This window comes from Mus caroli, unplaced genomic scaffold (genome assembly GCF_978045245.1).
Source record: "Mus caroli unplaced genomic scaffold, Mus_caroli_1 scaffold_13, whole genome shotgun sequence".
In the NCBI taxonomy this organism is placed as follows: Eukaryota; Metazoa; Chordata; class Mammalia; order Rodentia; family Muridae; genus Mus; species Mus caroli.
The window spans coordinates 27,386,808-27,527,772 of record NW_028227268.1 but is presented as its reverse complement, the minus strand read 5'-3'; the positions used below and the strand labels follow the sequence as shown (position 1 = coordinate 27,527,772).

The 140,965-nt window shown below is 48.7% G+C and overlaps 4 protein-coding genes and 2 pseudogenes across 6 annotated transcripts; 3 read left to right on the top strand and 3 right to left on the bottom strand.

The window, feature by feature from the left end:
- Positions 1–4,025: 4,025 nt before the first annotated feature.
- Positions 4,026–7,916, bottom strand: LOC110304128 (transmembrane protein 92-like). 2 transcript variants are annotated; one of them, XM_021175365.1, is made up of 5 exons: positions 7,836–7,916; positions 5,198–5,220; positions 4,635–4,718; positions 4,295–4,493; positions 4,026–4,127 (listed from the first exon to the last, which is right to left on the bottom strand). In XM_021175365.1, exons 1-5 carry the CDS (start codon positions 7,914–7,916, stop codon positions 4,026–4,028), a joined length of 489 nt encoding a protein of 162 aa, XP_021031024.1. The 2 variants fall into 2 exon arrangements, with proteins under 2 accessions (XP_021031024.1, XP_029339047.1); XM_029483187.1 differs by having other exon boundaries at positions 4,439–4,493.
- Positions 7,917–71,488: 63,572 nt separating this feature from the next.
- LOC115032637 (U1 spliceosomal RNA) lies at positions 71,489–71,639 on the top strand (annotated as a pseudogene).
- A 10,647-nt stretch (positions 71,640–82,286) lies between these two features.
- On the bottom strand, positions 82,287–83,539 carry LOC147001414 (glyceraldehyde-3-phosphate dehydrogenase pseudogene; annotated as a pseudogene).
- Positions 83,540–88,603: 5,064 nt separating this feature from the next.
- Positions 88,604–105,296, top strand: Col1a1 (collagen type I alpha 1 chain). The gene is made up of 51 exons (XM_021175425.3): positions 88,604–88,792; positions 90,238–90,432; positions 90,555–90,583; positions 90,703–90,738; positions 90,829–90,930; positions 91,706–91,774; positions 92,012–92,056; positions 92,220–92,273; positions 92,434–92,487; positions 92,855–92,908; positions 93,028–93,081; positions 93,412–93,465; positions 93,547–93,591; positions 93,690–93,743; positions 93,857–93,901; positions 94,038–94,091; positions 94,326–94,424; positions 94,514–94,558; positions 94,655–94,753; positions 94,881–94,934; positions 95,116–95,223; positions 95,328–95,381; positions 95,669–95,767; positions 95,911–95,964; positions 96,055–96,153; positions 96,682–96,735; positions 96,904–96,957; positions 97,058–97,111; positions 97,220–97,273; positions 97,674–97,718; positions 97,806–97,904; positions 98,117–98,224; positions 98,575–98,682; positions 98,874–98,927; positions 99,079–99,132; positions 99,377–99,484; positions 99,573–99,626; positions 99,740–99,793; positions 99,924–100,085; positions 100,189–100,296; positions 100,638–100,745; positions 100,849–100,902; positions 101,012–101,119; positions 101,487–101,540; positions 101,662–101,769; positions 102,034–102,087; positions 102,404–102,511; positions 102,598–102,880; positions 103,013–103,203; positions 103,405–103,647; positions 103,778–105,296. Exons 1-51 carry the CDS (start codon positions 88,717–88,719, stop codon positions 103,922–103,924), a joined length of 4,359 nt encoding a protein of 1,452 aa, XP_021031084.1. The 5' UTR covers positions 88,604–88,716; the 3' UTR covers positions 103,925–105,296.
- Positions 105,297–114,853: 9,557 nt separating this feature from the next.
- Positions 114,854–129,438, bottom strand: Sgca (sarcoglycan alpha). Of its 2 annotated transcripts, XM_021177378.3 has the most exons (11): positions 129,258–129,438; positions 126,371–126,446; positions 125,465–125,584; positions 125,222–125,376; positions 124,978–125,050; positions 124,245–124,443; positions 123,674–123,836; positions 122,281–122,489; positions 121,982–122,008; positions 115,251–115,448; positions 114,854–115,135 (listed from the first exon to the last, which is right to left on the bottom strand). In XM_021177378.3, the coding sequence occupies exons 2-10, from the start codon at positions 126,405–126,407 to the stop codon at positions 115,268–115,270; spliced, it is 1,164 nt and encodes a 387-aa protein (XP_021033037.1). In that variant the 5' UTR covers positions 126,408–126,446; positions 129,258–129,438; the 3' UTR covers positions 114,854–115,135; positions 115,251–115,267. The 2 variants fall into 2 exon arrangements, with proteins under 2 accessions (XP_021033037.1, XP_085685765.1); XM_085829639.1 differs by having other exon boundaries at positions 114,854–115,448.
- On the top strand, positions 120,830–121,390 carry LOC110305415 (histone H1.9). Its single transcript, XM_021177379.2, has one exon. It carries the CDS (start codon positions 120,837–120,839, stop codon positions 121,329–121,331), a length of 495 nt encoding a protein of 164 aa, XP_021033038.2. The 5' UTR covers positions 120,830–120,836; the 3' UTR covers positions 121,332–121,390.
- Positions 129,439–140,965: the final 11,527 nt, after the last annotated feature.

Sequence of the window (140,965 nt, the reverse complement as noted above, 5' to 3'; positions counted from 1 at the left end):
AAGTGTCTTTAATTTTCCCTCTGAAATTTCACAAACCAGGCATCCATCTTCTGCACTGTTCTCAACATTATCTTCCAAGCTCCTACACAACATCTGACAGAGCTCTTAACAGCAAATGGATCTTCAAGCCGAAAGTTCCAAAGTCCTTCCACAGTCCTCCCCAAAACATGGTCAGGTTGTCACAGGAATACCCCACTCTGCTGGTACCAATTTGTCTTAGTCAGGGTTTCTATTCCTGCACAAACATCATGACCAAGAAGCAAGTTGGGGAGGAAAGGGTTTATTCGGCTTACACTTCCATACTGCTGTTCATCACCAAAGGAAGTCAGGACTGGAACTCAAGCAGGTCAGAAGCAGGAGCTGGTGCAGAGGCCATGGAGGGATGTTCCTTACTGGCTTGCTTCCCCTGGCTTGCTCAGCCTACTCTCTTATAGAACCCAAGACTACCAGCCCAGAGATGGTCCCACCCACAAGGGGCCTTTCCCCCTTGATCACTAATTGAGAAAATGCCTTACAGCTGGATCTCATGGAGGCATTTCCTCAACTGAAGCTCCTTTCTCTGTGATAACTCCAGCTGTGTCAAGTTGACACAAAAATAGCCAGAACACATACCTAGTCTTGACTCTGGACTTCCTTGTGACAGTGGCCGGTCCCTCCTTGAGGGAACTTGGGTGCAGAGTGGACACAGTGAAAAAACACACATGACAACACAAACCAAGGCAATTTCAGGACTGGATGGGGCTCCTCTCTCTGCAGCATCATAGAGGTCTCTCAGACAGGGGGAAACTGGAGCCTGGATGATGGAGAAAAGCCCTCTGGGTAGGCCCAGTGGTGATGGGGAGTGAGTTCAAGTGTCATAAAAAGATCAAAAACCCGAGGCAGGCTCTGACCAGAGACACTTAAGTTGAGAAAGAAGCAAGACTGAGGCTGAAAGGGAGAGACCTCATCTGAAGTCCTGCCCCAAGCCTTCCCAATACAGGAAGGGAGTGAGCACCGTATCTATGCTAAGGAATGATTGCCCTGTGGCTAGAAATCAGCTCAGTTGTGCTTGCCTAACACACTTGAGGTCAGAGGCTCAGTCACCAGCACTGTGTGTATACATGTCACAAGTGCCACCTGTCACACATACTTGTCTGTCTTCATAGCAAGGCTTAAAAATATACCAACTGTCAGAGATGAAATTTCACTTAGTATGTTTTTTTCCAGTGCTAATGTTTGAAGCCAAAGCCTTAAACATGTTAGACACTGTACCACTGAGTTTTATGCCCAGCCCTTCATAAACTATAGCTGCCTATAAACAAATTCTGTAAACGACCTACCAAATCCACAAAAGCAAGATTTGTTCACTGGAAAAAGAAAAAACCCTCAAGCAAGGCTAAAGCATACACTATATAAAGTTTGGGCCAGAGAGATGGCTTAGCATTTGGAACACTGGCCACTCTGGCATAGCACCCAGGATCAATACCCAACACCCACAGTGTGGCTCTTAACTGTCTGGTGCCCAAGTTCCAGGGGATCTGCTGCCCACTCCAGCCTCCTAGGGTCCTGCACGCACATTGGTACACAGATGCACATGCAGGCAAAACAGTAATGTAGATTACAAATAAAATCTTAAACTGGGTGGTGGTGATGCACACCTTTAATCTCAGTAATTGGGGGTGGGGGCAGAGGCAGGTGGATCACTGAGTTGGAATCCAGCCTGGTCTGCAGATGGATTCAAGGACAGCCAGGGCCACACAGAGAAGCCCTAACTTGAGTAGAGTTTTTTAAAAAGTCCTCCCAGGCTAGCCACCTGCTTACTGCTCACAGTAGCTCTCATACAGTACTAGAATTGTTGGAGCAGCAACTGGAGAATAAATCCGGGCTTGACATGCTGGGCAAATTCTCTACCACTGAGCTATGTTCCCAGCTACTCTCCCCACCATGACTATAACTCATCGTAACTCAGGCTACAATGAAATCTATAATCCTCCTGTCTCTGATTCCTGACTAACTTGGGACTACACCACAGCACCTGGCTCTTTTAGATTTTAAGAGACATGCAGAGAAACATACATACACACATTTACTAAAATGTAACAATTAAGTTTATTTTACAAAGCTGCTATGAGCTTGTCTCTTCTCCCAATAAGACAGACGAAATGTAGGTTGGCATGACAGATCCTTCATCCTTAGAGGATGGGTGATAATTGTATGTACAAGTCTGACAGAACAAGCTCCTAGGTCAATGGATGTGGACCATCATTTTACACCCCTCCCAGTCCAGGGCACCAGAAGATGAGCATCTGCATCTCTGTGAGCTTTGGTGTGTGGGCCTCTCTGCAGGCTTCTCCTTAGAGGTGACTCTGCGCCTGGTGTCATTCTGGATCCCAAGGACAGAAGTATTACAGTAGTGGCTTTATAAATATTGGAGGAATGGAGAGTACAAGGTCACCTCTGAAAATGTGGCATCTCTTCACTCTCACCCAGAGGAGTGATTATACTGAGTGTATATATACTAATCCAGGGGACTGGAGAGATGGCTCAGTGGTTAAGAACACTGGCTGCCCTTCAGGACCTGGGTTCGATTCCCAGCACCCACATGGCAGCTTATAATCATCTGGAACATCAGTTCTAGGGGACCTGACACCCTCACAGAACCCAGATGCACATTTTAAATATAATAAATTTTTTCAGCCCCTAAATTTCAGGAAAGCCACTCTCTTCAGGCCATACCACTGAATTAAAATCCCTCCACCATCATCAATGTCAGGTAGGTGACAAGCAGACAGAGATGACCTCCTCAGATAGGGCAAAGCCCAGTTCTCAGAGCCTGAATCTAGCTGGGATCCATGCCCTGTCCTCTTCTGTTGTGTTCCAGGGATGAGTATTCTTGGGGATTCTGAATGTCAAGCCAGCCTGGTCTACAGAGGGAGTCCAGGACAGTCATACCTGGCCTGCCTGCACACCTAAGCAGTGAGTGTTGATAGTGTTGTCTGTCTGAAGGGAAACATTGGCCTTCAGCCCTCTGCAGTACACACAGTAAACACAGGGATAAAGTGCCAAGGCATGGGCACCAGGAACTGTCTTCAGTCCATCAAGTCCATCATAACAGTCCAGGTACCAAGCTGTCCTCAGTCCCTAAGGCACAGGACAAAACTTCTTCCCTTCAGAAGTCAAGTTTAGGATGGGTTTAGATGCAGAACTTGGAACCCAGGCTCAGGAGGATGAGGAGTAAGGTGGGGTCTGCCTCTGCTACCACCCCAGGGGATTCCTAGAGAGGAATGTGGAAGGAAGTGTTCCCTGGCCTAACTCCAAGGAAGTCTAACCAAGTCTCATTCTACAGGCTTTCTCCCCACCCTGCCTTCCCCCAGAAGCTGTTTTCTGGCATGTATCTCTCTAAGAGTCCCATTCTTAATCAAGTTCTTGTCTCCCCAGAAAGCAGGTCCCAGGCATAGAACAGGATCCAGAGAGTGTTTCAGTTCATTTATTCAGTGCCCCCCAGACCCCAGGAAGGTGAAGGTCTATGCATTCATTCACATCTTGGATGTTCTGTCCTCCCAGCAGGTGCTCAGTGCAGTCAGTCACCACTTGAAGAAGCTGGAAGGGTTTCCTCAGCCTCTGACCTTGTCTCCATCCCCACTTAGCAGCCAGCTGTGGAAACTTAGTCCCCGTGTTTTCTTCATTGCTGTGAGGAACAGTGAGGTCCTGTCTGTCCAGTATGACTGGAAGATGGCTCAGAGTTGTGCAGTTCACTCCAATCTCTTCCAGGCACAGAAGTGCTGCTGTAGGATGGCAGAGCGAGCTGTCCAGACAAGATTGGCAGTCCACTAGCAATGATCTCTCTACATCCATGACAGCCACCCCCAGTTCTTAAAAATGTCAACAGTCTTTAGTGTGGACAGAGATTATGGCTCCATCTTAGCTCTCATGACAAAAGGGGAGGGGTAGCAGAATAAATTAAATCAAAGGACAAGAGACATGATGGGATAGGCAGTTATTCCAGGGTCCTGGGCTTGATCCAGGAGCTTTGTGTGTGAGGAAGCTCAAAGGGTTGAGTAGGCATGCCCTCTCATCTGGCCAGCAGGGCCCTCAGGCCTGAGGCTGTAAGGAGGAGGTGGTTCTGTGGGAGTTGGCGGCAGAACAACCTGCAGGAGAAAAGGGATACTGGTTTTATTTAGGGTCTGGGTAAATAATGAAAATTATTATTGGCAAAGTAATCACCAATCCCTTATCCCCTCTCCCCAACCCATTATTTCAACACGTTGGACAGCCAGCTATGAAACACACTAGGTATTGGGACAGAAAGACCCACCTGACTGTAGGGTGGTGGTGGATCCAAAGAGGTGTCCCTAATGCTCTCTAGGGGAGCAATGGAGGGCGGTTCTGGAGGAGTCTGATGATCCACTGTCCTGAATTCATGCTGCAGCTCTCTGCACTTGGGACAGAAGTGCTTCACTAGAGCACAGACACACAAAAGGGGTAGCATGATGCATACATTGATGAACACGATCCTAAGGAGGTGGGGAATGGTGTTGTCAGAAGTGCCCAGGCCATGCTCCTGTGCTATACCTCCTCTATCACCCACTCCCAACCTGTTTCATGTGGACCCAACCCTCAGTGAAGATGCCCAGAAGTGGTAACCATGGCCTTACATGAAGGGGTTATTTGCAGGGAACGAGAACTTTCTTTCTGGGCAGCAGTCATTCTCACAGCATGTGAATCCTTGGATGCAGTTTCTAGTCAGAACAAAAAGGCATGAGGAGATACTGATGGCATCAGAGTGTCAAACCAAAGGGTCCCTCTTCCCTAGACACTTAGACCCTCAGGTTGCCAGGCACCCTTAGTGAGTGTGAACTACAGATCCATCCTGGGTACACTGAGAGGAACTGGGGTCTGGACTTGGGACCTGAGTTCAGAGTTCATCAGGGCAGTATGCCATTGTGCCTCAGGCAGAATGGTCCTGATGCTGAACTTACATGGGACGCAGGAGTGGGACATTGCTCATTTGACTCCTGCTCCCCACTCCAGCTATGAAAGGTTGGGGATTAGCAGCAGTTACAGACCTGAACCCCATGGTTGGGTAAGGTGTGAGGGGCTATGGTTCCAGCAAAAGTGATATGAATTAGGTGTCCGTCCCCTTATCCAGGTCAGAATCTGAGCACACACCCATCCCCCCTGCCTTTACTGACAAGTATTGACAAAGTCCCATACTTACAGGATGTCACATGTGTTTACAGTCTGTGGAAGAAAAAAGCAGAGGTCAGAGCTCAAATCCTGGGACTTGGGTCTCAGGTGTTAGAGTGCTTGTCCAGCATGCAGATAAATCAGGGAGGTGTGTGGAAACCAGGGGTGCTGCCCATCAGAACTATTCAAGGCTACAGAGCAAGTCTGACGCCAGATTGGGAAGAAGAAACGCTGTCTCAGAAAGAACTGGAGGCTACTGTCTGTCTGCTCACACGTTGTTCCAGACACTGGGTTCCACATTCTCCCTCCTATCAACTACCACGCCCAGGGTAAACAACTGGAGCCTTCCTCTGCCTCCCCAAGTGCTGGGATTAAAGGTTCAAATTGCCAAGCAAGCTCCTTCACCCTTTTTCATTAAGACAGGCAAGGGTCTCACTGTGCTGCCCTGGCTAGTCTGCAATTCGGATATCTGCCTGTCTCTGGCTCCAGATGGCCGGCTGGATTAAAGATGTGGACCAGTACACCCAATTCTCTCTCTCTCTCTCTCTCTCTCTCTCTCTCTCTCTCTCTCTCTCTCACACACACACACACACACACACACACACACACACACACACCTGCAGATTGGCCTAGGAAGCCTCCTTTATTGGGTCCTTAGCTTCAGAACCCCCCAAAAGCAACCTAAATCCCCCACTGCCTCTACCCCCATGATCTGGTGTCATAGGTAGAGACAACTCTGGGAGTTCACTAAACATATTCAGGTCCTATTCATTCTCAGATCCCTGCTGGGAACCCCCTGCCCTGCATCCTTCAGTATTTTGAGGCACCCAAGGTCTCCATACAGAATCCCATCCTGTTGATAGCAGTACTGTCTAAGCTCTTAGTTAGGACTCTCTTCCCCCAGGTATCAAGGCATTGCCCTCTCTGGCTACTTCACTTAAAACCATTGCCAGGTGTGGAGGTGCAATAATCTCAAGAATCCATAGCTTCTATAGCTTCTAATCCATAGCCAGAACTAGGCCCTCTCTCAACAAATAAAGAAGAGGAAGCCAGCTTTTGATTTTGCCAAAGATTTTTACAATAGCATTTCTTTTGCTTAAAAAATAAAATAAAATAAAAATAAAAGAGAGAGAGAGATAAAAAACGACAGGTGACAGTCACAGCTAGGATTGTTCCCTCTCCATGGTCACAGTAGCTCTGTTCTATGGTTGAGGATGGGTGCTGTGAGCTAAAGACACAAGGGGCCCAGAAACTCACTTTCTCTATCTCTGTCTTTCTCTGTGTGTCTCTCTGTGTCTCTCTCTCCCCTCCCTGCCAGTCTTCCAACTATCAGACTCTTGTCTCGGACCACATTTATTTTTCAAGACGAGGTTTCTCTGTGGATCCCTGGCTATCCTGGAACTGGGTCTGTAAACCAGGCTGGCCTAGAACTCAGATCCACCTGCCTCTGCCTTCCTTCTGAGTTCTGGGATCAAAGGTGTAAGCTGCTAACATCACTGGGCTCCTATATTAACTACATTTAAGCATTGGTTAGGCCAGACATGGAGGACATCACCTTTAATTCCAATGCTGAGGTATAAAAGCAGGCCTCTGTTGAATTCAAGGTCAGTATAATCTATATTTTGAGACTCTGAGTTAAAAAAAAAAAACTGACAGGTTTGATAAACTGGACCAGGATTATTCTGTGTTGCATCTTAACCAAGTAGTCTGATCAGGATGGTTGGGGGCCTGAGGTTCAGTAAACATGGATTGATTAGATCTGATTGGGAGGACTGACAGTGCCTATACTTGGGGCTGCAGAGAGGCATCAACCAACAATGCAGAGGTCCCTGGTGTCTTGATACTGGGTTCACTCATGCATAGCCTTGGATGGAGAATGACAGGTTCCCAACAGCCAGTGGACCCTGTTCTGGGGAGCAGACTTGGGACTTTACTTACCCCCACACCCATAAGAGATTCTCAACCAAGATTGTAAATTTAATCTGAATTGAGGCCAGCCTGGACTACAGACTTCTAGGATAGCCAGGACTACAGAAACCCTGTCTCAAAATACAAAACAAACCAACAAATAGAATGTACTAAACAAAGGCTTGTTCTGACCACCTCTGAGAAAAACCCGCCAACCCCAGACACTTAGAGTTTGAACATGAACAAGAGCTCAAATCCTGCCTCCCTGTGATCACTGTATGAGGCCACCCAGCCAGGCAGCCAGGTCTACTCTGAGATCGAATTCAAACTAATCCAAGAAGTGGGAACCTCCACTTCCCTGGTACACAAACAGATAAGCCTCAGGGAGGGACAATAAACTACGTCCCAATGAGGAACAGGGTAGGAGAGACCCCTAACCCAGACAAGCAAGACCTCAGGTTCCTCAGCCTGACTCAGGGCTTAATAAGACATGCCAAGACTAAAACGGGGGTCACTGATCCTATTCAGGGCTGTGGTTGGGGCCAGCTCCCAGGTAGCAACACAGCCCTGCCAAGACAGGGGCTCAGGTTTCCCCAGTCTCCCTGAGTTGTCCCTACCCACAACTTTCCTCAAACACAACAGACAGGAAGTTTCCAATTGCCTGTGGTTAAGGTAAGTCCTGACAAGTTAAGTTGGGGACTGGGTTCCTAGGCAGGCTTCTGCCCCTTTGGGTCCTCAAAAGTCACAGAGGTCTCGCTTACCTCATTGAAGCTTACTCCTTGGAGACTGGAAAGCAGGCCAAAGGTCAAGGTGAGTGTGCCGCAGACCCAGGCGTTCAGCATCCTGCCAAGGGGGCCACTGAGCTTCAGAGTGTAAGGACAGAGTGACAGGGCAGGACCTTTCCACTTCTCTCCAGCTATGGGCCCAGCCTCGGGATAGGCACAGAGTTAACACACTGGAGTTAACTGGACCAGGGCTGCAAGCTGAACAGGAGCTCAGGGAAGAGAAGTGGAGAGGAGCTGGCCTTGCTTGAGTTGAGGACTAGGAGGTGGGAGGTTAGAAGAGGTTGATTTGCAGCCTTGTGTGTTGGATGGAGGAGAGCACTGTGGAAGTCCCTCAGCTGAGCTGTGCTTAAATGGTGGATAGAGCAGGGCGTGGTGACACCGCCTTTAATCCCATCAGGGAGGAGGCAAATCTCTGTGAGTTCAAAGCTAGTGTGATCTAAGTAGTGAGATCCAATCCAGGGAGGAGCCTGGATTAAAAAAAAAAGCCAGGTGGTGGCATCACAAGTCTTTAAATCGAAGCCCTCAGGAGACAGAGACAGGGAGATCACTGAGGCTAGCCTGGTCTACTGACCAAGAGTTCCAGGCTAGCCAAGACTACACAGAGAAACCCTCGGGGGGGTCGGGAGGCTGAAGAGTCTGGGAAGTTGACTCAGAGGTTAACAGCCGTTCCTTGGACCTGGATTCAGTTTCCAGCATCTATATACAAGATGACTCACAAGCATATGAAACTCTTACTTCTAGACGATACGGTCACCCTCTTCTGAACTCTGATGGCATCAGGCATGCATATGGTAGACATACATCTACGTAATAAATACTCATACACATAAATATGAAATAAATAAACCTTAAACAAAAACAAACCAGTAAGGTCAGCCAGGTGATTCTGTGGGTAAATGTGCTGTACACCAAGCCTGAAAACCTGACTAATGTTTTGTTTTCTTTGTTTTGTTTTTGGGACAGAGTCTCTCTACATGGCACTTGCTGCTCTGAAACTCACTACATAGACCAGGCTATATTCCAAATCACAGAGATCCCCCTGCCTCTGCCTTCAGAATACAGTGATTAAAGGCCTGTGCTCTCACATCCAGAAATCGATCTCTGGATCGTGTAGATCCTTCTGGACCCCATGGGTTCTTCCGCAAAGTGGAAGGAGAAAGTCAACTCCATGCACTTGCTCGCAAACACACACACACACACACACACACACACACACACACACACGGGGGGGGGGGGGAGAATGAATAGATGTAATTAGATATCTTTTGTTATCGTTTTAGTTTTTCAAGACAGGGTTTCCAGGGTTTCTCTGTGTAGCTCTGGCTGTTCTAGAACTCACTCTGTAGACCAGGCTGGGCTTTCTGATTTGTTTTTATTTCAAAAACTCAAAATAAATGAATAAACTTTGAGAGATGAGCTCACCACTGGAGGGCGCTGTACTGGCCAAACACAAGAGAGGCAGAGATTGTGGGAAAGGCAGGCCAAGGCCCAAGAAGGATAATGGGTGTGTGTCACATAAACAGAGCCATTCCTTTGTGGTTTGTCCAAGCCGGGGGAGGGGGGGTGAAGACCCTGAATTGGGGAGGAAAAGCTTTGATACAGCATTCCCCACAGTACTGGGATATTAGTGTCCTTGCAATTTTGTGTGGGGGGTGCTGCTACAGTTCCCTTCTGACTAAAGAAAAATCGAGGCCCAGGACTTTGTTCACTGTGGCCATAAAGCAGGTAGCCCTTAGGAGGGGAATGAACAGGCCATGTGGGATTCATGGAAGGACTCAGGCGGTCAAAATACGGCCGCCAGGTGGCAGCATCGGACAGCGCCAATGTGCACCCAGGGACACTGGACTTGACTTGAGAGGCTCTGGGGCCCCTTGCAAGAAAGACCCCTGGACAGGTGGATGCATGCTGAGTGTCAATGATGGAAGAGAGATATGTGACAGCCAAGCTCAAGGAAGTGGTACAATGAGGCAGAGGCTGGATCGCTGTCTAGTCTAGGGACACAGGAAAATCACCCTTGGAGGCTCTGATGTTAGTGGGAGGTGCACCTCACATCTCCTGTTACCTGTCACTCTAACGTGGCTACTGGGAAACAGGCAGCTTCTTGGAGACGTCCCCTGACCACTGGTTCCCTTTTTACCTGACATACTGAGAGACTCTCCAAGCCTGGCCTTTTCTCCCAGTCTCTGTTTTCTAGTTTCAGTGTCTCCCTGTCTCTAAAGGCAACCTTTGGCACCCCACCCCCACCCCCTGTTTTTCCTCACCCACTGTAGGTCACTGGAGCAAGACTGTTTTGGTTTTGGCTTTCCCGCATTTCCCTGACTGCTTTGGTCCCTGCACTCCTGTGCCTCAGGGACACTAGCTCGTTCATTCTCCTCCAAGGATTTGGCCTCTGGTCTCTCTCCCACTTTCTGCCTCCGTTTCTCATTATCCCTTGGCCCCTTCTAGTGCTTAAAAACAGAACCTTTCAGAACCAAGCCAAGTGCAATTGGGATGGGGCCCCTGAGAATCCCCTCTCCACTTGCAATCTCTGGAGACTGAGGCTAGGGAGAGTAAAGGGGAGACAGGAGAGTATGGCTCTCCTTAAAGCCCCTGTAGTTAGTAATGGAGCCTGACTGAAGGCCCCTGCCCACAGCTAAGGTGGAACCTCCATGGGACAGTGCTGAAACTTCCCAACAAAATTCACACTTCTGCCTCTTGAGTGAAATTGTTGCTAACTTGGACTTCTGGTTCTCCTGCCTCTGCCCAGGTCCCACTGTGTCTGTCACCATCCTGAGATATACTTCTATGTCCCTTCATGCCCTGCTGCATGCCACCGTGTCCAGGCTTGGAGCCTCTAATTATGTCTCAGGAAAGAGGAGATGGCCAGGGACACTTGGTAGTTGAGAAGAGAGGTGAGGATGTGTGGGATGGAGAACTGAAGGGAAGTAGCTCGTACCAGTGGCCCTGATGGGCAGAATGGGGCTGGTGGTATTTATTTCCTTTGAGTTTCTAGCATCCATCCAACCCACATGTAGTATTGCCAGAAGAAGGAAAGGCAATTAAAGTTGTATTTAGATTCTAAAGTTTACCTGTGTGGTGGTTTCTGTGTACTTGGCCCTGAGAATGGTGCTATTGGAAGGTTGTGGCCTTGTTGGACTAGTGTGTCACTGTAGGTGTTGGCTTTGAGACCCTCATCCTAACTGCCTGTAAGCCAGTATTTTGCTAGCTGCCTTCAGATGAAAAAGTAAAACTCTCAGCTTCTCCTGCACCATTCTACCATGTTCCTGGCTTTATGAAACAGGACTGAACCCCAATTAAATGTTGTCCATATAAGAGTTGCCTTGGTCATGGTGTCTGTTCACAGCAGTAAAAGCCTAAGACAACTTGTTATGTGAAATTCAAAATTAACTTTTTTTTTTTTTCTGAGACAGGGTTTCTCTGTGTAGCTCTGGCATCCTGGGACTCACTCAGTAGACCAGGCTGGCCTCGAACTCAGAGATCTGCCTGCCTATGTCTCCTGAATACTAGGATTAAAGGCCACTACCGTGCCACTAAACAAAAATCAACATAACAAATAGATGCCAAAATATGTTATGTGAAATTCAAAGTGTCTCAGAATTTACCTGGTGTGTTTGGCTCTGCTCACATTTAAAATGCCACAGGAATAGACGTTGGAGAACAGCAGCTTCACCCTTTCCCTCTAACTTCTGAAAAAAGAAAGTGTGGTACCTACACTTGATTTATCAAGCAGAGTCCAAAGGGTTCCTAGAGTTGCCTCTGACCTCCCACTTTTTTTCCCCAAGATACCAAATTGTCCCTCTGTGTCCCTATCTGCAGATAGGGTGGGGATGAGACTGGAAGCTGAAGATTCCTGCATAGGACAAGAGTCCAAGGCCCTTTCCAGTATTCATTAAGACTGAGGCTTAGCATTCCTGTAGGCAAAGTCAGGTATGGAGCTGAGTGGGAGGGCTATTCTTTCTCTGTGAAGCCCTGGCTGTCCTAGAACTTGAAGCCTGGTTGGCCATGAGATCAGAGATCCACCTGCCTCTGCCTCTGAGTGCTGTGTTCAAAGGTGTGTGTCACCATTGCCGTGTAGAGGACCTGCCGTTGTTCAGAGAGACAGGAGTCCCACTCTAGGACTGCATCCCCATCCCACCCAGTGAGCTAGCTACTGAGAGGATGGCATGTGCATGCATGCATGAATATCCTCTTGCATGCTGGGAAGCAGAGGCAAGAAGACCCAGAGAACTTCTGAAGTCTTTGTGGCCACTCCAGAATCCACACCAAATTCCAGCCTGGGACTCCTAACAGTGACAAAGTCCCCGTGCCTTCTGCACATCCACTCTTCTTTGCTGAAGAAGGAGTTGATTGTCTGTGGTCCCTCATAGGGTCTGGCTTTAAGGGCCTGGAGGTCAGCTGGTCACCCACGCCTTCTCAGAGAAGGCAGCTGGATTCCAGAGTCCAGGAAGGCCAACTCACAGAGGACATTAGGGCTGAGTCACAGTTATGACCATGTAGGTTCTGAGACCCCACACATAGCCCAAGTGACTACATCTCAGCCAGGCAGGCTGCAGCTCTCTTGGAGGAACACCCATCTGGGGTTTGGAGGAAGGAGACCTTGCCTATACCTGCCTAGCAGATCCTGGGGGGGAAGAGCTGAGCTGTGTTCTGTTTCATCCCTCTGCATTTTATCCTACCATCCCTTGTTTCTCCACATTCTACTAATATGACTCTGTATCTATGACACCTAATAGCACTGGGCTGTGATCTAGTCCAAGGAGGGTGAATACTTGGCTTTAGTTCGATTCTGCCTGTAGGGGCAGTATTGAGTCATTTTAGCAAATATGGTACTTCTGGCTGGTCAGCTGTGTGACCATAAGCCATGCAGTCTCTAACTCTCTGCAAATTCATTTGCAAAAGGAGAACTGAGGAGTTGGAGAGAAATGAAGTGACACACACAGACTGTGAAGGATGACATGAATTGCTTCGTATACCGAGCGATCTTATACAAAACCAAAACCAGTTCACTACTTCCTCCTCAGGGTCAGCTGGGCAGGCATAGGCAAGGTCTCTCTCCCCAACTCCAGTTCCCCAGTGTCTGGCATACAGCAATAGCAAATAAACATGAACTGATTTTGTTTGTGGCAGAATGAAGTACCCAGGAGTGAAGGGACTTGCCTCTTTCCAAAGCTGCTATCTCTCTGTCCCTCTTCAAGGAATAAGCACTGTTGTCCCTGAATGGCTCAGCAGCCCCCTCTGCTGTCCAGACTGTGTTCTGCATCCCAGCTAAGGTCAAATTAGAAGAGGTAGGACAGTGACCAGTCTGGGAGGATGACTGGTATTGACCCCTCCCACACATGGTGGGAGGTGACACTGGAACAGGACCCTGAGATCTCCCTCTCCCTCCCCCTCTCCCTCCCCCTCCCTCTCCTGCCTCCCCTCTCCCTCTCCCCCTCTCTCCCTCTCTCCCTCTCCCCCTCCCTTCTCTCCCTCTTCCCCTCTCCCCTGCTCTCCCTCTCTCCCCCTCTCCCTCTCCCTTTTCCCTTCTTTCCTCCCTCCCTTCCCCCCTCTCTCTTTTGACAGGGTCTCTCTACAGAGTCCTTGCTGTCCTGGAACTCACTATGTAGACAAGGTTAGCCTTGAACTCATGGAGAACTGATTAATTCTGCCTCTGGAACTCTGAGTTTAAAGGCATTTGCTATCAATCTCATCTGAGAGATTTCTGCTCTTTTCTAGTTTACTCCTCTCCCATTGTCCTTTACCGGTCTCTGGAGAACTCTCTCAGAGACTGGAGAATGTCCTAGCTGTCACCTCCCCTGTGAGATGCAGCCTTGTTCACTGGGGATGTCACAACCATTTTCCATAAGATCTTTAGCCTGGGTGCCCTGTTGCCCCTGATGAAACACATTTCTCTTTTGCTCTCCAGCCTTCAGAGGCTCCCTCTGCCACTTTCATAAGGTCTCGTCCCCAAAACAGTCCCTCATCCAACATCCTCTCGCTGCCCTGCTGTCATATTCTAGAAACTTCACCCCCTCTCTCCAATTCTCTCCTGGTCTCAGCCTGGATTGCTTCCCACCTGGAATAAATCTTGTCTATCCACCTCTCTCAAACCCAATAAACTCCTCCTCACCACCACCTCCAGAAAGCCCTCTTAGACTTGGGTCTTGTAAAAGTAACCCTCCAGTGCCCTCCCCATTGTCTCTATGGGCCTCTCCCCTCTCTCTTGAAGATGTGTGGACCCAGTCCTCTTTGTTCCCAGCAGGCTGCAGGGAACCAACCAGCTCTGTTTCAGTCTTCATTTCCCATGGTACTTTGTTCCAAGTAAACAGAGGCTGTGTTGTCAGAGAGGAAGCTAGTTGGAGCCTCCAGGGTCAGGAATGAGTTTCTCCTAGGGGAAATTTGTTTCCAAAGTCTTTGTTGAAGGGCCCTTGCTTAGTGATGGGGTTCCAGATTGACCCTACTTGCTATGTGTTTGGGGGTGTCTACTTCTGCTTCTTGTCCCCCAACAGCATGTTGAAGCTTATGAACCCTTCTCTTCGCAAAGTAACACCCCAGAAATTGAGATATTCTAAGGGTGTTTTGGGGAGCAACTGCTGACCCACCTTCTAGGATGGGTAGAGGGGCCAGCCCGGTCCTGCCAGTGAGGCCAGGATCTTAGTCTCCTTCCCAACAACATTCATTTGACTATGGAAGCCCACTAGCCCTTCTTCCTGAATGATAGACACAGGGTGGGGGGTGGACTACTTTTGGAGTTGACCCCAAGTCAGAGCCAGTCTGTGGACCAAGATAGAGAGGGAGGGCTAACCACCTGAAACTGTCGGTGCAGAGAGCTTATTACCCTAATACTGGGTTGGGGGAGGTCTCTACTAATGCTCACCTTCCACAAGGCTTAGCGGGGTTTGGGGACAGAAAAGATATTTTGGGAACTATTATACCTCCAAAGTTTAGGTTTCTGGGACCCAGACCTGAGGGCAGTGTCCAGAAAGTGGATGGTGGTGGTGAGAGGAGACTTTTTTTGTTTGTTTGTTTTTCGAGACAGGGTTTCTCTGTCCTGGAGCTCACTTTGTAGACCAGGCTGGCCTCGAACTCAGAAATCCGCCTCCTCTGCCTCCCGAGTGCTGGGATTAAAGGCATGCGCCACCGCGCCTGGCTGAGAGGAGACTTTTGAGCTAATGGGCTTTGGCTGTCTGGGGTGGCAGATGTAACAGAAGCACCAAGATGTCAGCTTCAGAAGCTGAGCTAAAACTGGGTTGAGGGACTGGAGACCTCCAGTCTCCTCCATCTGGGGCTTCATCCACTCCCACAACCGCGGTTTCTGCTCCCCGCTCCCCTTATTCCTTGAGGTAGGCTCCTGGGGCCATAAAGAAACAAGGAATTTGAGATTCCTAGATTCTTCACTTTTCAGCTCTATTCTTACCCCTTGAAAGAGGCTTCTACTGTACCCTGTCTGTATGGTGTCTTACAACAATCCATGATGTGGCTGGGGCTTGCGGTTACATTTACAAGAATTTCCAAGTCCCAAAGAAGCTGGGAGCTAAAAAAGCAGGCCCTTTGAGGGCTGGGCATATTGAAGAGAGAGTCTCTTAATGGTCTGGGGCTGCGAGTTAAGTTTGGACCAGGGGACAGCCTGGGAACATCCAGGAAAGAAACCAGGAAGTCAAAAATAAATAAATAAATAAAATAAAAATGAGGGCGAGAAGGGGCGGAGGAAGGAGAAAAGAGGTGGGTGGAGAACGCATTCTTCCTGCGATCCTGGCTTCGCAAAGCAGCCACATCATCTGGCTCCCAATTGAGGACAGACTTGGCTTCAGTTGTGTGCACGCACACATGTGACGGCGCGTGCGTCGGAGTACATACGTGTGCACGTGCTGAGTGCACCCAGCCAGCGTCTGTGCTGACGTGGCCGCGCCCCTCACCCTAGCCCAGCCTCCTTATCTCCCAGTTGGCTCCAGGAACCCCCCTCTCCGCAGTGGTCCTGTTAACGCCTCCCTCTCCAGTGTTAGCGCCTCGCCGCTGGGCTCCCTCCCTCTGCCCCTGCGGGCCTCCAGAGACCCTGTGGCTCGCAGCCCAGGTTTTGCCTTCTGATTCTACTTCAGCTTTTATTTTTTTGACGCTTGGTTCTCCTTCCAGCATCTAAGTCCCCTGCCCTCTCAGTCCTTGCCTGGACCATGTAGAAAGGGTTTTTACAGAGCAAGGTCGCCTGGGGAGTGAAATTAGTCCCTTCACAGTTAACGGTCCTTTTCTTCCAAACTGTGGACGAAATATTAGGGTGCAAAGTGACTCCTGTCAACCTTTCCTGCCTGGAGAATAGAGGGGGGCTCAGGGAGGCACATACAGCTTAAAAAGAAAATGTTCTAGGGACCAAAGCTATAGGACTTTGTCCTTGTCATAGTCCCAAAGGCGCGCGCGCGGGGCGGGGGGGGGGTGGCGATGGGGTTGGGGTGTAGATAGAAATGACCCTTCCGGATCACTACTTCCAGTCTGATCCAGCCGGCTGATGTTAAGTGGGACAGGGTGGTCCTGTGCCGGGAGCCAGGTTGTCAGGCGTCCAGGACTTCAGGTTTCCTTTACCGAAGGGCCCCTTTCCTTCAGGCTTTGAAGTGTCTGCTAGGTTAGTGGAGGATGTTTGGCTTGGGGCCTTGGGCCAGAATAAACTCCATCTGCCTGCCCCTGCCTTCTGAGCCAAACCACTGCCTCCTTACCGCCAGGCTCCTGCCTCTCCCAGCCCTGAGTCTGGGCTCCTCCAAAGGCTGCTTGCACGGCCTATCCAAGCCATGGACACTAGAGCAGCAGCTCTTACTGCGACTGGGGAAGAGTCCCTATGGGCAGGATGGCTTATCATTCCTCCAGTCTGGCACTGGGTGCCTGCATGCTTGAAAGAGCAGCCCACTCTTGGCAGGGGTGGGGGTGGGGGTGGGCTGTAAGAAGCAAGACCCCATCGCCAGTAGATGACAGGATGCGATGCAGTGGGGAGCCGGGGTGCCTCAGTGAGCAGCCTGAGTAGGCTGCAGTGCCTCCAGATGGGTCAACTCCAGATGTGGGATGACTCACGCTGGATGGGGTTTGCAGTCGAGGTGGGAGTGTGAGGCCCAAAGTCGCTTTCAGCTGCTGTTCCCTGTCCTCTAGAGCAACCCTCCCCCCCCCCGCCTCAACTCCACTGCCAATCAAGTGGGAGTACCCCCCAATGTGCAGCCTAGCACACCCTACTACATGCTCAGAGATGAAATGAGAAAAAGCCTCTGGACACATCATCGCCAAGGGTCAGAGAAGGCGAAGGGGCGTGGCAATAGGGGAGGTGGGAGGGAGGAGTGAGAAGGAAGGGGTTGGGAGAAGCCCAGGGTAAAAAATGTTGGCCTCCCTTGGGCCTGCTTCAGAACTGTAGCACTGTATGGGGCGGGGACAGGGGGGGTGCGGGGGGCGGGGAGCACGACAAAAGAGTAGATATTGAGGTCTAAGTATGTGGGTATGAAGGGCTTCGTAGTTGCAGGGGAAGGGTCACATTGAATGAGTACCTTATGTCTTCTGGGGTTTGTGAACCTTTGTGCTGCTTAGATTGTGCATGGCAGGGAGGAGGAGCAGAATCTTGGTCCATTTGGTGAAGTTGACCTAGGAAGACAGTGGTCACTGGCTTCAGTGGGCAGAGGGTTGCGACACATATGTTTAAGTCAAGTCACTGTGCTTCCAGGCAATGAAGTTGGATTCCTCCCCTAGGGTGTGAGAGGCAGAGGTAGCCAGGTGCTATAGAGAGGGCTCCAAAGTCCTAGGTTCCCATCAGCCAAGCAGCACCCAGCCTCCTGGAACTATGGCATCTTTCATAGTGCCCAGCAGGCGGAGCGGTCCAGTCAGGTAGCTGGAGACCCCAAGCCTGAGGCTGGCACACTACACGCTGCAATGCTGGTGTCCTGCAGCTGGGTATAGCACCATCTGCCCTCCTGCCTCGGCAGAGTTGCCGTCCTGGTCTCCTCCTTGGCTTTCAGGTGGGTCTGCTGACTGAGTTGCCAGACTACTCCCTGGAGAGGTCCACCTGTGCCAGCCACCCGGGCCAGGGTAAACAGGGCACTAAGTGTCTGGGCGGGTGCCTGGCAGGCTGGGCACACAGCTCTGCTCCAGCCTGGCTGGACTGCATCCTCTCATCAAATGACAGGTCTGATGCCCCAGGCCCATAAATTGTGTTTTCTGGTTAAGTGGAGAGGCATGGGGGCTGTTAAGCAGACGGATAATCAAGTTGAATAAGGAGAAAACATGTCACCTCCGGGGGCGGGGGTTGGGGGGGGGCTCTGGTGACTGTTTCCCTTGATGTAGGGGTTCTGGCTTCTTAGAGTAGACATGGTCGACTCCTCTAGTCTTCCAATAGATGCCCACTTATAACATACTCACTTGTACTCTCACACAGTCACGTGCTCACTACTGCACGCACACATGCAGCCCGAAGCTCCTCTCGTAGTATTGCACACTTCTGCTCCGAGCATACTCAGTGGCTGAGATCCTGCCAGTTGCTATGTCGTGAGCCCTCTTTTTACAGTGAGAGGATAAAGCTAGAGAGGTTGAGCCTTATCTCCTAAATCACCCACGAGGTCTGAACTTAGATGTAGGCATCGTTCCTGTAATGCCACCATGTAAGTCCCATTGGTCCCCAGTCTCTGTTCCTTCTCCTCACAACATGAGCTAGAAGAGGCTCCTTGAGCTTGCCCTGCCTTTGGGGCTTCATATCCCTCTCTACCCTCCATAGTGTGTGCCGTAAGGGAGAACACGGAGAGTTAAGGCTGGCTCTGGAGGAGTCAGGCCTTCGAGGGGCAGAAAGGAGGGGCATGATCAGGGCACAGGCCGCCTACCACAAGGGAACAAAAGATCTAGCCAAGTAGGAAGAATAAAAGGAAGTCTACCACTCCTTAGCCTCCAAGAATGGGAGCAGGAAGATCTGGCTAGTCCCAGACAAGCAAATCGAACATAGGGTGGTCTTCCAGAGATGGGTTCCAGGCTTTGCCCAAGGCTGGAGAGACAGTGAGGGCCTAAGGGGAGAAGCACTCTAAGGCCCTCTACCCCTTCAAGCCTAGAGAGGCTAAGAGCATGAGAGAGTGACCAGCAGTCATGGGTAGGTCTCCAGGCACATAGATGTCATGAGGGTATGGCAGAGTTCTTACCCCATCCTTGCTCCATTCCCAATTTGTCATTATCCTGTTCCAGTGATACATGGAGACATCTCTTGCTCCCATATCTCTTCCCCCCTTCCCCTCACTGGTTAGAGCAGCAGCCCCAGGAGCTAGGACCACTGGAGCTTGTGTTCCCAGGATCGAAGACAGCTTTGTCCAGAGAGGCCTTGGCCGAATTCACGATCTCAAAATAGCTATGCCAGCTTGCCCTGTCCTTTTCTCAGAGCTCCCCAGAGCTCCTCTGTGTCTAGGGTTCTTGGAGTCAGAACGCCAACCTTGCCAGATGGTGTGGGAAGGGGTACAGTCAGGTCTGCTACCTTGGTGACCAGTGGCTGAAGTCAGATCACACCGTGTGTGTGTGTGTGTGTGTGTGTGTGTGTGTGTGTGTGTGTGTTTATTTTAAGTTGCAGCACTCAGGGAACCTGAAGCCTGGAACCCATCTCTGGAAGACCACCCTATGTTCGATTTGCTTGTCTGGGACTAGCCAGATCTATCCCAAGGCCTGATGTTATCATTAACAGTGCCCTAAAGTAGCCTGCTTAGGCTATAAATTATCCTCAGCCCAGCAGACAGGTAGGTCACAACCCCCATTCCCTTGGTCTCTGGGAGGAGCTATGGAGCCTGCTTGGGCCTCACCCAAGCATAATAGGGCCAGACAGCAAAAAGGGAGAGCTGGAGCTATATAAACAAGCCTATGGGGGGAGGCCCTCCAGCCCTGGGTAGAGCTGGGCTGCCTGCTGGCCAGGGAGGAAGAATTGTGGTTGCCCCTGGGCATCATATAATTTAGGGTGTATTTTGGGCACTCTTCTCTAGCTCAGGGTGGAGCTAAGGTTAATTTAAGGGTTTAATAGATTGAGGAAGGAAGAGAGGGAAACCCTCCCATTCGGGCTAGTTGGCAATGGAGGGTCCTTCCCAAGATCTCTGCAACCTTCAGTCTCCTCTCCTCATCCTTGCCCCTCCCTCGGTACCTCTCCTTAGCAGTGGCAGCTATCTGCAGTCCTTCCCAAAGTGTGAGGAGTTGGGTCTCAGGCCTTAGCTCTCCCCCCACTCCCACCCCAACAGAGATGGGAGCATCTGGGGTCTGAAAGAAGCACTGGAGGCCACGGAGTCACTATGGAGATGACCAGAATGTTCTGGAAGTTTCTGAGTTGTCTTAGTTTTTGGTCCTGATGGCCTGCTGTGCCCTTCCTGAGTCACAGGCTACTTCCAGCTTAGTGGAGAGGGCATAGGCTCTGCTACAGTCTGATGATGAAGGTGTAAGGGAAGTCTGAGGGAGGAGGCCCAGCACAGATAATGCTAGTCTCATGTTTTAGCCTGCTGGAGCAGGTGTCACAGGCCCTGCATCAGCCTAATGGAAAGGGCTCAGGTTCTGCACTTAGGAAATTTCGTCTGCAGGCCCAGCCTTCTAAGGGTAACTTCTTCTATCATTTAGATTTTTATTTGCATTTTAACTTTAAGATCTGCCTCCCAACTGTAACTAAAAGCTTGTATTCTAGGACTTTATTCTGCCCTCTATAGGTTTTGGCACTTGCCTAGGCACAGAACAGAGATTTTCTGAATGAACTCAGAGGCAGCACCAGATCCAAAAAAAGTCCTGGGGCAAGACCCTGCAGTGGACAAGGAGAAGGCACACGGCCTCAGGGATGCATGTGGTTCTTTCATCCTTTCATCCTGCAGCTTGCTGCCTCTCTGACCACACTCCGGGGATCAGCAGCCACTCTGAGTTTCAGTATCCACTGTCTCCTTCCCTTTCTCCTCCTTCTGTAAAGTCCTGCTGGTCCTTTCAACACCCCCCCCCTTCCCCTGCTGCCTCCTGAAGACCACCACCAGCTCCTTTGAGGGCCTCCCTTCTCCCTCTATGGGGGGTGGTGAGGGTGGGGGTTGCAGTTTCTAGATCTTCCTCCTTTAGGCAGAAGATCCTGGGAGACCCTGGTTGTCTGGAGCTGTCTCAGAGCCTGGTACCTTGTGGAGGCTCAACTAGGGATGAGGCCCCATTGAGCCAGGGGCTGAACTTGCTCCTGTGAGTCTCAGTGGGAGGTGTAGGTGGCTGCCGGGTAGTGGGGGTGATTTCAGAGGCTGAGTTGATGGGGAGGTATTAGTGCCCATAGAAAGGTTTTGAACCTCCTAATAGAGAAGAAAGAGAAAGGAGACATGCAAGAGGCCTGGGGAAGAGTGAGGGCATTCGAAAGGGAGGCAATGGGGACAGGGTGAGGGTACAGGGACAAGGATAGGAGACAGAGGGAGGCAAGGACATTTGGGTCACTAGACTACACAAGCTTAGACCCCTGTATGGGGGCCTCTGAGGCACTGACTATTCCTTCTCCACCTCCTTTCTTGGCCACACCTACTCCATCTTTCCTAGGGTCTAGACCAGCCTCCTCTTTGTCTTTTCTCCATGATGCCTGGGATATCTAACCTCCTTGGTGGTCTCTCTACTTGGCTACCCAAGCTCTCCTTTTTCACAAATGCTGCCTGGCCTGATATTCAGACTGGAAACCTGGAAGCCAACCTTGGGCCTCATCTTTCCATCATCAGTTTCCAAGCTGATAGGTTTCTGCCTCTTACATCTCAGCAGTGGGTTATCTTTTTCCATCTTGTTACCACAGGCTGGACCTGTCCACCATGGCCTGTCACCTGGAGCTTAGTGGCAGCTTCCTAGGAGTCTGCCACATCCCACAGTGACTACCTTCCAATAATCCTCATACCTTGTACAAGCTGTATGGATTCTGTCTCCTCTTGGGTCTGGTTGTCACATATCCTGGGAGCTCTTCCTAGGCTCTGTAACCAAAATTGGGTCAAAGCCCCCTTCAGGAGCTGCCCTGTCCCCACAACACAGCATATTGGTTGGGTCTTAGCTCTCTGGATCTGGGAGCTCCACCAAGGCCGTAACAGGCCCCAGTAAGTCCTGGGACACAGCAGGTCATATGCCACTTATTAAATGTCTTCCTCCAAGAAGACAACAGATAGTTGCCCTCACAGTCAGGTCTGGGGTCTGGGGGGACTAGATCAAGGGCAGGGACCTTGTGTTAAAATTGAGACTGTCCCATGCTGGCCCTGGAGAAGCTGACCTACAGGGAACTAGCAAAGCTCCCCACCCCCACCAACACACACCCGGACCTCTGGCTGCCGGAAGGATCAGGATTCCTTATCAGCAGTCACTAGGATTTTTAGTAGCAGCCTGGAGTTGGACAATCCAGGAAGGGTATGATAGCATCTTATTCCTGATCTGGACCATGCCAGAGAGGAGGATGTTACCTCCAGAGTTGGACATAGCCCTCAGTAGAGACCTTTGAGGATTCTTTTACTTTTAAAACTCCTAGGGGTCTGGAGAAACGGCTCAATAGTCACGTGAACTCATTCCCCTTGCAAAGAACCAGGGTTCAATTCCCACATGGTAGCTCACAATCACCCCTTAACTCCAGTACCAGATCCTGTGCCCTCTTTTGAAGCCTATGAGAACCAGGCACACAGGTGGGGCACACACTACATGCAGACAAAACAAACAAACACAAGCCAAAACCAAAACCAAAACCAAAACTCAAAAAAAGCTCATAAAAAAACAAAACAAAGCAACCACTCATACACATACTTTGTTTTAAATTTAAATTTATATTTTCTCATTTAAAACCAAAACCTCTTAGGTACTTTACTTTCTAACCCCTATGTCTTTAATTGTTTGACTTTTTAAAAGACTTATTTTATGTGTTTTTGCCTGCATGTGTGGCAGTGTATCATGCTCATGGAGGCAGAAGATGGTGTCAGATCACCTGGAACTAGCTGTATAGGCAATTGTGTGCTACTGTGTAGGTGCTGGGAACTGAACCTAGATCCTCGGGGAGAGTTCTTAAGCACTGAGCCATCTCTCCACTCCTTTGGTTGGTTTTTAGTGTTTTAATTAAATTGTGTGTGTGTGTGTATGTGTGTGTGTGTGTGTGTGTGTGTGTGTGTGTGTGTGGTGTGGTGTGGTGTGTGTGTGTGTGGTGTGGTGTGTGTGTGTGGTGTGTGTGTGTGTGTGTGTGTGTGTGTATGAATCTGTTTTCTCCTTCTAACTTGAAGGAAGTTCTCTAGGATCCATCTCAGGTAGTTAGACTTGGTGGCAAGTGCTTTTTACCCACTGACCCATCTCCCTGGCCCTAATTAATTAGTTTGGTTGGTTGGTTGGTTGTTATTTGAAACAGGATCACACTATGAAGCTCTGGCTGTCATGGAACTCACTGTGTAGACCAGGCCAGCCTCAGACTCACAGAGATCTTCTTGCCTCTCTGCCTCTCAAGCACTGGGATTAAAGGTGTGCATCACCAGACCAGGCTAAATGTATGGCCCAGGCTGGCCCTAAACTCATGATCGTTCAGTCACTGCCTCCTTCGGCAAATCCTGATTGATCACAAAATGATGATTTTTTTTTAAATTAGGTCTCATGTAGCTCAGGCTATCCTCTTGTAGCAGAGGATAACCTTGTGCTTCTGATCCTGTTGATCATGCAACACTGAGGAAGAAGCCCAGGCTTTAAGTATGCTAGGCTATCTACCACTCTACACACTGAGCTACATTCTCCGCCCTCCTGTGCAGATGTGAAGAAATGTCAAGCCTGGGCTATCCCAGCCCCTCTTCCTAGGCTCAGCTCTGCTGCTCATAATCCAATTGAGGCTGAGCCGGCCATGAAGCAGGGTAATAAACCCATCATACCTCCCCTTAGACCTCGGCCTCCATTAAATGGTGTGAAGACGGAATGAGTCATACAAAGGACCAGAGAGACGCCAGGCTGAATGCCTGGGAGTTAGATCCCCTCCCAAGACTCTTCCAGGGGATACAAAGGCAGTGGGGAGCTGGAGGCCAGTCAGCTTCCAGGGACGAGGCTGGAAGCTGGGGGTCCAAGACCTCAGCAGCTGCCCCCTCCCTCCCCTGCTAGAGGAAAGGGTGAGCTCACAAGCGGGCCCAGGCACAGCCAGCGAGTAGGAGACATAATTAAAATGCCAGAGGTTAGGAGGTGAAGTTACAACGGAAAGAATGAAGGGCCAGCATGCTGCGGCGGCGGCGGGGGCCAGCATGCTGCGGCGGCGGCAGCTTCTCCCACCCGCTCCCTCCCTCTGCCAAGCTCACATTCGATTTTTATTTCGGGAGCCGCCAGCACAGCACTTGGGAGGGAGCAGAGAAACCACTCAATGCTCTCACCCTGCCACGTCTGTAGCTGGGGCTAGGCAGGGGGAGAGCTTTGGGAAGGACCAGCAGGTCCCCACCCCAAGTCTTAGCCAACCTCAGGAATGGAGCGCCAGGGGAATGTGGCACCTGGGCAAAAAGTGGGGCTTAGAAAGCAAGGATATCCAGACCTAGGAGAACGAAGGCTGGTCCCTGCCAGTTCTCTTGAACCTTTCCTGGGGGTCACTTCAGCTCTTGGGGGATGAACTCAGAATCCTCCTGCAGGGGAACATCCAGCTCTTTGGGTCCTTGCTTTGACTTGGCCACGGGTATGCATGGAAGGCTCCTAAGCCTGGTCTTGGTTCTTGTGGCTCCCTGTGTGACCCGGGAAAGTTACTATTCCTCTGTGGACCTTAGTCTCCTCTGCCACAGGAAGAGTTAGTAAGATGAACCGTTTCGAACAGAGCTCTGCAAAGGTCTGGTCCTGCCTTCCAGGCCATTTTCTTCTGGGCACATTTTGTGTCTACTTTCTAGGGAGATAGGAAGATGAGGGCTAAGGCTGCGCAGCCCTTGAAGAGCACAGAGCCCTTCCTGCAGACAGGAGCTGGGGGCCAGCTCTGTGTTCTTTGCTCTCAGTTTTCTCCTCAACCCATAATGCAGTCCAGATGCTGCCTCATCAGAAAGCCGAAGCAGCAGATTCCAGGGAAAGCGGTTGGGCTCCTCTCTGCAGCAGGCTGGGGAGGGGGCTGGGGCAGGCCACGGAGAAAATGGATCATGTGGGAGGGGTGCTGCCTCTCCCCCCCCCACCCCACCCCAGGAGGGCATATGGAAGAGACCTCTGAGACACCTCACTACCAAATAAGGGGCTGAGGACAGTACAGACACAGAAAGGAGTGGCCAGGCTAAGAAGAGTGTGTCTGCTGAGCTCCTTGGAGGTGCCCTCCCTGACTGCTCCGCCAGAGCCTTGTTGGTAGGGGGAAGGGTCCCAAGCATCCGTTTTGGGAAACAGTCCTGGTATCTGGGTTCAAACTCTTGCTTCGCCTGAGGGAAACTTGACAGCAGTTGATGGGGCATAGTTGACTTCGCGAACCTCGATCACCCACCCCATCCATAAAATGGGTTGCTTAATGCTACTCTTGGGATGGCTGTGACTGTGACACACAGCAGCCTCACTGTTAGGCAGGATTCCTGCAATAAGGAGAAAACTTTTTCATTGTCTACCCCTGATTTCCCCCTGGTACAGTTTCTCTGAAGACTCCTGGGAGAAGTCAAGTCTCCTTTGAAAGATCATCCTCCCTCTCAATTGAGTATAAAGAGGGAGGGTGCTCTGGCAAAGGCTGACCCTGGTGCCTCCCTCCTCCCTGGCTGGCCCTCCCCCTCAGGACTCCTGGCTAGGCTCAATCCGGGGCCAAAGAGCCACGTTGAAGAAGCAGAGGGTGCAGGGCAGGGGCTTCACCGGGAGGAGGGTAGTCTCTCCCCAGCCAGGCCCCGCCCGCTCCCGTCCTCCCAGCCAGGACAGCCTCCAAGCCACGCTATGCTCTCTTCTGCCTCAGATGCACAGAGGGGAGCGCCTCGATTTTTTTCCACCAGTAGAGCCAAAAGTAAAATGAGAACCAAATCCACCCTGAAGCTGCTGGGCCCCCTACCTAACCCTGTGGTGAATGGAGGGAGGGTGAGGGACTGCAGTCCTGTCCCCACCCCATTCGATGCCAGGACCCCCCCCCCCCCCCCAGGGGCAGATGGCTCAGGCAAGAGGGACCTCGCAAGAGGGACCTCGGCTGCCTCACCCTCACTGTGGTGTGGAAATTGGGGGCGGCTGACGTATGACTCCCCACCCCCCCACCCCCCCACCCCGTCCCCAGGAAGAGAAAGCCCCACCCCACTGCCCCACTCTGTCTCCAGGCTAGGGCTTCACTGTCTGAGTCCCGACTGAAGGGATGAGATCTCTGAGGTCTCTTCCTCTAACTGGCCCCTGTCCATTCCTGTACCTCCTTTTTACAGAGTCCTTTTCCACACAAAGTCCTTTCCCTTGACCAGCCCTGCCTTCCCCGCCTTGCGCGCTTCCTTTCTTGGTTCATCTCATTGTTGGGCCCCCAGGCAGAGAGGCCTTGTTTCTAGCCATTCTCGCAAACAAACGCCTGGGGTGGTGGGGTGGTGAGCAGCAGCCTCCCATCCGGAATTTTGCCACTTGATCCACCTGAACATTTTCCTTCGCCAGTGGCTAGTGAGTGTTCTTGGCACAAGACCCGCTCTAGGCCAGACTCAGGACTCCACCTCCTGCTCCTAACACTTGCCACACCCTGGTCTACATACACCCTAGTCTCCCTAAGCCTCACATCTCAGTTTTGAAGAACCATCATCCTATCACGTACTGAAATCTCTTCCTCCTTCCTACCTCAGAACCCTCAGCATCAACGTTCTTCGCCTCCCTTATACTTGATTCCCAGAACACGGGTATCCCTGTCTCTCATCCTCCCTCCTGATTCTCCAATTCTCTCTCTCTCTCTCTCTCTCTCTCTCTCTCTCTCTCTCTCTCTCTCTCTCTCTCTCCCTCTCTCCCTCTCTCCCTCTCTCCCTCTCTCCCTCTCTCTCAAGATAACCCTGTGACTCTGTGTAGCTCTGGCTGTCCTTGAGTTCAGAGATCCTGCTGCCTCTGTCTCCCAAGTGCTGGGATTCCAGGCATGAACCACCACTGACCAGCTTCTCAGTCACTCCCCTTATTCGGAGCCCTCCACTTCTGCTCAAGGCTCTACCTAATTTAATCTGGTTTACCACTGGGTTTCTGGAGAGAGCCATAGCCCCCCACCCGCCTCCGACCAGAGACCAGAGCAAAACAAGTCAAAGTGCATCGAAGTGACTTTCTTGCTGGTTTCCAGAGGCAATTAAATTCTCTCTGAAAGAAGACTCCAGCAGCCAAAGTCACCAGAAGTTCCTACCTGCTCCCTGCCCCCCAAACACACACACACAATACTCAGTACTCCACAGGAAATGGCCAGACAGCTCTTTAATGTCCTTTCTCCTCTCTTTACCCCCCACCTTCTTCTCTTCCCCCTTTCCTATCTCCTTTCTCCTCCTTCCCCATCCCTTCTCTTTCCTGTCCTTACCTCTCCCCTTCCTTCTTCTTCCTTCCCAAACCAATTCCTTCCAGAAGCCAAGCAAAGTAAAAGTCACCTAGGCATTAGGATAGAAATATACCACAGTCCACATACTGTTGGGGCAAAGGAGTGGGGTGGCAAATGAAGTAAAAAGGACATCTCCAATGGGGTGGAGGTAAGAGAGCACCCAAGCAGGAGGATGGCCTGGTGTGGGTCATGAGAGTCCAAACAAAGTAAGGACACTTGGGCCCAGCAAGGGCAGTCAGCTCACGAGAGGTAAAGAGGCCCTGGCTGGGCAGGTGGATAAGCACACAGTGGAGTCCAGCAGGCAGGGAGGAGCCTCTAAGGTACACCAGGAACTTAGTGTGGGAGGCAAGAGCCTGGTAAGGTGAGGGCACTTCTGGGTGGGGTATGCACTTTGGACAGAATGTTGGTCCCAAGGATTGTGTGTTGGGACTGAGCCATGCAGACTGCAGCCCAAACAGAGAAGGCAAAATCCAAGTGGTGGGCTGGTCCAGTCACAGGGTGGCAACCTGAAATTGGGGGCAGATGTGGGCCAGGGAGAGGGAGAGGCTGTGGTGTTGGGTTGAATGAAGTGGGGCTGTTTCCAAAAGCCAAGGAGAGCCGGCAAGCACAAAGGAGAGTGAGTTGTCACTGCTCCTGAGTGTCACACGCATGGGCCACACAAAGTCCCACAGAGATGGACTGGAAGTGGAGTTGTTGGTAAGAACCTGTGACTTTAGAACAGCTTTAGAAAGAAGGCTGGAGGGGGCTGGAGAGATGATTCTGTGGGAGGGGGCTTGCCCTTCTGCCAGAAGACCTGAGCTCAGATTCTAGCACCTGTCTGGAACTCCAGCCTTAAGGATCTGATACCCTCTTCTGGTCCCCTCAGGTACCTCCACATCCCCACCTGCACATAGTCCCACACACATATGCCCCAATTAAAAATCAAACAGTCAGGCTGGAGAAATGGCTCAGCAGTTAAGATCACTGACTGCTCTCAATTTATTATTTCTTTGTTATGCATCATAGCTCTGGTGCTATGATCCATCATGTCCGTGCCCCACTGAAAGTCCCTGGTACGTTTTAAAGATATGGCAAGGCAGCGCTGACAAGGTGGCTTAGCAAGTCAAAGTACTTACCACGTAAGCCAGACGACCACACATGTGCCTTCACCTCAGCATCCATGTAAAAAAGCCATATGAGAGGGCGTGCACCTGTAATCCCAGCATCCCTACTGGTGAGATGGGGGAGGGGCAAGGACACATGGGAGAATCAGCCTTGAGGGCCAGTTAGCCTGTGGAATGCAACATGGCAGAGGTGAGAAGTAGCTGCTGTACAGATGTGAGGACCGCTCTTTCGATTCCAGCACCAATGGAATAGGCTGGGCAATCACAAGTACACATGCAACCCCAGATCCGAGGGAGCCAGGAACAGCAGACTTACTGGAGTTTGCTGACTGCCTGTCTAGGCAAGAAAAACATGAAGCCTAGCCCTAGATGCAGGGAGAGACCCTGCCTCAAAAGACAGGCGAAGAGTGATGGAGAAGAAGACACCCAGCGCTCTCTTATGCGCTCCCAGTATACACTCATACACAGTATGCACCAGAGCTATGATGCATAACAAAGAAATAATAAATTGAGAGCAGAAAGAATGGAAACAGGTAACCTCGGGAGGTAAGAGGTAGGAGGATGGACCCTCTAGAAAGTACCAGAGACCTAGGAGGTGAGAGATGCTCAGGACTCAAAGGGAGGAACTTTAGATGAAATGATCAACAGTGGGGAGAGGGAACTTGTGGAGTGCATCTCCAGTAGAAAAACAGGGCATCAAGTGGAGGGATGGGGTTGCCATCCCACAGTCAAAAACTCTGACCCAGAATTGTTCCTGTCTAAAAGAACTGCAGGGACAAAAATGGAAAAGAGACTGAGGGAAAGGAGGTTCAGTGACTGGCCCAAAGTGGGATCCAGCTCAAAGGGAGACTCCAAGGCCAGACACTATTACTGATGCTATGGTGTGCTTATAGACAGGAACCTAGCATGGCTGTCCTCTGAGAGGCCCAACAAGCAGCTGAAAGAATCAGATGCAGATACTTACACCCAACCAATGGACAGAAGCTGGGAACCCCTGTAGTTGAATCAGGGAAAAGCTGGAAGAAGCTGAGGAGGAGGCCAACCCCATAGGAAGACCAGCAGTCTCACTAACCTGGAGCCCGGAGATCTTCTAGACACTGAGCCACCAACCAGGCAGCATATACTAGCTGATATGAGGCCTCCCAACACACATATAGCAAAGGACTACCTGGTCTGGCCTCAGTGAGAACAGATGCACCTAACTCTTGAGAGACTTGAGGCCCCAGGAAGTGGGGAGGTCTGGTGGGTTGGAGGTGGAGGTGGGGTGAATCCCCCTTGGAGATGGGTGGGGGGGGAGGAATGGGATGAGGAACAGTCAGAGGGCAGACCAGGAGGGGGATAATGACTGGACTGTAAAAAAAGATATGATAATAATAATAATAATAATAATAATAAATTTTAAATAAAAATAATAAATCAATAATTAAAGAACTATAGAATGCCACCACATTTTTTATTACTGAAGGACTATTTACTCTGAGTTCTTTTACCCAGTGTATCCTGCATGCATGGCATTCAATTTTTTTAAAAATGACAAGGTATACTGAAAACTAAGACACACAAAAGTCAAAGCAAGTAGCAGAACTAAGCCACTGCAGCTGAGTTGTATAATAACAGGATAGCAGTAGACTAATCAGACCAGGATGGAAAAAAAATACCCAACAACAAAAAGAAAAAAAACAAGAAAATCCGATGAATTTAAAAGAATCACCATGTCACAGTTAATCAGCTAGAACCTCTGAAGGATAAAGCGGAAGGCATTCAAGAAGAGAAGGATGGCTGGGATATAGCTCATCGGCAGAGCACTTGCCTAAAATACAAGAGGTCCTGGGTTCTAGCCCCAGTAATGCAAGAAGTAGCCCCACTCCTAAAAAAGGCAAGAAGACTGATGGGGCTGGTTGTGGTGGAACACACCGTGATCCTGCACCTGGCTTGTTTTGTTTTGTTTAAAATTTTAAATTGTGTATGTGAATGAATGCTGATGTACACAAAGAGGTCAGAGAGCTTTTGTGAGCTGCTTCTGTTCTTCTAGCATAGGTTGCAGCCTCAGGTTCTAGACTTGTTTTGCAAGCATTTTTTTTTTTTTTGGCGTTATTTTATTTTTTTAGTTAGGTATTTTCCTCATTTACATTTCCAATGCTACCCAAAAAGTCCCCAATACACTCCCCCGCCCCACTCCCCTACCCACCCACTCCCACTTTTTGGCCCTGGAGTTCCCGTTCCCCTGTATTGGGGCATATAAAGTTTGCAAGTTCAATGGGCCTCTCTTTCCAGTGATGGCCAACTAGGCCATCTTTTGATACATATGCAGCTAGAGTCAAGAGCTCTGGGGTACTTGTTAGTTCATAATGTTGTTCCACCTATAGGGTTGCAGATCCCTTTAGCTCCTTGGGTACTTTCTCTAGCTCCTCCATTGGGGGCCCTGTGATCCATCCAATAGCTGACTGTGAGCATCCACTTCTGTGTTTGCTAGGCCCCGGCATTGTCTCACAAGAGACAGCTATATCTGGGTCCTTTCAGCAAAATCTTGCTAGTGTATGCAATGGTGTCAGCATTTGGAAGCTGATTATGGGATGGATCCCTGGATATGGCAGTCTTTAGATGGTCCATCCTTTCTTCACAGCTCCAAACTTTATCTCAGTAACTCTTTCCATGGGTGTTTTGTTCCCAATTCCAAGAAGGGGCACAGTGTCCACACTTTGGTCTTCATTCTTCTTGAGTTTCATGCATTTAACAAATTGTATCTTATATCTTGGGTATCCTAAGTTTTTGGGCTAATATCCACTTATCAGTGAGTACATATTGTGTGAGTTCCTTTGTGAATATGTTACCTCACTCAGAATGATGCCCTCCAGATCCATCCATTTACCTAGGAATTTCATAAATTCATTCCTTTTAATAGCTGAGTAGTACTCCATTGTGTAAATGTACCACATTTTCTGTATCCATTCCTCTGTTGAGGGGCATCTGGGTTCTTTCCAGCTTCTGGCTATTATAAATAAGGCTGCTATGAACATAGTGGAGCATGTGTCCTTCTTACCGGTTGGAACATCTTCTGGATATATGCCCAGGAGAGGTATTGCTGGATCCTCTGGTAGTATTATGTACAATTTTCTGAGAAACCGCCAAACTGATTTCCAGAGTGGTTGTACCAGCTTGCAATCCCACCAACAATGAAGGAGTGTTCCTCTTTCTCCACATCCTCGCCAGCATCTGCTGTCACCTGAATTTTTGATCTTAGCCATTCTGACTAGTGTGAGGTGGAATCTCAGGGTTGTTTTGATTTGCATTTCCCTGATGATTAAGGATGTTGAACATTTTTTCAGGTGCTTCTCTGCCATTCGGTACTCCTCAGGTGAGAATTCTTTGTTCAGTTCTGAGCCCCATTTTTTAACGGGGTTATTTGATTTTCTGGAGTCCACCTTCTTGAGTTCCTTATATATATTGGATATTAGTCCCCTATCTGATTTAGGATAGGTAAAGATCCTTTCCCAATCTGTTGGTGGTCTTTTTGTCTTCTTGACGGTGTCTTTTGCCTTGCAGAAGCTTTGCAACTTTATGAGGTCCCATTTATCGATTCTCGATCTTACAGCGCAAGCCTTTGCTGTTCTATTCAGGAATTTTTCCCCTGTACCCATATCTTCGAGGCTTTTCCCTACTTTCTCCTCTATAAGTTTCAGTGTCTCTGGTTTTATGTGGAGTTCCTTAATCCACTTAGATTTGACCTTGGTACAAGGAGATAGGAATGGATCAATTTGCATTCTTCTACATGATAACCGCCAGTTGTGCCAGCACCATTTGTTGAAAATGCTGTCTTTTTTCCACTGGATGGTTTTTGCTCCCTTGTCAAAGATCAAGTGACCATAGGCATGTGGGTTGATCTCAGGGTCTTCAATTCTGTTCCATTGGTCTACTTGTCTGTCGTTATACCAGTACCATGCAGTTTTTATCACAATTGCTCTGTAGTACAGCTTTAGGTCAGGCATGGTGATTCCTCCAGAGGTTCTTTTATCCTTGAGAAGAGTTTTTGCTATCCTAGGTTTTTTGTTGTTCCAGATGAATTTGCAGATTTCCCTTTCCAATTCGTTGAAGAATTGAGTTGGAATTTTGATGGGGATTGCATTGAATCTGTAGATTGCTTTTGGCAAGATAGCCATTTTTACAATGTTGATCCTGCCAATCCATGAGCATGGGAGGTTTTTCCATCTTCTGAGATCTTCTTTAATTTCTTTCTTCAGGGACTTGAAGTTCTTGTCATACAGATCTTTCACTTCCTTAGTTAGAGTCACGCCAAGGTATTTTATATTGTTTGTGACTATTGAGAAGGGTGTTGTAGAAGCAGTCATTAATAGTCTCCCAACCAAGAAAAGCCCAGGACCAGATGGGTTTAGTGCAGAGTTCTATCAAACCTTCAAAGAAGAGCTAATCCCAGTTCTTCACAAACTATTCCACAAAATAGAATCAGAAGGTACTCTACCCAACTCATTCTATGAAGCCACAATTACTCTGATACCTAAACCACATAAAGACCCAACAAAAATAGAGAACTTCAGACCAATTTCCCTTATGAATATTGATGCAAAAATCCTCAATAAAGTTCTTGCTAACCTAATTCAAGAACACATCAAAACAATCATCCATCCTGACCAAGTAGGATTCATCCCAGGGATGCAAAGATGGTTCAATATACGAAAATCCATCAATGTAATCCATTATATAAACAAACTCAAAGACAAAAACCACAGGATCATCTCGTTAGATGCTGAAAAAGCAGTTGACAAAATCCAACACCCATTCATGATAAAAGTCTTGGAAAGATCAGGAATTCAAGGCCCATACCTAACCATGATAAAAGCAATCTACAGCAAACCAGTAGCCAACATCAAAGTAAATGGTGAGAAGCTGGAAGCAATCCCACATATAAGCATTCTTATTCAAACCATCACACAGGTTTAATCCCAGCACTTGAGACACAGAGGCAGAAGGATCATGTGTTTGAGACCAGTGTGAGCTATGCTAATATCCTCTCTGTCCCAAAGAAAGAGAGAGAGAGAGAGAGAGAGAGAGAGAGAGAGAGAGAGAGAGAGAGAGAGAGAGAGAGAGGAAGGAAGAAAGGGGGTAAGGAGAGAGAGGAAGGAAAGAAAGAATGAAAGGAAGGAAGGAAAAAAACAGGAATGCAGATAAAGAATAGGTGGACAGCTGGATGGTAGAGGGACACACGCACTTTTAGTTCCAGCAGAGGAGGCAGAAGTAGGCAGGTCTCTGAGTTCAAGGCCAGCCTGGGTCTACAGAGGAATTCCAGGACAGCTACACAGAGAAACTCAGTCTTAAAAACCAGATAGATAGATAGATAGATAGATAGATAGATAGATAGATAGATAGATAGATAGATAGATAGATGGATGATGGATGAACAGTGTAGGCAGAAAGATGGTGGAAAGATGGACTTTCTTTTCTTTTTTTTTTTTTTTTTTTTTTTTTAAAGATTTATTTATTTATTATACGTAAGTACACTGTAGCTGTCTTCAGACACACCAGAAGAGGGAGTCAGATCTTATTACAGATGGTTGTGAGCCACCATGTGGTTGCTGGGATTTGAACTCTGGACCTTCAGAAGAGCAGTCGGGTGCTCTTACCCACTGAGCCATCTCACCAGCCCTGGACTTTCTAACAAACAAAGCAGAGCTAGTGTGTTGGCTTATGACTGTGATTCCAGCACTTGTGAAGTTGAGGCAGAAGGAGTATTGTGAGTTCAAGGACAGTCTGTGTTAATGAATTCTAGACTGGTCTGGGTTACAATGTGATACTCTTTGGGCTTGGGGGAGGGGGACAGGACACTAAGTGAGATGGCTCAGCCGATAAAGGCGCTGCCAACCCTGATGGCAAAACTTTGATACCCAGAACTCACATGGTGGAAGAGGAGAACCAACCCCCACAACTTGTCCTCTGACACACACTGTGGCGTGCACACACACATACACAAGAGCAAACACACAAACACACAAATAGAAATGTAGTAAGTATTTTTTTAAACTATCAACACAACACAAAACAAAGCAGTGCTGGGATAAAACCAACCAACCAACCAACCAACCAACCAACCAACCAACAAACAAGACTTGCCAGGCTCCGGAGGCACATCACAGGCAGGTCTCTGAGTTTGAGGCCAGTCTGGTCTACAAAGAGAGTTCCAGGACAGTGGAGGCTACATAGACAAACCGTCTCAAAGGAAACAAAACAGTGTAACAAAAATGACCAATGCATTTGCTGGGCTCAGAGCAGGCAGGACACTGCTAAGGAGAGAATCTCTCAGTTTGAGGGTATGGGGAAAGAAATTTAGAAACCAGAAAAGCCAAGAGAAGAAAGACAGAAAAACAACAGACTAATCAGATAGCCAAGAGCCAGGGGACGGCGGCAGTGACTTACACGTAATGAGTGCACCAGAAGGAAAAGAAAGGAATGGAGGAATCTGAAGCAATCATGACAGCGAATTTCCCCCAAATTAATGCCAGACGCTGAAATACAGATCCAGGAAGCCCAAGGAACACTAGCTGGAAAAATGGAAAAAGCAGAAACTGAAGTCTATGAGACAACCCAAGTCTACAAGGAGGCAGAGGCTGTTCACACTGCTGAGAATCCAATAGAGAGAAAATGGTGAAAGAAAATTAGATGGGAAGCACCCTATCTATGCAAAAGTAAAGACAGTGGTTAAACCAGACAATCCTATAAAGTATAGAACTAGCCAGGAGTGCGGGCACACACATTTAATCCCAGCCTTCTCCAGGCAGAGCCAGACAGATCTACACACACGCACACACACACACACACAGAGCATTAGACCAAGAAGAGAGCAAAAATGCAGTACTTAAAGCTATAATGTGTTAGCCCTTCTGTGGTGGTGGACGCCCATAATCCCAGCACTCGGGAGGCAGAGCAGGTGGATCTCTAAGTTTGAGGCCAGCCTTGTTTACAGATTGAGTTCCAGAACAGAGAAACCATCTCTGAAAAAAAATCCAAAAGTAAAAAAAAAAAAAATTAAAAGTAAAGTTGAGAGAGAGAGAGAGAGACTTAAAAATCTATACCCTGTGACATTATTATCTTTTAAAGAAATAGAAAAGCAGATGCACCTGATAGTGGTGGCTCATGCCTTTAATCCCAGCACTTGGGAGGCAGAGGCAGGTGGATTTCTGAGTTTGAGGCCAGTCTGGTCTACAGAGTGAGTTTCAGGACAGCCAGAGCTATATAGAGAAACTCTGTCTCAAAAAACCAAAGAAGAAGAAGAAGAAGAAGGAGGAGGAGGAGGAGGAGGAGGAGGAGGAGGAGGAGGAGGAGGAGGAGGAAGAAAGAAAGAAAGAAAGAAAGAAAGAAAGAAAGAAAGAAAGAAAGAAAGAAAGAAAGAAAGAAAGAAAGAAAGAAGGAAAAAGAAAGAAAGAAAGAAAGATGCTCTGAGGAGTAGGTTTCTAACAGATCTGTTTTGTTTTGTTTTAAATGGTAAAGAGAAAATTTTAGGGAGAAGGAAAATGATCTAGGTCAGAAACTGACTTATAGAAAGAAAGGAAAAAAGGAAAAGAGAGAGAAGGAAGGAAGAGCATTAAAGGAGAGAGTGGGTTTTGGCTCAGGGGCCATGCACTGCACGGCAAACTCAAAGACTTGAACTGGGATTCCAGCACCCATGGAGCAATCAGCCACAGTATGCTGGAGTGGAAGAGAGATACTGGCGCTGAGGGGATGGGGGGGGGGGCGGTGCAGCACTGGGGGACACGTAGATCCTGGAAGCTTAGTGGTGAGCCCCGTTAGCCAAATCAATGAGATGCCAGATTGAGTGAGAGACCCTGTTTCAAACAGTAAGTGTAGGCAGCCAATGCCTAAAAGATGGCGCTGGTTTCCGTACACGTAAACAACACCACTGCGCAGGCACTAGCCCAAATCTGGCGCCAATCCCTCCCAAGTGGGTGCATGCAAATTAAGGTGCCGGCAGACTGACCAATCCCAGAAGGACACAAAGCTTTTCCCTGTGCTGGGGTGTATATAAGGAGTCCTCCCTGGGTTCCCAGGGTTCCCGTAGCAGCACCAAGGCGTTCCTGCAATAAAGGCTGTTGCGTTTTCCTTGCCAGCCAAGGTGGGCGCAACATTTTGGTGGCCCGCACGGGGACTTGAGGATCTCGTGGATTCAGAACTCTTCAGCTGAGGAACGGTGGTACCGGTAAATCTCCCAAATTGATCCCCGGTTTTCTCGCCTGTGGACCCAGTGTGGGTAGCTCTTATCCTTGTTGTTTCATTTTTTATAATTTCTGGCCTCTGCTTTTGTTTGATAGAAGCAGTTAAGGCAGGTCAGAAAATTCTTACGGAACAACAAGAAAGTATGTCAGAGGAAGATAGGAAACGCATAAGCAAAAGAAAGAAAAGGGGTGAAAAAGAGAGAGAAAAGGAGAAGGGAGAAAAGGCAAATTCAAAAGGAAAAGGAAATAATGAGAAAGAAAAGAAAATAGCAAAAATATATCCCTCATTAAAAGACTTAACAATAAGTTCAGCAAGTTCTGACTCCAGTGACTCAGAGCTTGATAAAGATGAGGAAGTTGACCTAGGAGAAGAGGCAGCTTGGTATGAGAGGGATAGGTATGATCCTGATTGGCCATATAGAGCCAACCCAGTGAAAAAGGGAGTGTTGGTTAACAAAAGGTCAAAATTGAGAGTACCAACAGCTCCACCTTTCAATCCTGATTACACTGGAAAAAAGGAGTCCGCTAGAGCTGTTATACCAGGTACCTCCTTCTGCCCAGAGGTGTGGAAAGAAACAGGATTAACCTTTCCTGTTTTTGTTGATGGACAAGGGCAACGGTATCACAAGCCAGTGAATTTTAAAACTATTAAGCAACTGGCTGAGTCAGTCTGTACCTACAGGGTGAGTGCAGCCTTTGTATTTGCACAGGTCGAGGTGCTTGCTAGATATTGCCTCACCCTGGGGGACTGGAATAATATTACTCGGGCTTGTTTGTTGTCTGCACAGTATTTAGACTGGAAGTCCTTGTCCTATGAATATGCAAACAGTCAGGCAGCAGCAAATTTAGCTACAGAACAAGATTCTCAGAGACATTGGGATGCAGACATGCTTCTGGGTTTAGGACGTTTTGCTTTAGATCAAACAAATTATCCTGAAGCAGTCTATGCCCAAATTAATGAGGTAGCTACCAAAGCCTGGAAGGCATTGCCGAACAAAGGCACAGTCTCAGGCAATCTTATGAAAATTTTGCAGGGCCCCACAGAACCATTTTCATATTTTGTAGCACACCTCGTTGAAGCAGCCACTAGAATTTTTGGAGACCCTGATACAGCTATGCCTTTGGTGAAGCAGCTAGTATATGAGCAATGTACTAAAGAATGCAGAGCAGCCATTACACTCTATAAACATAAAGTTTAGAAGTATGGATGAAGGTTTGCAGAGAACTAGGGGGCCTGTTAACCAATGCAGGCCTGGCGGCAGCTGTAGTACACCTGAACAGATCTAATAATGATGTTTGTTATAAGTGTGGCCAAAGAGGGCATTTTAGAAGAAACTGCCCTGAAAATGAAAAACGGGCCATATTAGATAAACCTAGACAACCAGGCTTATGCCATAAATGTAGGAAGGGAAATGGGCTAATGAATGCAGATCTACAAAGGATATAGAAGGCCAACCATTACAAGCAGGATATGGTGGCACCAGGCCAAAAAATGGACAACGGAGCCCATGTCCCCAGGGCCCTCAAATATATGGGGCCCTTCAGACAGAACAGAAGAAACCTTGGCCATCTCTTCGACATCCGAGAGACCAAGGAGAGCCACTATGGGCTCTGCAGGATTGGACCTCCACTCCACCACCAGACTCGTATTAACCCCACAGATTGGGGTACAGCCCATAGATACAGATTTTAAAGGCCCCCTTCCCAAAAATACTGTAGGACTATTGCTTGGCCACTCATCTTCTGCTTTAAAAGGATTACAAATTACCCCTGGAGTGATTGATCCAGATTATACGGGGGTTGTGAAAATCTTAGTGGCCTCCCCCAGTGGCATTTCAGCTATCTCCCCAGGAGATAGAATTGCTCAATTATTACTGTTGCCAAGTTTGCATAAATATTTTCCAGCAAATAATAAAATAAGAGGAGAGAGTGGACTAGGTTCTACAGGTTCTCGGTTCACTTTCTCATCAATGGAATTAGGAGATCGCCCCATGTTAACTTTAGAGGTTGAAGGACGACCCTTTCTGGGGTTGTTAGACACAGGTGCAGATCGCAGCATCATCTCCACTCATTGGCCGCCAAAATGGCCTTCACAAACATCATCTCAAAGCCTCTGTGGTCTAGGTTATGAGACTGCTCCCCTTATAAATACTAAGGAATTGACTTGGAAAAATGAGGAAGGTAAGTCAGGGAAATTTTCTCCTTATATTGTGGATATTCCTGTGACCCTATGGGGTAGGGATGTCTTAACCAAAATGGATCTTAGACTAACTAATGAGTATTCCCCATAAGCCCAAGAAATTATGTCTAGTATGGGCTATACCCCAGGAAAAGGGTTAGGAAAGTCATTACAAGGCATGACTATGCCAGTGCCTGCAAAGTTCAAACAAGATAAAAAGGGATTGGGTTTTTCCTAGGGGCCATTGAGGGTGGTATACCCATTACTTGGAAAACAGAGGAGCCTGTATGGGTTTCTCAATGGCCTCTTCCCTCTGAAAAATTGGCAGCAGCCAGGGAATTAGTAAGGGAACAATTGGAATTAGGACATATTAAACCCTCCCAGTCACCATGGAATACCCCTATATTTGTAATCAAGAAAAAATCAGGTAAATGGAGGTTTTTACATGATCTTAGAGCTATTAATAATCAAATGCAAATTATAGGCCCAATACAAAGAGGCCTGCCCCTGCTCTCTAGTCTGCCTGCTGATTGGTCTATAATAATAATTGATATTAAGGATTGTTTTTTTTTCTATTCCCCTTGCATTGTGTGATAGCGAGTGCTTTGCCTTTACTCTTCCTTCTGTGACTAATGAAGAGCCTGAATAACGGTATCAGTGGATAGTTTTACCTCAAGGGATGGCAAACAGTCCTACTATGTGTCAACTTTTTGTAGGAGAAGCCCTACAACCTGTCTGTGATGCATTCCCAAAATTAAGGATAGTACATTATATAGATGATATCCTTCTTGTCTCAAAGAATAAAGAAAGTTTAGATGAAGCCTATATTAAGCTAGTAAAAGAATTAAAAATGAAACAATTATTTATAGCTCCTGATAAAGTTCAAATGGGAAATTTAGGAGAGTTCTTGGGTGCTCAAATTACTCCACACTTTATTACACCTCAAAAGATAGAATTACGTAAAGATCATTTGAAAACATTGAATGATTTCCAGAAGTTGTTGGGAGATATAAATTGGATTCGTCCATATATGAGGCTATCAAATTTTGAATTAATCCCTCTTTTTGATATATTGAAGGGCGATCCACAGCTTTTGTCACCTCATGCTCTCACCCCTGAGGCCCGAGTAGCATTAGAAAAGGTAGAAAGGTGTTTAGAAAAGGCCAAGATGTATAGATGTAAAGAAGGAGAGGATATCCTCCTATGCGTTTTGAGGACATTCCGTCAACCAACAGGAGTGTTGTGGCAGTCAGGTCCTCTATTGTGGATTCATCCTCATGTGTCTCCCAATAAAACCCTTGAATATTATCCCATTGCTGTAGCTCAATTAGCGATTTGGGGCATTAAATTGTGTATTCAACATTTTGGAGCACCCCCCCCTCAGAAAATCATTACACCTTATAATGCTAATCAAATACAGATCCTAAGTTCTTTGATAGATGATGATTGGGCCCTATTGTGCTGTAGTTTTGATGGGGAATTATATAATCATTATCCCAAAGATCCTTTGCTACAATTTTTTAGTGAACATCCAGTGATTTTCCCCAAAGTCACAGCATCTAAACCCATATCGGGTGCATTGGATATTTATACAGATGGTTCTAAAACAGGTGTTGGTGCCTATGTAGTTAAATCCCAAAAACCCGTTCTTTTTCAATACAATCCTGGCACCCCACAACTTACTGAATGTAAAATTGTGTTGTGAAGTATTCAAAGCTTTTAAGGAATCTTTTAATCTAGTCTCCGATTCGGCTTATGTAGTAAATGCAATGCATGCATTAGAAATTGCAGGACCTATTAGACCCACCAGCCCTGTGTGCACCATCTTATTAGAGTTACAAAAATTGATTTGGAAAAAGAATACATAAATTCTTTATTCAACATATTTGAGCTCACTCTACCTTGCCAGGCCCTATGGCTGAAAGAAATGCCTTAGTGGACGCTAGCACTCGCATGGAATTTATTTTTCACGCCACCCCACTGGAGCTTGCAAAAGATTTTCATCAATTGTATCATGTTCCTGCTGCCACACTTCAGCAGAAATTTGATATCTCTTGAGCCTCAGCACGAGATGTGGTGTTACAATGCCCACAGTGTGTACAATTTCACCACCCTCCTCATGTTGGTATTAACCCTCGCCGATTGATCCCATTAAAACTGTGGCAAATGGATGTTACTCATGTCTCAGCATTTGGAAGATTAAAATATGTTCATGTTTCAATTGACACCTGTTCAGGTGTCATTTTTGCCTCCCCCATGTCCGGTGAGAAATCCAGCAACGTGGTTGTCCATTGCCTAGAAGCCTGGGAAGCTTGGGGAAGGCCAGATAGTTTAAAAACTGATAATGGCCCCGCATATACATCAAAATCATTCCAAACCTTTTGCAAAATAATGCAGGTTAGTCACTCTACTGGCCTTCCCTACAATCCACAGGGCCAAGGCATTGTGGAAAGAGCACATCAAACCTTAAAAGAACTCTTACAAAAACAAAAAGGGGGAATCGCCGATGGCCAGCCACCCAAAGAACAATTATCTTTTGCCCTCTTTACTTTAAATTTTTTTAATTTTGGATGAATATGGTTGTTTGGCTCCAGATAGGCATGCCATGACCTTGCCTATCCTTAAACAGGATGTCAAATGGAAAGATGTCTTAACTGGAAAATGGCCCAGATCCCGTTATTTCGAGATCCAGCTGTTTGTGTTTTTCCACAGGGTCAAGAACACCCGATTTGGGTACCAGAGAGGCTGATGCGAAAATTGCTCCCCCCGACAGAGATATAGATTGTAATAGTTCCGGAAGGACATGTTTTTTAGCAGAGTGTTGGCAGGGTATACTGCTGTGGTTGTGAAACTTCCCACCTTTGTGCCTATAGTAGATTTTGAAATATTTGCCACCTATGCCCATTGGTGCTACTCACTGAGTGGTCCAATTTGAACCTCTTTTCCTCAAATCTTTGCTTCTGTTTGAGAATGAGTTCATTCACCAAGAAATTAGGATAGAGATGGTCAGTATTGTCCACAACATAATTGCACTTGGGACATCTATTATTGTCCTACAAACTCTGATGAATACACTTGTAGCAAAAGCTGTGGCCACATTTTGTCATGTATGCCTCCTCAATCATGTCAAAGCAGATGGGACTTATTTCTCCTTGCAACCTTGAGGAATTCCATAGGAATAGACTTAGTTCAAGAACAGGTTGAAGAATTGTATAAAGTTGTCCAAATGTCCTGTGTCTCGTCTACCCCTCTACAAGCTAATTTCTCTCAGTCTCTTGAACAGAGTCACCTCTTATCTGAGTACCTTAAAGGAAATTGGTCGGCTAAAGCGGAGCAGTTGTCCAGAAAGCTGCTCCTCCAGATTGCCAAACTCAACTCGACTGGACCCCATCACCTTGGGGGACTTCACCTCCTGGATCACCAATGCCTTCTCATTCTTTAAGGAATGGGCGGGAATGTTGGCCTGGGGGGCAGTGGTCCTCCTGGGTTGTGTCTTTTGTATCTGGCTATTGTGTCAACTCAAACAAGAGCACGCTCAGTATAAGGCAATGGTGTACCAAGCATTGATGGCGATTAAAGATGGCACATCTCCCAATGTTTAGCTGGCCTCTTTAAAAAATTAAGAATTCGCCCTAGGTCATCTGGCAGTTGTAGTCACACAGATCCATGGTATCCAGTGACGGGCAACTTTCCTTATGCACAGACCAACCTAAGACACCTGGAGGCGATAGGGTAACCCTATGACAGGTAAGGCTGTGACATGAAAGGATCGACCTAAGACAGGAGCCGTGGCCAATGGACAGACTTGCCCAGACCTAGTCCAGCATCATATTATTAAACAAAAAAGGGGGAGATGTAGGCAGCCAAGGCCTAAAAGATGGCGGTAAACAACACCACTGCGCAGGCGCTAGCCCGAATCTGGCGCCAACCCCTCCAGAGTGGGTGCATGCAAATTAAGGTGTCGGCAGACTGACCAATCCCAGAAGGACACAAAGCTTTTCCCTGTGCTGGGGTGTATATAAGGAGTCCTCCCTGGGTTCCCTGGGTGCCCGTAGCAGCATCAAGGCGTTCCTGCAATAAAGACTGTTGAGAAGAATCCGACTGTATTGCGTTTTCCTTGCCGGCCAAGGTGGGCGCAACAAGTAAGGTGGACAGTGATGGAGGAAGGCACCAACAACATCAACCCAGGTTTTCACTGCACATGCATGTGTGCACACACCCACATTCACATCCACATTCACATGCCCATACACATAAAACCAGAAGAAAAGGCAAAGATGAACTAAAACTTGTACATTTCTCTTTCCTAACTGATTGAACAGAGAATGGTTTGTTCCCACGGGGCTGCAGAGATGACTCAGTGGGGAAGAGCACCTGCTACTCTTGCAGAGAGAGGACTTGGGTTGGGTTCCCAGCACCCATTTGGCAGCTTGCAACTTCCTGTAACCCCATGTAAGGCTATCTCATGAGGCCTCTTCCAGCTCCTGTGGGCTCCTACATGTATGTACTACACATAAGCATGAGCAGCCTTTCTCACATATTAAAAAAAAAAAAAAAAAAAAAAAGGTCTTTAAGAAAAAGTAAGCTGAACTTGGTGGGACACACTTTTAGTCCCAGCACTCAGAAGGCAGAGGCGGAAGGATTTCTGTGAGTTCAAGGCCAGTCTGGTCTACAGAGCAAGTTCCAGGACAGCCAAGACTACACAGAGAAACCCTGACATGAAAAACAAAAACAGGGCTGGAGGAATGGCTCAGTGGTTAAGAGCACTGACTGTTCTTCCAAAGGTCCTGAGTTCAATTCCTAGCAACTACATGGCTCACAACCATCTGTGATGGGATCTGATACACTCTTCTGGTGTGTCTGAAGACAGCTACAGTGTACTCATTCATATACATAAAATAAATAAAATCTTTAAAAACAAGCAGAAACGTTAGGGTGAATTAAAAACCATGAAATATATAACTTAAAAATAAAGTAGGTCTTAAAAAAAACCAACAACTCTTCATGGTTTAGAAAAAAACTTGCTTTAAATATAAGGCTACATATACATTAATGATAAATAGAGAAAGATGAACCATAATTAATTTCAGAGAGATCAGATTTCAGAGCAAGGGAGGTTGTCAAGGATAGCAAAACCATCACACAATGACAAGAGAGTCCGTGTCCACTCTCTAAAAAGACATTAAAATCCCTACTATGCACCTAATGCACACCTAATGCGTGGGGCTGGGCCACGAGGTAGCTCAGTTGGTAGTTGCCTGGCAGGCAGGAAACCCTGATTTCAACCCCATTCCCGAGTAAGGCCATATTGATGATTCGTGCCCACCACTCCAGCAATGCAGAGGTGAGGGCAGGAGGATCAGAAGTTTGAGGTTATCCTTGGTTGTTGCAAATTTGAGGCCAACCTCTCCTGCAATGTTTCTTTTTAATTTTGTTTTATTTTGTTTGTTTCGTGTAGTTTTGTTTTGTTAAGAGGAAAGCAAGCTGAGCATAAGCATTCGTTACTCTCGGTCCTGAGTGCCATGCAGTGCAACCAGGCAACTCCTGCCTTGCTGCCCTGACAGACCGTATTCTCTTGAACTGTGAAGCAAAAATCAACGCTTTCTTCTCAAGTTGCTTTGGTCCGGTGTTTCATTCCAGCAATAGGGGAAGTAACTAGTAGGAGAATGAGGAGGCCTGAGGTAGCCTGGGCTAGGTGGTAACTTCAAGACTTGCCTAGGGCTATGTAGCAAAAACACTTTCTCAGAAATCAAACCAACCAATAATATCATAAAGGAAGAAAACTATGTTACTATCTCTCATGAACATATATTTTAAACGTGCTCAATGTCAGATGTGAGAGACTGGGGCTGCAAATACATCGGGCACCTGAAATGAGATCTAGCAGAACACAGGACTCAACCGTGGAGATGCATTGAGCCTCGAGCTGCTGCGTCTGAGTTACTGCTTTACCCAGCAAAGGCAGTTAGGTGTTTGTGTTAGAGTAATAGCCAAAATGAAAAGAATATATCTGTTACTGTGTAACCAATTTCAAAATCTCCTGGGAACATGCTTTTAAAGACATAATCTGTTTTTACAGAGTTAGGCAACAATTCTAAGACCTTCAGGCAAGCTGTGTGCTGCGGGTATCCTGGAACAGACTCCTGTTTATAGAGGGTGTTTAAGTTGTTCCTGGTCCCCCAAGGACTCTGTCTTTAGATAGTACCTTCGCCTGATGTCTTGTCAAGGAAATACTTATTGGACTATGAAGGCAAACATTCTGCAAACACCCTTGAATTTTCAAGGGACGTTTCTCGAGTGCATTGTCCTGGCTTGAGGTCAGTTCAATCTTCTTCCCAAGGGCCAATCAGATCCTACATCGTGTAAAGTAACTGGAACTACGGCCAAGCCTGAGTCACCTCAAGCACTCCAGTCAGTCTCAGCACTTGAAAACCAATTAATCCGATTAATTACATCAACAGACTCAAGGAGAAAGAAATCTCACAATAATCTCAGTGGGTACAGAGGCTGGATGCGGGTGGTGTACACCTTTAATCCCAGCAATCAGGAGAGGCGGGAGGATCTCTGTGAATCTGAGGCCAGCCTGGTCTACATAGTAAGTTCCAGGACAGCCTAGACTACATAGAGAGATCATAGCTCAATAATCAATAAATGAATAAATAAATCCAGAAAGGCATTCACAAGAAATGAGTCATGTTTTTAACTTGATCATGGAACATCATAAAACCTCACAGATAACACCGTTTTTTTTTTCTTTTACTTATTTATTTATTGTTTGTTCATTTTAAACAGGACCCTCTATGTAGCCCTTGTCCTGGAACTCTGTAGGTATCTTAGTCAGGGCTTCTATTCCTGCACAAACATTATGACCAAGAAACAAGTTGGAGAGGAAAGGGTTTGTTTATTCAGCTTACACTGCCACACTGCTATTCATCACCAAAAGAAGTCAGAACCCGAACTCACACAGAGCAGGAACCTGGAGGCAGGAGCTGATGCAGAGGCCATGGAGGGATGTTCCTTACTGGCTTCCTTCCCTGGATTGCTCAGCTTGCTTTCTTAAAGAACCCAAGACTACCAACCCAGAGATGGTACCACCCACAAGGGGGCCTTCCCCCCTTGATCACTAATTGAGAAAATAATGCCTTACAGCTGGATCTCATGGAGGCATTTCCTCAACTGAAGCTCCTTTCTCTGTGATAACTTCAGCTTGTGTCAAGTTGACACAAAACTAGCCAGTGCACTGGGTAAAACCAGGCTGGCCTCAAACTCACAGAGATCTGCCTGCCTCTGCCTCCTGGGTGCTCCGATTAAAGGCGTGCGCCACCGCTAGCCGGCTGACCTTGAACTCTTCATCCTCCTGCCTCTGTCCCCCAAGTGCTAGCGTTACAGATGTTCAACATCATTCTGGACTTATTCAGTGCTGGGAATCGAACCCAGGGCTCCATGCATGCTAGGCAGGCAGTCTACCGTCTAAGCTCCATCCCCAGCCCATGACATCATTTTTTTTACCTATAGATTTAAAGCAGCAACAACTTGAGCACATTATATCACAGATACTGATAAGCTGGCTCTAAAGTGTATGTGGAGAGCTAAAAGGTCCAGAACAGCCAACACCAATATAGTTTTTATCCACATGAAGAAAGATGGCCAGGCACCACAGCCTGCCTGTAGTCCTAGCGTACAGGAAGTAGAAATGGGATTCCCAGGGGCAAACTGGCTGCTAGACTAAAGTCATTGAGCTCTAGACTCATGAAGAGATCTTGCTTCAATAAATAAAGTGGGGAAAGGATCAAGGAAGACACGCAATGTCAACCTCTAGCCTCTAACTACAAATGCACGTGTGTACACTAGCACACATGCACCTTCATAACATTTGAACGTACAAATGGATGCACACTACACATATATCCATAGTCCTCACTCCACCCCACACCCCACCCCCAAGAAAGAAAGAATAGGAAGACAGGCTATGGGGGAAAACACTTTCTGATTAAGGGGTTTTATACAAAATATATAAACAATCCAACTTGAAAATGAGCAAAAGTTCTAGACGCCTCACCAATGAAGGTACACATCTGCCAAATAAGCATATGAAAAGATGTTAGGCGTCCTGTATCCATCGATAATTACAAATTTAAACAGCAATGAGATAGCACTACACACTTAATAGAATGGCTAAAATTCAAAACACTTCCAGCAGCAAATGTTGGCAAGGGTATGGGACGAGGCTTCTCATTCACTGTCGGTGGGAATGCAAGATGCTACAGCTGGCGGTTGCTTGTACAACTAAACAATGTCTTACCATACCATCAGCAACCCGAGATCGCGGGGTGATGTTTACTCAAACGAGTCAAAAAGTCCATTCTACATGAGAATCCCCACATGAATGTTTACAACAGCTCTGTTCCTGCCAAAAGTTGGATGCAACCAAGATGTCCTTCTGTGAATGGGTAAATATGCTTTGGAAGACCAAGGCAACGGAAATGATACTCCGGGCTAAGGAGAAATGGATTAGCAGGCTAAGAAATGTCCTGCAGCAAACCTCAGTGCAGAAGTCTAAGTGAAAGAAGCCAGTCTGAAGAGGCTGTGGACTGCATGTTTCCAATTATATGACATTCTGGAGAAGGCAAAACTATAAAAACCAAAAGCATCAGTTGTTGCCAGGGGCAGGGGGAGGGAGACGTGCACAGCAGAAAAGGCGATTTTTCTTTTTCTTCTTTTCTCTCTCTCTCTCTCTCTCTCTCTCTCTCTCTGTGTGTGTGTGTGTGTGTGTGTGTGTGTGTGTGTGTGTGTGTGTGTGTGTACAGGTGGGCAGAGAACATATCCGGTGTCATTTCTTAGGCAACATGCACCTTTTTTCAAAATAAAAACTATTTTTATTTGGTGTGTATGAGTGTTTGCCTGCATGTACGTATGTGCAGCGTGGATGTGCCTTCTCTGTACGTGTGTGTACCATGATGCTGCTGGAGACACGAAGTGAGTGTCTGATTCCCTAGAACCAGCGTTACAGATGGTTGTGAGCCTCCGGGTGGGTGCTGAGCCCTCTGCTAGAGCACCAAGTGCTCTCAACCACTGAGCCAGCTCTCCAGCCCCTACCCCTGGTTTGAGACAGAGTCTCTTACTGGCCTGGACTCTACAAAGCAGGGCTGGCTGACCAGCAAGCCTTAGGCATACTGCTGTCTCCACTTCCCCAGCGCTAAGATTACAAGCACACCATCATGGCCAGTTTTGGTTTTTTGTTTTGTTTTTTCTTTTCTTACACAGGTTTTGGAGATGCAACTCTAGTTTACAAGCACTTCACCAGCCTGACAGAGAATTAGGGCAAGCCAAAGCGATTCTGTATGGCCGTGCAATGATGGCTAGATGTCATATGTATTTGTGAGAGCCTGGGAAATTCACAGCTCCAAGGGTAAGCCCTAGAAAGAGGCATGCACTATACAAGTGCAGATGCTGAGCTGGTGTAGGCTCACCACACAGAGTGCCTGACATGGGTTTGGAGCATGGAGTAGATTGTGTGCCGCAGAGGCAGGAGGTAGGAAGGGAATCTCTGGGCCTTCCACTAAGATTCACGGTGAACTTAAATCTGCTCTAAAATATAAACTCAGTTCAAACGAAGCTTAGAGAGATGAAGAGACATTAGGATCAAATATGGTGAGCGATTCTTGACAGTATCTTCAGGGGGAAAACACTTCCGGGGCAAATGCGTAAATTAGACAGTAGATCGGGTAGCCAGTGATAATTCGGAATGATCGTTAGTGTTGTTGAGTATGATTATGGAATGGGAGTGAGGTGGGAAGGCATAACTGTGTTGAAGTATTTAGCAAGAGACACCACGGTATCTGTAATGTTGCTCTGAAAATGGCTTCAGAACAGAGAGAGAGAGAGAGAGAGAGAGAGAGAGAGAGAGGTGAAACAAAAATGGCAAAAACCTGGACAGTTTCTGATTCTAAGTGTGAGTGAGTATTCAAGTATTCTTTCCATTTTTTCAGCTTGTGTGTGTGTGTGTGTGTGTGTGTATGTGTGTGTGTGTGTGTATTTGGGAATTTTCAAAATAAAAAAATACTTTTGTAATGTTATGTTACACCTGAAATTTGGAAATTAAGGAAGTGATTCTGGAACCCAGGAGTTGATGTGTGGCCTCTCTCCAGTGCAGTTCTCCTCTGTGTAAGAAGCCATTAGTTTGTGATAGAGGCTCTCTGCAGCCCAGGCGCACCTCATAGTCAGTGTGTAACTGAGGCTTCCCTTGAAATCCCACTCTTCCAGCCTGCACTTTCCAAGTGCAACGATTCTAATCAAGTACCACTACACCTAGATGTAGTAGATATTTTAAAGCTTAAATATACGTATGTTTAACTTTAAAATAAAATTAAAAATCAGGCAGAAATAAAAAAAAAATCAGGCAGATGTGATGGTTTGTATATATTTGGCCCAGGGAGTGGCACTATTAGAAGATGTGGCCTGGGCTGGTGAGATGGCTCAGCAGTTAAAGCCCCGACTGCTCTTCCGAAGGTCCTGAGTTCCAATCCCAGAAACCACATGGTGGCTCACAACCATCCATAATGAGATCTGGCACCCTCTTCTTTCTGAAGACAGCTACAGTGTACTTACAGATAATAAGTAAATAATTTTTTTTAAAGTGGCCTTATTGGAGTAGGTGTATCACTGTGGGCCTCACCCTAGCTGGGCAGTGGTGGCACACGCCTTTAATCCCAGCACTTGGGAGGCAGAGGCAGGCGAATTTCTGAGTTCGAGGCCAGCCTGGTCTACAAAGTGAGTTCCAGGACAGCCAGGGCTATACAGAGAAACCCTGTCTCGAAAAACCAAAAAAAAAAAAAAAAAAGACGCTTACCCTAGCAGCCTGGAAGTCAGTATTCTGCTAGCAGCCTTCAGATGAAGATATAGAACTCTCAACTCCTCCATGTGAGCCCAGATGCTGCCATGTTCCTGCCATGGTGATAATGGACTGAATCTCTGAACCTGTAAGCCAGCCCCGGTTAAATGTTGTCCTGATAAGAGTTGCCTTGGTCATGGTGTCTGTTCACAGCAGTAAAACCCTAACTAAGACATCAGGTAAGAGGACTTGTCATGTAAAAGCACTTGCCTCATATGCCTGATGATCTAAGGTCCCAAGCTTGGTCTTGGTAGCCCGTGGTGCAAAGAGAGAGCCAACTCCCCAAAGATGTCCTTGACCTTCACTTGGGTGCCTAGCTGAGCTCACACACTACTGCATGTGAACACCCCAGAATGTGTACACACAATCATAAGTAAAAATGTAAACATAAATAAAAACAGGCTGGAGAGTTGGCTCAGCTGCTCTTGTAGAGGACTGAGTTCAGATCCCAGCAGCCACATGGTGGCTCACAAAAATCCAGAACTCCAGAGCCAGGGGGATTTAATGCCTTCTTCTGACTTTCTGAAGAACCAGCTTGCATGTAGTGCACATACATCCATGCAGGCAAAACATACACTTAAAATTAAATAAAGCTAACAAATCAACAAAATTTGGGAAACAAGAAATATTTAAAGACCAACCAAAACTGAGACTTTATTCATCACCAGCAGAGGCACATCAACATTATATCCTAGCACGAGTTAGGAGTGGAGGGAGGGGGTCAGGTGGCACACGCCTTTAATTCCAACACTTAGGAGACAGAGGCAGGCAGAGCTCTGTGAGTTTGAGGCCATCCTGGTCTACAGAGTGAGTTCCAGGACAGCCAAGGCTGGGTAGACAGATCTCGTTTGTTTTTTGGCTATTTTGTTTGTTTATTTTGGTTTTGATTTTTCGAGACAGTGTTTCTTTGTATAGTGCTGGCTGTCCTGGAACTTGCTCTCTAGACAAGACTGGCCTCAAATTCAGAAATCTGCCTGCTTCTGCCTCCTGAGTGCTGGAATTAAAAGTGTGTGCCACCACCATCAGGATTTTTTTCTTCTTCTTCTTTCTTTCCTTTTTTTTTTTTTTAATTTTAGTATGTTTTCAAATAAGTGTGGATGAAGTGATCCTGGATGGAACTCTGATGGTGCAAAGGAAGGAAGGTACTGTAGAGGAATTTTAATCTAGCAACATGGCTGCTCTGGCAAGAGATCCCATCTGAAAGGCAGACAGGCCACCACCTTTAATCAGTCTGGTTGGAATATAGACACACCTTAGGACACACCTTTAATCTCAAATGACCTCTTTCCTCTCGAGGTCGACTCCTCTACCCCTGCTTGGAATATAAGTCGTCCCCAGAGCTCTGGCTTTCCCCAAATAAAGCCTCATGTGGTTTGCAACAAGCTCAGTCTATCGTAAGTTCTTGGGTGTCCGCTATTGTCCTGAGGCCTAAGCGAGGGGCTCCTCTCAGAGGCTTTCAGAATTCAGTTGTGCTTAGTTCAGTCCAGTTCAGTTCAGAGCAGTTCGGAGCAGTTCAGTTCATGGAGTTTAGTCTTTCCAAGCAAGCCATTCAATCAAAAGACAAGAGAAGCCGATTTGAATCAGTCAGCTTGGAGAGGAGTTTGAGCCAGAACAGCTGAGTTGAACCAGCCAACCAGAGTTCAGAAAGAGCTAGAAAGGAGGAGCTTATTCAGCAGTGAGTCTCAGAGGCCTAGGTTAGCAGGTAGAAGCTGGAAGCTGTGCCTTCAAGGTATGGGCTTGCAGAAGACTAGATTGTACGGAGGCTAGAAACTTCCGGACCTAAGGATAGTTAGTTAGAAATGCCCTGGGCTCAGCCCAAGCTGTCTTAGGTATGGTATGGCTCTCACCCTTTTCATCTGAGGAGATAAAAGCAACATTTGTACTTACAAAGTACAAGTGTACTTTAGCCTCTGTCTAGGGATTGTAAAGAGACAGCATCATGGCATAGAGGGCATGATGCCATGAAGTTCCTTTCTTTATGGTGCTAAGAAACAGAGAGAACATGAGTGACTGGAAGGGTCTGGGGACAGTGGAAGCACACTTTAGCCAGGCCCCACCAGTATCCTATCAGCCCATTATTCAATATGAAATCACCGATGGATTGACTAAACCACAAAGTTAGCTTCAGGATCTAGTCGCCTCTCAATGGTGCCATCAGACCAAGTCTTCAGAACTGGAGCCTTTGTGGGATGGTCTAGATGTGATGTTTGTGTGCAGTGTATAAAGGTTATCCTTGTATTATTCAAATGCTTATTTCTCCACCCCACAATGCCTTGCAATCAGACACTGCATTGTAATGCTTATTCCAAGTATCTCCTGCTTCAAGTTTGTGTAAACATTGCTCCACATTTATTCTCTGACTTGTCAATCAAAGCTGACCAGCCAAATGGCTGGGCAGAAGAGAAAAGAGGGTGAAATTTCTGCCAGCCAGGGGAGGTGGAGAGAGAGAGAAGAGGAGGAAGAGAGAATCTCGCCCTGAGGAAGGGGTCCAGAGAGGCATCATGGAAAAACACACCTGATGCAAGTATATTTGAGGGATTTTAGCCAGATTAGCTTAGAGGATTAGACTAGCTCAGGACTGTCCAGTTATTGTGTTATAAGCTAATTAAATAAATCTTATAATCTCAGTCTCATTTACTTGGAAGATAGCTGGAGATAGAGAAAAAATATCTACTTTAAAAATACTTTTACAGGGTGGGAACATCTCTGTGCTGTGGCTAGGTTTCTGTCAGTTTGGTACAAATTAGGATCATCCGGGAAGAAGGAATCTTAATTGTAAAATATCTCCATCGGATTGGCCTGTAGGAAAGTCTGTGGGGGCCTTTTCTTGATTAAAAGAAATGGATGCGGGAGGGCCCATTCATTGTGGGCAGTGCCACTACTAAGAGGGTGGTCCTAGGCTGTATTTAAAGCAAAACAAAGCGAGCCATGGGAGCAAGCCAGTGGGCTGTGTTCTCCGGGCCTCTTCTTCAGTTCCTGCCTCAGGTTCCTGTCTTGAGTTTCTGCCCAGACTCCCCTCAGTGATGGACTGTGAACTGCAGGATGAAATAAACCCCTTTCCAAAACCCTAAGTTAATTTTGGTCATGGTCTTTATCACAACAATAGAAAGCACGTAAAAATGCCTCAGAGCCAAGTTATAAAGTTTGAATAAAATAAGGCAGGAATGATCACTTCTAAGCTTCAAATGTTGTAGTCCCCATCCCCTCACCCTGGGAGAAGTCAGACTCTCTCTCTCTCTCTCTCTCTCTCTCTCTCTCTCTCTCTCTCTCTCTCTCTCTCTCTCTCTTCCCCCTTTCCCTCTCCCCCTCCCCTCCCCTGTCCCTCTTCATTCCCCCTCCCTTCCCCTCTCCCCCACCTCTCTCCACCTCCCTCCCCACTTTCTACCCCAGCTATAGCTTGGTCTTCCAGGTGAATGGACATAGAGGTGGACTTTTCTGCAATGTTTAGAGAAATTATGTTATTTGAGGGGAAAAAAAGTTTAAAGTAAACAATCTGAGTTTCTACATTAAAAAGATTAAAAGGCAGGGATAATGCCGAATGCCTTTATTCTCAGCATTTGGGAGGCAGATGCAGGCAGATATCTGAGTTCAAGGTCAGCCTGGTTTACAGAGCAAGCTCCAGTACAATCAGCGCTACACAGAGGAACCTTGTGTCACACACACAAAATCAGAGAGTCTTGTCAGGTGATGGCGCACACCTTTAATCCCATCACACAGGAGACAGAGGCAAGCAGATCTCTGAGTTTGAGGCCAGCCCGGTAAACAGTGAGTTCCGATACAACCAGGACTACACAGAGAAACCCTGTCTCCAACAACCAAAAAGAAAAGCGAATTTGACTACAAGGCACGCAGAAAGGAGGAAATAACACAGGAAGAGTGAAACTCAGTGGGACAGAATGCACTGCGCATGCCTGCAATCCCAGCACTCAGAAGGCTAAGGTCGGGGGGTGGGGGGGTGGAGTGGCATGACTTTGGGGGCCAGTGTGAGATCCTGTATCCAAAAAGAAGGTGAGAGAAAGAATAAAAACTTAAACAAATAATACCGTTAAAAACAAGTAATAAAGTAACAGATTTCAACTTACATGAGTTTGAGACAAAAATTTCCAGAACTTGGTGGGGCAGGGTGCTTTACAGCCATGGTAAATATAAGTACAAAGAAGTATTGAAAATGAAGGCAGGTGTAGCTATGCTATGTAAATCCTAATCAAAAGATGTAAGATCGTGAAAGGTATAAAGATGTATGACCACGGAGAATGGTGTTTGGTTTGGTTTTAATTTGTTCTAGCCGTGTGGCCCGGGCTGATCTTGAGCCTCTAAATCTCATGTTCTGCCTCCCAAATGCCAGGATTACAAGTGGAAACCACTACATCCAACAGATAGTATGGAACATTTTGCCACTTTGCCCATATTCTGTAATAGGCTGTAGGTCAAGAAGTCGGGTTAGTAATAAATTGTGACCTTTCTGATTTAGAGGAGGCAAATGCGATTATACAACCCCCTTTAGTGTTTATATCTGTAAGAATATGACAATGCCTTAAAATACATAAAGTGAAAAGTTGAATTAAAGATCAGAAATTAGAATTAGAAATCCCTGTAGGCTTGCACAAACCCCCATTACAGATTAGAAATTTGAATGTAGCCTCCCAGTAACTGCATCAGTTAAATGCAGTAATGACCTCAGAGGCACCAAAATGGGTTGGTGTCACCTGAAGGAAGAAAAACCCAGCACTTGCCTTTGAGTCACTCGATGAAGGGCGAGCCCACGTTTGAGTTCTCCACTTGTCCAATGTCTTCTGTCTCTGGAGTCTTTGGATTCTAGCTGGTTTGTAGTCTGTACACTATGCACGGTTTATCCCTACTACTTGTTTGTGTGTGTCTCTACGCCTGCTTGCCGCTACCCATCCCTGACAAAGGGCTTTGCCCTGTATTTATTGAACAGCACAGAAAACATCCTGTGGGGAAGGGATGACAGATAACTTTAATAGGGTTTTACAAAGGCTTAAGTTATTTATTCCAGCCGGTCCCAACGGTCCCATGGCACTAAGGACTGCAGACATGCTGTTAGCTAGCAGAATTTGCATGATGTTTCCAATATCTATGGAGGATGTTTGTTGTATAAGATTGCTTTCAACCTGTTCGCTGTTTTTCAACAATTACCATGACGGGCGCGCTGCTCTCAGGTTAGGAGCATGGAAGAGTACATAACTTAAGATTAAGGTGATATGTTAACTTAGGTTGTAAAAGCTGACTCCATGGGAAACACAAGGCAAATACCAGTGATTGGTGCATGGATTGTCCTCTTAAGGGCAGGTTAAACAAACAGGCCGGGCACACATCAGGACAGTAGGTGGTTTTAAGTGATCTTAAATTGTATTATTAACTGAAGCTCTGCAAGAGCTTCAGTTAATAATAAGACTGCGAGGCTCCAGTCTCTTAGAGTGTAAGGGATATTTTGTTGGACTGTATTAGCACAAGTAGCTGGTGGAATGAGCAGGCAAAAAATTAGTGAGCATAGAAGGGCTGCAAGCCAATCTGACATTTTATACCCGTGTGTATGTATGTGCACACACGTATGTGCACACATGTATGTGCATGAAGTTATTTTCTGAACCAGAAAGCAGGCCTCAGGTAGTATCAATGGACAGAAATTATAGAGTTTGGATCCCCAAGGGCCATAAAAGGAGGCCAGGAGTTGTAACACCAAAACGACTTGACTATCTCTATTTCCAACATTAATTAAACAAAACATTTCTTTTCCTTTTTCTTTCTTTCTTTTTTTCTTTCTTTCACTGAAATTGCATATATTAGGAATGAATAAAGACTAAAAGGATTCAATAAATAGTAATGGAAATAAATTTAATAAATAAGAAGGAGGAAATCATTTGGCAAGAAAGAGGACATCAACAACAAACACTAGAAATGCAAAGGGACTCATCACTACAGACATTTGGAATTGCTGTGTAGATCAGGCTGACCTAGAGCTGGAATACCCACTCCTGCCTCCCAAGTGCTGGGATTAAAGGTATGAGTCAGCCCACCCAGGCAATAAGTTAGAAACGTTTGATGAAATGTTAAACTTAAAAAAAAAAAAAAAAAACAGCCCAGCAATGGTGGCACACACCTTTAATTCCAGCACTTGGGAGGCAGAGGCAGGCAGATTTCTGAGTTGGAGGTCAGCCTGGTCTACAGACTGAGTTCCAGGATAGCCAGGGCTACACAGAGAAACCCTGTCTAAAAACAAACAAACAAACAAATAAACAAACATAGCCTACTAAATCTTACAGAAACCAATGTATAGTATTTCATTAGACAAAGCATGCCCTTAATTTGAAAATCTTCTCACAAGAAAAATTTCAAGTCCAGATGGCGTGACTGCTGAGTTCTTCCAAACATTATTAACTAGCATGAGTTTACCCAAATAGAACAGAATAGACGGAACAAGGACATTTCCTAACTTTTTGGATGAGGGCAGCATAACCCCGATATTAGAACTAAAATAGGACATTTTGAGAAAGGACAGTGGCAAAGCAGTTTCTGTCAGGGCCTAGACACAAAATCCCAAACAAATTCACAGCAAAATAAATGCAGGGCTATAACACAAAAATGATTATGTATCAGGACCAATTTGAACCCACTCCAGGAATGCGAGGTTGGCTTCAGCTTTGAAAGCCAATTATGTAACCTGCCACAGGAAAGGCATAAAAGTATAAAGTCCTAATTAGATATCTAGAAAACACTTGATAAAAGTTCAGCATCTCTCTGTGACTGAGGTCGTTAGCAGACATCAGAGGAAGTCCCCTAGGCCAGTAATGAAGAAAAGCCATAGGAAACTTTACACTTAGTGGTATACAGTATTGAAAGGCATCCCCTGAGACTGGAGCACACCGAGGACCACCACCACCATCACCTCTGTTCACCGATATTCGGAAGGCCTCACTGGAATGGGAAGGGATGTTGATGTCATGATTCTATAGGCAGGACTGTATTTTTCTTAAGTACAAATGTATACCTTGGATTCATATATTTAGCAGTGTTACTAGAAACAAGGTCAATGAACAAAACCATGCCATGTTTCTGTAAACTGGCAGCTGTTATCAGAAGGTGGAAGTTTGGGGCTGGAGAAGGGGCTCAGTGGTTAGAGCACCTCTTGCTCTAGCAGAGAACCCAGGCTCAACTCCTAGCACCTACATGGTAGCTTACAACCATCTGTAACTCCAGTTCCAAGGGATCTGATGGTCTCTGCTGAACTCCAAGGGCAATTGGTATACATGTGATATGTGTGCATAAATACTTTCAGGCAAAACTCATACACATTAAAAAAAAAATCTTTAAAAAAATTTTAAACCTGGAAGTGGTAGTCAACACCTTTTATCCCAGCACTTGGAAGACAGAGACAGGTGGATCTCTGTGAGTCAAGGCCAACCTGATCCACTGAGTGAGTTCCAGGACAGCCAGGCTACACAGAGAAACCTGTCTTGAAAGCAAGCAAGCAAACAATCAAACAAACAAATCTGAGAAAAATAGACATTTTTTTCCTTTTTTTTCTTTGTTTTTGTTGTTTGTTTTAAGACAGGGTTCCTCAACAGGCATGGTGGAACAGGCTTTTAATTCCAGCACTCCAGAGGCAGAGGCAAGAGGATCTGTGTGAGGTTCCCTAGCACTGGGACTAAAGGCAGAGGCTACCATCGATCAGTAAATGAAAAGAAAATTTAATGGACTTGTAGTATGTAGTATTTTGTAGCTGAGCCTTTTTGTTGTTGTTGTTTTGTTTTTCTAAGATTGGATTTCTCAATCTGTAGTCCAGGGTACCATCAAGCTCATACAAATGAGCCTGTCTCTGCCTCCCAAGTGCTGGGATGAAGGCAGAAGCCACTACTGCCTGCCTAAAGTGACTTTCTTTATATGAAGTCAAGTGAGACATGGTGACTTACAGTTTTCTTTCTCTGGTTTTGTTTTGTTTTCCTTAAATATTTCCTTCCCCTTGGTTTGTTTGTTTCTCTTTTCTTTTTGAGGCAGTTTCTCTTTGTCGCCAGCCCCTGGCAATCCTTGCACTTTATTTGTAAACCAGGCTGGCCTTGAATTCAGAGATCTGCCTGCCTCTACCTCCTGGAAGTAAAGGCATGCTAGGATTACAGTGCTGGAATTAAGCCACCAAGCCTGACCATTTTGTCTTCCTCCATCCCTACCCCTAACACCAGAACAGGGTTTCTCTTTGTAGCCCAAGCTGTCCTGGAACTCACAGAGACCTGTCTGACTCTGCTTCTGATGTGCTGGGATTAAAGAAAGTTGGCATGAGTCACCACCACCTGGGTTCCTTTTACGTGAATGTTTTGCCTATATGTTTGCCTGCACACCAGTAGTATGTCTGGGGTTCTCAGAAGCCAACATTGAATTCCCTGGAAATGAAGTGACAAATGATTGTGAGCTACCATTTAAGTGCTTGGAATTGAACCTGGATCCTCTGTGTCTTAGTTAGGGTTTTACTGCTGTGAACAGACACCATGACCAAGGCAGTTCTTATAAGACAACATTTAATTGGGGCTGGCTTACAGGTTCAGAGGTTCAGTCCATTAGCATCAAGGAACATGGCAGCATCCAGGCAGGCACGGTACAGGAAGAGCTGAGAGTTCTATACCTTCATCTGAAGGCTGCCAGCAGAATATTGGCTTCCAAGCAGCTAGGATGAGGGTCTTAAAGCCCACACCCACAATGCCATGCCCACTCCAACAAGGCCACACCTACTCAAACAGGGCCACACCTTTTAATAGTGCCACTTGTTGGACCAACCATGTACAAACCATCACCCTCTGTAAGACCAGCATGGCTTTTAACCATTGAGCCATCTCTCCAGTCCCTGTTCATGGCCTTAGTCTAGGCACTCAGAAGGCACTCAAGGGACCCTGCCAGTAAAACAAGAAACAAAATAAAACAAAGAAACAAAAACCAAAACCAAACAAAATTATACACAAATGTGTTCACAGCGTCATTATTCATAAAAGTCAAAATGCAGAAACATCAAATGAACAGAGAAGTGTAGTATATCCAGACAAAGATATCATTCGTCATAAAAATTAAATACTATTAGATTTTATGAAACATGAATACATGCAAAAAAGCTCCACAAACACACTACAGTGTTATGTCCAATCTGAAAGCCATGGGTACATGCAGCCAAGGATAGCTCTAAGTAAGCCAGCAATGCCGGGGCAGGGGACGGGGGGTTGCACACCTTTAATCCCAGCACTTAGGAGACAGAAGCAGGAAGATCTCTTGAGTTGGAGGGCAGCCTGGTCCACAGAGCAAGTTCCAGGACAGCCAGGGCTACACAGAGAAACCCTGTTTGGGGCGGGGCGGGGGGGAGAAGGGAGGGAGGGAGGGAGGGAGGGAGGGAGGGAAGAGAAGAGGAGGGAAGAGAAGAGAAGAGAAGAGAAGAGAAGAGAAGAGAAGAGAAGAGAAGAGAAGAGAAGAGAAGAGAAGAGAAGAGAAGAGAAGAGAGGAGAAGAGAGTTACAATTTCTTATCTATTGTTATCTACTGGGGGCAGGTTGTGTGTGTGCCTGTGTGGAGGTCAGAAGACAATTTGAAGTTTGTTTCTCCTACTACTATCAAGTAGGTCCTGGGGTTTGAACTCAGAGAGCAAGCATAGTGCAAGTTATCTTTACCTGCTGAGCCATCTAGCTGACTGACAATCCCATTTAAATGAAATGTTCAAAATAAGCTTATCTGTGAAGTTTAAATAGAATTAGCGGCTGCCTTGGGTTTTAGGCCAACTGGGGAAGAAAGGGCACAGAAGACTAATGGGCCTGGGGTTTTCTCTGGATCGTGTTAAATCTTCTAAATCTATTGTGGTGACGGTTGCTCAGCTCTGTGAACGTAACAAAACCCATTGAATTACACACTTATTAAAGTGGATGAATTTAATAATCCTTTAGAAACACAAACAAACCTCCAAGATGATTTTTTTTCTTTTGGTGGAAACTGACAAGCTGACCATAACACTTCTAAGGAAACGTAAAAGGCCAAAAAGAAGCCAGGTGTGTGCGCCTGCAGCCCCAGCACTCAGGAGGCGGAAGGAGAATTCCAAGCTCTAAGACAGCCTGAGATACATGGTGAGACCTGTCTTTAAAGAAGAAACAGAAACGGGGCTGGGATGTAAGTCGGCAACTGAACCTTTGACAGTGTGTCCAGCGCCCTGAGTGTGATCCCTAGCAACCGCAAAGAAAGGGTTTGGCTTGGTTTATTTTCAGATAAGATCTCACTATGTAACCTCAACTGGCCGGAGATCCCCCTACCTCTGCCTCCCTAGTGCTGGGCTTAAAGGCTTGTGCCAGCACCCTCAGGTGGCTTACTTAGCTAGAAGACTTACACAACCCAGGAACACCGTCCCATGGGTGGTCTAGTTGGGGAGGTGCTCCTGGGTTGTATAAGAAAGCTGGCTGAAGGGCTGGAGAGATGGCTCAGCGGTTAAGAGCACTGACTGCTCTTCCAGAGGTCCTGAGTTCAATTCCCAGCAACCACATGGTGGCTCACAACCATCTCTAATGGGATCTGATGCGCTTTTCTGGTGTGTCTGAAGACAGCTACAGAGTGCTCATATAAATAAATAACTCTTTGAAAGAAAGAAAGAAAGAAAGAAAGAAAGAAAGAAAGAAAGAAAGAAAGAAAGAAAGAAAGAAAGAAAGAAAGGAAAAAGAAAAGAAAGCTAGCTGAGACAGGTGGTGGTGGCCCAGGCCTTTAATCCCAGCACTACAGAGGCAGAGGCAGGTGGACTTCTGTGAGTTTGGGGCTAGTCTGGTCTACAGAGTGAATTCCAGGATGGACAGGGCTACACAGAGTAACCCTGTCTCAAAAAAAAACAAAAACAAATTGGGAGATGAGGAGGAGAAAGAGAAGAGGAAGAGGAGGAGAAGGAAGAAGAGGAGGAGGAGGAAGAGGGGGAGGAAAAAGCTAGCTAGCTGAGCAAACCACAGGGAACAGCCAATAAGAGCATTGCCCTTTGGTCTCTACTTCAGTTCCTGCCTCCAGGTTCCTGCCCTGATATCCCTGGGAGGGGATATTATGACCTGGGAGTTGTAAACTGAAATAAGCCCTTTCCTCCCTGAGTTGCTTTTGTTCACAGGATTGATCACAACAACAGAGAAGCACACTAGGATCTGAAATAGGACTTCAAAACTTCTGAAGGATGCTGGGCACGGTGGTACACCTTTCATTCCAGCACTTGGAGGCAGAGGCAGGTGGACTACTGTGAGTGTGAGGCTAGCCTGGTTCACATAGTGAGTTCCAGGACACCCAGCACTACATAGATGAGACCACCCTATATAATATATTTATGTGTATGTATGGTAAATATAAATATATATACACAGCCATATGCACATATATACATATGTATATATATTCTGAAGGAATTTTTCTTATTACCTAGAATTCTATGCTCAGTAAAATGATCAATCAAATGGAAGGTCAGGTCAGGTACATTCAAATATTTAATTTTTTTTTCAGAAATTATATCAATTTCAGTTTCTTAGGTCAAGAAAGAGAATGAAGAAAACATAGGCTTCAGGTAACAAGAAACCCACGCCTAGAGGAGCTGACATGGACTCCAGGAGTGGGAGGAGGGAAGATAATGGAAGAAGGGGCAGCCCCAATTCAGAACCAGTAGGTTGCAAGTCTTCAGAAGAGACTGTTTCTGGAGGAGAACCTGACAAGAGTCTCTGGTGTGTCTGATCATCTAGAGACAGTCTTTGAACAACAGGGGCTGACAGAGTGCTGCTTACAGGAAGCTAAGTGAGCAACCGCAAGGCCAGGTACCTATTACTCCAGAAGAAAGAGCAAGGGCAGCCATAAAACACTACACAGCTTAGACAATGGATCAATTACACACTCAGAGCAAGGAATACACTGAACATTGGCCTCACCCAAATTATCCCTTAGCCATCCTGGGCGTGTGTGGGGGCCAGGAAGCTGTTTGAGTATGGGAAAGTATAGAGTGCTTGCTTCACATATGTAAGGCCATGGAACCTGGAAGTCAAAAGATACTGCCTCCAGCATGGTTGCACACACCTTTCGTTCCAGCACTTGAAAAGCAGAGGCAAGAGGATCCTTTTGAGTTCCAGGCCAAACTGTTCTACTTAGCAAGTTCATAGTGAAAGATGGAGGAGTTGGATGGGAAATCCAGCAAGATAGCACAGGGCAAAGGCACACATTGCCAAGCCTGACAACTTGAATTCCTTATCTGGGATCTAGAAGGTGGAAGAACTAGCTCGTGCAAGATGTCATCTGACTTCCACATGTGCTGTTGCATGGATTAACCTCTCGTCCCCAGGTAAATAAAAATTAAAAAACTGAAATAAGAGCCCTGAAATAAGAGTCTTCTCTTTTCTTCCTCTCTCTCTTCCTTTATTTTATATTATTTTAATTTAATTTAATTTACTTTTCCCACCTGTCTCCATACCTAGGCAATTCAGCACAGTGGTAAGAGCAGGGTAGGCACTGTGACTGTGCTGGTGGTGAGCCACAGTGTCCAGAACAAGATGTCCAAAACACTGGAGAGTAGGGGAAGGGTCAGCTGCTGGGAGAGCAAGTGTTGTGGGCAGCAATGACCTAGGCAGTTTATCAGTGGCATGGGAAAGGGTGTCCCTGCAGAGACGGCATGACATGGAAGGCAGGCATGCTTTGGGCAAGCAGTCTACCACTGCGATCCTCATCCCAGCATGGGTGCTCCGACAGCCACGAGACCTTATTCTCATGTCTTAGTTTTCTGGTATCATTTTCCAACAACAACAACAAAAAAGAAGCAGAACTCTGGATAACTGACAGACAGGAGGCAAAGAATGTACCTAATAAACTAGTGCTATTTTGTTCCAGAGAGTAGGGAACTCCTCAAAGAATAATGAGTCTGCCTCAGTCAGCCTGGGCTCCTGTATGAAGCATCACAATCCGGGCAGCTGAAATGGCAGGCATTTTTTCCTACACTGCACTAGAGGCCAGGGTCAAGGTGCTGACAAAGCTGATCTCTCTGCATCCTCGCCCCCATGTCTTCTCCTGGGTCTGCCCATTTTCCATCCTCTGAGTGTGCCCTACCTGGTGGTATCTCTTCCTCTTATAAAGCTGTCAGTCTTATTGAATTAGGGCTCCACCCTTATGACTTCATTTAACCATAACCTCTGTGGTGGTTTGAATAGTAGTGCCCATGGGAAGTGGCACTGTTAGGAGGTGTGGCCTTGTTGAGTGGGTGTGGTCTTGTTGGAGTGGGTGTGGCCTTGTTAAAACAGGTGTGGCCTTGTTAGAATAGGTGTGGCCTTGTTGAGTGGGTGTGGCCTTGTTGAGTGGGTGTGGTCTTGTTGGAAGAGGTGTGGCCTTGTCGGAGTAGGTGTGGCCTTGTTGGAGAAAATGCATCACTGTGAGAGATGGCTTTGAGGTCCTAGGCTCAAGCTCCACCAAGTGAGGAAAGAGTCTCCTCCTGGCTGCCTTGGGGTCAGGACGCAGAACTCTCGCTCTTCCAGTACCATGTCTGCCTAGACACTGCCATGCTTCCCACCATGATGATAGCGGACTGAACGTCTGAAACTGGAAGCCAGCCCCAATTAAATGTTTTCCTTTATAAGAGTTAACTTGGTCATGGTGTCTCCTCACAGCAATAAAACACTAAGCCAACCCTTCTTGTGTTTATTTGAAGAATAGTTTATTGAGTACAGTTAGGGCCTCAGCATGTCCATCTCAGTCAGGGAAACACATGAATATGACACAGAAGCCAACTTGAAAAGATTCTCGGCAGCTGCATCTGGATCTCTTGTCCAAGTGATAAGTGATGAACTTGGTGGGGCTGGAGGGATGGCTCCATGGTTAAAAGCACTTGCTGCCTTTGCAGAAGACCTGGGTTCAAATCCCAGAACCCACATAGCTCAACACTGCCTGTATCTCCATTTCCAGGGAGTCCAACATCCTCTTCTAGCCTATGCAGGCAGCAGGCAGTGCCCAAGGCTATTGTGTGCAGGCTTACACTCGAGCATTCACACACATACAGTAAGAGCAGCAAGTGCTCTCAACCACTGAGCTCTGTTGCATCTTTGAAGGGAAGAATCTCTCCATCCATGGCCTTTTCCTGCTTCGCCAACTGCATCCTGGCCTCCATGAAAGAGCAGCGTTACTACACCCTCCTGTCAGCATGCTTCCCTCTAGCTCTCTTCCCACAGAGGACACAGTGAGAAACTGGAGCTGAACAAGGGAAGAGGCCTTCCTGAGCCTGAGCCTGAGCTTGCAGACGCTGTAACATTGGACTTTTAGTCTCCATATCTGTGAGAAGGGAATTTCTGTTGCTGACACACCCTCCCTAAGTCTTTAATGCACTGTTTTTGTTTGCTTGGTTTTTTGAGATGCGATTTCTCTGTGTAGCCTTGGCTGTCCTCGAACTCGCCCTGAACCTGAACCCCAGGCTGGCCTCAAACTCACAGAGATCTGCTGGGATTAGCATATGCCACCACCGCTGCTGCCATCAGCACCTCCGCCATCACCACCATCACCACCAGGCTTTATGGTGAGTTGTCGAGGCAGCCAGATCATCCTGATAAAGAGCATTTCAGTCGAAGGAGTCAACGAGAGCTAAGCTAATGGGTCCAGGTAATTAAAGAATGAGACACGTGACTCAATGACCCTGCCCACAAAATGCATTTAATTACAACGGGGAAAGGAGAGACCCATCATATACCCTCAGTCAGACTCAGTCAGCAGAGACTGTACCAGGTCAGAAGTCAGAGAGAAGAACACCATGTCACCTCTGGGAGGGTCCTGCTCCACATTCATAACTGGAGTCTATTCATGGGACACGTTAGACAGACTCACACTAAAAGACACTGTGCGGGATCATGGTCTGACATCTTGCAAAATGACACACCTGGAAAGAAGGAACCTCAAAGGGGGAGTTGCCTCCATCACTCTGCGGGACTGCTGAGCCTGACTGTGGGAGCATTTTCTTGATTGCTGGTTGATGTGGGAGGGGCCAGGGCATAGTGGGTGGGACCATTCCTAGCCAGGTGGGCCTGGTCTCCATAAGGAAAGCCTGGAAGCAGCTGTCCTTCATGGTTCCTGACTTTGCTCCTGCATGAGAACGTTCACATATGCCAAGGAACAGCTGAAAACAAGAGCAAAACCACCAACTGGGTCTTTCTGCTACAAAGGACATGTTACCACAAATGGCAAAATGTACATAAATTATAACACTGTAGCTAGATTTTCCCAGCTGCTTCAAGGTGACTTGGGAGAAAGTCGTCGAAACTCTGTACACTATGGTATGCAAGGATACTGAGATACCACGGTAGCCATTCACTTACAAGTGATTGCTGCTGAAGAGAAAAGGTGTTGGCCCTATTAGGGGAACTTTTTTTTTTTTTTAACAAATGTGAAAGTATGTCAAAATAGAATGAAAAATAAGATGGTAACAAGAGCTTGTAAGGGGATGTGTATGGGAAAAGTCCCTGTATATATTCTGGCAGCCAGGGGGTGGGGTGGATTAGACACCTTAGCATTCATTCTTTTTAATTCCACAAAAGATATCCAGATTGTATTTAGGGGAACCAGCCTTCTTGACCCACATGCTGCTAGCGTGGGCCTCTGCCCAGATCAGTCAGTGTTCTTCATCTGCTTGGCTGAGGTCACTGGTCAAGAAAGGGGCACATGACTTAAGTCAGCTCAATGTGGGTCAATCTTTGGGATTTAATTTTTTTTCCTTTCTGAAATGGTTGTGAAAGAGGTTTTGTTTTTCTCCTGGGATTGTTAAACTCTTAGAAAATAGGCTAAGGAGGCTGCCTGAGGACCTCCCTCGTGAAGCCAAACTGGGTGGACAAAAGCCATCGCTATGGAGAAAGGCAAGTCCAAGAAAGGGAAAAAGCACTTCACGATAACCTCCCAGCCCTCTGAGCCTGGTGCTCTGGCCTTTCTGGCAAAATAAGTCAAATAGCTTTAATTTTCTGCTTAAGCCACTTTGAGCTGGGCTGTTGGCACTTGTGGCAGAAGGAATCATGACTAATATTAGGAAATGCCTAATTCCACTGGGCTGGAGTTCAGAGGATGAGAGGGAGGGGAATTATAGCCACAGCCAGACTTGGCAGGGCCCCTGGCCATCAGGAGCCAGTGTGGGTTCCTGCTCCTCCCTCCCTCCCCCAGGGGAGGTTTATGAAGATGCTGTGGGAGACAGGGAGAGAGCAGGTGGCAGGCCACAGCACGCAGAACCCCAGAGTGCCCGCTCAAAGTTTAGTTGTAAGATTAGACCTGGTCAACTCTTCCCTGGAACAGCTCGTTGTCCAGTCCACGGCCCAATGGCTACACCCTTGGCACAGCCTGAGCAGAGACACCTAGGCCTGGTCCACTCTCCCCTCCCATCTCTGTGATGACCAGGCATTAAACTTCTCCTCCTTGTCTAGGATTACAAAGCTTAGGGTCACCAGTCCGTGCAGCTTAACTGAAGAGCAACCCCTGGATGGGATCATCCCCACTGTACAGAAGTGGAAAGTAAGGCTGGGGAGGTCCGTGGTCTCCAGGCTATTTGGTGACACTGCCAAGTGACTAGAAAACAGGGCTCCTCCCTGAAAGCCCAGAATTCATTATAGGGTCTTTTGATTGGGGTATTTCTGAGATGGGGTGTAGATAGTGTAGGCACGTGTGTACATGTGGGAACACGGGTGGATGTGTGTGTGTGTGTGTGTGTGTGTGTGTCTATGCTCGCTCTCACACACCAGCGTGCACAGACATCTCATTGCATAATCTCTATCAGTATATATATATATATATATATATATATATATATATATTTTTTTTTTTTTTTAACAAAATCTCTTACTGAAACTGTATCTCACTGATTGGCCAGACAGGCTGGCCAGCTACTCTGGGCATTCTACCTTTTTCTGCTCTCTTCTCTGCCCAAGGCCTTTAATGCTCATGGAAAAGGCACAGAACTATCTCTCGGTCTCCTTGTTTGCTTGGTTTTGTTTGTTTGGTTGGTTTTGTTGTTGTTTTGGGTTGTTTGTTTGCTTGCTTGTTTGCTTGCTTTTGAGTCTCATGAGACCCAGCCTGGCCATCAAACTAACCATGTAGCCAAAGATGACCTTGAACTCCTGATCCTCCTGCCTCCACCTCCCAAGTCTCTCCTTAGATCTGAGAGCTCTTTGGCCTGAATCAGAAGCACAGGGACCCTTGAGTCCCTGGGAAAGGAAAGGGGAATGAGAAGGATTTGGGCTCAGGATGCTAACTGGGGCCAGGCAGGGGAGAAGGGTCCCAGGAGGAAACAGGAGGCTACACTTCTGCCACTGGACTAGCTACATTTCCATAAAACCAAAGGATCATTCTCTCCATTTTAGAGTTAGAACAAATGAGGGTGGTACAGAGAAGGAAAGAAACTTGCCCAAGATCACGTGGCAGAGAAAAGGGAGGCTGGGATTTGAAATGGAGACCTGAGGGCATAGCCTAAACAGTTCTCCAGTATTCTCTGAGCATTCAAAACCCACTAGGCAAGATGCTAGAAGAGACAGGAACAGATGCAGGAGCTTCTCCAGGGCTCCCAGCACCATCTGCCCCTCCCCCCATGGTTATTATTTTCCATTTATTATATATTTAGTAGTATGTATTTTTATTTTAAATTTAATATTTACATTTTAAAATATTTATAAATAAATATTTAATTATATATTTAATTAAAATGTGTTTGCATCATTTCCCCTTCCTCCTTTACTCCTACTAAAACCTCCCACGCCCTTCTCCCCCGCACCCCCCCACCACCTCATTCCCCATTATCAGCCAGCCAGCAGCGCAGTGAGACCCGCTTGTGGGAGAACCTGGTGTGAGGTGGGCAGAAGTGGGATCTCAGAAGAGTCTCTGAAACATCCTGAGAGTTAAGGGAGGCAGAGCATTGAGGTGGCACTGGAAGCGACAGGAGGAGACAGGGGAAGGGACTGTCTCTGCAATGCTGCTCTGGAGCAGGGTCCGTGCTGGGCAGGACACACCCAGGCCTTGCGCCACCAGGGAGGGCGGGCCAGCTGCATTGGCAGGCCACCAGTGCTCTGCAGGACGTGGCATCCGCGCTGCCTCCAGCAACAGGACCTGAGGGACAGCTGGGGGTTGGGTCCCTTTGGGAGACGGGACCACTATGCAAGGGATCAAAAGCTCACAGAGTAGAGACCAGGCACCTCAGGAAGACCACCAAGCTGTCGAGAATGGGGGTGGGGGAGAAATGGGGGAGTGCGGGGGAGGGGCGGTGCTGGGAGAGGAGTGGAGAGGGAGATAATAACGTCTGGCATTCGCAGAGACCGAGGAGCAGAATAAGGAGGCCATAGCTTGGATGAGTGCCCGTGATGAAGTTTTTTTGATCGTAGAACTAGAAAGCCCCTTTCATGCCCAGCTGTGGTGGGAGTCAAATTCGTTAGGATGGAGTCTGTGTTGCCCCTTAACAGCAGCTGGGCAAAGGGCAGGTGGCTTAACTTCTCTGGACCTCAGTGTCCTCACCTCTAGAGTGCAGCTAAGGACTCCAGTAGCCAGAAGGGTTTGTCTGTGAAGATCGTGAGGATGCTTCCATCGAGCAATTGTTAACTTGTGGAGGCTGTTATGTGAAGGACAGAGGCTGGAGGAGGGAGCCTTGAAACACCTTAGACAGAAGGTGGCCGGCTTTAGGGAGAAACACTGGACTGGGGTCCTCAAGTCAAACAGGCGTGCCCTGTAGCTCCTCTGCATCTTGAGTAAGCCCCTCCCACTAGCTGCCAGAGACTCGCAGAAGCCAGGGCGAGTGTGGGCCCAGCTGCCACAGTGTGGCTGGGTACAGTGAGTCAGGCAGGCTGGAAGAGCCATTAGGAGTCCTCAGGCTTTCCTTATCACTGTGGAATGCAGCCCAGGAAGTCAGCTGGAAAGCCCTTTCTCACACCTTCTTTTAGAAGAGCCTGCTTGTAGCTGGGACAGCCATGAACTCCTGAGGTGGCTGAGGCTGGCCTTGATCTCCTGATCCTTGCACCTCCCGCTTAGGATTACAAGTGTGCCTGCCCTGCCACGTCCAGCTGGCTTTTCAGGTTTTTTTTTTCTCTTCTTCCTTCCTCCCCACCCCCACCCCAGGACCCACGCTCCTCTTTAGCTCAGACTGATCTGGAACTCTCTGAAGACCCAGATGGCCTGAACCTCAAAAGAGATCCGCTTGTCTCTGCCTCTTGAGCGCTTGGGTTTAAAGCGGTGGGCTACCACTCCGTTTCTCACATTCCCTAGCCAGCATTAAACTCACACACCGACCACCAAGTTCTAGACAACTTTAGAAGCATTTATTTCCAAAATAATAATAATAATAATAATAATAATAATAATAAAATTGCAGCGTTGTAAAAGCAACGAGGGATAATTACCCTAAATTAACGAGAGGGACACAGCGGTTACAAGGAAGCAGAAGGGTTTTCAAATCCTGTCTGTCGCTTTCTTTTCTTATTCCTATTTGTACTGAATTAGAAAACCCCAAACCACAATTATAGGTCATTAGAAATGGCAGTAAATATTAGTGGCTCTGTCAGATGGCTTTGGATTTGGACCACATCCATCTCTGAGGACTGTCCACCTTCAGCCCTCAAGCATCCAAGGTCAGAAAATGCCAGGTTCCCTAAAGACTAAGGCCTAAGCTGTCTACTGTAGCTTCCCGAGAACAGCACGCAGAGCAGCAATCTGTTCTTTGCTTGAATTTGACTCTGGAAAGAATTCTTTAAGTTCTGATGTAATGTTTGGATGTGGTTTTTAAATAGTCTTAATAATATGTCATTGATTCCAGTCTCCTGGTCCAAAACAGAACTCTGCAAACGGGGAGGGAGATGTGAGCCCCCCATTATGGAACAGCAACGTTACAGTTTGGGTTTGGGACATTCTGCTGTGCTCAGGGTTGTAGCTCAATTAGAGCTATGCTTAGCAGAGCATGCGTGAGGCCCTGGGTTCAACCCCCGATGCAAACCATAAAGAAAATCGGTCCGCTAACGTAAACGCAACAGTAAATCTGTAATAGATTGGTGATGCCTGGGCAGTTCCGCTGGTGACTATGTTGCTGCTATCTGCTTAGGCGGCTGTGGACGTGGTGATCTTGAGTAGTCCTATGAAAACATTAAGTCATGGGTTTATTTCCTCACTCTTCCAGGGGTGGGACTGGCTCACAGCTACAGTTTCCACTATTTCCTTGAACTCCTACTGGGGAGGATTTAGATTGCACCTTTCATGACTGAAGTCAAAACATAATAGTGTCAGGCCATCAAGATGGCTCAGGTACATGCTGCCAACCCAGACCACCCAGGTTCACTAACAGGAACCCACGGGGTTATTGTCTGCCCTCCACACTCGTGCCCTCACATGAGTAGACAAACACACACGCTCACACACACAAAATATAGAAATGTAAAAAAAAAAAAAGAATTAAAACAGCAATAGTAAAGATGTGGCGGCACATGCATGTAAGCCTTGCACTTGGAAGGAGAAAGCAGGAGGATCACAGATTCCAGGCTAGCCTGAGCTACACAGTGAGTTTCAAGGCAGCCTGAGCTACATTTCAATAAACAATAAAAAGAGAGCAATCAAAAAGACAAGCAGTTTCTCTCTTATCTGATAATCTGGAAGACAGTAGCCCAAGACTGGGAAATACTTTTTCCTTGCCTGATTCGCTCAGAGATCCAGACTCCTTTCATCTTGTGTTTTGGCTACCCGAAGCTTCTGTTTTCATCTGCAGGCTCCACGATGGCTGACCACTAAATGGTGCTAAGCAGTAATGGGAGGGAGCTGGAGAGGAATGCCAGGCCCCCTTCCTATAAGACCCTGAAAGCCACACATTATAGATGACATCCCACTGGCCACCTAGTCACCGTGACCACATCCAGCTGAAAGTGCGGAAGGGAAACGGAGTTTTTATAATTCTAGGTTGTCGTCTGTCCTGCTAAAATCGAGAATACTAATTTTATGAAGAGAAGAAGTGAAGGGGACTGGGGGTCTTGGGAGACCCTAGCCACCATCTTACACTAACAGACACCGAAGAACAATCAGGAAACAGACACACACTGGCTCTTAAGTGTGGTCTCTTTCATTCCTGGAGGAGTGACCCTCCCTAGGCTGTGACATCCAAAGCAACTTATCAACTCATATCATGATTCAAAAATGATCACCGAACAAAGAGTCCTTTTGTACCTGAAGCGTGGTGATGAACCGAACATTTTGAAACACTGTTCTCTTATTTGAACTACACATGTGCCAAATGTGTCTGGACTCTGCCCACCACTGATGTCTAACCAACTTGAGGTTTGGTCCCACAGGAGATGGTTTTAAAAAGATGAGATGCAGGTATTTGTTCATTTAAGCACTATGACACATGCCTGTCCTTCCAGCATTAATGCAAAGGCAGGATTGTGAGTGACAAGCCAATCTGGGTGGGCTACATAATGAGATGTGTGTGTGTGTGCGTGTGTATTTGTGTGTGTGTGTGTGTGTGTGTGTGTGTGTGTGTATGTGTGTGTTTGGTTGGTTGGTTGGTTGGTTTTTATTTGAGACAGGGTCTTTTTTTGTAGCCCTGCACAGCCTGAGGCTCACTGTGTAGACCAGGCTAGACATCTGCCTCCCAAGAAATCAGTTGAGGGTCACAGAGAAAGAGACCACCACTCCAATTAAGTGTCTGGATGAGGCATATTTTACTTTTGATCAAGAGGGCATGCTGGGAAATAAAAAGTGCATTTGACTTTTTTCTTTCTTTTTTCTTTTTTTTTTTTCTTTTGCTGTGTGTGGGGTGGAGGTTTGAGGCAGGGTTTCTCTGTATATCCCTGGCTGTCCTGGAACTCACTCTGTAGACTCACTGTCACCCCCTGATTATTTTTCTTGTTTGGCTTAGTTTTTGAGATAAGTGGTTTTCCCAGGGCGAGGCTTATCCATTGCACTAGGGATGTGCTGACCCCTGCGATTTCCCCAAATGCGGAGAAACTCGACTGCATAATTTGTGGTAGTGGGGGACTGCGCTCTCCCCTGGGGGGAGAGAGAGAGAGAGAGAGAGAGAGAGAGAGAGAGAGAGAGAGAGAGAGAGAGAGAGAGAGAGAGAGAGATTTTACTGTATAGTCATAGCTAGCCTGAACTCTCAGCCTTGAAGTTACAGAAATCTGTCAGGCTCTGTCTCTGTGAGGGGATTAAAGGTGTGCGAATGCTTGGCTCCTATTTCTGGTTGGTTGGTTGGTTGGTTGGTTGGTTGGTTGGTTGGTTTTGTTGTGGTTGTTGTTTGATTGTTTGTTTTGTTTGGTTTTTTAGACCGAGTTAATTAGCCTAGGCTGGCTGGCCAATGAGCTTCAGAGCTTCACCTGTCTGTGCCCTGGCTGGCCAATGAGGTTCAGAGCTTCACCTGTCTGTGCCCTCTCCCCCATCTCCTCCCTGCAGAGCTGGGTTTGCTTGCCCTGGCAGCTCCACTCAGCTTCTACTTGTGGTTCTGGGGATGTGAACTCATCCTGTTTGTACAACAGGCACTTTACTCACTGAGCCATCACCTCTGCCCAAATTTGCAAGTTTTAATAAGCATATGAGACAGCCAGAGTTGCCAAGTGGTAGTGGCGCACACCTTTGACCCCAGTACTGGGAGGCAGAGGCAGGTAGATCTCTGAGTTTTAAAGGCCAGCCTGATCTACACAGCAAGTTCCAGGATAGCCAGGGCTATGCAGAGATTCCTGTCTCGGACAAAAGAAAGAGAGAAAGAAAGAAAGAAAGAAAGAAAGAAAGAAAGAAAGAAAGAAAGAAAGAAAGAAAGAAAGAAAGAAAGAAAGAAAGAAAGAAAGAAAGAAAGAAAGAAAGAGGGAGGGAGGGGGAGGAAGGAAGGAAGGAAGGAAGGAAGGAAGGTAGGAAGGAAGGAAGGAGACAGAAAGAAAGAAATAGAAAACAATAGCGAGAGTTATTCAAATTAACTTACTCCGTTTACATCCAATGCTGCCACCTGACAAAGGATTGCCAAAAGTTGGCTTTCAGCTCTCTCATGAGTGTTTTAATAAACACAGATGCACAGATGCTCTCAAGTTTTGTGAATCAAGTTAAGCAGTATCCATTTGACTGAAAGGATGCGATTTTCATCTCCCGGGCTTGTTTCTCTTCCTGCCTCTGGGAGGTGGGGGTGGTCAAAAAAATCCATTAATTTTGTCCTGGAAAGTTTATTTTGCTTTTGGAGAGAGAGAGAGAGAGAGAGAGAGAGAGAGAGAGAGAGAGAGAGAGAGTCAATGACTCACCAGCAAGATCATTATGTTGTGTTTGAAAACCTTGTGCGAATCTGAGAAACTCAGGGGCTCTCTGCCACTACTTGACAAAGTTTCATAACATACAGCACCCTGGGGACTCAGATGGCATGGCTCACCCTTCCAGCGAGCCCTGATCTCGGCTGTTTAGCATCCCAGTCAGCCTTTCTCTGCTGCTATTGCCTCTGTGAAATCATCCAACTCGTCCCAGTTCTTAGCCATTGGCTTTGTGGGGAACTGGATTTTTTAATTTGCTTTGTTTTTGTTTGTTTGCTTTTTGAGATAGGGTTTCTCTGTGTAGCCTGGCTGTCCTGGAACTCACAGAGATCCTCCTGCCTCTGCTTCCTGGGTGCTAGGATCAAAGGGTACGTGCCACCACCTCCAGCCTGGAAGCTGGATTCTTGATCAGGGTTCACTAGTCTTCTTTCAGTCCCAGGTCTTGAATAACTGTCCCCTGTCCCAAGCCTTCAAGAACCACTTCTGAGTTGCTGGCTCATTTGTTTAGATAGAGGATAATCCGCCGCACAAAAGGCATCACTCAAACCCCATAAGTTACGTGAAACTAGATTGCCTGAGACAAACTGCCAAGATAGAGCAATTGAATCCTTATTAGTGCCTGCGCACTGCCAAAGGATATGACAGTTATTTAAATCGTAATGGGATTGCTGTAAAACCTTCATGAATATTGCCTTTCAGGCTTATGAGTGGTTATGTTATTAATTCATGTCTTCCTTGGAGATATCCAATATCTGTGGGCCACTTGTAGACTTTGAGAACACACCCCCACACACACACCCACACACCCAGCGCCTCCATATTTAGAAAAAAATCTATATGCGTTAAGTTTGCTGTTTGCATCATGAAAGTGGGGTCATCAATGGAGGAGTTGTCCTGTTACCCTGGTTTCTGAAGCTTGTATTGACGGAGTGGCATGCTAACTGGGAGGAACATTAGCAGACATGTATAGGGTCCAAGAGAGATCTAGGACAGTAACAGTGATCAGCTGTGCAGGGTCTGTCAAAACCCAGTTCATGGTAGACAGCTCTGAAACAGGACCGCCACCTGATGCCTCCAGGTTTTTTGACTCTTCCAGGTCCTTGTAGCCAGCAAGAAGCTGTTTCGTACAATCTCTTAATGGAAATGATCTTCCTCCAAAGCAATTGGAGACTACACTGAAACTCTTCCATTGATGTGTTTATTTTTGTTTCCTCACTGTGTAGCCCAGTGTAGCCTTGAACTCAAAATCCTCTTACATCTATCTCTTGAGTCCCAGAATTACAGGTATATTAAACCATGTGGGCTTCAAATGTTTTTTTTAATTAATTATTATTTGTGATGGTTGGTATGTACTCGGCTCAAGGAGTGGCACTATTAGAAGGTGTGACCCTATTCAAGTAGGTGTGGCTTTGTTGGAGTAGGTGTGTCCCTGTGGGTGTGGGCTTTAAGATCAATGAAGATTGTAGCTGCCTGGAAGCCAGTATTCTGCTAGCAGCCTTCAGATGTAGAACTCTCAGCTCCTCCTGCACCATGACAGCCTGGATGCTGCCATGTTTATTTCTTCATGATAATCAACTGAACCTCTGAACCTGTAAGCCAGCCCCAATTAAATGTTGTCCTTGTAAGAGTTGCTTTGGTCATAGTGTCTGTTCACAGCAGTAAAACCCACTAAGACATTAATTAATTAACTAATTAATTAATAAAGATGACACAAATATCACTGCAAGGTCTGCAGTATACAGTCCCAAGTGGCAGGGTCATTCTATTATGCCTGAAAGTGGCTTTCAGTACCCTGTAATGACTGTCTGTGTCCCCAACTGTCCCAGGGAAGTAGGACCCTATCTGGGAAAATGGCAGGCATGACTAAAGAGGGTCTTTGGGAAGATGGGGCTCATGGGAGTGAGGAGAGAGCTCCCCAGGAGAAGGAAAGGGGTCAGTCAGAGGGAGGGGCTGTGGGGGAGGAGAAAAATAGGAACAAAGTATAACATACATGTATTAACCATCAGACAGTAGGGTTTACAGACAGCCACTCTGCTCTTTCCTGGGGCTAACCTAGACCCTCTGTCCCGCCCCACAAGTAATGGGCCCCACTCAGGCATGGATGTACATTCTGACTGTGGGTGGACAAACTTCCAACTTCTGCTGTTCCCACAGGGCACCGAGAAGCTGGTAAATGATAAAGGTACCCAGGAAGGCAAGAGGAAGACAAGATAGATGGACATAACAGAACGACAAATATGAAGAGACCATCTAATATGTTAGACTGGAAATGCCTGAGACAGTTTGAAGGAGGGGAGATTTGTTTGGGATCATGGTGTCCTTCCATGATAACTGCTTCATCACTGCAGGTCTGGGGTGACAGGGACCACTGTGACCGCAGGGGGTGGGTGTGAGGGGATAGAGCAGCCAGGCAGCAGAGAGGGAATGCCTGCCATATTGGGCTTCCTCCTGACCACCTCCTTTTCTTTCATCCATGTTCCCAGCCTACGGAGTGGTGGTGTCTACTTTCAGAAGTCTCCCCATCTCCCTGTTAATTCTCTCTGGAAATACCCTCACAGACATGCCCAGAAATAAGCATCTCCGGGGAATCTCCAGATCCATCAACTGGACAATCAAGACGGACTGCACAGAAGCCGGAGAGACCCTCTGCAGCAGTTAGGAAGAGTTGCTGTTCTTGCAGAAGACTTGAGCTTTGTCTCCAGACCCCCACATCAGTCATCTCACAACTGTCTGCACTTCCAGGCTCCGGAGAATCGGATACTGTCTTCAGGCTTCCACAGACATCATTCCAGGAGGATACCGAATAGATGGCAGGATACGATCATAACAGAGCCAGAAGCAGAGAGATGTCCCCTGCTCTCCCACCTTAGCCCTCGTTTCCAGAAACCCACCATGTTGCATTCCAGGGCCTCCATGCCTCCCACTCAGCCACCACTGCAGTGTGTTCCCTCACTAGGTGTCAAATGTTTGGGACCCAGAGACCCACATGTCCTAGCGCTCTTACAAGGGAGACTTGCTGGGCGAGGGGAGTAAAGAGCAAGCCTAGTGCATCCAACTGTGAGGCCTGCTAGGAAGGAGAAGACAGAGAAAGAGAGGAGTACTCTTTGCCTCCCTCACCTGTGTGTACCTAACACAGGACACAAAAAAGCAGTCAGCAACTGCAGACTCTGCAACATAAATATCCCACCAGTATCAGTGTATGAGATATAATAGCACACTATTATATGTTATAGATTATGCTTATATTATCTAATTATAATATATACTTATATATTAAATTATTTTTTAAAGGATTTATTTATTTATTTTATGTATGTGGGCACGCTGTAGCTGTACAGATGGTTGTGAGCCTTCATGTGGTTGTTGGGAATTAATTTTTTTTTTTTTAGGACCTCTGCTCACTCCGGTCAGCCCCACTCACTCAGTCCCTGCTTGCTCTGGCCCAAAGATTTACTTATTATTACACATAAGTACACTATAGCTAACTTCAGACGCATCAGAAGAGGGCATCAGATCTCATTACAGGTGGTTGTGAGCCACCATGTAGTTGCTGGGAATTGAACTCTGGACCTTTGGGAGAGCAGTCAGTGCTCTTAACCGCTGAGCCATCTCACTAGCCCTATGTACTAAATTATAATAACATATTATATAATAGTGTTATGCTCTGGTCTCAGCTGCACAGCTCCCTAGCTGTGTGACCTTGAACACATTATTCCTCTGAGACTGTCTCTTCTATAAAAATACAAATAGAACCCGCACTATAGGTCCCTTCACTGACCTAACAATAATGCCTGGCACACAGAAAACACTCAAGAACCCTTAGCTTGGGTGCCCAAGTGGGGTAGGCAGCCAGAGTATCTAGGCTGATAGCAAAGAGGGAAGAGCGTCTATCACTACCTGGCTGGGTTGGCTCCAGTAAAGAGCTTCCCATCATGAATAAGGTAGGTCTCAGACCTTCCTGGGGCGTCTTCAATGAGAAGGAAGAAAAGGTTGCTTGCACCCCAGCTGCGAGCTGTCAGTCTCCCCAGATGCAGGAACTGTGTGGATGTGCAAGCAAGGAACACAGGGGGCCACGGCCATGATGACCATGACGGTGTGACTGTGTCCAGCTTCAGTCAGCCCTTGGCTCTAAAAGAAAGGGTTGTGGGTAAAGGGGCCCCTAGGCCTCCCTTAGTCTCTCTGGATCAAACAGAGGTGTTAAGGCTAAATTAAGGTATATGGGGTCTCAAGGATTCGCCAAGATACCATGAGAATGTGTCATTTTTTACAACCATCCTCCATGATGAGAGGGAGGCAGACCAGTGACTTTTCTAGCCACTGCAGCTACGGTCTGACCTTTTTTTTTTTTTTTTTTTTTTTTTTTTGGTTTTTTGAGACAGGGTTTCTCTGTGTAGCCCTGGTTGTCCTGGAACTCACTTTGTAGACCAGGCTGGCCTCGAACTCAGAAATCCGCCTGCCTCTGCCTCCCGAGTGCTGGGATTAAAGGCATGCGCCACCACGTCTGGCTGGTCTGTCCATTTTTAACCGTTCTATGTTGCACTCTTCCTGGGAGAGAGCCTGCCTGCATACATAGCAGCCTCTTCCAACCAGGTACAATGGTGTCCTTCGCTGTCTATCCTGGGTCTGTGGGTAGCAGTGAAGTGGTGAGGGTTCTGGAGCCGCGCTGTCGGAGTTTGGATTCTGACTCTTGGCTTTGTGACATGGGGCAGCTGGCCTAGCCTCTCTGTGCCTTTCTTTTCTCTGAAATTGCAGACAGTCAGCACACCCTCCCTCGGGACTTTGTGTGAGTACAAACGGGAATATAAACGTGCGAAGTGCTTGCAGCGCGGCCTGGTACAGATGTTTGTTTTTAGTTGTGCTGGCCGCCCAATTCCCACGCCTTTCTGAGCCAGCAGATAGCTCATCCCCTGTAACATCCCTTCTGAGAGCTGACTGGCTCCCTGAGGCAGAAGTTCCTAGAAGGGTGCAGCTTCAGGCCGCCAGCCAAGGCAAGCTGCTCCAAAATGGTCACACTTAAGATGAAGCCCCGGGATGCAAAGGGGACAGAGTTTATTGCTAAATGGTATGCAGAGAAGAAAAGTAAGGTCCCCAGTGCCCACCACCATATCTCTGTTGTCCTCATAAACCTCAGAGGAATCTGAAGGCTCTTGAAGTCGGGGAGTGGCCCTGGCCAGAGCTGACACTGGAGTTCGAACTTGAAAGCCCCTGTCTTTCCCTGCCTTGTCAATGATCTAGGAGGAGGTGGATGATAAAGGGGGAGAGGTGATTGGAAAGGAAGAAGATAGGGGAGGGGTGCTGTCAGAGGTAGAAACAGAAAAGTCTGACGAGGACTGTGGATGTGGGGGAGGCAGAGTGGAGGAAGGAGGAGAGAGAGAGAGAGAGAGAGAGAGAGAGAGAGAGAGAGAGAGACTCAATGTATGTCTGATTCTCTTTTGTTTTTTTATCTGTCTGTTTGCTTATTTTGTTTGACATGGAGCCTCACCATGGGGCTGGCTGTCTTAGAACTCACTATGTAGACCAGGCTGGCCTCGATCTCACAGAGATCCATCTGCCTCTGCTTCTCAAGGGCTTGGATTAAAGGCTTGTGCCACTATGCCTGCCTGTTGTCTGATCTAATCACAGTCCAACTTGAGGGGAAGAACTTTTCTGTTCAGCCTCTGTATTCATATTTCTCAGATAAGTAGCACTAGGCTGACCACTAAAGAGTCGACTCATTCGGGGCTGTGATTGGGAAGGAAAGGGGAGTAAAAGGGCAAAGATCCTGAGTATCTTGAAGATCCTGGGATCAGGAACTCCCTAACAGCCAGCCTCCTTTGCTGCTGAACTGCACCAACTAGATGTCTTCCAGTCTGCATGATGAAGGCAGGACTCACTGCTGGAGAGACTGGGCAAGAGGATTGGGAGGTGACCTCACAGGGCTCAGGGATTCTGTTAGAAGGGTCCAGGCTCATGGCTTCCCTACCCCAGCCAGGACAGACACTGTTGTCCTCAGCAGCCTTCCTGCCAGGCTCAGCCTCCTGCAGAGTGCTCTTCGCTTGCTCTTCAGAAAGAAGCTTGGGCAGGCCCCAAGTTAGGTGAAGGACAACCATAAGTGGCCTGAGTCCATCCAAGTTCCTGCCCCTCTTCAGTTCCCACACCTGGGATGCAGGAGTCCTGAAGCCCACCATTGATTGGGCAGGGGCTGTCTCTGGGAGAAGCCAAGCTAATCACTTGTGATTAGCTTTAAGCAAGACTTCAACTCTGCTTCCGGGACTCCTGTCAAACAAAAGGGAAAAGAGGGTCCCTGGCTTAGGGATTGGGAGCTAGCTGCAGGCAGAACAGACATTCCCAGATGACTCACAAGCCTGGAACTCTGTGGGCCAGTGGGGATGGGGATGGCTTCCTGGTCAGTCAGGGTCAACTGGACACACACTCTGGGTCAAGGAGGCAAGGGAGAAACAGAAATCAGAGGTAGAGCGCTCTGCCCAGGGACTCAGGGTAAGGTCTCTAAGGGGCCTAGGGAGAAGACACTAAACGTATCTCACTACATCTCTGCTGCAAATTGGCAAATTGCTACCTAAAACAGAAGGATGGGGCTAGGTTTCACAAAGGATTTCAAGCCTTCTGGGAACTTCCATTCATTTGAATAGTTTGACAAAGGAGGGAACCTTCCTTCTCCCGCCCCTCACGCACCCCCCACCACCACCACCCCCCCCCCCCGTGCCTCTGCCTCTTTTTGAGAGCAATACTCCCCAAACTTAAGAAACTGAGGGATGGCTGGGATGACTTCTAGGGACCTCCCTCCCACCCCCACCTTGACTCTTGTTTGGCAACTCTAACCTGCTTCACACTTCACACTCCTCTCCATTCACTGGGACTCATATTTGGGGAAGGGAAACTGAGGCACCAAGTGGTCACAGCTACCTTCCCTAGCTCTGTCTCTCTGAGCAGGTTTCTAGGCTAAGGGTGCCTGGGTCCTCTTGCAGCCACCCCTACGGAGTCCTGCTGAGGCTCTAGTATACGTGGCAGGCAGTTGAGGGGGGCTGCACGGGCGGGAGCTGGGAATGAGGTCAGCGGGTTGGAAGAGCCTGGCCGGCTGTAGAGGCATCTGGACTCCAGCCTTCGGGAAGGTGGGGGCCTCCAGCAGCCACTCCCAGCCCAGCGCTGTTAATTGCCCGCCCACTGTGGCCTGCTGCCCTGTCTTGCCCCGCCCTCCCCGCAACCCACACACCCGAGGCCCCACCCCAGCCAGCTGGTTCCCATCAAGCCCTTCCAGGTGGCAGTTCCTCCCTGCCCACCACACTCCCTTCCCCCTCTGGTCACAGGGCCCAGCTGAGGGCCTGGAGCTGTTGTCTGGGACTGTCCGGGGCTCCCAGATTCGGGCTGGAATGATATGGTGGTCTTGTCTCTCATGTCATCTCTCCCACATCTGCTGCTTCTGTAGATGGACAGAGTGAACGGCTGGAAGGTCTGAAAAAGACAACAAAGACTGTATCTCACAGAGAGAGCCCTGGGTCCCAACTATGTGGCCACAGAGAGTCACTTGCCTACTCTGGACCTTAGAGGTCTCCTCTGCGCCACTGGTGGGGGCATGGGGGCATGTCTCTTTTATTTTAATACTTCAACCTCCAGTCCCTAAAAATCCTGGAGCTCAGCAGAAGCTGGAAAGTAACTTAGCGGGTAAGGGGGGGGGGGGGGGGCGGGGGTCAGCTCCATTACTCCAGTCTACTCTCCTGACTGTGTCTTCCTGTTAATCCCAGACCCACATTCCCACTCACATCTCTCAGAACTCCCCTCCCCGGTTCAAGGGGCGCCAGCTTTATATTTGGAGTCTTTTTGATGTCACGGAGGTCAAAGTGCTTTGGACAAGTCTCTGTCAAAAGTCACAGCCAGGCCCTGCTCAGAAGTGGTCGCCAACTCTCTGAGATGCTAGGGCGAAGAATCCAGAGTTCCAGGTCTCTAGACATCGGCTCCAGCTGACTCGTCTAGCCTTGTCTTGGTTCCTTGGTCCAACCCCTTGTCTGCTTGTCATCATTCATACCCCACCCCCTCCCTTTCTGAATTGGCTGTTCCTCCCTCTCCAAATTGAGTTCTGCACTCAGCGCCATTGCCTTCACTCCCAGGCTGGCTCTAAAGCCCCTCCTCCATGAAGCCTGCCCCCTCTACCCCCACCCCCAGGGTATTGTCCTTAATCCCTGGGTCTCTCTGGAGACTTACCTTGACTGTGCAACACCAGGCATTATTGCTTACCCCATTTTACAGATCAGGGAGATAGAGTTCCGAGCATGAAGCAATTGCTAATCCATAGCCAGCGGGCCTTGGCCAGAAGTACTTTTGTTTATATCTCAGGGACTTCCCTGCTTCCCTGTAAGGTACAAGCTGTTGATCCCAACACAGAGCAGGGCTGATTCCCAGAGGCCTGCAGCATGTCTGTCCTAGACACCCAACTCAGGCTCTTCTTGCCCAGCTTCAGACTCAGGACCCAGTCATTGCCACCCCTCGTGGCTCAACCCCACATCTGCTTGCTTGCTTGCTTGCTGGCTTGCTTGAAACCTAACACCTGTCTGTTCTCCTCCACAAGCCATCTTCTGATTTGGCCCTGCTCTTACCAACCTGGTACATGCTTCCTCACTTGGGCCACACTGACCCCTCTCAGCCATTCCTCTACTGTGCCTACTTGGAACCCTCTCCATCCAGGGACCATGGTGACCTTTCCCAGATAGACTTAACTGTGACCCCTCCAGCTTCAGGCCCTCTACAGGGGGCTGAAGGCACTTGCCTGTCTGATCTACTTGCCATGCTCAGCACTAGCCCAGCTTCCCCCACTCCCAAAGACAGGCTTTCAATGTATACCCCTGGCTGTCCCAGAACTCACTCTGTAGAGCAAGCAGGCTGGACTCGAACTCAGAGATCCACCTTCCTCTGCCTCCGGAGTGCTGAGATTCAAGGCAGTCAACACCACAGCAGTAGCCTTCTTGAGAGTCCGAGGAGCTGGAACCTGCCTGCATCAGAACCTTTGCATATATTGCCACACCTATGAACTCAGCTCCCCAGTTGAATCTGCTCCTTACCTAAGCCATCTCCACCCAGCCACCTCCCTGCTCAGGATCCCAGGATGAGGGCAGAGCCTCATTCACAACCTGGGTTGCAGTCTTTGGTTATGAGATTTATTTCCGTCTCTTTATCAGATGTAAGGTGCATGAGGGAATCCACAGGGTCTCTGCAGCTCACTGAATCCCAAGAGGATGAACCCTCGATGTTTAAGCACTGTGGGGTGACTACAACAGAAGTGAACCCTAACTTCTCAGTAGAGGAAGCCGGGGCGGGGGAGGGGCAAAGACCCTGTGGGGAAGAACATGGGTCCATCACATCCTCCTTTATACTGGATTCCATTTTTTTTTTTTTTTGGTGCAGCGAACTTTATTGATGGTATTCAAGAGAGTAGGGAGGGCTCCCTAGGCCCCTCCTGTTATTATGGGGGTCTGGGATGGAAATTGTGAGGGAGATACTCAGTGTTGGGGGCCTCAGAGTTGGGATAGGGACTCCTCAGCAACCGAGGGCCTCTCTCTTGCTCTCAGTGTCCTTGCTGGGGTGGGTGGTCCAGGGTTTCTTACTCCTTGGAGGCCATGTAGGCCATGAGGTCCACCACCCTGTTGCTGTAGCCGTATTCATTGTCATACCAGGAAATGAGCTTGACAAAGTTGTCATTGAGAGCAATGCCAGCCCCAGCATCGAAGGTGGAAGAGTGGGAGTTGCTGTTGAAGTCGCAGGAGACAACCTGGTCCTCAGTGTAGCCCAAGATGCCCTTCAGTGGGCCCTCAGATGCCTGCTTCACCACCTTCTTGATGTCATCATACTTGGCAGGTTTCTCCAGGCGGCACGTCAGATCCACGACGGACACATTGGGGGTAGGAACGTGGAAGGCCATGCCAGTGAGCTTCCCGTTCAGCTCTGGGATGACCTTGCCCACAGCCTTGGCAGCACCAGTGGATGCAGGGATGATGTTCTGGGCAGCCCCACGACCATCACGCCACAGCTTTCCAGAGGGGCCATCCACAGGCTTCTGAGTGGCAGTGATGGCATGGACCGTGGTCATGAGCCCTTCCACAATGCCAAAGTTGTCATGGATGACCTTGGCCAGGGGGGCTAAGCAGTTGGTGGTGCAGGATGCATTGCTGACAATCTTGAGTGAGTTGTCATATTTCTCATGGTTCACACCCATCACAAACATGGGGGCATCGGCAGAAGGGGCGGAGATGATGATCCTTTTGGCTCCACCCTTCAAGTGGGCCCCGGCCTTCTCCATGGTGGTGAAGACACCAGTAGACTCCACGACATACTCAGCACCGGCCTCACCCCATTTGATGTTAGCGGGGTCTTGCTCCTGGAAGATGGTGATGGGCTTCCCATTGATGACAAGCTTCCCATTCTCGGCCTTGACTGTGCCGTTGAATTTGCCGTGGGTGGAGTCATACTGGAACATGTAGACCATGTAGTTGAGGTCAATGAAGGGGTCGTTGATGGCAACAATCTCCACTTTGCCTTGTGGAGAGCAGATGGCAGCCCTGGTGACCAGGCGCCCAATACGGCCAAATCCGTTCACACCGACCTTCACCATTTTGTCTACGGGACGAGGCTGGCACTGCACAAGAAGATGCGGCTGTCTCTGAAAACAGGGAGGAGCAGAGAGCCTGGATTCCTTTTTTTAAAAGATTTATTTATTTGTTTTATGTATATGAGTACACTGGAGCTGTACAGATGGCTGTGAGCCTTCATGTGGTTGTTGGGAATTGAATTTTTAGGACCTCTGGTTGCTCTGGTCAACCCTGCTCGCTCAGGCCCAAAGATGTATTTAATATTATACGTAAATACACTATAGCTGACTTCAGACACACCAGAAGAGGGCGTCAGATCTCATTACAGGTGGTTGTGAGCCACCATGTGGTTGCTGGGATTTGAACTCAGGACCTTCGGAAGAACAATCAGTGAGTGCTCTTACCCGCTGAGCCATCTCACCAGCCCTATACTGGATTCTTCCTGCTGCAAGCCACATTCTGTTCAGCCAGACCCCTAAGGAGGGATCAAAGGATGCTGGTACATAAGTGTAAGATTGAAGGCATCTGTGGCTGAGGCTTACCTGGAGAATGGAGACAATATCTGGATAGAGCCCCTGACTCAAACACCATCTCCTCACCCAGCTCTACTTAGACACACTCTAAAACTTGAAAATCAAGCTTCATTGGATTCTCTGCATTTATATCCTTGTAGTTCAAACTGGAATCTGGTGGTGATACAGGACCCTTAGACCTCTTCCCCTCTCGAAGGCAACTAGACATCCTTCTCTTGCTGAGAAAGATGCAGATACTGGAGAACTGGAGACTTGGGAGCTGAGATGCCAAGCAAGGATATTAGAAGAGAAGACAAAGGGGAAAACACTGCATGGGTGGAGGGGTGGGGCAATGGACAGAGGGAAAGAGAGGACACTGTGAAAAATGCATGAAAAGGAGACTTCGAGGGAGAGGAGCAGAAGGGCAGGGGGAAGAGAAGTGCAAAGCAATGGGTGGGGGGAGAAAGGTGAGGCTAGGGAGGAATGAGCAATGAGCGAGTCCCTTAGGGAGTAAATGAAGGTCCAGGCACTTGATGCCTCCAGAATTCAGATAACAGGAAGGAGGGGTCTGAGGTCTCCTCTAAAGAGGAGTAAAGAAGAGCAGGAGTTTTCCTTCAGAACCTCCCCTCCATCCTTTTGACATACCTGTATCCCCACTCACTTTATGGCTGAAGGCTTTCTTTGCCCACCATGTTTTACTGAGCTCTGCAGTTCTCTTTGGAGCACCCACCTCTTCCTATTTCCAATCACTCTCTCCATCCCTCTCTTCCTTCCCTTCTCTCTCAATAGGCCATTCTTGTCCCATCTCCTGTGTGTGGTCCTCTTCTCCCAAATCCTTCACTCTGAGGTGGATCGAGGCTTGGCTCTAGCCCTCAGCTCCCCCGCCCCCATGCTTTCTCTGGGGACAACTATACACACACACACACACACACACACACACACACACACACAGCTTCAGTCTCCATGTTCCCGCTGTCCCCCCCCACACACACACACATACACTGTTTCTTCTCTGAAATCTAGAATGCAGAAGCCAAGGATTTCCTTTTCTCTCTTCTCTTTCTTTTTTTCCTTTTTCTCTTTCCTCCCCTCACCCCCCCACCCCCCCACCCCCGAGATGGAGTTTCTCTGTGTAGCCCTGGCTGTCCCGGAACTCACTCTGTAGACCAGGTTAGCCTCAAACTTAGAGATCTGCCTGCCTCTGGCTCTTGAGTGCTTAGAATTAAAGGTGTAAACCACTGCTACCTGACGGAGGATTTCTTACACATGTCTGACTGGAGCGCTAAGACGCATCAAACACAGCATAAGCAGACCTGAACTTGTTGGCTTTCCCTTTAAACCAGCCAGGAAAGGAGGGATGGGGAGAGGAAGGAAATGCTCAGAAGGAAAGGAATAGTACTGAAGGTGAGCTGGAGGAACCCAGATCGGGCCATACAGAAGAAGAAAAAGAAGAAGAAGCAAGGCACCCACACACCTAGGCTCCACCCACAGATGTTGCTCTGGGTACCTCTGTCTGAAGACTGTAGGGCTTTGTGATGGAGGGTGGGGTATGCTTCATGCCCATGGCCTTTACTCCAGACCTAAATGCCCACCCCCACATACAGCTGCTCTCTTTCCCTGCCCTTCTCCCGAGAGACCAGCTCTCCATCCCTGGTCTGCAGCCAAGGCCGGGGGCAGAAGAACTTTCTGGTGGATCTGAGTGAGAGAAATAAGAGAGCCGAGAATAGGGACTAGAACCACTGGGGCAGCAAGTGCAGGAGACCGGGTGTGTGCCCTACCTGCTACATTTATACCTAGGCTGCCTCTGCTCCTGTTCCACACCACAGAGTCCAGACGGGTCTTCTCCCTCCCTCGTGGGGGGAAACATTTGGGAAAATTTTGGAGAGAGACAGAACTCAGAGCTCAGCACTTTCCTCTTTCTGTTTTTCTTCTTGAGGAATTTTTTTCCCCCAACGGCTGATGACTTTACCATTCTTGGGGGTGGCGGGGTGGAGATTCTGGCTTTTGCTCTCCCTACACTCCAAGTGCCTGACAAAGCCCTACATTCCTCAAAAAGCCAGAGCTTCAGAGTTTCCTAAAGATGAGGTGGCGTGGCGGCGTTCTCCTCCCTTCCCAGCTCCAACTCCCCCTCCCCCAGTCTCCAGCCCTCAGCCCAGCCAGGGAGGCCCCGCCAGGCTGGGAGGAGACCCCAAGCACATTCTTCCTCTCTCTGTCATGCTGCAGAAATTAAAGACACATCTCTGAGCTGGGCACCCGCCAATCGTTTCAAGTAGAGAGTGGCAGAGGAGGTCCTGAGCTGCAGCTCCATGCCACGTGTAAAGGAAGCTTGGAACCCATTGCCTTCAACTCCTGGGGCAAAGGCCTGGAAATCAGACACAGGGTGATGGCTGTCACTTAATGCGCACACACCAATCTCCCCCACACCAATCTCCCCCACACCAATCTCCCCCACACCCGTTCTAGTGGTCTCCAAGTCTCCATCAGAACCTCAGGCCCTTAATGTAGCAATCACCAGTTCACACCTGTTAGGCTCTTGTCTATTCTTCCAGGTGAGCCTTGGGGATGCTAGATCAGGAGCAGGGAAAGGGAGCTTTGGATAAGTGCTTTTCTGATACAAAACCCAACAAAGGGTGAGCAGATCACACCATGTGTGTGTGTGTGTGTGTGTGTATGCGCGAGTGTGCGTGCGTATGCACGCGCGCGCATACACACGCGCACACGTGTCATGCTTCGTGGCATTCTACCCTAAACACAACCACCTCAAACATCTGTTCCCTCTGAGGTACACCATCCTTGTCCACTGTTGGGGAGTGGGGCATCCTTTGGAACTGACCACAGTGGAAGGCAGGACTTTGGTGAGTTCCGGAACTACCATCTCAGCATCTCAGCCCCAGCCTTGCCCTACAGGCACTGGCACTAGGCGGGGGCAGATCCTGGGCCACAAGTTACTGCCACATGGTTGGGATAATTGATGAAGTCCTGTCCTTCCATTGCTGTCTCCAGCTCTGCTTCTCTGGAAACTCTATATTTTCCCTTTAATTATAGCCCCTGCAGTCTCCCTCCGCCACCCCACCCGCACTGCTTGGCCTAGCTGCCCACGGCCAGCGACGTGGCTCCCTCCCCTTCTGTTCCCTTGGTCTTTTTTTTTCCCTTTGCCTTCGTTGCACAAAACTAACTCAGGGAGGGTGTGAAGGGGGGGGGGCGGGAAAGCAATGGAATCTTGGATGGTTTGGAGGAGGCGGGACTCCCTGCTTCCACGTTTACAGCTCTAAAGAAGCCGGTGGGGGAAGTGATACAGGATGTCTATGGGTCCTGCAAGGAGACCCCAATGCCTTCCCTCACCACCCACACAGTTTGACAAGATGAAGTTCCTAAGCAGATTGGGCAGAGCACCTTTGCAGGGTGCAGGGAGCACCGGGGAAGAAAGGACACTGTCTTTTAGAGACAACTTTAAATATAAGCTGCTGTTCTTGGGGGACTACAGATGACCCTTTCCTGACGGCAGAGGTGGGGAGCAACGGCCAAGATTTTCAGCAAAGAAGTGAGGACAATGGAAGAAGCCATCAAATAAAGTCCCTTCAAATAAAGTTCACCTAGGTGTCCCCAGACGACATCCAAGTACAATTAGAAAAGAGGGCTCTCTGTCTATGGCCAAGTACCTTCTACCTGTTCATTCTGGATTGATATTGCTACATAACAAATCTCTGGTTGTAGCCACAGCTGACACAAGACCTTTTTCTAAAACATCCCTGGTCACAGGCCTCCTGCAACAAACTCACATCCCAGTGCTGGAATGGAGGAGGTCAGAGAAGAATTTATACAACATGCCCCAGGCCCCAGCTTTGAGGACCCAGAAAGCCCCCTGCCCACACTGCTGCTCATCACTTAATGCATAAGCATTCTTCTGGAAGGACAAGGATGTTGAAATCCCCAAGCCTCAGCCTCAGAGCTGTTATACCTGGGGCTGGAGAAAGGTGGGTCTGGCATGGCAGAACAGATAGGCACCCCCTTCCTTTCAAACCACCACATATCCGACTCTTAGTATCTGTGAAGAAATGTATAACTTGTTCACAAATATTCCTACCCTCCATTCCTGGGTCTGCACCATGAGGTGATCCCCTCCCCACCTCCAATAGGCACATCTGCTTAGCTGCTAGGTTCTTCGGATTTGGAGAGGTGCCTGGCTAACTTATTCCTTAGTTCTTCTCCAGGATGCCAGAAAGATTATGAGGCATGGCCAGGAGGACCTTTTCCCAATTATTCCTGACACTGAACCCTTTGTAGTGTTTCCCAACTCAGATTCTCAGTTCTACATCCTTCTGATTTGAAGTCCCAGAAAGAAAGTACAAGGGGTATTCCCTACCCACACTCAGTATACTGAGGGCCCAGCCACACTCCAGTGACAGCACCTCTGGCCCATGTAGATCTGGGGGGCAAGGGCGGCAGAGTTGCGGGGGGGGGCTGGGTGGACTCCTTTCCCTTCCTTTCCCTCCTCCCCCCTCTTCGTTCCAAATTGGGGGCCGGGCCAGGCAGTTCTGATTGGCTGGGGGCCGGGCTACTGGCTCCCCCTCTCCGAGAGGCAGGGTTCCTCCCAGCTCTCCATCAAGATGGTATAAAAGGGGCCCAGGCCAGTCGTCGGAGCAGACCGGAGTTTCTCCTCGGGACGGAGCAGGAGGCACGCGGAGTGAGGCCACGCATGAGCCGAAGCTAACCCCCCACCCCAGCCGCAAAGAGTCTACATGTCTAGGGTCTAGACATGTTCAGCTTTGTGGACCTCCGGCTCCTGCTCCTCTTAGGGGCCACTGCCCTCCTGACGCATGGCCAAGAAGACAGTAAGTTCCAAACTCTGGGGAGTTTACGGCTTCTTGGTATCACGTTCTGTATAGAGGGTCCTAGCAGTTAAGACTTAAACGGAGGTGCAGGGCTGCTCCAGAGGCAGGGATGGGACGGTGATGGAGAGGAAACGGGATGAGAGAGGTCACCCTGTTGAGCAGATGAGGGCGAACAGTTCTCAGAAGTGGAGCCTTGCATGAGATGGCCCAGGAAGAAATTTCAAGCACCCATCTGTAGCACAACAGGAAAAGTGGGAATCCGGACACGGGTTGAGGCAGAGTACGTCGAAAATGAAATAAGGCCTCTGGAATAGAGATTCGGAGCTCAAGATGTAAAAGCTATCAAAAAGGCTGCGGGATGATTCATAAGGAAAGATTGTTTGCCCTCTCTGCAGGCTAGACAGTGTTGCTGGGGCCTCCGGGGTGCTGGGCTCTCGGGGGGAGGGGACGCACGGAGAGGGCGGGTTGCTGGATGAGAAAGTTTGGCTAGGACTTGACTGGGCGCGGTCCCTGTGCCTCCTGCTGGCCAGCCGAGAGCACTACGCGTCCTGGTACAGCACTTTACAGCGCGCGGGCTGAGAAGGAAAACCTGGGTTATTGCGGACCCTCATCTCCAGACTAGGAAAATAAAAGCAGGGATGGATGAGGTAGCTCTGGTCTTTGAAAGAAGTGACCCAGGCCGAGTAAAATTCGATCCGCCCGTGCATTGCTTAGTTTTGCCCGCCACCTAGTGGTTGCCTTGATCGGGTCCTGGAGCGGTGGGCGTGGTTAACTCATCATTACTATTTGTAGACTTGAGTTCTTTGGCTAAGGAGATTCCAAAGCACTACTGGCTTTGAAGGACCCCGCTTGTCTAGTTAGCAAGCTTTCAAGATTCCTGGGAGCTGGAAATTGGGATGTATCTAACTTTAGGGATACATTTTACTACTCTGGACAGGGCTCCACTGAAATCAGCCCCTCCAAATTATAGCCCCGCCCACTCCGCCCCACCTGCCCCGGGAAAGGAGGTGGGACCAGAGCTGAAATTCCCCTTCTCTCCTCCCACCCCCGCCTCCTGTCTCCGCGCAAACCACGTCCCACGAGCCCCCACCTACAGCGTAGGAGCCCTCCTACTCTCCTTCAGCAGGCTTTTTTATTTCATTTGGTTCCCGCGCGCGTGGGCTGAAGTTGTTTGGAAGAAACCCCAGTCTAGAGCTTTGTTTAAATTCCTGAGAACTGGGACGTTATAGTCCTGGCCAGGCGCCCTGGTGCTGTCACTGAACGTCGCCGATATGGAGCAGACCTGCATTTAAGGATTTGAGGGAAGAATATAGGGGATGGGGGGAAAGATTCAGGAAGTGGAAAATCTCCGTGCGCCTCTTAGACAGGGCAAAGAGTGTATAAGGCTGGGATCCCTGGTGCTCCGAGGTAAGGTCTCTGACCCGCACATCTTCCCATTTGCTCAGTCCCTGAAGTCAGCTGCATACACAATGGCCTAAGGGTCCCCAATGGTGAGACGTGGAAACCCGACGTATGCGTGATCTGTATCTGCCACAATGGCACGGCTGTGTGCGATGACGTACAATGCAAAGAAGAACTGGACTGTCCCAACCCCCAAAAACGGGAGGGCGAGTGCTGTGCTTTCTGCCCCGAAGAATATGGTACGGTTCTGGTCCTAGGGTTAAGGGAGGTTGGAGTTCCTCCCTTGCCTGTGTCTTGAAAGCCTATAACACCCCCAGGTACCTTAGTAAATTTACTTCTAACTGAACGTTTTTCTCCCCAGTATCACCAAACTCAGATGTAGGAGTCGAGGTAATAATCTGCTCCCTACTTCCCGCCCACCGGTCCACGACCCCCACTGTCCTCCAATAAATTGCAATTTTCTTTGCTTCTCTTACCGGCCTTTTGTTTCTTCATCCTCAACCCCACAGGGACCCAAGGGAGACCCTGGCCCCCAAGGCCCAAGGGTAAGCATCGTATTCTAAATGAGCTGGGAAACTGGAGGGGGCGTGGCTCTGATTTGTGCTCATAGCAGCCCCCTCTGTCTCTTGGTGCAGGGACCCGTTGGCCCCCCTGGACGAGATGGCATCCCTGGACAGCCTGGACTTCCTGGTCCTCCTGGTCCCCCTGGGCCTCCCGGACCCCCTGGCCTTGGAGGAGTAAGTAGATCTTGAAGACCCCAGACGGGTGTGACTCCCGGTTTTATTTGTTTGTTTGTCTGTTTGCTTGTTTTGCTTTGCTTTGGTTTTATCAGACATAGTTTTCTATTTTAAAATAATTATAAACTTACAGAAAAGTTGCAATGGTTCACAGAACTTCTATTCACTCTTCAACACAACTGCTTTGCCACTTTCTGGGCACCCAGTTCTTTATGCCTCTGTACGTCCTGGACCATTTGAGACATAAGTTGCCAAGAACGTGCCCGTGCCTTATGATCCTAAGCGCATTTCCTAAGAGCAAGGGCATTCTATGGAACCATAGCACCAAATTTAATGTTGATCTAGCACTATTGCCTGATATGCAATCTCATTTGCAGATTTCACCAATGCCTCCCAAAATGTTCTTTATAGCATTTCTCCTGCCCCTTCCTGTCTAAGACCACCAATTGCATTCCATTGTCTCATTCCTTTGGTTCCCACAAATGTAGACTGTTTCTGAGACTCTTTGTCATCCTTGACTTGGGAAGGTTTTGAAGAGTCTGGCTGTTAGGCAGAGGGTGTTATTTTATAGGTTCTTCTGTAGTTTGGGATTGTCTGGTTAGATTAGCTGTCAAGGTGTCTAGTACAGGAATATCTTACAGGCTATATTGCTGTCTCCCTGAGTTAATTGCTTCCGGAAGCCTACATCCGTTTGTCCCATTACTGCTAATGCCTCCTGGCTTTCAATTTACCATCCAGAGTCCAATTCCTCACGCATTCTCTCTTGTTTTTCTAGAACTTTGCTTCCCAGATGTCCTATGGCTATGATGAAAAATCAGCTGGAGTTTCCGTGCCTGGCCCCATGGTGAGCCACCAGGGGGAGCAGTGACCACACAGAGGATAGGCATCCAGAAGAGAAAGGCCAATGATGTCCTGCAAGGGGGTGGTACAGATAGCTTGGGAGGTAAAGGCCATCTTTGGGACTTGAGATCTACAGAAGATGCAAGCCAGACAGTGATCTCCACAGGAAGAGGTAGAAACAGATTTCTGCCACACTGCCTTTATTCACAGGTATCACAAGCCCCTCTTTTTCCTTCTGTAGGGTCCTTCTGGTCCTCGTGGTCTCCCTGGCCCCCCTGGTGCACCTGTACGTATCTAAGGGTCTTCATGGATCATTTTGGGCATGTACTGTTGCGGAGGTGGGGGAAGATGGGGATGAGGGCAGAAGGCTGGTAGACATCTCTTGTAAGAGGGAGATAGCCCGGGAGGAACCTGCCTTTCTGAGCCTATCCTTCTCTCGTGTTCTTCAGGGTCCTCAAGGTTTCCAAGGCCCCCCTGGTGAACCTGGCGAGCCTGGTGGTTCAGTAAGTTAGTCCTCCACGCCGACACACCTCCATTTTCACAAATTCTCCTATGGAAAGTCACCTGTACTGAGAGAGGGATAGCTTGTCACCTCCTCGTTCCAGTCTTCCTCCTTGTTGTCTCTCATCTAGGAGTTCTAAATGCTTCTCCTGTCCCCTCTAGGGTCCAATGGGTCCCCGAGGTCCCCCTGGCCCTCCTGGAAAGAACGGAGATGATGTAAGTATCCCTGGGGAAAGACACTATCAAATCCTGTGGCCTTCTCTATGTGGGTCCTGAAATCTTCCCAGCAGGGTCTCAGCACCAATAACCAGGAGAAGAGACGTCAAGATGACCCTTGGCAGTCATCTTTCCACTGAATAGAATGTTTTAGTGAGGCAGCCTCCATCCCCACTTGCATCCTCACCCCCATCCATCTCCATTCCTTGGAGTAATCCAGGTTTAAGAGTTCTGGGTGAGCTGAATACACCACTGTAGATCTAAACTGAGTTTTAGGTTAGAAGTTAGATTTGGTCCCTTAAACTGAATCCACCCTTCAATGGGGGATAGGGGAGCACTGCCATAATAGGCTTGTCTCTCTCTGCAGGGGGAAGCTGGCAAGCCCGGCCGTCCTGGTGAGCGTGGACCTCCTGGGCCTCAGGTGAGCAGGATGTGAGGGTGGGCCCAGGGCTTACTGCACTGGGGATGCATTTAGGAGCAATAGTCACAGAGCCCTTCCTTCTGACACCTTTCCAAGTCCTCATTTGCCTTTCTCCCCAGGGTGCTCGTGGATTGCCTGGAACAGCTGGCCTCCCTGGAATGAAGGGACACCGAGTAAGTCTCTTTGGACTCACTGAAGCTCCCAAAGCCCCAAGTCACCATTCTCTCCCCTTCCCTAAGAGATCCTGTTGTGAATCATGTTAGATGGTAGCTGGAGATATCTCAAAGGTCATAGGTTAGACATCTGAAAGGACTTCCTTTTGTGGGGGAAGAAGTCCCAATAAAGAGACTGGCTGGATGATAGGTGAATTGGGATCTACTTTAGCTCAGAGACAGAGAGATGGCTGGAGATCTTCCAAAAATTATTGTCAAATCCATGTGGGTGTCAAAGTGGTATACTCCCCCAACGGGGGTCTTACTTCATCTCTTTTTCCCCTCATTAAGGGCTTCAGTGGTCTGGATGGTGCCAAAGGAGATGCTGGTCCTGCTGGTCCTAAGGTAAGATACTGTTGGGAGGTCCTGAATGACCGATGCCCAACAGTCCTACTATAAATGCTTCACTCTGTTCTCTGTTCCTAGGGAGAGCCCGGCAGTCCTGGTGAAAACGGAGCTCCTGGCCAGATGGTAAGTAGGCCAGCTTGAGTGACAGGGGGCGCTCCAAGAGGGAGGCTGCAGAAGAGGGTGTCTCCATCTCACTCGACCTCCCTTGGTTTCCTTATTAGGGTCCCCGAGGTCTGCCCGGTGAGAGAGGTCGCCCTGGACCTCCTGGCACTGCTGTAAGTACTCCCGCCTCCTTGGATGCCCCTGGGCTCTGGTTGCAGTTCCCTGGGGACTAAGGGAACTAGCCAGTGCTCAAGGGACATAATTGGGCTTTTCCTCTCTCTTGCAGGGTGCTCGTGGTAATGATGGTGCTGTTGGTGCTGCTGGGCCCCCTGTAAGTATGGCCTTGACTTTGAGTATGGGAGTAGGGTGAGACCCCAGGGTCAGCTCTTGGGGCTGACATCAACTGTTCAAACTTAGAAGCTCTTAGTCTCCTCCACCTTGTAGCTAAACTTCCATTTCATTCACAGGGTCCCACCGGCCCCACTGGCCCTCCTGGCTTCCCTGGTGCAGTTGGTGCTAAGGTGAGGCACATTCTTTCTTTGAACATGATTGTCATAGGCCAAGGGCTAGGCATCACCCAGATCAGAGAAGCCCAGGGTGGCAAGAATGAAGCACATTCCGCAATCCTGGACTCAATCCTGGTGTCCCCTTCCTAGCTCTCAAAGTCCTCATCCTTGCTCCCCCGCCCTCCAACACCTGATATCCAGAAGTAATGCTGGCTGCCCCAATCTGATTTGTCCTTTCCTCCGATCTAGGGTGAAGCTGGTCCCCAGGGAGCCAGAGGCTCTGAAGGTCCCCAGGGTGTGCGTGGTGAGCCCGGACCCCCTGGCCCTGCTGGTGCTGCCGGCCCTGCTGTGAGTGTCCTTCCTGCTGCTGACCCCTGTGCTACTTGCCAACTTCACGGTTCTAGGATGTCACTCACCCTCCTTTCTCTATGTGACAGGGAAACCCTGGTGCTGATGGACAGCCTGGTGCTAAAGGTGCCAATGTAAGTCTCTAGCAGCCCTCTTCCTCCCATGAGCCACCTGCCACCTGCCCCATGCCCTCCACCCTTGGGCTAAAATGTCTGTCCTGACTCCTGCAGGGTGCTCCTGGTATTGCTGGTGCTCCTGGCTTCCCTGGTGCCCGAGGCCCCTCTGGACCCCAGGGCCCCAGCGGCCCTCCAGGTCCCAAGGGTAACAGTGTAAGTATAAGACTCTCCCTTCAGCCTCGCTCGTGCACGAGCTCCAAGGCGCCCCCTTCTGGAGAAACATACACTTGCGAGCCAACAGAGCAACTCCAATTCTTACCCTCTTTCTCTCCCTACACAGGGTGAACCTGGTGCTCCTGGCAACAAAGGAGACACTGGTGCCAAAGGAGAACCCGTAAGTCACACATCACCCCTTTCCCCCCTCCGCCCCCAGGGTCAGGAAGCCTCAACGGGGAGCTCCAGGGAGGAAGGGACCCCCCTCCTCATACCCAGAAGTCCTATTACTAGAAGCCAGCATCAAAGGCTCCTGGGCTTGTACTCCCTCACCAAGGCTACTCCCTCTCTGCCCACTCCAGGGTGCTACTGGAGTTCAAGGTCCCCCAGGCCCTGCTGGAGAAGAAGGAAAACGAGGAGCCCGTGGTGAGCCTGGACCTTCCGGCCTGCCTGGACCTCCTGGCGAGCGTGTAAGTGTCCCCTGTCCCCTGTGTCTCTCCTCATTTGCTCTTAGTGCTTGCCCAGTGCTGTGATGGTAATTGGGCTCACTGGCCTTTTTTTCTTCTCCCTGCAGGGTGGACCTGGTAGCCGTGGTTTCCCTGGTGCTGATGGTGTTGCTGGCCCCAAGGTAATCTCTCTTCCTGGCAGAGAAGCTGACTCCCCCAGCTGCCACTGTACTGTCACTTCCCTGACAGTACTGTTGACATCCACCTACGCTCATGTCCGCAGTCGTGCTCCCTGTCGCCTTGCATCCACAGCTGTGTCTCCCTCCTCCTCTTGTTCGGCCTCTCTTTGGCATCCCCACGAATCCCCCTCAAAGTCCAAGACCTTCTTCCAGCATGAAGAGGATGCTAAACCCATGGTAATAAGGCCAAGGCTGTGGCCCTGATGCGTCTGTGACTTCTCTCCACTTAGGGTCCTTCTGGTGAACGTGGTTCTCCTGGCCCTGCTGGTCCCAAAGGTTCTCCTGGTGAAGCTGGTCGCCCCGGTGAAGCTGGTCTCCCTGGTGCCAAGGTGAGAAGATCCTCTGTCCTGCATGGGACTTGGAGCAGCCTGCAGCTGGAGCTCCAGACTCCCCCCCCCCCGCCCCGCTCCCCCTCCTCCCCTTGTCATCCCCCTCCTCCTGCCCTCGTTCATGGCCTTCTGCTTCACCCTAGGGTCTCACTGGCAGTCCTGGCAGCCCTGGTCCTGATGGCAAAACCGGCCCCCCTGTAAGTATGCCTGTTCTCTCATGCCTCACCCCTACCCTCCTGTGTGCCTACCTTAGCCCTTACCACAACTCTTGTGCCTCCCATCCTCAGGGTCCCGCTGGTCAAGATGGTCGCCCTGGACCCGCAGGTCCTCCTGGAGCCCGTGGCCAGGCTGGTGTGATGGGATTCCCTGGACCTAAGGGTACCGCTGTGAGTATTCAGTGAGGAACACTACAGAACCAGTAACAGGCATACTAACTCGACTGACACGCTGTGTGACCTCAGGCTCTTTACTGACCCTTTCTGGACCCATTAGTGGAATAAGAGACCGTTGGCTCCATGACCATCATTCTGTCCTTGATAAATAAGTATTGCAAGGCAGACTCCCCTGAACACACAGATAAGATGGTCTTTTTATGTGATAGTCACACCCAAGTCTGGTAAGGAGAGCCTTGAGATGACTGCCATTAGCAGTTCAGGTCAGTGAAGGTGTGTGTCAAGGGGAAGGGAAGGGAAAGGGTGACCAGGAAGGAGCCTCGGACATCTGCTTTGGGTGCAGGAAGAGAGGCTGCGCATTAGATGCCTGCAAGACCTTCCCTAGACCCTGAAGCTTGCCAACCTCCTGCAGTCTTCTTGAACAGAAAGCCCCCTGGGAATGCTCACTGTAATGAGAGGTCCTTGGCTGTATGTAACAAGTCTCGACCTGTGACCCTCAATCTTGCTTCCCTTTCTATACAGGGAGAACCTGGAAAGGCTGGAGAGCGAGGCCTTCCCGGACCCCCTGGCGCTGTTGTAAGTATCTCTTTTGAGTCTCTGACCTTTCTGTCCCTGCCTGTGACATACACCATCCTCCCATGAAGGATGTCTGCAGCCACTGTCACAACATCGGAAGTCACAGAGGTCCAGTCCCTACCTGCAGCTGTAATCTCCCATACTGAATTTATTGCCTTCTCCCCACAGGGTCCTGCTGGCAAAGATGGAGAAGCTGGAGCTCAGGGAGCCCCTGGCCCTGCTGTAAGTATTCCTGTTTGCGAGCCTTGGGGAGCAGGAAAGGTGGGGCCTTGCTTCCCTTCCCCTTGGACTATTCATGACTACTGCCTCTTCTCTACCACAGGGTCCTGCTGGTGAGAGAGGTGAACAAGGTCCCGCTGGCTCTCCTGGATTCCAGGTGAGGCTTCATGACTTAGGTTCGCACGGAAGAGTGCAGAACACTCCTTTGTTAACTGTTAAAGATTCTAAATCCTTCCTCTTCTCCCCTCCACCTCCCACCTTACAGGGTCTTCCTGGTCCTGCCGGTCCTCCTGGTGAAGCAGGCAAGCCTGGTGAACAGGTAAGAAGTAGCAGCAGGACAGAAGGTGGGAGCATGCAAGAAATACAAAGAAAACAGCCACCCACTGCTTGCAGCTGATGGGGGTGGGAATCACCAGCTAGAGGGATAGGGATTAAACGCTAAGGGAGGACTTTGGATACACCAAATGTGCGAGGGCACTCACTGCAAATGATCTGGCACTGGCTGGGTAGCTTCTAGGCAAGGTGACTTCTCTATACACACTCCTGGAATAACTCTGGCTTTACCTCAAGCCTTCCCATCGTAATGAGGAATTTCAGTTCTAAGCTGAGAATGTGGTCCTGTGGGCTCCTGAAGTCCAGCTCCTAGGAAGAGGGGGCAGAGGCTCTTTCTCGGGGTGGGGGAAGGTTGGATTCACTGCAATTCCTCTTTCTACTCTCAGGGTGTTCCTGGAGACCTTGGTGCCCCTGGACCCTCTGGCGCAAGAGTAAGTGAGCCTTCTCATGCCACTTCTGTTGGGACGTCCCAAGCTTGGTCCTATCAGAGCATCATGTGCCCTTTCCTTCCTTTCTAGGGCGAGAGAGGTTTCCCTGGTGAACGTGGTGTACAAGGCCCCCCAGGTCCTGCTGGTCCCCGAGGAAACAATGGTGCCCCCGGCAACGATGGTGCCAAGGTGAGGGCATCGTGGAAAGGTCATGATAGTTGTGTCCCAGATCGTAGGACTTGGGGACAAGACCAGAGTGGGGGCCCAGGGGGCCCAAGGTCGGGTCTGTGAGTTTGTCCCTCTGGTTGGAACCTGTGATCTGGGATCCACACATAAGGAATCCTAAGTGAGCTCATGGCTCTGAGATGCCACTGGGCTCACTAATCTTGTTTCCTAAACAGGGTGATACCGGTGCCCCCGGAGCTCCCGGTAGCCAGGGTGCCCCCGGTCTTCAGGGAATGCCTGGTGAACGTGGTGCAGCTGGTCTTCCAGGTCCTAAGGGTGACAGAGTAAGTCAACCTTCCCTTCCCATGAGCCCTTGGTGGTTCTTGTTTATCCTCATGCTTTCCTCATTAATCTAATACCTGTGACTCAGGCCCTTCTGATGTGTTAGTTACCATGGGGATGAAAGTTGGGGCATCTCCCTGATGGAGGTTGCTTTATTTACCACTCTGTAGAATTCAGGGGCCTCTTAACCCAGGTTCCACCTGAATCCCCAAGTAGGCACCTTTAACCCCTGAAAGAACTTTGCATCCTTGACAGAGCTGGGGAGGGCCTCTTAGATACATCTGCAGAATGCTGTAGCTCAACTCTTGGCCCCAATCTGGAATTCTCAGGGGTTTTTTTTCCCTGTTTTTAGGGTGATGCTGGTCCCAAAGGTGCTGATGGTTCTCCTGGTAAAGATGGTGCCCGTGGTCTGACTGGTCCCATTGGTCCTCCTGGCCCTGCTGGTGCCCCTGGTGACAAGGTTAGTGGCTACCTCTTCACCTTCTTTCTTAACACAAAGCCTCCTTTGCAAGCTCAGGTGGGGCTCTGCAGGGAAAGCAGGTCCTGCCATATGAAGCTGGTGACCCAGGAAGTTCAAGGGACCAGGAGGGAGGGAAGGTGTCATTGGTTCATCTCCCAGGAGAGTTGAGAGTTCCTGTCTCTCCTTCATAGGGTGAAACTGGTCCCAGTGGTCCTCCCGGTCCCACCGGAGCCCGTGGTGCTCCCGTAAGTACAGAAGACCCTGATCTCTGTTCATCCCTTCTCTCCTACCTGCTTTCTGCCCCCACTGCAAACCCTATCCCTTTACTCCATCTGTTCCTCTCCTTCCCTAATGTTGAGACATCTCTCCAAAGTCATCATCGTCTTCTTCTTCTAGGGAGACCGTGGTGAGGCTGGTCCCCCTGGTCCTGCTGGCTTTGCCGGCCCCCCTGTGAGTATCAAGACCCTCCTCATTTTCTGTCCCTAGCTGAGACATGAGGCATGGGACCTTGGGTGGCTGAATGAGGACAGAAGTGTTACCCTGAGTCAGAAGAGAAGGGTGGGGAGGTACTGATTGTCTCCAAGTGTCTCTGCATCTCCAAGTCCCTATCTGTGGCCCCTCCTCTAGCCCAGAGGCCCTCTGCTCTCAGGCTGCCTCCTCCACTCCTCCACTCTCCATTCTCTCTCCTGCCTAGGGTGCTGATGGCCAACCTGGTGCAAAAGGTGAACCTGGTGATACTGGTGTTAAAGGTGATGCTGGTCCTCCTGGCCCTGCTGGTCCTGCTGGACCCCCTGGCCCCATTGTAAGTATCTCGTCTTCTGCACCATAAGCTTTGGATAGCCTTGGACTTGGGGCTAGCCTGGATCTCATACCTTGACACTGTCTTACAGGGTAACGTTGGTGCTCCTGGAGCCAAAGGTCCTCGTGGTGCTGCTGGTCCCCCTGTGAGTATCATATGCATCTCTGTCGTGACTCCCCAAAGGCAGAGACTGGAGAAGATGAGGACAGGTGACAGGTGACTGTTCACTTCTGACCACCCAGTGTTCTCTCCTACCAGGGTGCTACTGGCTTCCCTGGTGCTGCTGGCCGTGTCGGTCCCCCTGGTCCCTCTGTGAGTATCTGTGGTTCTGGAATGAGGATGGGGTGAGACATGTATTGTCAGGACAGCAGGCCTGGCTGGGGCTTACCACTATGATGCTTTGGAAGCCTGGACTCTGACAGTCCCTCTTGTGCCCATCTAGGGAAATGCTGGACCCCCTGGCCCTCCCGGTCCCGTTGGCAAAGAAGGGGGCAAAGGTCCCCGTGGTGAGACTGGCCCTGCTGGACGTCCTGGTGAAGTTGGTCCCCCAGGTCCCCCCGGTCCTGCTGGTGAGAAAGGATCTCCTGGTGCTGATGGACCTGCTGTAAGTGCTAACTCATATCTCTGTGATTCTGGAGAGTTCCAGAGTTGTGTGTGTGTTTCCTGTGCTACTGTGAGCCCTTCTCACCCCTGTCTGCCTCCCACAGGGCTCTCCTGGTACCCCTGGACCTCAGGGTATTGCTGGACAACGTGGTGTGGTCGGTCTTCCTGGTCAGAGAGGAGAAAGAGGCTTCCCTGGTCTTCCTGGCCCCTCTGTGAGTGTTCTTTCCTCTTAGGGTGTCCAAGAAGAATCGTCTTAGGACTTGAGTACTAGAAGGGGCAGGGTAGCAATGGTGGAGACAAGGAGAGCAAATGTGATAGAAATGCTCTCATGGTACCCAGGTGGTGGTGGTGAACACCTTTGATCCCAGCACTGGGGAGGCAGAGGCAGGCGGATTTCTGAGTTTGAGGCCAGCCTGGTCTACGGAGCGAGTGCCAGGACAGCCAGGGCTACACAGAGAAACCCTGTCTCGAAAACCAAACTAAACAAACACACAAAAGAGGTCTCATGGCTTGAGCCACCACATCTGACCTCCAGCCTTACTCTGTTCTTTAGGGTGAACCTGGCAAACAAGGTCCCTCTGGATCAAGTGGTGAACGCGGTCCTCCTGGCCCCATGGGCCCCCCTGGATTGGCTGGTCCCCCTGGTGAATCTGGACGTGAGGTCAGCAGCCCCCACCTCCTAGCCAGTTCCTGTACAGGACCACTTGTCCTGCGCCTGACCTCTTCCCTGGAGTGGACACTCATTTCGCCCCCTCCCTTTACAGGGATCCCCTGGTGCTGAAGGCTCCCCTGGAAGAGATGGTGCTCCCGGTGCCAAGGTAAGAGATCATGCCACATATCAGGCTGGACTCTGGTTAGCCCTGGCCCCTCCGCAGATTGCACACTTCATCTGAGGCTGACCCCATGACCTCTATCCTCTGTTCCCAGGGTGACCGTGGTGAGACTGGCCCCGCTGGCCCCCCTGGTGCCCCTGGTGCTCCCGGCGCTCCCGGCCCTGTTGGTCCTGCTGGCAAAAATGGCGATCGTGGTGAGACTGTAAGTTGCTGAGCTCAGATCAGACCTCTTCTTCATCCATACTCAAAGGCCTCAAAATGGATGAATTACCTCACTCAGGCTGGGGAAGAAAAGGGTTTTGGGATATGTCTGGGTCCTTAGCCTCCCTAGAAAAACAGTCATTACTTAGCTTTCATCTAGGCAGGGCTCCATCTTCCCCAAGGCATGGGGCTTGCCCCAGCTTATCCCATGAAGCCTGGCTCTGGGGAGGTTTAATCGGGAATCAGGAGAGGTGGCCACAGCAGAAGAGATGTGGGTCAGGAGGAGTCTAGCCAAGGGGAAGGCTTACCCTGCAGCCCTCAGCCTTGGCTTCTCCAAGTCAGGATCTAACACACTGTTTTCTCTCCAGGGTCCTGCTGGTCCTGCTGGTCCCATTGGCCCTGCTGGTGCCCGTGGCCCTGCTGTAAGTGTCCCGTGCCCACCTTATGCCCTCGGAGCACTGACCCAGATGTGAACATCATCCCACTCAACACTCAATGTGAACTTGCATCTGACAGCCTGTCTTGTCTCCTCCTCTCTTCTAGGGACCCCAAGGCCCCCGTGGTGACAAGGGTGAGACAGGCGAACAAGGTGACAGAGGCATAAAGGGTCATCGTGGCTTCTCTGGTCTCCAGGGTCCTCCTGGTGCTCCTGTGAGTATACTCAACTTCCCAGGCCCTGGCTGCCATCAGGCCTTTTCCACCATACCCTGATGCAGATCACGTGGTGGGAGGGGGACACTTGCCTCAGTGTCTACTCTAGATAGACATTCTGATTCCTTCCTAGTGAGGGTGAGGGGCAGGACACAGACAGACAGACAGACAGACAGAGAGCTCAAAGAAGAATTGTGGGAGTGGTCTAGAATGAGGGGATATGTTACCCCCACTGCCCCTGAACTGCTTTTCTCTGTTCTTCAGGGTTCTCCTGGTGAACAAGGCCCCTCTGGAGCTTCAGGTCCTGCAGGCCCCCGGGTAAGTTGCATCTTCCATTACTTCTTCCTGGGTTCCTCCCTGTCTTGGTTACTTTCCCTCTGTTCTCCAGAGAGGAGTTCAGAGACCAGACAGGGGGTGGGGAGGAAAAGAAGCTTGGTCTTACAGAACCTTTGACCTTTCCATCCCTGCCCCCTTGCAAACCGGGCCATAGGAACTAGTTGAGGGCACCCTCTGAGAGACAGAAGCAGAGACTGGGCGGAGCCAGCAGTGGGGGGAGGGGAAACGCTTCTGAGCCGGAGTTTGGGGGCTGCCTTGAGTTTCTAGCCACTTTTTCTAACCATCTCTCTATCCCCAGGGTCCCCCTGGCTCTGCTGGCTCTCCTGGCAAAGACGGACTCAACGGTCTCCCTGGCCCCATTGGTCCCCCTGGTCCTCGAGGTCGCACTGGTGACAGCGGCCCTGCTGTATGTAGCCCCACATCCTCTGCCTCATGACCCTCCCCCAAGAAGACTTGAATACCTGGAAACCTTGATCTCCTTTCTCTACACAGGGTCCCCCCGGCCCTCCTGGACCCCCTGGCCCTCCTGGACCTCCCAGTGGCGGTTATGACTTCAGCTTCCTGCCTCAGCCACCTCAAGAGAAGTCTCAAGATGGTGGCCGCTACTACCGGGCCGATGATGCTAACGTGGTCCGTGACCGTGACCTTGAGGTGGACACCACCCTCAAGAGCCTGAGTCAGCAGATTGAGAACATCCGCAGCCCAGAAGGCAGCCGCAAGAACCCCGCCCGCACATGCCGCGACCTCAAGATGTGCCACTCTGACTGGAAGAGCGGTAAGGATTAACCCCAGCCACCTCCCCCCCCTTAAGCCCACCATGCTGCTTCCCCCATGTTTTCATACATTCCACTTTCCATATGGTGCTGGCTGCCTACTCCTCCTGACTGCTTTGCCTTGCCCACTTCAGGAGAGTACTGGATCGACCCTAACCAAGGCTGCAACCTGGACGCCATCAAGGTCTACTGCAACATGGAGACAGGTCAGACCTGTGTGTTCCCTACTCAGCCGTCTGTGCCTCAGAAGAACTGGTACATCAGCCCGAACCCCAAGGAAAAGAAGCATGTCTGGTTTGGAGAGAGCATGACCGATGGATTCCCGGTACGTGAGCTGAACCCCAGAGCAACAGTACAGGAGATGGGTTAGCCTCGTACCCAGAAAGCACGGGAAGTCCTGGAGTGGATTTAATCTGCTTAGTGGAAGGGCAGATACAGATCTAGGATACAGGAGTTCTGGGTAGGAAAGCCAGGGACGAGAAGGTCCCCGTGATCGCTCATTCTCTCCTCTCTCTGGCCCGTGCAGTTCGAGTACGGAAGCGAGGGCTCCGACCCCGCCGATGTCGCTATCCAGCTGACCTTCCTGCGCCTGATGTCCACCGAGGCCTCCCAGAACATCACCTATCACTGCAAGAACAGCATAGCCTACATGGACCAGCAGACTGGCAACCTCAAGAAGGCCCTGCTCCTCCAGGGCTCCAACGAGATCGAGCTCAGAGGCGAAGGCAACAGTCGCTTCACCTACAGCACCCTTGTGGACGGCTGCACGGTGAGTCCCCAGGACTGGGTCCAGCCTGTCTCTTTGGGCATCTGTTTTAGCCTTCTGGCAGAACAGAATGAGCCTCACTTCATTCCTAACCTTGATAATGACCCTCTCCCGCTGTCTTCATTCACACCAGAGTCACACTGGAACTTGGGGCAAGACAGTCATCGAATACAAAACCACCAAGACCTCCCGCCTGCCCATCATCGATGTGGCTCCCTTGGACATTGGTGCCCCAGACCAGGAATTCGGACTAGACATTGGCCCTGCCTGCTTCGTGTAAACTCCCTCCACCCCAATCTGGTTCCCTCCCACCCAGCCCACTTTTCCCCAACTCTGGAAACAGATGAACAACCCAAATTCAATTTTCCCCAAAAGCCAAAAATATGGGAGACAATTTCACATGGACTTTGGAAAACATTTTTTTTTCCTTTGCATTCACCTTTCAAACTTAGTTTTTACCTTTGACCAACTGAACGTGACCAAAAACCAAAAGCGCATTCAACCTTACCAAAAAAGAAAAAAAAAAAAAAAAGAATAAATAAATAACTTTTTAAAAAAAGGAAGCTTGGTCCTCTTGCTTGAAGACCTATGTGGGTATAAGTCCCTTCCTGCCCACTTGGCTTATGATACCCCCATTGCTGCCTTTTCTGCTCCTTTCTCCACCCCCTCTTGGGGCCTCTCCTCCATTGCTCCCCAAATTTAAGTCTCCCCCAAGACACAGGAAATAATGCATTGTCTGCCCAGCAAGCAAAGGCAATGCTGAAATGTCCCACCAGCCCTTCAACCCCCAGCCTACTTCCCTACCCAGCACCCTCAAATCCTGCTGGGACATGGGGTTCTTGGACTGTTGAAGGAACCTAACCATCTGGCATCTCCATGGCCTCTGCAACAAACCCCCCACTTTTTTCTCCCCCCCCCCAGGGCCTGTGCTTTGGGGAGCCACCTGCTCCTCACAGGGGGTTGGAGCCAGGCAGGGTCACAGCAGACTGGAAACATCGGACATGCATGTGCAGGCTGGGTGGGAGACCTTTCTGTTTGTCAGTGCAATTGTGTTGCTGAAAGACTACCTCGTTCTTGTCTTTGTGTGTCACCGGGGCAACTGTGTGGGGGCGGGGATGGGGGCAGGGTGGCAGCTCGCCCAGTTTGGTATCAAAGGTGCTACATCTCTGTGAAGGGGTGGGGTGGGAAGGAATTTCTGGTGCTATAGAGGCTGAGATGCTCCCTAGACCAGCAAATGTTCCTTTTGTTCAAAGTATTTTTTTATTCTTTTTTTTTTTTTAATGGATAGGGACTTGTGTGAATTTTTTTTTTTTTCCTGACGGTGCTATTTAACAAGGGAGGAGAGAGTGCGGACTCCAGCCTGCCCACTCTCTACCCTCTCTCCACTCTTCTAGTTCCTGGGCCTATCTGATCTCTCTCTCTCTCTCTTCTGAAACCCTCCCCTCTTGCTGCTGCTCCCCCCCCCCCCCCCCCCCGCCTCTCTCTCGGTCTGTCCTGCATCAGGGTTTCAGAGCACCACTTTCCGAAGCACAAAACAGTTTTTACCCCTGGGCTGGGAGGAAACAAGAGACTCTGTACCTATTTTGTATGTGTATAATAATTTGAGATGTTTTTAATTATTTTGATTGCTGGAATAAAGCATGTGGAAATGACCCAATGCATGTGCAGTGGCCTCTGAATTTCCTTCCTGGGACTTGGGGAGGCGGGGATCCAGGGACAGGGCTCTGGGATGGGGGACTTGCCTTCTACCCCTGCCCTTTCTCTCTCCCTCACTTCTCATCCAGACGCCGCCGCCTTCCTCTCTTGCCTTTCTTATGCCTTAGACCTTTTTTCTTGCCTCTTGTACCTTTTCCTCTTTCCGGTCCTCCTCGCGCATCTCCAGATCCCCAGCTTCACCAGTTCAATCCCATGTGCACAGCATCACGGACACGCTCGCACGCACTTTATTCCCAGATCACACACACACGCGCACACACACACACACACCCCTCAGGCCCTCCATCCCAACAATGCATCACATCTCCATGCTGCAGACCTGAGGCCTGGGAGGTGTTGCCCGTGGATCCTGGGAGGTTCATGGGCCCTCCAAGGGATTCAAGCAGCAGAAACAGGGACTGAGACATGGAGGACCAGGTTGCTCTTTGGTCACACATGGAGGGGTAGCTGGCCTCTCCCCACCTCTTGCCCAAAGAAACCATAATTTGGTATAGAAGGGGCCTTCTGAAGCTGGGGTGTCACAAGGAGGATGAGAATGCTCTTGGGTCACCCTTGCTCTCACCAGAGAGAGGTGCCCAGCCCTCAAGGAACTCTCCCCGGGGGATCTTAGAGAGCTGTGGTGAAGGAACTTCCAGGGTGTCACCAGAAAGGACAGGACCCCACATCACAGAGGTGCCTGGGACAATAGCATGCTGGCTCAGTACAGGGAGCCCGTGGAATCGTTCCACCCTTCTTCCTGCCCCCTTCTTTCCTTTTCCTTTATCCCCAAAACTTTTTGCTGCTTCTTCCTCCTTTTCCCTCTCTCCCTCTGTCCATCTGAGAACCTGAGGCCCTAGAGGGATGGTAACTAGTTGTCCCCCACATCTCAGAGAATGGGGACGGTGACATAGTGGAAGGCCCGAGAATCCAGCAGGCAGAAGTCTGGGGTGAACCAGACACTAGACACAGATGACCCCTCTCACTCAGGCAGACAGGTCTCAAATTTGGAAGGAAGGAACACGCCATTTGTAGCTTCTCTCTCTTGTGCTACCAGTCTACTGTGGCACCCACAGGACACATTCATATTGTCACAGAGTATTCAAGACTATTAATGATGGCCTTTAATAATTCATTATTAGCACTTTGCATGAGGACAACGTGAAAGGAAAATTTATCTAGAGAGGAAAAGGAGTTAGGGAATGTAGAGATCTATTCAGACACAAATTATCCAAACTTGTGTGGTACTGATAGACCCACTGATTGACACATTGACTGGGTGATACCTTTCTTCCCAGGCATCACCAGTCTTGGGACTCTTCCTGGCTAGACCCTATCTCCTCCCATCCTCACAGGGTCCATCCTTCTGAACTCAGCATCCGAGCTGTACCTGGCCACTGCTCGCTTGTCTGAACTTATTGTCTCCTCCACGGGCCCCCATCTGTCTACCAGCCAAAGGGTGTGACTGTAATTTCTACACATATAAACCCCCTTCTCGTTTTATTTCCCTCCATATTCCTGGCACAATGTCCCCTCTCTCTATTGACTAATCCCTCATCCTCCAAAGTTCAACAACTTTCCCTCCCCTCTTCGCTAACCAAGCCCTCTGAGGTCCCAACACACCGTCAGCCCATTACCTGGTATGTTATTACCAGGCCCCTGTGCTTATGGTCCACTATGTTCTTTTCAGACCTGACAATTCTGTGCAGGGCTGGGCACAGTCTCCATAGGTACCAGGGAGAGGCAAGATGGTGAGAGAGGTCCTCCGGAGGATATAAGTACAGAGCTGTGGAAAGGTGAGGGTGAAGGTGAGAGGAAGAACAAACTAGCCAAGAAAGGGAGCAAATGACAGCTTCCTGGCATGACAGGTAGTCAAACACTTGAAATGTGTCTCCCCATGATAAAGGACAGTAGTCCTAACTTGTACTACTGCAATCATTAATTAATTAATTAATAACAACAAATGGGCTGAACGAAGCAGAACTCCAGACAAAGGAGCGAATAACTTAACCTCTCACTGTGCACCTGAAAATCTATACATATACATACGTGTACATACGTGGATATACACAAGGGCTGTGCACCTTGTGGTAGGCCTTGTTTGCAGCACCCCACAGCAGCTGTCACGTGGCGTGGGCTGGTATGTGCTCTAAATGTGTGTATAGAACAGGGAAGTGGACAACAAAGAGATCATTGTATCACACTCTGAACCCAAGCCCTCCTTTCCGCTGACATCATTGCTGCCTTAAATACAGATGCCAGGCCCTGTTTCCAAGACCCTCACTGTCCCCTGTGTGCTAACACAGCTCCTACTCCCAGCTCTGCTCTATGACAGTCGTCTTCATTTTTGGTGGGGAAGACTAGTCTCCTGGAGCTGATACTTCATTGAAATCCACGTGGAAAATCTACAGAGAAAGAAGATTTCATTTTGATTTTTTTTTCTCTTGCTGTCCTTTTGGAATCCAAGTCCCTTTGGGGAGGGACCTGGAGCATGGCCATCTCCTGGATGGATTTGCTGTAACCTGAAGATGGTGGGTTTTTCCCTATATTCAGCTTTTCTATCCTGTTTCCTTTTCTAGCTGTCTCCAAAACTCCCATAGACAGAGAGCTGCATGTGACCGGAGAGGAAAGGCTTCTAGCTGGAGCTTGGGGACCTTAGCGGTGTGAGGGAAGATGAGGGGAGTACCCACCCATGAGGGGAGGCACTCATTAAGCCACAGGAAGGCCTGGGTGATAACGTGAGGGAGTGAATGGGAGCTGTGAGTGGCCCCGTGTGGGTGTCACAGTGGGGACCAGAGTGGTTAAGAATGTGTCTCTTTCTGTGCCCACTTACCTGTAAGCAAAGACATCTATGTCCACAGGCCCCTTCCGGTTTGGTGTGGCATAGGTGGGAGATCACAGCCTCTGGACATACAAGTCTTACAAGTTTATCCATGCAGGCTGATGGGTTAGAGCTGAGCAGAGAGACACTTGGGAAAATCAGGAGGGGCTGGTGTGGAAGAAGACAAGCATCCCAAAGTCCCCCGCACTGGTGGGAATTCTCAGAGCTGGCGAGAGGCTGTTAGTGTGTTCTCCTGAATGTGTGCTGCAAACTGAGCCAGGGCATTTGCATGGAGGAGACAGAACCAGGGAAGAAAGTAGTCTTTCCGGGAGAGTGACTGGTCCTTGTGCCCATGGAGAGCTCAACTCTTTACAGAGAATGTGCAAAGCCAGGCAGCGAGGGAGGGAAGCAAATTGGTACCCAAAGGTGCTGGACCACTGGTGATTCTCCCTGCCCAAAATGATAGGAGGAGCAGGGGCATGATGGTACACCTTGAATCCCAGTACTCCAGAGACAGACAGAGGCAGGAGGATCTCTGTGAGTTCCAGGGCAGCCTGGTTTACATATCAAGTTCCAGAACAGCCAGGAGCTATACACAGAGAAACCCTGTCTCAAAAGAAGAAGAAGGAGAAGAAGGAGAAGAAGGAGAAGAAGAAGGAGGAGGAGGAGAAGGAGAAAGTGTGCTTAATGTGTGTGTGTGTGTGTGTGTGTGTGTGTGTGTGTGTGTGCATTCCTGTGCTCTTGTGTATGAGTGTGTACCTGTGTGTGAGTGTATGTGTGTGTGCCTGGGGGGGGGGAGGGTGCATGCACTTGCGATTTTAAAAAATAGATTGTGGGAAACTCATATGTTTTTCATTTTCTCTCTCTCTCTCTCTCTCTCTCTCTCTCTCTCTCCCCCCCCCTTCCTTTCTTTCTTTCTTCTTTCTTCCTTTCTTTCCTTCATTTTCTGTGCATTGGTGTTTTGCCTGCATGTACGTCTTTGTGAAGGTGCAGGGTCCCCTGGAACCTAAGTTACAGTTGTGAGCTGCCATGTGGGTGCTGAGGATTGAACCCTGAGCCATCTCTCCAGCCCCATATTTTTTATTTTCTAGCATCCATGTTTAAAAAGGGGGTCGGGGGGGACATGAGCTGCAGTGTAGCTCCGCTGGTACAGTGATTCCTAGTATGCACAATGCTTTGCGTTCAATCTCTATATATACCACAGAAGAGGTGGAGACCGGATCAAAGCCTGGGTTACATGAGACCCTATGTCAAAAATAAAATAAAATAAAATAAAAATAAAAAGTCAGGTGAAACTAGTTTCATATCTTATTTAACCTAATACAATCTCAACCGTTAAAACCATACACATTGCCGGGCAGTGGTGGCGCACGCCTTTAGTCCCAGCAGTTGGGAGGCAGAGGCAGGTGAATTTCTGAATTCGAGGCCAGCCTGGTCTACAGAGTGAGTTCCAGGACAGCCAGGGCTACACAGAGAAACCCTGTCTCGAAAAACCAAAAAAATAAAAAGAAAAAAAGAAAAGAAAAGAAACTATACACATCTTAGTTCGAACTAGCTGTATGTAGTTCTGGTGTTCACTCGTGATCAACAGCGTCCTTGCATTTAAGGAGTGCAAACTTTATCATTCCTCTCCATTCAGAAGGAAAAACAAAAATTTCTTGAGGCATTAGGGGAAGCAGAGCCCATCGGTCAGGATCTGACAGGTCAGAAAGACCCATGCCCCTCTCGCCTGAGGAGGCTGTGTGGTACCCGGGATGATGCGGTTTCTAGGAAGTTCTGGCATGCCTACCATCATGGGTTCTCACTTCAGCCCTGAAGTAGGAATGACTCCGTTTGGGAGCAAACTAACTGTTGAGGTCGATACAGTGTGCCAGAACCATATTTAGACCCTGCCTGGAGAGGTGTGGCCTTAGTGTTTGAGGGCCGCTGTAGGTGGCCTCTGTATTCAAGAGTCTGGACAATAGGGAGTGGTGCGGAAATGGCTGCAGGGTCCAGCTGCGCATGTGCATGCGTGGTCTGTATTTAGAGTGAAGGTGGAGGCCGCTCATCAGACCCATAATCAGGGCCATCAACTGGACTAAAAGTAGGGTGGAGTGAGTGCGGGGTGACGCCACAGAAGGTGGGGGCTGGAAACAGCTGCTACTCTGTCAGGGACTGTAGGAAGCCATCCTGCTTACTCTTCCAGGAGAGGCTTCTGCCCAGTGAGTATGTCTGTGTCCTCCCTCTGTGCTGCTGGTCATCTGGGCGTTCACATGTGGATGCCCAGGCAGGGCTCAGTGTCTTCTGTAGTCACGCCATCCTCCGGGCTACTTGTCTGGGCCACTTCCTTTCAGGAAGGCAGCCAAGCCGGCTCCTGTGTGCTCTTTGGAACTGAGTTGGGAGGTAGAGGCTGCCAAGAGCCCAAGGCAAGGCCAGGAAGCAGAGGGAGGGAGGGAGGGGCTGACTTCTTATTCTTCCGCCCTCGACCAGCCCAGGAAGGACATGCAAGGGACCAGACAGAGGTGAGAGGGGAGCCAGCAGCCCCCACCTTAAGGGTGCAGGGACCCAGTTGAAGCTAGCCTATGCCCCAGGACTGTAACACTGAGCTAGAGCTATGCCTGCCCATCAGCTGAAAGACCTGTGGGGGAGGGGGAAGAGTGAGGGGAGGAGGAAGTAGCCAATGAGAAGCCAGAGGCATCTCTTCTGCAAAGAGCCATTTGATCAGAGACCATCCCTCCAGCCATTACCCCACCTCCCGCCCCACCCTGCCAGCCTCTGTCAGCAATTACGAGCCCAGTTCCATAATTAAGCAGCAAATGGGCTTCCAGTACCCAGAATAGGCAGAATGGGGTACAGATGACCGCAGAGGAACTGCAGCCTCCCTCAGAACTCTGAGCAGGTTGATCTGAAGATAGTGAGTTATCTCAACTGATTGTTCAAAGTCAGTTCCAGATTGCATCCCTATTCTACACTCCACGCCCCCCTTTCCTGTTACTGCACTTAATCAGCCGTTAAGATAGCACTTAAAAGGCTGCTCTTCTAGAGGGCCAGGGTTCAATTCCAGGCACCCTCAAGGCAGCTCACAGCTGTCTGTAACTCCAGGCCCAGAGCATCTGGCACTTCTTTTGGCCTCTACAGGACATACATGCAGACCAAATGCCCATACACATAAAAACTAAAAACAAACAAACAAACAAACAAAAAATTGGATCTAGAAAAATGGTTTAGCCGTTAAGAGCACTGGTTCTTCCAGAGGACCCAGGTTCAATTCCCAGCACCCACATGGCAGATCACAACAGCCACACACTGCAGGCAAAGCAGCACTGCACATAAAATAAAAACAAATAAATTAAAACAAGCAAACAAAAAGAACTCTGAGCAGGCATACAGACAGCTATCCCTCAGGTATCCCCTCTAAACAACCTTGCCTGCCATAACCCATGAGCCCAGACAACATCTCCTATCGGAGAGCCAAGAGGACTTGTGAAGGGACTCTGAAAAGCACAGGAGCAGAAGGGACAGGAAAGGTCAAATCTGGGGATATGTTTTAGAGCAGAGATCACACGTGAAGGAAGTTGTGAAAATCTAGGAGAGTTTGAAGCCAGCCCAATCTACATAGTGAGCTCTAGGATAGCTAAGGCTATGTAGGAAGACCCTGTCCAAAAAAAAAGGTGGGGGGAGGAAATGAAAGGGAAAAAAAAGAAAGGGAAAGAAAAGAAAAGGAAAGAAAAGAAAGGAGAAGAAAAGAAAGGAAAAGAAGAGAAGAGAAAAGAAAAGAAAAGTGGGAAGCTGAGGAGCTCTGCAGAAGCTCCTGAGACAGAAGCCCCTTAAAAAGGGGCCATGCTGTGGGGTGACACACGCCTATGCATTCTCTTAGAAAAGATGAGCTGGGCCATGTGCCCTTGCTTCTTTGTTGTTCCTCTCTATTAGGGTCCCTGTACTGACTGGTTTTGTGTGTCAGCTTGACACAAGCTAGAGTCATCACAGAGAAAGGAGCCTCCCTTGAGGAAATGCCTCCATGAGATCCAGCTGTAAGACATTTTCTCAATTAGTGATCAAGGGTGGGAGGTCCCATTGTGGGTGGTGCCATCCCTGGGCTGGTAGTCCTGGGTTCTATAAGAAAGCAAGCTGAGCAAGCCAGGGGAAGCAAGCCAGTAAGGAGCATCTCTCCATGGCCTCTGCATCAGCTCCTGCCTCCAGGTTCCTGCCCTGTGTGAGTTCCAGTCCTGACTTCCTTTGGTGATGAACAGCAATGTGGAGGTAAACACTGAATAAACCCTCTCCTCCCCAACTTGCTTCTTGGCCATGATGTTCTGTGCAGGAATACAAACCCTGACTAGGACAAATTGGTGCTGGGAATGGGGTATTCCTATGTTTTGGGGAGGACAGGACTTTGGAACTTTGAGCTAGAAGAGCCACTGGGTGTTAAGAGCTCTGTGGGATGTTCTGTAGGAGGCAGGAAGATAATGTTGAGAGCAGTGCAAAAGATGGAGGCCTGGCTTGTGAAATTTCAGAGGGAAGATTAAAAAGTCTTATCAGGGCCATTGCTAATTTGATTGTGAGGATTCTGTGGTTTTAATTAGCTGGGGCTGAAGAATCAGCTGTGATTAACAAGGTACCAGAACTACTAAAGCAAAACCTTTGTGTTACTGAGACGATTGATGCTGGTTAGCTGGAGCTAAGAAATTACCAGTGATAAAGAAGAGACCAGCATCACCAAGGTGAAACCATCTGGGAAGTGTTTCCTGAGAGCACAGAGTAGCTTTGTTCCAGAGGCAGCCACAGTCATGCTGGCAGCCAGACTTGGTAATATATGAGTCACCCAGGTGGTACTGGTTTTGAAACATGAAGAAGTAGCTGCTGATGCTTGGCACTGTGAGAGGCCAGGAGAGGCCATTGGTGAAGGTACAGCCTCGGTTGCAGTTGAAGGCCCAGCACTGAAGGGGTCATGCAGAGAAGTTGAGGCTTAGTACCTTGCAAAGAGCCTGTGAGAGGCTATTTGTGAAAGTGCGGTCCAGTTGCAGCAGAACACAGCAGTGTTTTGGAGATGCCAGTGCCATGAGATGACCACCAAGAACAGCAGCAGCAGTGGCGTACAGGCAGCTGGAGCCTAGAAGGCAAGCTGTGTGCTACAAAGGGCAGACCTGGAGAAGTGACCCAAGCCCTTTGGAGGAACCCATAAGATCATGAGTGGATCCTAGATATTGGATGGTTAGAGTTTGATTTTGCTTTTGATTGTAACTGTGCCCTGATATTTTTCCATCTTGAAGTAAGAAAGTATTTTAGTGGAACCCACAGTTAAGAGACTTTAAATTGTTTAAAAAAATTTTTTTAAAAAAATTTTGAATTTCAAAAGAGATTGGATATTTTAAAGGGATTGAAATTTTAATGTGTAAGAATTTGTAAAGATTGTGCGACTTTTAAAGTTATTTAGCTCTTGGGAATGAATAAGAAAGTAAGTAAGGGTTGAGGCTTACTAGTGATGTGTTTGTGTGTCAAGTTGACAAGGGGTCAGTTGTACTGGCTGGTTTTGTGTATCAACTTGACACAAGCTGGAGTTATCACAGAGAAAGGAGCTTCAGGTGAGGAAATGCCTCCATGAGATCCAGCTGTAAGGCATTTTCTCAATTAGTGATCAAGGGTGGGAGGGCCCATTGTGAGTGGTGCCATCCCTGGGCTGGTCCTGGGTTCTATAAGAAAGCAATCTGAGCAAGCCAGGGGAAGCAAGCCAGTAAGCAGCACCCCTCCATGGCCTCTGCATCAGCTCCTGATTCCTGCCCTGTGTGAGTTCCAGTCCTGACTTCCTTTGGTGATGAACAGCAGTGTGGCAGTGTAAGCTGAATAAACCCTTTCCTCCCCAACTTGCTTCTTAGTCATGATGGTTTGGGCAGGAACACAAACCCTGACTAAGACAGTTCCCTTTCCCTGGGCAGCAGTGGCACATGCCTTTAATCCCAACACTCGGGAGGCAGAGGCAGGCGGATTTCTGAGTTCAAGGCCAGCCTGGTCTACAGAGTGAGTTCCAGGACAGCCAGGGCAATAGAGAGAAACCCTATCTCAAAAAACAAAACAAAACAAAACAAAACAAAAGTCAGTTCCCTTTCAGGCGTAGTCTCAACGTGTCCTCCCAAGAAAGTGGTATCTTGTGAGACCCATCACAGAGCAGATAGATGGCAGATGGTGAAGCAGAGCTGGTCTGCTCCAGATATAGAAACCTGGGCAAACGATCCCAGGCCCCTGCATAGCCAGCCAAACATCCCAGGAAAACCACACTCTCAACACTTAGCTCAGAGAACATTCTAGAATGGCAGACCTCTGGCCTCTAGGGTAGCTTCCATCTTCCAACAGCTACCTACTCGGATCAACTTCTCCCAAACACCGCACGCAATGGAGGTTCCCTCAGGGAATTGTGTCAGGTGTCAAGCAGATCTCTAGGTAAGAACCTGGATCCTCTACTTCTCAAAGTCCTCAACTGCACAGAAGACAGTGTATGGGCAGACAGGGCTTGCTCTGTGACATTGGGCAAGTCACTTTCTCTCTCCACAGGCTTTAGTTTCTTGTTCTAGAAAGTGTGGCTATGAACCAGTCAAACATCATGACCAGATGCAGTGAATCTGAGAACAGCAAAATAGGGAGAGTCCAAAGGGCAGCTTGGCATCCTCTGGGGATTCTCAGAAGAAGAGAAACAGAGGTGGAGACAGAAGCAATAAGCAGAAACAGCAGGTATTTTTTATTTTGGGGTACTGACTCCAAATGCCCTCAGCCCTCCCTACACCATCCGTCTGCCTTTTTGGAGCCAGAGGTCCAAGTAGGCTAGGAGCTAGAGTCAGATGTAGACATATTCACAGGTCAGCATCTCTGAGTGGTGCAGCTGGAGCTGGAGCTAAAAGGTCATGTAGAGGACAGAGTGGGAGGTTCCAGACTCCTGTCTCCCTTATCCTGACCCTCCAGCCCTGACTGGTTGACAGTTGTGGGGCACAATTCCAGCACTGTGAGCACCTGTGCATGGGGGCAGGCAGGTAGGTGTGATCTCCCATATCCTACCAATTGCCCCCAGCCTTGAGATAAAGGCTCCTTTATTTCTTGGTTGGGGGGTAGCACTGCCTAGACATACCCATCTTGGCAGGACTCTCAGTGCTGGTCCAGGATAAGAGGCATCTGTGCGCTGTCTACTCGGGGAGGTAACCGCTCTCCTGTACGAACATTAAACATGGGCAAGGTGGAAAGAGGCCGGGGCACCTCTCGGCTGGCTGCCATCTGCCGAAGCTCTTCTGTATTCCCATGGATGGAACAGTGGTGAAACATCTGGATGCTGGAGACACAAGCAGAAGACCATCAGCTCTTGGAATTAGCCTCTAGGAGCTATCCTGGCACTGCCTCAAAGCCACCTTGCTGTCTGCCTACCAGGTCTGGTTGCTGGGACACTCAAACACAGGGACCTGCTTGCACCCAGTGATTGAGACAGGGCTCTGCATATGGACAAGCCTTGATTTAAAGCTGTATGTTCTTGGTGTAACCCCTTTCTGCCTCCATTTTTTTCTAGCTATAAAGTGGGGATAATACCCATATTCCACCATGTACTCCCATTGTTATGAAGAGTAAAGAAAATATAGCTGGGTGTTTGGAATAGTGGCCAGCATAGATAACTCACAAGATGCCAAGGCAGGAGCAGATGCCCGGATGGAGTTTATATTTGCAGAAGCTAGTATTAGCTGGGTTTTATAGTCTAGTGTTCTGGTTTGGTTTGTTTAAAACTTAGAGGGCCCAGGCCTCAAGCTCCATATTGACTGAGGATGACCTTGAACTCCTGGTCCTCCTGCTTCCATCTCCCAACCCCTAGCATCAAAGGCATGTGCCACACACTCAGAGTTTACATGATACTGAGAGTCAAATCCAGAGTCTCACACATCCGAGTACCCTCCCAACTAGCTGCACCCCCAGCCGTGGAACGTTTTTATACTCCATGGTCTCCTCAGTTCCTTCTAGCTCTTTCCAGACCTCCTCAGTACCAGTCCCAAGCATCAAGACTAACCCTCCCCTTTCCTCCCATCCTTCTGTTCGGCTGGCCATCTTACCCATTCCTTTGCCTCTTTTGACCTTTCTGGGGTTGCCTTCCCTGTGGCCCATCAAGCTCTGGATCTCATTACGTGGGCTTCTTTAACCTCATCTCTGTTCCTTGGTACCTGACACAGCTGCCCCCACCCCCTCTTGCTTCCCAGTCTCTGTTTCTGACCACAGTTCCTTGAGCTGTCTTCAGCTCCACCCTCAGCAACTTGGAACGCCCTGCTGCTGCAGGGAGTGGCCACACCCACTGGAAGACCCTTGCTGATCTCCAGCTTCAGGTCCAGCTTCAATCCTAAGTGACAGTCCTAGGTCCTTGCTTTCTGTGGTCCCAGAGCAAGCTGCCACGCGTCTGAGTTTGAGGCCAGCTTGGGCTGTACCATGAAGTCAAGTGAGCACAGGAGCAGTGCATCAGGACTTGCCTTGTTTTTTGTTTGTTTGGTTTTGGTTTTGGTTTTGGTTTTGGTTTTTTTAATCACTGGGCTTCGACTCTTACTGCTCTGTGACATTTGGTAAGCTGTTTGGCCTCTCTGGGCTATTATTATAGGAAGCTATGTTTTACTATAGCAAGCCCAGCAGTGAATTTGACTTCCAGGGGAAGTTGTTTTCAACTTTCTCATTCACATGAACCCGCCTTACTTTGGCTTCGAATGGTAACATTTCCCCAAATTCCTGATCTTCAGATCAGAACAGAGACTTTTATTTGTAAACAGTAAGTTTTCTGTTAGGCATGGTGGCATAGGGCAAGGGAGGCTGAGGCAGGAAAAGCTTGTGTTTGAGGCCAGCTTGGGCTATACAATGAAGCCATCTTAAAAATAGTTTTAAAATATATATATAGAATTGAGTTTTCTTATGGAAACTGAAGCTCAAGGCGGACTGAAGAATACCTTCCCCCCCTCCCCCACTTTGTCATTCTGTTACTAATAAGATAGAAGAAGGATCCCTGCCAGAAGTACACGTCTCAGTCAGTGGACACCAGCTGCAGCTAAGAGCCTGAGAGGTTAGAGCACTGAAAGACAGGCAGGCCTCATGGAGAACCGGCTGCACGGCCCTTGGAAGTGGGACTGAGAGCCCACTGGCCAGATAAAGATATGAGGTCACTGGTTGAGGCCAGAGGAGAGTTAAATAAGCTCCTAAATGTGGAATTCGACAAATTGAATTGTCTAAAATATGGTTTTCCATCCTAGATGAGGGGAGCCTATAGGGATGAAGGCCTGAAGTGTATGGATGCTGAGGAGCCAGTGAGGCAGGTGCATCCCACATCCCAGGGGAGGCCTTCATCAACAAGCCCCTCCCATCCCCAACCCCATATAAGTCTCATCACTCTGGGAATGCACAGGTGGAAAGAAATCTCCCAAGAGCGGGGCAGGACACATCAAACCCTGTGGAGCCTTCCCAGGAGCTTTGTGTAAGTACTGACGCATACGGACAGACAGGTATATGGACGAACAGGCAGCCACTGCTGCATACAAATACACACTCACAGGCATAACCAGCAGACAATCTGCCCCAGCACACAGACCCACAGGGCAATGCCACTAGGGCCTGGAGAACTCTGTGACCAGTCTGATCTGATACAGGTGATAGCCAGGCAACAAAATCACGTCTGTGGCCAATTTGAAAAGTGACAGACACTGACCTACATTAAATTAACCGCATGAGGTAGAACAAAATCAACACAAAACTCAGGCCAGTCAAGGCTGATGGGATACGAGGCCGTTCCAAGCAGAAAAAGGGAAGCAGATCTACCTGACATCAGAACTGCAGACTGAAGCAGGAAAGCTAGACGTGGTAAAATACACTGGTCCCAAGAGGAAAATCGCGGTACCAGAGACACAACTCGTCAAACGTGGCCCAGCCCAAAATATAAATTATGTATGTGTACATATACATATATACACACATATATACCCTTGTATGTGTACATATACACATATTCACACATATATACCCTTGTATGTGTACATATACATATATACATACATATATACCCTTGTATGTGTACATATACACACATATATACCCTTGTATGTGTACATATACATATACACACATATATACACTTGTATGTGTACATATACATAGATACACACATATATACCCTTGTATGTGTACATATACATAGATACATATATACCCTTGTATGTGTACATATACACACACATATATACCCTTGTATGTGTACATATACATAGATACACACATATATACCCTTGTATGTGTACATATACATATATACACACATATATACCCTTGTATGTGTATACATATACACACATATATACCCTTGTGAAATACATGCTAAAATTATTGCTGTACATGGGAAAGATCTATAAAGTAAAAAACAAATAGAAGACAATAAAACCTAGCCAGGCTATGGTAACACAACCCTTTAATCCCAGTACTCAGGAGGCAGAGGCAGGCAGATCTCTGCGGATGCGGGGCCAGCCTGGTCTACAGAGCAAGTTCCAGGACAGCCAGCGCTATATAGAAAAGCCCAATCTCAAAACATAAAAACTAAATAAACCCAAACCCATTTCTGTTTCTCCTTTTGGTTTCCATGAGATAGCCTCTCATGGAAGCCAGCATGATGTCCAATGGAGTATAAGGTGGAGATCCTCCTGCCTTCAGCTCTACAGTGCTGGGATTACAGGCATGGACCCCTAGACCCAGTTTAATACAGCATTTTTAACAGTCTTGTGTGAGAGACTGATCAATTTGCATAAACCAAGGATTTGCATTTTTCTAAGGAAAGTATATTTTCTATTAAAAATTATAATTGTTGTGTTTTAAATGTATTGGAAGAATTCAACAGGTAAGCTGCATGCCTAGCAGGCAGGAAGCCCTGGGTTCAACCCCCAGCACCACAGAAGCTGGGTGTGGAGGCACACCTGTAATCTCTAGCACTCAGGACGGAGGACGGAGTAGAGCAGAAGTTATTTTCAGATGTCTATTAAGGCCAGCACCCTACTCAAAAAATAAGTAAATGTCGCCGGGCATGGTGGCACATGCCTTTAATCCCAGCACTTGGAAGGCAGAGACAGATCTGTGTTTGAGGCCAGCATGTTTATATAGTGAATTTATATAGCTATATAGTTTGACCCTGTGTCTGCCAGGCAGTGGTGGCACATGCCTTTAACCCCAGCACTCAGTAGAGGCAAGCGGATCACGGCCTTTGAAGCCAGCCTGGTCTACAGAGTTAGTTCCAGGATAGCCAAGGCTACACAGAGAAACCCTGTCTCAACTCACTCTTAAAAAAAAAAAAAAAAAAGTTGATCTCATCTCAAAATAATAAACACTAAAAGTTAGCATTTTTCCACTCAGAAACACAAAGATGCAATGGGTAGAGACTGTTGGCAATCAAATAGTGGATTTAAAACTGAGGGCTTGGTGCTGGAGAGATGGCTCAGTGGTTAAGAGCACTGACTGCCACCCAAAAAACCCACAAAAACAAAAAGCCAGGCATGGTGGCGCATGCCTTTAATCCCAGCACTCGGGAAGCAGAGGCAAGCAGATTTCTGAGTTCAAAGCCAGCCTGGTCTACAAAGTGAGTTCCAGGACAGCCAGGGATCCACAGAGAAACCGTCTCAAAAAAACAAAAAACAAAAAAAAAAAAAAAACAAAAAAACAAAAAAACAAAAAAACAAGAGCACTGACTGCCCTTCCAGAGGTCTTGAGTTCAATTCCCAGCAACTACATGGTGGTTCACAACCATCTGTAATGGGATCTGATGCCCTCTTCTGGTGTGTCTGAAGACCGTGTACTCACATACAGGAAATAAATGAATGAATGAATAAATAAATAAATAAATAAATAAATCTAATTTAAAAGAATTAACAAGCCGGGCGTGGTGGCGCATGCCTTTAATCCCAGCACTTGGGAGGCAGAGGCAGGTGGATTTCTGAGTTCGAGGCCAGCCTGGTCTACAAAGTGAGTTCCAGGACAGCCAGGGCTACACAGAGAAACCCTGTCTCAGAAAAAAAAAAAAAAAATTAACAGTTTAAAAAAAAAAAAAACCTGAAGGCTTGGGTTAGGGATATAGTTCAGTGGTGAGACACTTGCCTAGTGTGTGGGAAACCCTGGATTCCATACGCAGCACCATTAACTAAGTAAAACTGAGGATTCCAAATGTCCTAGAATTGGTTCAGAAATGTACATATATTCCATATATGTATGGGCATTCCCTATGTGGGCTCAACCAGCTACAGCCTTCCTCTGAAGGGCATCTGACATATCAGATGCCCCTACCCTCTGTTGCCTCAGACCTTCCTAAGAAGGAACAATGAGGCTACTACGACCCCCTACAGGATTCTGCCTACCTCACAATGGCCCCCTTGAGGTCACTGCAGAGATAACTTCACCAGTCTCTGAGCCCACAGCACAAATCTGCTGAGGCCAATCGTGGGTGATGATCCTCAGTCCTCTCTCTGGCCGAGGTGTGGCCCAGACCCCCCTAGAGAGGCGCCTCTGAGGGAAGCAGAAGCCAGAACACAGCCCACTCACTACCGAGAGGAACCGGGTGGACTTTGCCAGCTGCCATCCTGGAGTTTCTAGCACCTGGAGTTTCTACAGCAGTCTTGGGAAGAGAATCAGAGAGCTGTGCCGCTGGTGTCACCATATGCAGCCTCAAATGGCTCATATGAGAGACCAAGATGCCAGCACACTATGGGTCCCAAGCCAGAGTGAGAGTCAAACTGAGTCCGACATCAGCACCCAAAGCCTGCGGAAGCCCACCATGTCGTATGTGATCCTGAAGACTTTGGCTGACAAGCGGGTACATAATTGTGTGTCCCTTGCTGCCTTGAAGAAAGCTGTGTCTATCACAGGGTACAATATGACCCATAACACCTGGCGCTTCAAGCGTGTGCTCCAGAATCTACTCGATAAAGGCATGATCATGCATGTGAGCTGCTGCAAGGGTGCCTCCGGCTCTCTCTGCCTGTGCAAGGAGCAGGCCCTCAAGTCCAAGCACAGGGCCAAGAGATGCCAGGACAGACAGAAGAGCCAGAAGCCTCCGAAGCCTAGGCAGCGTGAGTCTGAACCATGCCAATTGCTACTAAACTCCAAAAAGAGGAATGACCAGCTTTTCAAAGGAGTTCGTAGGGTGGCCAAAGGCAACCGCCATTGCCATTAATAAGGCAGGTCAGGCGGGGTGCCAGGCTTGCCACCAAGTGGGAATAAAACGCAACTTGTTTCACAATTGCCTTCAATCTTTGGAGTTCTGGAGGTTGGAAAATGAGGCCAGGAGCTGAGGGGCACAGGACTGGGGGCAATGGAGAAGTCAAGGGTAGGAGGAATCTGAAACAGAATAAAATGGGCTAGGAAAAATATGGTAGGATTCAAAGCATCCGTTGCTATCAGCTTGGCCAGCCACATCCTCTCTACATGGAGAACCTAGAAGGAAGCTAGGTGTCTGGCTCTCTCACAGTAGGGAGGGGGGATGAAGGGAGGGAGAAGAGGAAGCAAGAGAAAGAAAAGAGGCAGGAGGAAGGAAAGGAAAGAGAAAGAGGGCAGAAGGGGAGGAGAAAAGGAAAAGAAGTCACACTGGGAGCCCTTAGTTGCCTCTCAGGCCCTTTCCTCTGGACAGAGGCAGGTCCTCTTTCCCTATGCCACCATAGCCTTGCCTATCATCAGAACACAAGAGGACAAGGTCAACACATGGGCTTAGCCCCCAGCTGACGTGGGGCCAAGGCTCAGAAGTCTTTGCTGCTCATAGAGACTAAAAGGTTCTTCAACAATCCAGAGGGCTCCCTTCCCCAGCCCCCCCAACTTTGCTTTACTCACTCAGAGGTGGCCATGTCTCTCTTCAGCCTGTGGGGAAAAATAGAGGTTGGGGAGAGAGGTCAGTACCAATCTGGCTTTGCTCTGTGATGTCCCAAGAGCTCCCAAGGTAGGAATTGCATGTGCTTATAGTCAGAATCCCCTACTAGTTCTAAGACAGACAAGAGTGAATCCCCAGCTACCTAGAAAGGGAGCCTCATACTCCTCTTACAGTTGAGAATCCCAGTCCCTGAGAAGTACGGCTTCCCTAGTCCCAGAGTGACCCTTTAGATGCATCAATGTGCCCTGTCCAGCACACTCACCGTCCTTCACGCCGAAAGCACATGATGTAAGCCAGCAACAGGGTAAGCAGCAGAGCCACCAACAAAGGCACCAAGAGGGTCACCAAGGCATCTGTCAGGAAGTCTCGGCCTGTGGCTTCAGTGGGTGGGCAGAAGAACGGGTCGTGCTCCAAGATCCCATCGCCTGGAGTAGGGACCTCATCCAGGGGCTCGGGTACTGACTTGTCTACCTGCATAGAGTTCAGGGCTGACCCAGGTATAACTCAATGGACACAGAGATCCTCCCCCTAGGGAGACACGCCAAAGGGTCTGCAGCCACCAACCTATAAACCCCATATAACCACAGACCTTTTTCCTACCCATCTCCTCTAGCCCATGTGATTACAGAACAAACATTGGATGAGAGGTCAAGAGAAGCCAGTTCCAGAAGAGGCAGGCATGTCCAATGGTTAGTACTGGTGCTAGGTTTGGGCTGCCTGAGTCTGAACTCTGACATAGGCTAGTAGTGATTCACTGAGGTCTCCTCAGCTGTGAATTCAGAGCGATAATAGCCTGCCTATTCTGGAGTGAATCATACTGGTGAAACATGTTGCGGATATGGTGCCCAGCTTTCAGAAGGTTGTCCCTGATGGAGTTTCTCTTTGCTGGTTCCCAGGAGCAGGGCACACCAGCAGTTTCCAGCCTGGACTTAGAAATCTCTAGGGTCCCTTGAAACCTCACCAAGAGCCACAGTGAGCTTCTAATGGCTTGTTCGGTGGCACTTCCGCAGGAAGCAGACAGAGGCACCACCCAGATGCATGCTCTTGCTTAGGAATTCCTGGTAGTTTTAGCTGAGCAGTTCTAGGACTCCAAGTTGGAGAGTCCAGATGTAGGCTTTGTCGCCCTCTTGTGGTAGAAGATGGAATGTGTGTGTGTGTGTGTGTGTGTGTGTGTGTGTGTGTGTGTGTGTGTGTGTGTGTGTGGTGTGTGTGTGTGTGGTGTGTGTGTGTGTGTGTGTGTGTGGTTGTGTGTGTGGTGTGTGTGTGTGTGTGTGTGGTGTGTGTGTGTGTGTGTGTGTGTGTGGTGTGTGTGTGTGTGTATGTGTGTGTGTGGTGTGTGTGTGGTGTGTGTGTGTGTGTGTGTGTGTGTGTGGTGTGTGTGTGTGTGTGTGTGTGTGTGAGTGGTGTGTGTGTGTGTGTGTGTGGTGTGTGTGTGTGTGTGTGTGTGTGTGGTGTGTGTGTGTGTGTGTGAGTGGTGTGTGTGTGTGTGTGTGGTGTGTGTGTGTGTGTCCAGGACAGAGACAACAGGCTGATGGTGAGACTCAAACTCTGACATTATCAGAGAAAAAAGGCTGGGCTAGAGAAATCATAGCTGGAGCAGACTTGGTGAAGACTGTACCCCAAACCCAGACGCTAGAGCCAGGATCCCTCCTCACCAGAGACACATTGCACCAGTCAACGCGGAAGTGGGGTGCCAAGGTGTCGTAGCAGGACAGTAGTGGAGGCTGTCCCTGGGCACAACGGGCATAGCTGTCGGGCGACGCCACCATCTTCAGGCAGGTGGAGAAGGGTGTGGCAGAGCCCACCTTAATGTATACCCTGGAGCAGATAGGAGCTGCTGTCAGCATAGTAGAAGTGGGGGTCGGTTACCACTCCCCGTTGAGCAGGGGTAGGGGTGTCCTGGGGGGATAGGCTAAGTGGCCCATGGGAGGCATCAGAGTCTGATGGGAGAGGTCACAGTCCTCAAAACCTGAGGTGAAGGCAGAGCATCTCATTCTTTATGCACCCTAGAAATCTTTTAACAGGTTTTCACGGGGCATCTGTAAGTACAGAGTTCAGGCCAGATGAGGGTTTGGGCCCAGGAAGGATAAGGAGACAGAAGGGAGTGTGCAGTTGTGTGCAGTGAAGAGATGAGCGTGATGAAGGTGTGTCACGGCAGCACTAGGGAAAGCCAGGAGGTGGCTATAGCCACTCAGCCAGGAACCCTTTCCCGGGTTGCCCCCTCACCCTTCCTTCCGTCCCTCAATAGGAAGAGGGACTCGGCCTCCCCGGTCCAAGGCGGAAGTGATGTTGAGCAGCTGAAGTTCTCCTGGCTCCCACAGTCCCGCCAAGGCGGTGAGGAAGCGGTTGGCAGGCGTGGAGGGCAACACCTCCTCCACATCATGGCTGCGCACCAGGAACTCAGCTTGGTATGGCAACCGGGGACCTGGGGAGGCCAAGTGGGTGTTCAGTTGCACCCCACCCTGTGTTTGGCTCTCCGGGTGCTTTCTAAACTCCTCCAAGCATCCCCGGAGTCCCCACACCACCTCTACCCCAACAGCCTCTATACAACACAGGCCCCGAGTTCTCTCCCCCAACACTGTAGCCCATGACTGCCGAGTGCCCTGCAGCTGGTGGGCAGCTCGGTTGGTTAGTTACACGGCCCTCATTCCAGAGCTCCTTCCCTAAAGCTACCAACACCATCTCTGCCCTCATGTCCCCTCTCCAGGACGTTGACTCCCCGTTATTCCCAACACTCTCTTTCCCAGGGGACAGTCTTCAAGATTGGCACCAGTAGCCGGGTGGTAGTGGCTCATGCCTTTAATCCTAGAAATTCAGGAGGTAGAGGCAGGCAGATCTCTATAAGTTCAAGGCCACCCTGTTCTAAAGAATGAGTTCCACAATAGCCTGAGCTACTCGGAGAAACCCTGTCTCAAATACAAAAAGATTGTCACCGGTAGAGGAGTGGAATAGGAGATACCTTCGGGGTCCCCAATCAGCAGCAGCAGCCTCTGTCTAGTGGTGTCAAAACTGTCTCGATTGTAGGCTGTGACCTGGGGGAATAAAAAGTCTGAGGAAGGGCTCTGCGGGAAGCTGACAAGGTACACTTGGGCTGTATGCAAATTATATGCAAATAAGCACACTAAACGGTCAATCCCACTGGCAGGGTTACCCTTAGGCCCCAGTGACCACCCCCAAGGGCCTTGATGCCTCTATGCTGGCACCTCGATGACTTGGGACCCACGATCTTCTGGAGTGGGGGAGCCGTAGAGGAAGCCAGGGTTATAGGGACTGCGCTGTGTGTAGTGCAGCCACCTGGGCAGGTCCGGATGTCCCTGGAGGTGCGCGTGGTAGGTGAGTCGGACAGTGGGTGGCACCGCTGATGGGAGAAATGAGGGAATTGGAGAGCGGAGACAGACCAAGAGAGCTGCCTTGGCACACTCCAGTCCATCTGGTCCCCCTCTTACCAACGTGTTCTGGAAGGCGCAGGAAGGTGGCATGTTCCAAAGGATGCACAAACACACGGCCCACAAGTGGGTGTAAAGTTGTCTGCTGGGCCTTGGTGTCCCTCAGTCCTGCCAGGAGACCTACAGGGACCCCCATAAGTCCCAAACACACAGACAGCTTCAGTCCTGGGCAAAGGTGAGCTCCCTTCCCCACAGTGTCCCTGAAGCTCTGAGAGCCTAGGGGCCCTGGACATGGTGGGGTATAGATCCTACTCTGCTGTGTAGTTTAGAGGGTGACAGGACCCAGACTTTTGTTGTCTTTGAATTCGTGGAAGGGACCTCCAGCCAACTTTTCACTCCATATTTGAGGCTCACATGGAGGGGACTGGTGTTAGGTTGAGAAAGAGGGGTGCTATGTACGCTCAGGTGACTTTGAAAAGAGCACCATGCCAACTGTCCGGGAGGCTGGAGGAAGAGAGGACCCCCAGAAAAGGGGTAGCTATTCCGAGGTCCCCAGTTCCCAGAGAAGAACACAGAACAGAGTCTGAGCTTTAGGCCAATAGGAGCCCAGCAAAACGGACTTGCCCAGGCTCCCTCCGCCTTCCCTCTTAATGCCAAATTTAGCCTGCTCTGCCAGAATTAGAGTTCCAGCCAGCTCATTAAAGGGCCCACGACCCTCTTGGCTTGTCCTATCATGCCCACTCAGGACCCTAGGACACCTCTGCTCTCAGAGCTCCCAGTACCCGCCCTCCAGAACCCAGCTCCCAGCCCTGGGTCACCTGAGGGTTTATCATGAGCCCCCCAAAACTCTCTAGGTCTTACTTCACTCACCCCAAACCCTTCTTTTGAGGACCCCCCTACTCTTCTCATAACCCCTAAATTCCACCTCTAGTTCTGTCCCTTCCCCAAAGAAGATCCCCCACTTGCCTGCCAGGAGAGGTATCCAAGTTACTGCTGCTGCCATAGTTGCCCAGGCCTAGCCAGTGAGTGACAGGGACAGGGGCTGGAGGAGCAGAGGGAGGGGGAGGGAGGGAGAGGAGGTGTGGCAGACCAGCTGGGGCCAGCCTTGCCCAGAGTGCCGCCTCTTTCCATTCCCAGAGTGAGCACTGACTCTGGGGTGGACACTGTCCTCACGTATGGCGTCCTCTGGTTGTCCCTGGTGACCACAATGGGTTTTATCTGGCGTCTGTGTTTTTTTTTTAATATTATATATTTGACGTATTATTTTGCACTTCTCTTGTTCCTTTGGTTTTATTATTTTGTCTGTTTGCCTGCTTTGACTGCATAGATGTCTGTGCACCACCTTAACGCAGTGCCCCCAGAAAGCTAGAAGAGGGAATCTGACATCCAATCCCCTGGAGCTGTAGTTACAGACAGGCAGTTGTGAGCGGCCGTATCAGGACTGGAACTCTGGGCCTCTGGAGGAGCAACCAGGACTCTTAAACCACTGAGTCATTGTTCCACGCCCTTTTGGTTTTACAAAACGCTCTCATGTAGTCCAGGCTGGCCTCAAACATGCTATGTTGTGAAGGTGATCTTGAACCCCCTATCCGCTTGCCTCATCTCCTGAGTGCTGGGATGACGGGTGTATGCTCCCATGCTCCATTTTATGCAATGCTGGGAACTGAACCCAGGACTCTGTGTGTTAGCCAAGTACTCCATAACTGGGCCCCATTCACAGCCTTGGGATTCTGTTGTTGTTTGGCTTTGGTTTTTTGTCTTGCTCTGTTTGTTTTATTTTTGAAACAGGGTCACACTGGGTATCTGATGGTCCCTGGATACAGGAGAATTATCCCAGCCAGCTCATTAAAGGGCCCACGACCCTCTCAGCTTGTTCTGTTACGCCCACCGGGGACCCCAGGACACCTCTACCCTCAGAACCCCCAGTACCACCAGCCTCCACTCCAGTTTTGTTTTTTGTTTTTCTTTTTACCCAAAATGTATGTGTTTGTACATTTGAATGTTTTCTTTGCATTTTTGTCTGCACACAAGAGGAAGGTATTGGATCACACAAGTTTGCAGTGATTGACTGGTTTAGCCTCCATGTGGTGCTGGGGACAGAACCCAGGACTTCAGGAAAAGCAACCCGTACTCCTAACCCCTGGACCATCTCTCCAGTCCCTCAGCGTGTGTTTTCAAAGCCACCAAGCTGGCGACTTGGGCCCTCTCTTAAGGCTTTAAGGTTTATTTTTATTTTCTGTGTACAAGTGGTGGCCTACCTGTGTGTTTATGTATGCCTTGCTTATCTGGAGCCCACAAAGATCAGAAGAGGGGAATCCTCTGGAATTGGAGTATCAGGCGGTTGTGAGCCACCCTGTGGGTGCTGGGAACTAAACCCAGATCCTTTGCAAGAGCAGCGAGTGCTCTTCGCCACTGAGCCATCTCTAACACCCCTCCCCCACCCATCCCCAGCTCAGTTGTTAAAACCTCAACAACGGGAATTATTCTTGAGCTCCCATCTCATCCCCAGTCGATGGCTTTCTGGCCCTTCCTTTATTTATTTATTTATTTATTTATTTATTTATTTTTGGTTTTTCGAGACAGGGTTTCTCTGTGTAGCCCTGGCTGTCCTGGAACTCACTTTGTAGACCAGGCTGGCCTCGAACTCAGAAATCCACCTGCCTCTGCCTCCCGAGTGCTGGGATTAAAGGCGTGCGCCACCACGCCCGGCTCCTTCCTCTATTTTTGTGGCCATTTTGAACGGCACCTCCCCACCCACCCACACACCAACATCCCTAGACTCTGGCCTAGCTTAATGTGTCCTCTTAGTTTCCTGGCCTCCATCCAAGCTGCTCTCTCTGCCTGGTGTTCCCTCCTGCCTTGTCCCTTGGGCAGACTTTGAGCAGGTCATATGTGTCCCCTCCTCTCTGAAGCCTTTTCTCCTGTACCTCCTCTTCCTAGGCTGGCTGGGTACTAGTGATTTACCCCTCCCTCATCCCTGTGCCAGCCCAGCCTTAGAACATCATGGTGTGGGAACAGGTGTTCTGGGCCACTCACCTGACCTGGGGTCTAACAACTAGTAAGTGTAGAGGCTGGCTGACAACTGCCTTAACAGCAAGCAGAAATATCTGTTACCCAGCCTGAGCCGCAGACCAACATCTCCCATGTGAAGGTCTGGCTGGAGACAACCCAGACAGTATCGGCCAAATGGGGACAGGTAAGCAGAGAGGCTCTCTCCAGCTCACATAGCTGGGGATAATCCCATAAGGTTGGAGTTCCAGCTTGACAGTTCCTGCAGACCTGGCCTTAAGTAACTAGCCCTCTCCAGGCCTCTGCTTCCACAATTATAAGCTGCACGATTTGTGCTGGCCTCTGCAGAGGACACACGGAAATACTGAAAGCAGCACGTGTTCAGCCACCTATATCATACAGAGATGAGAAAATCCTGCCTGACTGGGGCTTTGTGTGATGGTGAGAAGGACCTGTCTGTCTCTGTGCCAAAAGGCTCACAAGCATTTCTGTGCTCTGACCCATGTCATACCCACAGCAGTACCATGAGACAGACATCCCCATAGCCCATGTTTTACAGCTGATGTCGCTGAGGCCTGGCAGTTTCTAACTTCCTCCAAAGCCATACTGATGCCCCCTGAATGTTCAGAAAGTTCACAGCCCCGGGTCCAGCTCTTCCATGATGCCTTTGATGGTGGACACCTCTGGCCCTTCATTCCTGCATCTACCCTTTTCTTGCAGGGTCTAACACTGAGAACAGGGAACAGAACACTCTGCCCTTGAACCCTGAGGAAGAAACAGTGCCTCACCATTGCTGGTCTTGCCACAGTCTTTGCAGGCCTGACCTCACATTAGGGCTCCTTACCTCCCCACACCTTGAATGTCCAAGCAAAGATGTCTCAGTTCAGGTTTCCATTCAGGTGACGACTGGGCAAGTTACTTTGTCCTTGTCCCTTTGCCTTCGTGCTTCCCACCTGACCACCCTGGGTGTCCCCTGAGAGTCACAGAATCTCCAGAGTCAGCCTCCACTCAGGCTCACACACAGGCATTTGTGCCCGGATCACCTTGATATCTCCTGCCTAGTCTGAGATGGAGGAGCGAGGAAGGGGGTTTAAAGGCAGAGCAAGAGTAGAAGACACTTGCAAGGGTACAGAGTTAGCAGATGTCCCTGCCCTGCCCCTGAGCCTCCCGTGTGACACCTTCCCCTGTTGCCTTCCTGCTATTTTTGGTACCCTTAGATCACACTCTTGGCTGCGTTAAGGCAAAGTGTGCCCCAATGTTACCTACTCACAAAAACAAAAGGTCCACAAAGGCCGGCCGGCCTCAATGGAAAAGCTATAACCATATTTCTCTTCTGATCTTTCCCAAGAGCACCCCCATTCAGGAGAGCCAGAGACCATGCTAGACCAGAGCTAGGTGTGGTGTTGTACTTTAGTCCCAACACAAAGGAGGCAAAGGCAGGCAGATCTCTGCAAGTTCAAGGCCAGCCAGAGCTGTATACTGAGACCCTGTTTCAAAAGGGAGGGTGGAGAGATGCCTCAGAAGTTGGGAGCCCTTGCTGTCCTTCCAAAGGATCTGAGGTCAGTTCCCAGCACACACAGGCAGCTCACAATCACCTGTAACTCCAGCTCTGGGGAATCCTGCTAAGTGTGGCATACACTCACACCTATATATACACTAAATGAAAGAAAAAAATGTTTTAACATGCGCAGAATAATAAATGAGCCTTATAAATCTATTACCCGGCTTCAACAATTATCAGCTCCTGGCCAATCTCTTCCTCCCTCTCTTTTTCCAGATTCTGTCTCCCATTTAATTTCATCTGTCAGTCTCTCAGTGCATATCTTTTAAAGAGAAGGACTCTTTCTCTTTACACATAATCGTGAGGGATTATCAATTATCAAGCTTCTAGTGTTTGATTTCCAGTCTCTTGTAAAGTCCGTCTTTCTTCATTCTGTGAGACACTGGGTCTTATGACACTCACGTTAACCTCAAACTCTTGGGTTTAAGGGATTCTTCTGCCTCAGCTTCCCAAATCCCTGGGACTGTGGGCTCACGCCTTGGTATTTGCCTTTTGCTTCCTTTTTTCTCTTTGAGATGTGTCTAACTACGTAGCTCTTGCTGGTCTGATACTCAGGGTCCTCTTGCCTCAGTCTCAGTAATGGGATTACTACAGGTGGTATACCACAACCCCACATGTTTCATAGGTGTGGGGTGTGTGTGTGTGTGTGTGTGTGTGTGTGTTTTAGCCATGTATTTGTTTGAATCAGCATCCAAATAGTGGAGACACTGTAACTGGTTGGTAGATATAAATATCTATATTTTTATAGGCTTTACGTGGTCTCTGCCTCTTTTCCTCCCTGGCAACCCTCCATTCTCTTCTTCCTCCCCTCCTTTCTCTTTCCCTCTCTCCTGTGAAGGAGGCAGATCAGTCCTTCAATTGGTCACACTCTGGATTTGCTGACAGCATCTCTCCAGTGTTCTGCCATGTCCTTGTCACCCTTGCACCCTCCTCGAATGGAATTCTCTGGGCACTGCTATCTTCTGTAGAGTATGGTTGGATCTAGAGATTGGGGCATATTTAGGTTTTTTCTTCTGCAAGCCCACTTTACAGTTGGGGATAGGCTCTTTATCTGGAGGCACAGTGTGTACAGTCAGTCTTTACAGCTTTTGCTGTTCTGCCTTGCAAAATGGTGATACTCCAATTCTGCCACTCTCTCAGCAGTTGGAATACAGCCAGACAGAAAAATTGCCCTCATAATTTGCTTTCCAGGTGGCACAGTTCATAGAGGAAAGGGTGTAAATGCTCGATTCTTTCCATATCTAAATACACCGGTTTCAAAATAATGGGTTGATTTCCCAGCATCCTCCAAACTGTGACCAATTAGCATCTTTGGCTTTGTTAGTAATATAATCATTACAGTTTAAACATATGTGATTGCTTCGATCCATCACAAATAGCATCCCCCTGGTGTTCAGGGTGTCCCACTTTTAATTCTTTATTTATTTAGTCCTCATCAGTCAGAGCAAGTAGTTAGGGATGGGTCAGGTAGCTGTTTTATCCTAGTAAGCTCAGTTGGGGCTTCCCCTCTGCTCCCCTCCCCCTGCCCCCGCCACTCTTTGCTAGCAGGGGCTTCTTCCTCATTGCCCTCCTCATTAGGCGACCAGCTTCCTATCCCATCTGTCCACCCCAGAGAATGATGAATGAATGAATGAATGAATGCATGCATCATGCCTGAATGAAAACATCGTCTCTCTACAGTCTCATTCTCTTCTAGTCTCCCTCTTGATCTCTAAGGGGCATATTTCTCCATCTACATCCGAAACGCATATTATGCGTCTTTGTCAGGGACAAAGGAACGGCTTTCTCATCATTGTGATCTGATTCTGGCTTCTGCCTCCCAAACTCCACCCACATCTTTCTCCCTCCTCTTCCCCGCCCCCAGAGCAACAACAAAGAGTGCAACTGGGTCAGTCTACCACGAGAGGGCGCCTTCACAGGCTCCAGCCGTCCCTGCGCTTGCGCAACAATGGGGCTGATGGCGAGTGGAAGAGCTGGGAGGAGCGAGGCCTGCGCAGCGCCCACTTCCAGGCTGGGAAAGTATGAGCAAGGGGCATGCGTGCTAGACCCCGCTGTTAGCCGAGCGACACAGGAGGACACTCAAGGGCCACAAGCCTATCGCGCATGTCGTCCATTTCCCTATCCAGAAAATTTACTTTAAAAAAAAAAAAAAAAACAGGGAGAAGAACTCCCTACTGTAGGGGGTAGGTGGTTAGAAATAATAATTAGTTTCCTCACCCACCTGTCATCTGTCAGCACTCCGGTATCCAAGGGCATCTCCTGTTCTCCCATCAACCTCACAGATATTTTGAGGACACCAGCCTGGAGACCTAGTACGTCTTCCCAAACCCTTTGTTTAATTTTTATTCTGTCTTATTTTTGAAAAGGGGTGTCATAGAGCCCAGGCTGGCTTTATAGCGAAGGATGACCTTGAATTCCCGCTGCTCTTGCCTGTGGTGGGGGCAGAGTGTTGTGATCACAGGCCTGTACCTCATATGCTCAGCGAGCACTCCACTGGCTGAGATGCATCCCCTTTCCATAGGTTGAACTTCAGGTCCCCTAAGGGGTGACCACCCAAGAGCATCAAAACCTGAGTGCCAGACTGTTCTTGGCCAAACTTCTATTCCTGAAGTCGCAGAGAAGGGGAAGGAACTGTTCTGGGTGCCACAGCCATCGCCACTGAGATATCCCCTCTCTAAAAAGGCAAGAAAGACCAATGCTAACGGAGGGCAAAGTACCTTGTAACCTGTAAACTTCAGGCATCTTCTACTTGTTTATCACTGACAGTGCACAGCAATAGGCAGGGCCAGGGCAGCCCACCAGCAGGATCTGAGACCTACAGGAAAGGAAGGTCAGCCTTAAAAGCTACCACTGAATAATAAAACTGGGGAAGGGCTGGGACAAGAACACAACTCCAGCAGGATATCCTTTGACCTCCAAGTGTGCTCGTGCATGCACACACACACACACACACACACACACACAGGCACACTATAAATAAATTCAAAATATTATTTTAGCTAGTTATGGTGGCATGTGCCTTCAATCTTTAATCCTAGCACGAGTGAGGTAGAGGCAAGAGGATCCTTATAAGTTTGAAGCCAGCCTGGTCTACATAGCAAGTTGCAGGCTAGCCAGAGATGTATAGTGTGAGCCTGTCACAACACATCCCCCTCTCCCACCCCTGTACATCCATACACACATATAAGGGTTTTGGTTTTTTTTGTTTTGTTTTGTTTTTTAACAATAAGATAGTTTAAAAAGGTTAAGGAAGATAAAAGAAACAGAATCGCTGGCATCTTTATAGATCAATTATCTATAAAGAAAAATCTAAGAGAGCCTAGATTTGTCTGGTAGCTCTGTGTGTGTGTGTGTGTGTGTGTGTGTGTGTGTGTGCGCATGCATGTAGTGTGCTTGCTTCTGCACACTCCTGTGGAGGCCAGAGGTGTCCTTCAGGTATCTTCCACTGTTTAACATCTCCTTGTGTCTTGAAACAGGATCACTTGCTAAACAGAGAGCTTTGCTGCTGCAATTACATGGCGGGCCAGCAAGGCCTGTGGAAGCTGTCTGTCAGGGAATGCTGCTACACCCAGCTTGCACACAAGTTCTAGTACTGGGGATCCAGCCTCAGACAGGTCCTTATGCTCTCACCACACATACACTATCCACTGAGCCACCTGTCCAGCCTCTATATTACTGGAATTATTATAAGGGACTTTGGCTGGGTTACTGGGCAAAGATCAGCCTCCAAATACAAATGATATAGAAAAATTCCCTATTTCTACACATTAGCAATCACTCATTAGAAATTTTTGCTAGCCGGGCGTGGTGGCGCACGCCTTTAATCCCAGCACTCGGGAGGCAGAGGCAGGCGGATTTCTGAGTTCGAGGCCAGCCTGGTCTACAAAGTGAGTTCCAGGACAGTCAAGGCTACACAGAGAAACCCTGTCTCGAAAAACCAAAAACCAAAAAACAAAAAAACAAAAAAACAAAAAAACAAAAAAAAAAAAGAAATTTTTGCTGTTTTAGCCTGGTTGTAGCACTCAGGACACAGGGGCTGGTGGATCTCTGTGAGTTCAAGGCCAGCCTAGTCTACAAAGTCAGTTCCAGGACAGCAAAGGCTACACAGAGAAACCCTGTCTGAGGGATAGTCCAGAGGCTAAGGGCACTCATTGCTGTTATAGCAGATCTGGGGTTGGTTGCCAGCATCCATATGTGTAGATCACAATCATCTGCAGCTCCAGTCCCAAGGGATCTGATGTCCTCTTCTGGCCTCTGATTTAAAAAAAAAAAAAAAATCAAGATAAGAGATATGTAAATGTTACAACTTTTAATGTTACGTTTAAAATGTACATTTTTGTTGTTGCTGCTGTTGCTGCTGCTGCTGCTGCTGTTTTGAGACAAGATCTCTCTGCATAGCCCTGGATGTCCCAGAATTCACTACCTAGACCAGGCTAGCCTCAAACTTACAGAGATCAGCCTAACTAACTTTCTACCTCCTGAGTGCTGGGACTAAAGGCCTGGTCCACTATGGCCAGCTTACAAGATATTTCTGAATGAAGCACTATATTCTAGAAGGACTAAATGGAGAGATGTAGACACAGGATCAGTTAAGCTTGAGAATTCTCCCCATCATTCTCAATTACCATTCCCCCCACGTCTTTATCAATTGATTCGAGGAATACACAGTAATGATCTCAATGGACACTTCAGAGGGAGACTGAGTCTAAGCCTCATACAGAACAGCGTGGGGCCAAGAAAGCAGCCGACTATCCTGAAGAAGAAAGTGGCCTGTCCCAAAGAGACACCAAGACTTTCTTTGAAACTGATTGTAATTAAAACAATGCGGTCTTGGTGCCGGGCAGGACAAAGAGATCAATAGAACAGAGTGGCCAGAAACGGAGCCAAGTGTATGTGGGGATTTGATTTATGATGGGGGAGGGGGGGCCCACAGCACTCAGCGAGAGAGAACCGTCTATTCAATAAAGAGTTGTTGGGACAATCGGCTTTTCACATGCAACCTCTATACGCCATCCATAAATATTAATTCCAGATGGATTAGAGATCTAAAAGTGAAAAACAGAACTTTAAAATAATTAGGAGGAAATGCAGGCAAGCTGAGAGCAGACAAACAGTTCTGACGTAAGGAACACGAGTCAGAAAAGATTGATTTCTATTATATTACTAACACCCACCCCCAAAGCCCTCTATTATAAAAATGGCACTCTGAACCAAGGGCAGAGACAAGTAACAGCCTGGGTGGCAATGTTGGGGACACATCAAACAGATAAAGGTTAGTATTCAGAATATGGAAGGACCTCTGGGAAATCAGCCCTCTGGATGCTGAGGCCCAAGGATCAGGAATTCTAAGCCAGCCTTGGCTACACAGTGAGGCTCCATCTCGAAGGGGATGTAGCTCAGTGGTAGAAGACTTAGCTAGCATGTGCCAAGTCAATCCCCAACACTAAAAGTAACTTTCAAAGAACAGACCCAGGGCCAGGCATGGTGGCGCACACCTTTAATCTCAGATCTTAGAAGGCAGCCATAACTGTTCTCTGAGTTTGAGGCCAGCCTGGTCTACATAGTGAGTTCGAGGTCAGCTAGGAATGCACACACAGTAAAACCCTGTCTTTAAAAAAAAAAAAAAAAAAAAAAAAAAAAAAAAAAAAGATGATGAAGAAGAGCCAAGAGTGGTGGCACACGCCTATAATCCCAGCACTCAGGAGGCAGAGGCAGGAGGATTTCTGAGTTCAAGGCTAACCTGGTCTACAGTAGAGTGAGTTCCAGGACAGCCAGGGCTATACAGAGAAACCCTATCTAGAAAAAAAAAAAAAAGAAAAGAAAGAAAGGCAGACATCTTGAGTACATTCTAAATGGCATCATTTCTCTGTCTCCATCATAGTTTTATGATGGAACATTGGACTGAGTCAGGCTTTTGAGAAAGATGACCCTTCCCTAGCTCCGCCCATGAACTATGATTGGTTGAAACATACCAATGGTTTTGTTCCTCTGTCCAATGATTGGTTTAGGCATGAATATGTATAGAATGTTGTCACCAAGCCAAAAAAAAAAAATAAAAAGGAAGATTATCTGATTGGGGGAGGGAGGGGGGAAGGAGGGGGTAGGGAGGGAGGTAGGAGGCAGTAGATCTGGGAGGGACTCAAGGATGAAAAGCATCTACTAGTTTCTTTTATTTCTTCTCTGGGTATCTCCCCATTGGTGCCTGGACAAAACACCTGGAGCTGAGGCAGCAGTCTTGGAACCATGTGGGGGTTGTGGTGGCATATTAGCAAATGAGTGACATTTACCCTCATGGAACATGGAAAAGAAAGATGGTGGATCTGCATCCCAGTGCCTCAGCTGAGTCTCTGGATTAACCAACTCTAGGGTTTCTTCCTTCCCTTCTTCCTGCCTCTAAGCAACTATAGGATAGCTGAGGATACCAATGGAAGTGATTTACCCAGAGGGGACCCAAGTGGACAATGAGCCCAGTATACATTCTTTACCTCAGTCAGGGCATGCACACTAAAGTGCGTACTGTTTCACATCCAACAGACTGGCTCTGTGGTAAAGCACCTATCTAAGCATTCGTAAGACCCTGGCTTTGATGTCCAACACTGCAAAAGACAAGTAAAAAGCCCCAACAAGAGAGGCAGGTTCAGTCAATAAAGTGTTTCCCTTGCAAGTGTGAAGACCCAGAGCCACGTTTACACGTAAATGGGGAGGGTGGCCTATGCTTGTGTATTAGTCAGGGTTCTCTAGAGTCACAGAACTTATGGATAGTCTCTATATAGTAAAAGAATTTATTGATGACTTACAGTCGGCAGCCCAATTCCCAACAATGGTTCAGTCGCAGCTGTGAATGGAAGTTCAAGGATCTAGCAGTTACTCAGTCTCACACGGCCAGCAGGCGAAGGAGCAAGAGCTAGACTCCCTTCTTCCAATGTCCTTATATTGTCTCCAGCATAAGGTGTAGCCCAGATTAAAGGTGTGTTCCACCACACCTTTAATCCCAGATGAAAGGTGTAGCCCAGATTAAATCTCCTTAAACTCGGAGATTTAATCTTCTGGAATCCATAGCCACTATGGCTCAAGATCTCCATACCAAGATCCAGATAAGGATCTCCAAGCCTCCAGATAAGGGTCACTGGTGAGCCTTCCAATTCTGGATTGTAGTTCATTCCAAATATAGTCAAGTTGACAACCAAGAATAGCCACTACAGCTTGTAATCCAGACTAGGGAAGTGGAGACTTTCCAGGGGTTCACTGACCAGTTAGCCTATAGCCTAACCGATGAGCTTCCGGCCAATGAGAGATCCCATCACAAAGAAGTGGACAGCTGTGCGGGGGATAACACTGAGTTGTCCTCTGGGCTCTGCATGAGTGCACACACCCATCGTGCACTCACACATACATCCAAATAAATTAAAGGCTAGGAGCTGGGCATAACAAGCCACCCTTTAATCCTAGCCTAGGAGGAAAGTGCAGGCAGAGCTCGGAGGTTTTGACCAACCTAGTCTAGATAGTGAGTTCCAGGTGAGCCAGGGCAACACCGTGAAACCTTGCCTCAAAAAAAAGGGGGGGGGATAGAAAATGTTGGCCAGATGTGGTCTTGGCCAGATGTGGCCTGGGCCAGATGTGGCCTTGGCCAGATGTGGTCTTGAACAGTTGCTGCTAGTAGGAGGAAGGACGGAGACTTGGCAGCTGTAGAGAACATCTTGGCAGTTACAGCCAAGTTCAAAGTTCAGTCACCCAGTAACTGAACTACTACCTCTAGGTAGACATCCTGAATGGGTTCAGATAAAGTCCCAGGATGTTCTCTGTGCCCCTGCCTAGAACAGCAAAAACAAAAACAAACACCCCAGATGCAACTCAAACACTGTCAATAGGTGAACTGGCAACAACTACACCGTGCTTCATTCAGATGATAAATAGAAATTAAAATGAGCAAACCACATAGGGACCGTGATGGTTTGTATATGCTCAGCCCAGGACTAGAAAGTGTGGCCCTGTTGGAGTAAGTAGGTGGGTGTGTAACTGTGGGTGTGGGTTATAAGACTCTTATTCTAGCTGCCTGGAAGTCATTTTTCCACTAGCAGTCTTCAGATGAGGATGTAGAACTCTCAACTCCGCCTGCATCATGCCTACCTGGATGCTGCCATGCCACCTTGATGGACTGAACCTCTGAACCTGTAAGTCAGCCCCAATTAAATATTGTCCTTATAATGCTGCCTTGGTCTTGTTATCTGTTCAGAGCAGTAAAACCTTGACTAAGACAGGGACCCACTGTCAAAAATCTTGAGTGGGGAAGGTACAAATGGCATATATAGTATTGATATTGTTACATAGGCTGTAAAGACTCAGAAAAGCACGACTGTTTCATGGACATGTAAATGTGTGTGTTAAAATTATGGGCTGATACTTGCCATAGTTTATGTAAACCCAAGCAGAACAAGCCAGCCACAAAAGGACAGATTCTGTATGATGCTTATATAAGGTACCTAGAGGAGTCAAGTTCACACAGATACAAGTGGTTGCCAGGGGCAGCAGTGGGAGGGGCCAGGGAGTTACTGTGCTAGGCGATAGTTTCCACTGGGAAGATGGGAAACACCTTTGCAGTTTGATTTGAGCTCTTTCCTCTCTGCTCTCTCCTCTCTCTCTCAGACAGGGTCTCTCACTGGCCAGGAGTTAGGCAAGTAGGCTAAACCAGCTGGCCTCTAAACCCCAAGCCACTGTCTCTGCCCTCCCCAGTGCTGGGATCACAAGCCTGAGCCACCAACTACTCAATTCTCTTGGATTCTGGGGATGCAACTTAGGCTTTCACGCTTGCACAGCAAGTACTGTACTGATCAAGTCATGTCTCCAGCCTCCCAGATTAATATAATTTCTATGGACAAACCTGAAGCAAACAAAATGGACCAATACTGGTATTTGTAAATTCTACTGTGATGCAGTTCTCTGAATTTTCCTTATTTTCTAGGAAAATTTTCAAACTAAATGTAAAAGAAAAGGTAAAAAAAAAATTTTTTTTTAAATAAAAAAGAGTTTAGGGAAACAGAATTGCCCAAAAATAGCAAGACTGCTTATGTTCCACTTTCCCCAACCCCTTCCCAAGGCTACTTGAAGAGCAAGGGGGCTGAGGAAGAAGAGTTGAAGGCTCTGGAGACTGAACCCGTGCCAGGTCCCAGGGGACCCAGCAAGAGCCTGCTGCTGGAGCCAGTCAGGCTGGAGATGGCGGGCAAAGGCATATGGGAAAAAGTGATTTTGAAAGTTGTCTCTTCCTTGCACACAGTCCAGAAAGCAGATGAAAAACCAGCCATCAAAAAACAAAAACAAAAACAAAAAACACAGCAATGTGCAGGGCATAGTGGTGCACACCTTTAATCCCATCACTCGGGAGGCAGAGGCAGGCGGATTTCTGAGTTCGAGGCCAGCCTGGTCTACAAAGTGAGCTCCAGGACAGCCAGGGCTATACAGAGAAACCCTGTCTCGAAAAACAAAAACAAAACCACCAAAACACAGCAATGTGAGTTCTTAGCGGTTGGAGCTGCTTGGATTTGCTGATGACAAAATGCATTGCCTAATCTTTCCTGTTCCCTCTTTTTCCCCCTTGGACCTCTCTGCATGTCTGTAGAGCCCCCATGGCTACAACACATCTACAGGCTAAGTCAGCTAAAGATGGGCTTTCCTCTAAAACACCTGAGGACTTGGAGATTATCTTTGCTGTGTCCCACCCCATCCCCCAGCCCCACCATACACACACACAGACTGAGGCCTCCCTAGTCTCCAAGAAGCATGTGATCTTTACAAGGTTACACAGGTGCTAGAGTACAGCGTGAGACTGATGGGAAGAAAGCCAGTAGCCAGAAAAGTTAAAACAGGCGGTAGCTATCTCCCAGCTGTGGGAAGAAGGGGCCCACAGTTCCTCTCTCTGCAGGTGCAGTGACAGACCTTAGGAATAAAAGACCCTTTGGGAAGTTTAGACGAAAGGTCACCTTCAAAAATTATCTGAGGGCAGGGGTGTAGTTAAGAGATGTAGTGTTTTCCTAGCATGCTGGAGGCCCTGGGTTCAGTCTCTACCAGGGCAACGAGAAAGGAGTCAGGCAGATTTGGAGGAGCCATGGGCAGGAATGCTTACAGAGCAGAATTTCACATAATGGACCTTAAAAAGAAGCAGAGGCCCAGTGTCTCACTAAAAGAGATTCAAGAGCTGTAGACACCGGAGCTCATTCCCAGCCACCTACCTGCCCACACTGTGCATGCGCACCCCAACACATGCTCCAATACACGTGCATTCGTTGGCAGGGGCAGGCCCACACTAAGCTCCAACCTCTGTGCTTTCTGCATTCAGGATCTCTCTCTAGTGCCCTGGGCAGCTCCTTGAGGTTGGTCTATTGCCTTCCAGCTTACAAATGAAGAGATCTGGTGAAGTCCTTTAGCTTGGAAGTGGCAGCTTGGGGGTGGAGGGGGTGGGGGCTGTTCTAACAAAAATGGCCTGATTTCAAAGCCCTGTTCCAGCCTGTGCCTCACAGGAAGGAGGAGACACCCAGGGTCATCCATGGTCAAAAGATTTCAGACATTCAGGTTGAACGTGTTAGGAACTGAGGAATCCAAAATAACTAGCCCAAGGTCATGGAGCAAATGGGAGGAGCTAGGACTCAAGATTCAAGACCTGCAGAACCCTAGCTGGGACTTGTGTGAGCCGCTTGTTGCTCACTCCTTCCTGTTCCCAGGGATTCTAACTCCTCACCACCACCCCACCCCGGCACCACCATGCTGGGTGCTGGGTGAGCTCTCCTATTTGGAAATGTGGTGGGTACACAAACATAGATCCACTGTGGATCCCAGAACTAGCTCAAGGCCCTAGGCAACAAAGGGGAAGAACTGGGGTGAACATTATTGAGGAACCATAGAACAGCCAGAGGGCAGGATCTAGATCAGCTTCTTCACTGATAACAGTGGCCAGGAAACAAACAAACAAACAAAAACTGCTTTCAGAAGTTTTCTCAAAG

Bases quoted from the DNA above. Each gene is read 5' to 3' on its own strand.
- LOC110304128 (XM_021175365.1), bottom strand. From the start codon at position 7,916: ATGCTGAACGCCTGGGTCTGCGGCACACTCACCTTGACCTTTGGCCTG. The intron at 5,221-7,835 runs GTAAGCGAGACC...TTTCTTCCACAG, and splicing joins AAGGAGTAAGCTTCAATGAG to ACTGTAAACACATGTGACAT. The intron at 4,719-5,197 runs GTAAGTATGGGA...TGTTCTGACTAG, and splicing joins GTAAACACATGTGACATCCT to AAACTGCATCCAAGGATTCA.
- Col1a1 (XM_021175425.3), top strand. From the start codon at position 88,717: ATGTTCAGCTTTGTGGACCTCCGGCTCCTGCTCCTCTTAGGGGCCACT. The intron at 92,909-93,027 runs GTGAGCAGGATG...CTTTCTCCCCAG, and splicing joins GTGGACCTCCTGGGCCTCAG to GGTGCTCGTGGATTGCCTGG. The intron at 103,648-103,777 runs GTGAGTCCCCAG...CATTCACACCAG, and splicing joins CCCTTGTGGACGGCTGCACG to AGTCACACTGGAACTTGGGG.
- LOC110305415 (XM_021177379.2), top strand. From the start codon at position 120,837: ATGAGAGACCAAGATGCCAGCACACTATGGGTCCCAAGCCAGAGTGAG.
- Sgca (XM_085829639.1), bottom strand. From the start codon at position 126,407: ATGGCAGCAGCAGTAACTTGGATACCTCTCCTGGCAG. The intron at 124,444-124,977 runs GTATCTCCTATT...TGGCCTCCCCAG, and splicing joins GCTGATTGGGGACCCCGAAG to GTCCCCGGTTGCCATACCAA. The intron at 115,449-121,981 runs GTGAGTAAAGCA...TTGTGTCTCCAG, and splicing joins AGAGACATGGCCACCTCTGA to CATCCAGATGTTTCACCACT.